This window comes from Danio rerio, chromosome 16, assembly GCF_052040795.2.
Source record: "Danio rerio strain M-AB ecotype USA chromosome 16, GRCz13ab, whole genome shotgun sequence".
NCBI lineage: Eukaryota > Metazoa > Chordata > Actinopteri > Cypriniformes > Danionidae > Danio > Danio rerio.
The window spans coordinates 44,317,186-44,461,364 of record NC_141036.1 but is presented as its reverse complement, the minus strand read 5'-3'; the positions used below and the strand labels follow the sequence as shown (position 1 = coordinate 44,461,364).

Sequence of the window (144,179 nt, the reverse complement as noted above, 5' to 3'; positions counted from 1 at the left end):
AAATAAGAGGACACAACTGAACCTCATGCCTGCTCTTTAAAAAAATCTGACAAGTCACTTTCAAATATATTTGGAATAAGCATGTGTAAGTAATATGAAACGTTCACATATATTTTGCGAATTCATTATTTGATATGTAGAATGCAGGGAAATTGGCCGCATAAAGAGACATTGCAGTGCAGGTATAAATTGTGGGTGTTTACAGCAGTCTGGCGAATAAACATGAATTTGTAGCTATTTTATTAAGCAACTTTAACAAATAAAAATACAGGTTGTGGCTCACAATCCACAGCTTCTGCTATTATGGTTGGAGCTGCTGCTGCTTCTTTGAGGAGTTTTAGCCGAATGCAGCACTGAACTGAGAAATTCTGGAAGCTGTCCTCTGTCAATGCTAGCTATATATTTTTTACAATTATCTGAAACATAATAAAATTAAACTGTAAGCACATCTCTCTTTGTGTCGTGTCCTTTGGAAACCCAAGCTCTGTGGAAATAGCAGCATTTGGATGGCATTTTAGCTTTCTCTGCTACATTACAGCACCTCTGCCATGCCCCTTCACTGCATGAGATGTGTGCACGTGGTGAATGTAACCTGAAGCCATCCATTAGCCTGGATGCATTTTTTTGTAGTCCCCAAGCTTTGTTCGCCGTAGGCTTTGCTAAGCTAACTCTGTAAAAGCCAATGTGTCCCTTTGCAATAAACTTTAAGCGTCTTAGATGCAGAGATGTTATTTATGTTCACACAGCTACATTACACATCAAGTAAAGTTTAAAATATGATATTGAAGTGGACCACCCCTTCAAGAAAAATTCAACAGAGTTACACACATTAAAAGCTTAGTAACAGTCCTAAAATTACACTACAAATCTTAATGTCTTAAGACACTTGAATACTTTTAATCATATTTTTGCAAATATTAATCAAGCAATTCTACCCCATCACTTTGTTAATTTTGGATTTAACTAACACATCTAAAAAAAAAGATTGATGACAAAATAATTAACCATTGGCAGATGAAAATATAAACCGCTGCCATCTATAACCTTTGCCTTTTAGCAAAGCGCTGAGAAAATGTATTCCCTGAACATTTTTCCATGTCGTTCACCAAAGGTTTTACCTTTTCATTTTATTCAGGCTGACTTTGGCCTCACAATGGTCGAATATATGCATTCCACAGTTGACTCGGGGCTGTGAGAAAACATCTCAAGACTGACATTTTGATGCTGCTTCTCACAGCAGGCATTTGATCAGGCATCCTGAGCAGGAGGAAAAAAGAAACCAAGAGGAGTTCTCTGGAAGAATCAGTGTGCTCTTTTCTAGCTGCAGCCAAGTCTGTTTGGTTTGAGCGGCTCTTTTAGAAATCTTTGTGAGGAGGCCATCAGGAATGACTTAAATTCAGGTCAACATGGCCTTTCACTGCCATCACTGACTAGTCTGTGGCCTGACCATTTGGAAAGCTGTGTAAAAGAACATTTTACTGAGTTCATAAACCTCTCGTGCATGTAAGAATCGCTCTCCTCCATAAATCTGAAGGTGTTTAAGGCATGGCTGTAAAGTTGATGCAGTGGGAAAGAAAAACGTATGGAGGGGCAAAACTCCAATGAGGCGCACGTGGCCAGATGGATCCTGCCTGGAATAATACACTCATTCTTGATATTAATCAAAAGCGAACAAGTAAAAGTAATGACTTTTGCACATAATATATAATAGGAGCTTAATGAATTGGATCTAGCCACTGAAAAAACATTTTGCAGGTATTTACTTTAGCATTTACAGGTGTGAGAAAGGCATTACAGGAAAACGTTTAATTTCTCTGGCAGCATGGAAGTCTTTAATATCACTGTCCCATGATTAAAAAGCACCGACTTGGGTCATAAAGTCAGCCAACCCTATGAGGATATTGGCTTTGACTCCATAATAGGATAGTAATAGTCCCTCAAAGAATTTTTCCTGACTCTTTCTTAAGCAATTACATGAATGACGTCAAAACATCCTTTTCCCCCTCTCTTTCTTATTGCTTTCAGTCATCCGAAAGCCTCATGTGGTTTTTAACTTGTTCGTGTACAATGTGTCATGCAGATACAATACAGATTCTCATCGCACTTCCTCTCATCATTTGCCCATGTAACACATAACACCTGTTTCCTCTAGAAAGACTATACTGCCCTGTAGCCGGTTAGATTTTATTTACAATTTGGGGGCACCAAAGCTCATCCCTTATATCCCAAAGTTTGAGACCCCTTTGAGAGTCATTTGTTTCCCGGATGAGTTATCCACCCTGCCGGATGCACCCTCCCGATACTGAAGTCCATGGCAAGACACATATATACGCGCATCTGATCATCCACAGATGTTCTGATCACAAAGGAATGAGAATGAATCATGGGTAAGAGTTTGGAATGAAACGCAAGACAGAGAGTTCCAACTATTTCTGTTGCTCAGGCAGTAGAGCATGGACTTGCAATTGATTTTCAGGGAATGGATTAAGGATAGAGGTGCAATGTAAGGTAGGGCTGTGCAATTAATCGAAAATCCGATTTCGATTTTGGCTTTTAACGGTTATGAAAAACCATTAATCGAGTTAAACGATTATTCCATCACGTACCGCCCCCTTTCCAGTTGTACACGTGTGAAAACTCTGCCTCTGCAAAGCTCAGTTCCACGTGAAAATGACTAAAAGCATGTGCTGTAATGTAACTTTTGTAGCACGGGATGCTCATCATTCATATTTTTAAAAGCGCAAAAGAGCACGTGCTGTTGTGTGTGCGCGCGCGCCGTGCTTAGCCTCTGACAGGTAGCGTGTGTGTGTTTGTTGCGCCGCGCTTAGCCTCGGACAGCAGAGCACACACACATCTAACGCGATCTTAATCTTAACGTGATCGCGCTTTAATGGTTAAATACATGCACATTTGTGTCAGAGCGCGATGTTTAGTGATTATTCATATTAACCCTCATTTGTGTAATATACTAACAAGTTAAGAATCAAAAGACACGAGAAAGAGAAACATCATATGTATATCATAGCCGCACTATTCTTAAAGTGACAGCATGCGGTATTCCTGCTGCTGCCGACTGTTTTTATTATTAATCAATAATAAAATCAAAAATACAGTGAAGATGCTTAAAGCACACTTTAAACATAACAGATTTAATAACTCATTTCTAATAACTGATTTCTTTTATCTTTGCTATGATGACAGTACATTATATTTTACTAGAGGTTTTTTTAATATACTAGTATTCAGCTTAAAATGACATTCAAAGGCTTAACTAGGTTAAATAGACAGGTCATTGTATAACAGTAGTTTCTTCTGCAGACAATCAAACATATATATTGCATAAAGGGGCTAATAATATCGAGTTATTAAAATAGGTTTCAAAATATTCACACCTGCTTTTATTCTAACTGAAATAAAACAAATAAGCCTTTCTCCAGAAGAAAAAAATATTATAGGAAATACTGTAAAAAAAAAACCTCTGTTAAGGCTGATTTATACTTCTGCGTCAAACGCCGGCGTATGCAACGGCACTAACGCATAGCCCTTCGCCGTGGCCGTCGCCGACGTGCACCTTTCAAAAATTGTAACTACACGTCGCAACGACGCATAGCGTAAGCTCTGTGATTGGTCGGCTTGGTAGCGCTGACGAGTCTGGGCGGGACCAAGAGCCGCGCGAATGGCGCGAGCGATTGTTTACAAGTGTGGAGTCCCATGAAGGAGCTCCGGATGAAAAGTTTTGTTTTGTGTTTACCTCATAGTTAAAGTTGTTGCACGTCCGCCGGTTCCTGCCTCAAAATGAGCGAGTTTGAGCCACTTGTACATCCAGGAAGTGTTCAGGAAAAGCGAAACAACAGCGAAGAAACTCGACACATAGGAACATTAACACCTCACTGCCCACTAGCGTTTCGGAAGTGTTAATGCAGACCAACAGAGACAGCGCGCAGAAGTATAAATGCACAGCTACGCGCGTTGCATGCGCCGTGGGTTACGCCGGTCACCTGATGCAGAAGTATAAATCAGGCTTTAAACATCATTTGGGAAATATTTATAAATAAAAATAAATTCACAGAAGGGCGAATAATTTTGACTTTAACTGATAATCGTTTTGAATAATCGTGATTATAATTATGACCAAAATAATCGTGATTATGATTTTTCCCATAATCGAGCAGCCCTAATGTAAGGGGATGTTTTAACAACACCAGTTTCAACTAAAATGCATTAATGCTAGTTAATTTAAATGACAAAAAAATTTTGAGGGCCTGTTTTTAAAACGCATGCTTTGGAAAATAATATTATGAACCTATCAATGTTAACAAAATTGTCATATAGTGCAAATAGTGTCATCTCATGGATCTCATACTGTATGTGTAAAAAAGTATCTGAAAATGTCAATGGCAAAATCTTTTGTTTTTAGTACACTGTTGTTGTCATGATAATATACCCCAAGGCACTTTGGACAAAAGTATCTGCCAAATGTATAAATGTAAAACATGTACATGTACAGTTAACGCAGGGTCCAAATATTTTTTAAACTATAATCGCAGGTGAATTTCGTAATTTCCACTTTTTTTTGTATTTTGAATTATTATTTTCAGAAACATACTTTGGTTCTGTGACAATAGAATTATTTTCTGATATTATATCATTTTTAAGTTTAATTTACATCATAAAGACGTTTTAGACTTATACAGTCCATTTTCTCTTATTTTGTTTGATCTATTTCTAAATTCAGATGTACTATTCACCTTACTCTTTACCGACGAGCGGGCGCAGCCATTTGAATCTTTTTGACTCAAGACTTCCGGTCTCATTCACTTACATTCATTTTTAGACATTAAAAACTGCTTGTTTCGCTGTTTGATGTTGCAAACTGATATTTCCTTATTATATTATTCTACTTGGTCTATATAGTCATGCAAACATTTGTTTGTAGAGCAAGTAGTTAGACTGTTTTCTGCCGTTTATTATTCCTAGTTATTTCTCCCATAGGTGACTGAATCGGAAGTTCTTAGACAATCGCGAAAACAGACGCACTTACGCATTCTAGAATAAGGTCAATACCAGGGACATTTTACCAGAAATAGAGCTGGGTGATAAAATCTCTGTATTGACCAAACACCATTGTCAATAACGAAAAAAAAATTGTTTTCAATGATATGGTATGAAATTTCAGAATGATAGCTATAGTTTTATATAGGCTATAGCACGTGCCTTGGAAGGAATGCAATAAGCTTGACATTTCCAATGGAGGCATGCAACTTGCACGACGCGCACATGGTGTGCAAGTGGCGCACACGCGACGGATTTTCCAGAAACACTTCACTGCAACGCGATTCATGGAAGTAGAACTAATCAATCTGCTTCACACTTTGTATGGAATATACACATTTCAGTAATAGCAATAGATTTATTACATCAGACAAACACAGTGCATTCAAACACAACAGCGCTTTTTACTTGTCTCCATAAACCTGCAGCAATGGTTTCATCCTCTAAAAAAACAGTTGATGGTCGCCTAGTTACAAAAGACGCCATGGAAAATGGTGAAACCATGTGCTCACGCTTATTACTTGAGGTCAGAATAACATGCAAAAATGATATATAAATGATCGTAAAAAGAATTATATAAAAATGATCGTATAGCAGCGAGGAGATTGCAAATAAAAAGGTATGTTTTTTTTTTTGTGTGTGTGCATTCCAGCCACTAGAACCCCATCTAAAAAAAATTAGCATAGCATAGCATAATATTATTCATTCAACTTGTGATGTGGCAATATGTATTTGAATAATGATGGTTAGTTCTTTTACTTGAAAGGTCAGATTTGATTATAGTAATTTGTTTTGTTTACATAATTTAAGGTTTACTGTATCATTATTATTAACACCTTACAGATGTTGATCTACCTTTAACATTTAGCTTTTATAAATTTTATCTTTAACACTTCTGATTATTTTATTATAAACAGATGAGATATTTTGTTTAAATATTTTAGTTTTTGACTATTTAATCTACTTGCCTTAGTAATGTTGGCAAATTAAAATAAAGTAGTTAAATAAAAAATCCTAATATTCCTAAATATATTGTTAAAAATATATCATAATTATCTATATCGATTAATATGAAACATTTTTGTTTTGTAATATCACCCAACCCTAACCAAAAAAGTACATTTTCATTTATAAAAATTGTGACAGGGCAGGGCCTGACCGTTAAGCTTGCCTTCAAAAAAATTGAAAATAAAAATCTTACAAAAACAAGCATAAAATCCCACAATTCAATGATAGAACGCAGTCACTTTCTTCTCCATCAAATCATCTCACTTACTCACTTAGTCATAGCCTATGTATTGCACGCATTTTATGTTAAATTCAATGCAAATGTGAGAGGACTGACAGAAACATGAAGACAATTGCAAAATAGTATTTATTTGTGGAATTTATTATATTATGTTTTTAAATCAATTGCTGTGAATGATAACAACTTAAATCTGCTATTTCTGTTTTTTTTTTTTTCTAAATAACTGTAAGAGCCATTATGTTTTTTGTAATGCTGTTTTTGACCACTGGGTGGAGTGGGGGTTTGGAGGAGTATATAGGTAGACAAAGACTTAGAACAACAGGTGTGTAATTAGAGGGAAGCACAACATTTTTTGACCGTGTTTGAAAGAGCTTTATGGAGGCATTCAATGTGATTTTATGAGCATTTATATACCAGACTGTAAGTGGAAATTGAGCCATAAGAACTGTCTGTGCAAAAAATAAATCTGATAAGCAGTATTTGGAGGATGATTCGTTTGTTGAGCTCTCACGCGTCAGAAACAACCCTACAACACCTCAAGTGACAAAATGGTCATTTGTGTCACTACATTTGTCAAAAAATGTCTTCTTTGTGGATCATCATGCATCATTTTTGGACTTTCTTGAGGAGCAGCCGTGATGAACTGAATGAATGAAACAAAGGTATGTGTAGCGCTACTTAATGAATGACTTTGTGTGCACACAATAGCGTAAATCCAATGCATTGGTTGCTTAAGTTTTAAAGTTGCTTAGGAGGCAAACGATTTCAGCTGTGAATATGAGTTTAATGAATTGTGATGATGATGGTGCGGCTACCTGTGAACAGACAGAGAATATTGTGCCATTTGAGAAGTTTGAAACAGAGCATGTGAGGGAAAAGCGGCTCATTAAGCTTACTCCTAAGGCTTTATTGGAAAAATTGGAAACTCTGCAAAAGACACGAAAGTGTAAACTAAGCAAGGCAAAGAACTTAATGGCTATTATAAAGGATTTTATGTCCAACCGAGAATATGAAAAGGAGGTGCAGTGTTCCTTTGAGAAATTCATCAAATTGAGAGACGAAACAAAGGAAATGCACAATTCGGTGATGGTTCTTTTGCCCAGTGAAGAAAAGGAAAAACAACAAACATGGTTCAATGGAAAGATGTTGATTTGCGATGAGTTTGTAGATGATGTTGAGAAATGGTTGAGCGCTGAAAGTCAAGTTTCATGTTCTGGTGTTGATGCAAGGGTATGTCAAGAGGATGTTAATCCAGATGATAGCATTTCCAACATATCCTCATGTAAATCCAGTAAATCGTCCAGTAAGAAAAGTTCAAGCAGTGTACGTAGTGGGAGATCTTCTGCTGCTTCAGCACGAATCATGGCAGAGGCAGAGAAAGCTGCATTAATGGCGCGTGCAGCTGCTTTAAAGGAAAAGCATACTTTGGAGGTACAACAAGAAAAGCTGAGACATAGACAAGAACAGCTGGATATTGATGCAGAGATTGCAGCCGCTACTGCAAAAATTGCTGTTTTAAATAATCAGTCTCTCAAACCCTGCACTGATGATATGAATGCATATTGTGATAAAGGAACTGTTACTCTCAACCCTCATGCAGAGGCATATGTGCCAATAGAAGTCTCCCTGCAAGAAAGCTCAAGGAACGTGATTCAGCAAATTCACAGTGTGCCACAAATTGATCCTCATTTCACGTCACAAATGCAATCCTCAAGTGTAATGCAGAACAGTGATGGAATAATAACTTCGAACCTTTGTAATATCTTGCAAAAACAAAATGAGATTACCACCCTGCTTGTACAACAACAACAATCCAGCACACTGCCTCAAAGAGATATTCCTGTGTTTGATGGCAATCCTCTGCAATATAAAACTTTTATGAGAGCATTTGAGCATGGAATAGAAGACAAAACCAAAAATAGTAGAGATTGTTTATACTTTCTGGAACAATATACACAAGGTCAGCCAAGGGAGATTGTGCGCAGTTGTCAGCATATGGATGCACAAAGAGGGTATGTGCAAGCTAAAGCATTGTTAAAGGAACATTACGGCAATGAATTCAAAATAGCTTCTGCATATGTAGAAAAGGTTTTGGCATGGCCTTCAATAAAATCTGAGGATGTAAATTCATTGCAGAGTTATGCTCTCTTTTTGCGTGGATGCTGTAATGTAATGGAAGAAATTGACTATATGGAGGAGCTAGAGATGCCAAGCAATTTGAAAACCATCATCATGAAGTTGCCTTACAAATTAAGGGAAAATTGGAGAACTGTTGCATGTGAGTTAATGGAAAGACGCAAGCAGAGAGCACGGTTTAAAGATATTGTGATATTTGTTGAACGTCAAGTCAAAATGTCATCAGATCCCTTGTTTGGTGATATCCAGAATACCCAGCCTGTGCAACAGAAATTCCAACCTAAGACTAAAGTTAGAAACAGCTTTGCAACAACGGTTGTCACCAACAATAAATCAATTCAATGCTGTGAGACTGATATAAGATCAAAGGCCCCAGTTGTATGTTTGTGCTGCAAACGTGATCACTTATTGGAGCAGTGTACACAAATGCAAAACAAGCTGCATAAAGACAAATTGAACTTTCTAAAGGAAAAAGGTGTTTGTTTTGGCTGTCTTTCTTTTGGACACCTAAGCAAAAGATGTGATAAGCGCTTGACTTGTGCAGTGTGTGGTCAAAAGCATCCCAGCATTTTGCATATCCAACAAAAGGAAAGAGTGTGCACTCAAGAACAAAGTCATTCATCTTTAAGTAGTGCACATGTTGCCCTTACAACATGTGGTCAAACAGGGGCCGGTGACGATGGAGACTGTGCATTATCAATTGTACCAGTTCAAGTCAAATCCAGCAAAGGACAAACGGTAATTCAAACCTATGCATTTTTGGATCCTGGCAGTTCTGCCACATTTTGTTCAGAACGCTTAATGCATAGTTTGAAATTAAAGGGAAAGGAAACTAATATTGTTTTGAAAACAATGGGCAATCAAAGGGCTGTTAATAGCACTGTTTTGACTGGATTGGAAGTGTCTAACCTTCTTGATGACACCTTTTATAGTCTTCCAGAAGTCTTCACTCAAGAAAGAATGCCTGTATCCAGAGACAACATTGTCACTCAAAAGGATTTGGAAAATTGGCCATATCTGAAAGGTGTTGAGATTCCTCAAATTCCTGCTGATGTGGATTTGCTGATTGGAGCAAATGCTTCCAGGGTAATGGAGCCCTGGGAGGTTATAAACAGCAATGGAGATGGACCTTATGCAGTTAGAACCCTATTGGGATGGGTTGTAAATGGACCACTCCAAGGAAGCAGGAATAAGGTCAAATGTTCAGGTGTGACTGTTAACAGGATTTCTGTAAGAAAATTGGAGGATATGCTTGGTAAACAATACAATCATGACTTTAATGAGAATTCTGTTGAAAAGAAGGAAATGTCAAGAGAAGAGCATGCCTTTATGGAAAAGGTAAGCAAGTCAATTGAGTTTCAAGATGGACATTATAAATTGAATCTTCCTTTTAGGATGGAAATTCCCATGTTGCCAAACAACCTTTGTGTGGCTAAACAGCGCTTAATTGGATTGAAAAGGAAATTTGAAAGAAACAAGATTTTCCATCAAGAATATAAAGATTTCATGGATGAGGTAATTAAACACGGTTATGCCGAAATAGTACCGTTACATCAATTAAAACAGGATGAAGGGAAAGTTTGGTATATCCCTCACCATGGGGTTTATCACCCCAAGAAGCAAACATTAAGAGTGGTGTTTGATTGTGGAGCTGCCTTTAAAGGTACATCATTGAATGATCAGCTTCTGCAGGGTCCTAATCTGACAAATTCACTGTTGGGAGTTCTTGTGAGGTTTCGACAAGAGCCTATTGCATTTATGGCTGATGTAAAAGCAATGTTTCACCAGGTTAAAGTTGCAGAAGAAGATACTGACTTTCTTCGTTTCCTATGGTGGCCAGATGGTGATATCAATCAGGACTCTGTGGAATACAGGATGAAAGTGCATTTGTTTGGTGCTGTGTCGTCCCCAAGTTGTGCTTGCTATGCTTTACGTAGAACTGCTGAGGACAACAAAGATGACTTTCCTGAAAAGGTAATTGACACAATTTACACAAACTTCTACATGGATGATTGTTTGAAAAGTGTACCTTCTGAGGAAGAGGCCGTCTTGATGATCAAGGATCTCACAGATGTCTGCTTAGCAGGAGGTTTCCAGTTAATAAAATGGATCAGCAATAGCCGCATTGTGCTACAAAGTGTACCTGAAGAACACCGAGCACAGGGCATAAAAATGATGGATCTGGACAAGGACCAGTTGCCAATGGAAAGAGCTCTTGGTTTGTGGTGGTGTGTTGAATCTGACACTTTCAATTTTAAAATAACTAGCAAAGATCATCCTTGCACCAGGCGTGGTGTCCTGTCAAAGGTATGCTCTGTCTATGATCCTTTAGGATTTTTGGCTCCATTCACTCTTACAGCAAAAATTCTCCTGCAAGAGTTATGTAGGATAAGATGTGGATGGGATGATCTGCTACCCTCATATCTCCAAAGGCAGTGGTCTTTATGGTTAAAAGAGCTTGAGAAGATGGCAGATTTCAAGATGGACAGATGTCTAAAACCAGCAGGAATGGATGAACTTACCAACGTTCAGTTGCATCATTTTGCTGACGCAAGTACACTTGGATATGGCACTGTGACGTACCTTAGGATGGAGACAAAACATGATGTTCATGTAACATTCCTACTCAGTAAAGCTAGAGTAGCACCTTTGAAATCAGTAACTATTCCACGTCTTGAATTGACAGCTGCTGTGCTTGCTGCTCGAGTGGACAAAATGTTAAGGGCAGAGATGCAGTTTCCATTGGTTGATTCAGTATTCTGGACAGATAGTACGTCCGTGTTGAAATACATAAAAAATGAGGACAAACGTTTTCTTACCTTTGTCGCCAACAGGATCTCTGCAATAAGAGAAATTACAACACCATTACAGTGGCGATACATACCTACGACTCAAAATCCAGCAGACTGTTGCTCCAGAGGTCTGAAAGCAGATCAGCTATTAACAAACAGAGAATGGATCAATGGACCAAGTTATCTGTGGAAACCAGTGGAAGAATGGCCAGCACAAATATTTGATTCTGCTCTTAAAGCAGATGATCCTGAAGTCAAGAGGAACATATGTGTAAATAGCACTCTTGTAAGTGAACAGTCAAATGCTACTCATAGGCTGATTACTCATTTCTCAGACTGGACAAAGTTGAAGGTTGCTGTTGCTTGGCTCTTGAAATTAAAGACAGTTCTGAAACAACGAAGTCAAAAGAGAAAGGAAATTCAAGCCTCTTTAGACTCTTCTGGAGTAACTTCTAAAAAGACGGAGAAAGAACTTCGAAAACTAACTGGTTCTGTGGTTACACCAAATTTAAGTTTGCAGGATGTGAATGAAGCTGAAGTAGCTATTGTTGCATTCAGTCAAAGGCAACAGTTTAAAAAGGAAATCGATGCTCTGTCAGTTTCACCTGTTTCAAAAATAAGCCGAGACAGCAAGCTGTATAAATTGGATCCCGTCTATCAAGACGGTATTTTGAGAGTAGGAGGACGATTGAGAAATTCTGCTATGCCGGAAGAAAGAAAGCATCCGATCATTCTGGCTAAGGATCAGCATATTGCCACGCTCATCTTGCGTCATATACACCAACAGTTAGGTCACAGTGGAAGAAATTATATGCTTTCAGAGCTGAGGAAAAGATATTGGATCATTAAGGGTAATGCAGCTGCCAGAAGGATTATATCGAGTTGTGGCCATTGTAGACGTTTTGGAGTTAAGGTGGGTGAGCAGAAGATGGCAGACTTGCCAAAGGAACGACTCCTTCCCGATTTGCCTCCATTTTCGAATGTTGGGGTGGATTATTTTGGTCCTGTGGAAGTTAAAAGAGGACGCTCCATTGTAAAACGTTACGGAGTCATCTTTACTTGCATGGCAAGTCGAGCAGTTCATCTGGAAGTCGCCTACTCATTGGACACTGATTCATGTATTAACACTCTTCGAAGATTTATCTGCAGACGAGGGCAAGTAACTCAAATAAGATCAGATAATGGTACCAACTTTGTTGCCGCAGAAAAGGAATTAAAGGAATCACTGAGATCATGGAATCAAAACAAGATTCAAAGGGCAATGCTCCAGAAAGGTGTCCAGTGGAGTTTCAATCCTCCAGGAGGTTCGCATTATGGTGGAATCTGGGAACGTGTAATCAGAATGGTCAAAAGAATTTTGAATTCCATCCTACATCAGCAGATTTTGGATGATGAAGGATTCCATACTGTACTATGTGAAATTGAGGCCATTCTAAATGATCGCCCAATAACTAAGTTGTCAGATGACCCCAATGATTTGGAGCCACTTACTCCAAACCATCTTCTTCAGATGAAAGGTAAACCAGTATTACCACCTGGATTATTTGAAAAATCTGAATTATACAGCAAGAGGAGATGGAAACAGGTCCAGTATATGTGTGACTTATTCTGGAAAAGATGGACAAATGAATATTTGCCTTTGCTTCAAGATCGGCAGAAATGGAATAAGGAAAGGAGAAACTTTGTTCCTGGTGACATTGTTGTCATTGTGGACTCGTCTGCCCCTCGAGGGTCTTGGTTAATGGGGCGAATTCTGGAGGTTTTTCCAGATAAAAATGGACTTGTTCGTTCTGTGCGAGTACAAACTAAAACCAGTGTACTTGAGAGACCCGTGACAAAACTTTGTCTGTTGTATGACAACATGGAAATATAATGGACTGATGGTAAAGACTGTTAAATTTGACACCTACACAGAATTGATTAATGCAATGTTTATAGTGTTGCTTTAATGGCTCTTTGTATGTACATTGTTGAATTGTTATGTCTACCTGCCATGTACAATTAGGGGCCGGGGTGTAAGAGCCATTATGTTTTTTGTAATGCTGTTTTTGACCACTGGGTGGAGTGGGGGTTTGGAGGAGTATATAGGTAGACAAAGACTTAGAACAACAGGTGTGTAATTAGAGGGAAGCACAACATTTTTTGACCGTGTTTGAAAGAGCTTTATGGAGGCATTCAATGTGATTTTATGAGCATTTATATACCAGACTGTAAGTGGAAATTGAGCCATAAGAACTGTCTGTGCAAAAAATAAATCTGATAAGCAGTATTTGGAGGATGATTCGTTTGTTGAGCTCTCACGCGTCAGAAACAACCCTACAACACCTCAAGTGACAAAATGGTCATTTGTGTCACTACAATAACTGTTTTTAGCATAACAAAACGCTGTAGGTTCAATTGTAGGACAAAATAGGGTTTTTAAATTTGTAAAGTGTTTTTAATAACGAAAAAAATCTGTGAAACAATGAATGACATATTCCTTTACAGAACAACTCACAGAAATCAACTGTTCTTCCATTAATAGATTTTGGGGGGATAAAATACTTTTTATTCACAATATTTATGATTTATTTCAAGGGCAGATAATGTACGTTTCTGATAGAATATGTCCACCACTAAAATAAAAATAAAAAAAAATAAAACTGTTGCTACATGCTACACAACAAAAGCCTAATAATGAAGCAAATTAATTGTATGCTTCTGTAAGAAGAATTGCTAATAATATAATTATTAGCACTGACATAAGGGCCATGCTGCAAGCGACTCAATTAGCCTACATGACTGAGCATTAGGCTACGTAAACATTAAAGTTTCTGAATATTTATATATCATACAGTGAATTATACAAACTTAAACACAAGACATTTTTCATAACAGGTAGGCTACAGTATTTAACAACGTTGAACCTTTCTGCGACCAACCACAATGAAAAGTTTGGCTATTAGCATTTCTGTAAGAAAGTTGTATGTTTATGCTAACGTTAGCTAACTTAGTGTTTTGATACTCACTTGAGTCGAGAAATGTTCTGCTAAGTCTCTTCTTTGTGCGGTACGCTGCTTCGTTCAGTTTATTCTACACCCCTTTTTTTTCTTGGCTGTGGATTGAATGTATTTGTTTTTTTACGACTCGTTATGTTCAAGTTAATAAACCGCGTTGTCTGCGTTCAGTGAATGAACGAGCTGTTCCCAATTCAAATGAGCGAATCACGAACCGATTCATTGATGAAGTATGATTCGCAAACTTGATTCTCAACAAATTAATTGTGTTAACACATAGAATATTATTTTGTTGAATTATTTTAAAGTCAAAATATGCTTTCAAAGTGACTTCAGCAAAAAAATTCCAGTCATAGCCTACATCATAATTAAATTTTAAAGTCGATGAAAACAACAGACAGGTTCTGAGAGAAGGCCAAGCAGCATCAGCTTCAGCGTGAAAACCAGCACCATTTTTAGTGGGAAAGAGGATTGAGGCCCTGCTAGCATGATGTTTTGGAATTTTTAAGTATGAGGTATGTGTTTGAAGTGATATTCTTTGGATTAAAAATGCTTTTCAGTTAAATAACGAAAAGAAGATGAAAACTACAGGTCCAAAACCTCACTTGGAAAAGATATATGGTTGAACAACCTCAAGAATCCTCTGCTGTATTAAAAGTGAGGAGCAGATATGTGCTGCCTCGGCATGAATGTCCATAAATAGTAAAATACAAGCCAGTTCAGATGGTAACAGGGAACAGGTGTGTATTTGACAATATATCAACCTTTCCCCCTTATGCGTATATTGTTGAACATTTGAAACATTTTCATCACCAATCCTATTTTACTATCAAATTCTGAACATATTCTGAATTCTGAATATGTAAGACTATATAAGGGATCTCAAAAATTAAGAAAAAATGTAGTACATAGGGATAAATGTTTGTCACTGGTTTGATAATGTTTTAAGTTACACTACCTGACAAAAGTTTTGTTGTCGATCTCAGTTGTAAGAGCAACAAATAATAACTTGACGTCTAGTTGATCATTTAGAAAAGTGGCAGAAGGTAGATTTTACTAGTGATTCATTTGCTGACCTGCATCCCAATCATCACAAATACTGCAGAAGACCTCTTGGAACCCGCATGGACCCTAAATTCTCACAGAAATCAGTCAAGTTTGGTGAAGGAAAAATCATGGTTTGGGGTAACATTCAGTATGGGGGTGTGCGAGAGATCTGCAAAGTGGATGGCAACATCAACGGCCTGAGGTATCAAGACATTTGTGCTGCTCATTACATTACAAACCACAGAAGAGGGCAAATTCGTTAGCAGGATAGCGCTCCTCATACTACAGCCTCCAAAGTTCCTGAAAGCAAAGAAGGTCAAGGTGCTCCAGGACTGGCCAGCCCAGTCACCAGACATAAGTGCTATTGAGCATGTCTGGGGTAAAATTAAGGAATCTTGATAATCTCTGGGAGTCCTGCGAGAACGCTTTCTTTGCCATTCCAGATGACTTTATTAATAAGTGATTTGAGCCATTGCAGAGATGTATAGATGCATTCGTCCAAGCTCATGGGAGTCAAACACAATATTTATTATTTTCCAATGCACCATGACTTTCTTCTATACTGTACATTATTTATATTAAATGACAAGACTTTTGTCTAAGTAAAGTCAGACCTTACTGTCCTAATTAAATAATTAAAAATCAAGACATGATCATACTTTATTTTGGTAAAATAAGCGTAATAGAGGCATTTGCCTTTCATATAAGCCAGTGGTTCTCAAACTGTGGTACCTGTACCACTAGTGGTATGTGAGCTTCCTTCTACTGGTACGCGGAGCGATCAAATATGTCATATGAACATGCTACATATAGTTCAAAAATTATTTATATATTAATGTGATGACATATAGCCTATATTTATGAGGTCCAAGCAACATCTCCAGGTTTTGATAAACAGGCTACTATATGTTAATACTTTACATTTAAGTACAGGAGTTTTTTTTTACTTGTTAAGAACAGTAGCCTAACATTTTAGATTAACTTTTAAAAGCACATTTCTATTAAATGTCAACAATTTTTTTTTTTTTTTTTTACATAAACGCACTGTACAGTGTTAATGTTAAAACTATTTATAGTGTTTAAAGTGGCTGATAATAACAAATATTCTTAATAATAGGAATTATGGTGGTACTTGGAGAGACAATTTTTTTCTGAGGTGGTACTTGGTGAAAAAAGTTTGAGATCCGCTGATATAATCCATTTCTGATACCAAGTGATCAACTACAAGTCAAGTTATTATTTGTTGCTCCTAAAACTTGGATAGGCAACAAGACTTGTCAGGTAGTGTACTTTTTTTTTTTTTTTGGAAGTCTAGTTGGTTGAGTAAATGATGACAGATGTATTTTTATAATTTTTTGATGAACTTTCCCTTCAGGGTCATTTGAGAAATAAGATCAGACTCTCATGTTATTGTTTGGCATCATTGCACAGTAATGAACTCCAACTCTGGACATTGGCGACAAAGCAATAGTGTTAACTTTAATTTAACCTTAACGGGAATTGCATCTGTAATTGATTATTAATGAAAAGCTCAACCACACTGACAGCATGAAAAGAGCAGAAGAACAACATGTCAGAAGTAAGTGATGTGAATAACATTCCAGGATGGCCTTAGGTTTCCCACAACCCAGAAAAGCTGTTCCCATCTCTTTATTAAGCTGAAAACTTAGGAGAGCTTTTTAAGTGGACACAGAGAGCTGGCATTTCACCGCATTACTTCAAGAACATTGTATTATTGTTTAGGAAGTACTCTCTGCACTATTCAGCTTCCAAACTATAAGAGACGCTGTATTGCTTTTTTTGTTATCACTGTGCCAAAATAATATTTGATTGTATTTTTTCTGTTGTTCATATACTTGTCTGTGATCCTTTGAGAAAAAGATATATATTCATATTTATGTGAATTTAGACATTTTTAAGAGTTTCTTCTTTCTTTATTAAAGTTGGACAGAATAACAAATCAACATTATTCCATCAAATATTGACATCATATATATATATATATATATATATATATATATATATATATATATATATATATATATATATATATATATATATATATATATATATATGTATTTATTTATTTATTTATTTATTTATATATACACACACACACATTTGTAAAAAAAAATTAACTAATCAGTCATTTTCAGAATTAAAAAAAAATATATATATATTTTACCAAAACTCACATAACTAAATCTTCAAGTGGTCTCTTAAATTTTTATTTACTTGTGTATATATATATATATATATATATATATATATATATATATATATACAGTTGAAGTCAGATTTATTAGTCCCCCTGAATTATTAGCCCGCCTGTTTTCAATTTCTGTTTATTGGGGAGAAGATTTTTTCAACACATTTATAAGCATAATAGTTTTAATAACTATTATCTTTAACCATAATTTCTCTATTAAATTATTAATTTTATCTTTGCCATGATGACAGTAAATAATGTTTGACTAGATTTTTTAAGACACTTCTATACAGCTTAAAGTAAAATTAAAAATTAAAAAGCTAAACTAGGTTAATTAGGTTAACTAGGCAGATTAGGGTAATTAGGCAAGTTTTTGTATAACTATGGTTTGTTGTTGGTTAAAAAAATATAAAGGGTTAATAGCTTAAAGGGGCTAATAATTTTGACCTTAAAATGGTTTTTAAAAAATTACTTTTATTCTAGCCGAAATAAAACAAATAAGACTTTCCCTAGAAAAAAAAAATATTGTAGGAAATACTGTGAAAATTTCCTTGCTTTGTTAAACATCGTTTGGGAAATATTTAAAAAAGAAAATAAAAATCAAAAGTGGGCAAATAATTCTGACTTCAACTGTACATATTTATACACACACACATACACACACACACACACACACACACACACACACATACATACTCCCCAGCCACTTTATTAGGTACACCTAACTAGTACCGTGTTGGACTCAGACCGTTTTGCCTTCAGAACTGCCTTTCATTGAACTGTTTCATGGCATAGATTCAACAAGGTACTGGAAATATTCCTCAAAGATTTCGGTCCATATTGACATGATAGCATCTCGCAGTTGCTGCAAATTTGTCGGCTGCACATCCATGATTCGAATCTCCCGTTCCAACAACATCTCAAAGGTGCTCTATTGAATTGAGTTCTGGTGACTGTGGAGGCCATTTGAGTACAGTGAACTCATTGTCATGTTAAAGAAACCAGTCTGAGATGAGTCACGCTTTATGACATGGAGCGTTGTCCTGCTGGAAGTAGCCATCAGAAGATGGGTAAACTTTGGTCATTAAGAGATGAATGTGGTCAGCAACAATATTCAGGTAGACTGTGGCATTAACAAAATGCTAATGGGTCCAAAGTGTGGGTCCAAGAAAATATTCCCCAAACCATTACACTAACACCACCAGCCTGAACTGTTGATACAAGGCAGGATGGATCCATGCTTTCACGTTGTTGACACAAAATTCTGACCCTACCATCCGAATGTTGCAGCATAAATCGAGACTCATTAGACCAGGCAACATTTGTTTAATCTTTTATTGTCCAATTTTGGTGAGCCTGTGCCAATTAGCCTCAGTTTCCTGTTCTTAGCGGACAGGAGTGGCACCAGTATGGTCTTCTGCTGCTGTAGCCAATCCGCTTCAAGGTTGGACATGTTCAGAGATGCTCTTGTGCATACCTCAGTTGTAACGAGTGGTTATTTGAGTTACTGTTGCCTTTCTATCAGCTGAAATCAGACATTTGCACTAACAGAACTGCCGCTCACTGGATTTTTTTTTTTTTCGGGCCATTCTCTTTAACCCAAGAGATGGTTGTGTATAAAACTCCCAGTAGATCAGCATTTTCTGAAATACTCAGACCAGCCCGTCTGGCACCAACAACCATGCCACATTCAAAGTCACTTAAATCACCTTTCTTCCCCCATTCTGATGCTCGGTTTGAACTGCAGCAGATCGTCTTGATCGTTACTGCCAGGTGATCAGCTGATTAGAAAAATGCGTAAATGAGCAGTTGAACAGGTGTACCTAACAAAGTGGCCAGTGAGTGTGTATGTTAAAATGCCTACTGAAAATTACAGTACAGTATATTAACAAAGTACACCGGGTCATTGTTTTTTTTCCTTTACAATGGTTTCAATAAAACAAATAACCTTCGGTCTGCTTTGTGTTCCAACCTAGTCCAATAAGAGCAGCACTGCTCAAAGGCATTAACGTTTTTAAATGACATAATAACTTTGGTTTTTAATCCGTTCCTCTTGAAAAATGAGTCCAATTTGGGTTTTGAGGAGGCAGCCTCATCCTACCACTGGCTGTGGTTTTGTCCCCGAAAGTTTGTGTGTGTGTGTGTGTGTGTGTGTGTGTGTGTGTGTGTGTGTGTGTGTGTGTGTGTGTGTGTGTGTGTGTGTGTGTGTGTGTGTGTGTGTGTGTGTGTGTGTGTGTGTGTTTTCCGTCTGTGGATGAAGGTTCACTTTCGTATAAAATCACTAGATTTAGTATTGGCATTCGGTTAGGGGTCAGATACAGTGAAACTGCTCCATTGTTGTTGTTTTTCTGTCTGAAATGTGACTAATACCTCAAGAATATCCATGCATGCTTAATATTTAGAAACAATTTCTCGATAACGAACACAAATTGGCCCCCCTTTTATTTAACATCGCACCAATTAAATGTGCTTTAATGAATGTGGAAGCTTAAGATACATTAAAAGCAGTCGTTATATTTAAACATAGTCTGGAGCCGTCTTTAATTTGCAAAATAAAATGGAATGTGTACCTTAATTTACTCATTACTCAGCAATTCTTTTTCTGTTATGTTCATTGTGGTTTTCATTTTATCCTGCCCCATACTTGCGTTCCAGTCATTTCCCCATCATGTCACGGCTTGAAATTCATATTACAAAATTTGTATTCCATAATGGCATAAGCTGGCATGAGCAAACACACTGTAGTAGGTGGGCTATTTAGACAGAGTCATCTTCCAGCAGCCTTTCATTACCATTGTTTTCATTCAACCATCATTTATGTAACCAGCCAACCACTTAAACGCTTTGGTTTGTTGTCCAACTACTGAACAGCTCTTTATTCTTTTCAGTTTTCCTTCCAAATGCGGTAAATGTCATTGGATGTCTTCAGCCACGCAGAACTTTAGTATCTCTAATTAAGTTGTGCGTGATCCTTCCATCAAAAGCAATCACTTGTTAGTCACGGTCGATAAAATATGTCTAAAATATGAAGATGAAGAGTACAGAAACCTAAAAATATTTGATAAATTTGCACTTCCAAAATAATAATATAAATCATTTACAATTAACTCTCAATATAAAACTACATTAAACTTTCCCTCTTTCTTCCATGTATCTCCGATAACAACAGCAGTAAGCGGTTGGATTTTATTATGTTTGGCACTTCTCAAGTTGTTTATTCTGGTTTCCCAACATAAAAATTATCGAACTGGGACTTTTTTGGCTGGCAGACGCTTGCAAAAACAATTATTGCTTTGTAAAATATACAACAAAGAGCACAGTGTATCAATTATGCAGGAAAAGAGGGAGAGAGATGGAGCGTTTGGAAGCAGTGGAAGGAGTATTTAGGCCTGATAATTGTGTGGGGTAATTGTGACAGTGAATCCTGCATTTGGCCACGTGCTGCTGATGACTGCGGAGAAACACAGAGACTCAGTGGAACCCTTCACTATTACCTTGGCTGTTTGCGGTGGTCGATTTGGCATCTCGCTTTCCCACAAACAGATGGTAATCTCTCCTGCCTGCCAACTATTTAGACTGAGGAGGAGCCACACTATATTCCAGCACCAATATTTTACCATCAATCTCTTACACAGACACTACGGCATAGTCTCCTTATCCATCCATCTAATCCTTCTGTTCATTCAACCAACTATGTACATATCAATCACTCCTGTTCGTCCATCCGTCTGTCCATCCATCTATCTAGTGCTTGTCTACCTATCAATCAATCAGTTCATCCATCTGTCCGTCCGTCCATGCATCTATCTATCTATCTATTTATCTGTCTGTCTGTCTGTCTGTCTGTCTGTCTGTCTGTCTGTCTGTCTGTCCGTCCGTCCGTCCGTCCGTCCGTCGATCTATCTATCTATCTGTCTATCTATCTATCTATCTATCTATCTATCTATCTATCTATCTATCTATCTATCTATCTATCTATCTATCTGTCGATCTATCTATCTGTCCATCTATCTGTCTATCCATCTGTCCATCTATCCTTTCATCCATCCATCCATCCATCCATCCATCCATCCATCCATCCATCTATCTATCTATCTATCTATCTATCTATCTATCTATCTATCTATCTATCTATCTATCTATCTATCTATCTATCTATCTATCTATCTATCTATCTATCTATCTATCTGTCTGTCTGTCTGTCTGTCTGTCGATCTATCTATCTGTCCATCTATCTGTCTGTCCATCTATCTGTCTATCCATCCGTCCATCCATCTGTCCATCTATCCGTTCATCCATCTGTCCATCTATCCTTTCATCCATCCATCCATCCATCCATCCATCCATCCATCCATCATCTATCTATCTATCTATCTATCTATCTATCTATCTATCTATCTATCTATCTATCTATCTATCTATCTATCTATCTATCTATCTATCTATCTATCTATCTATCTATCTATTTGTCTGTCCATCTAACTGTCTATCCATCCGTCCATCCATCTGTCCATCCATCCGTTCATCCATCCATCCATCCGTTCATCCATCCATCCATCCATCCATCCATCCATCCATCCATCCATCCATCCATCCATCTATTATTATTATTATTATTATACATTAGTTGACATAATGCTTTTTTAAACAAGCAAATTTATTTCTTTCTCTACATGCGTGTAAGAGAAAATAAACAGAGAAAATAAACTGACAATAAATAATATGCGGCTCACTTTGCGTGCGGATATGCCCATTTATTTAATTAATTTATTCAAACATGAGAGTGTTTTACATTAGGTGTCAGTTGGTCAAATATTTGTAAAATAGCCTGTAATAAATAATAAATAGCCTACTGATAAAGTAAGTTCAGGTGATCACAAATTCACAATCAGGTGATGTGCTCCACTGGCACAATATTCTTAATATTATTTTGCTGTTTTTCATATGCGCACGTTTAAGATTTTAGGTAATAACATCGCCATGATGGTCAAAGAAATCAAAACATTATTTTCTCCCCAACACAATTTAATAGGGCACTAAAGGGCACTTTTTTTTCTTTACTTCCCTATCGGTGAATTTTTTTTCCCTCTCCGCTGGCGTCACTGGCTTGCATAGTTCAGGATCTGTAGAGCTACGCATCGATGAATTTGCTCTTCAGTGTTTGGACTCTCAGTAATGATTTAAACCACACGGAATTGAGCTAAACTGAACTGAACTTTTATGTGAAGCTGCTTTGACACAATCTACATTGTAAAAGCGCTATACAAATAAAGCTGAATTGAATTGAATAAAGGCTAAAGAACTTAATTCTTATATTTGCTTTTTGCAGCCGTCGCCGCGGTATGAATGGCGGCAAAAGGAAAATTTTGAAGTAGTAACATCTATCTATCTATCTATCTATCTATCTATCTATCTATCTATCTATCTATCTATCTATCTATCTGTCTATCTGTCTATCTGTCTATGTGTCTGTCTGTCTGTCTGTCTGTCTGTCTAGCTAGCTAGCTAGCTAGCTAGCTATCAATGAGTTCATTCATCAATCCATCCATGAACAAAAAAATATTTTATCTTTAATTATTAAATCAACTGTTATTAAAAAAAACTGTATCCATAGAGATGTATGTTTTCTCAGCTTTTTTTGTTATCATTGGGGTGGGAGATTTCCTACAAGAATAGCACTTTCCACACATGTGCTTTGAAAACTAGAAAAATGCACTGGGATCTATTTCAAACATAAACCTAATAGCTGGCAGAGAAGCAGTTGTTTAGATGGGATTACATGACAGGGACGAGACTCTGTGACCTGAGATATCCACAATATTCCAAAAGGCCACATTAAACAGTTCAATCTCATATCTGGCTCACGCTGAAAGAGCATGTTTGTCAACATGAGCCGACCATGAACTGTTTATGTGAAAGTCATCACGGTTCAACTGTCACCCAGATCTCTGGATGCCTTACAGATGTGCACGAGAATCCGTCTAGCTGAGCCGAATCAAACAAAACGGTGCGGAGGCCTTTCAGATTTTTGAAGCCTTCCATGTTCCCCAATTTTTTTTTCAATTAGCAGTGGCCAATTACCTCCAGTTGTGTGTAGAACGTCTTTCATGAGGAAAACTAAACAGCCTACTGGTAAATCAAACCATGCGTGTCCACAAATCATTTCGGCACATGTGGATGTCATAAATACTGCTGTTGTTGGGTTGAGTGCAGAGAAGACACTCAAAAAAAAAGAAAGGGAAAAATTTTGAAGCGTAATAAAATTATACCAGCGGCCTCATCGTTTTCTGAGAGAGGTTACCACCACTTTGAGAAAGTGTATGAGGTTACGTTGAAAACAGGATGTTACAATCCTCCAAACCTCCGTCCAGACAACATGTTCTCTTCACCACAATGGGCAAGAGAATTTGTTCCAAATAATTTAGTTTTATGATGATTGCTTTTTTTATTAACTGACTCATTCATCATATGACTAAAAGAATGTGTGGCAGGGCAAATTCTGAGAACACAGTCCAAGCATGAAGCAAAAATTGTTGATGATCTACTAAAAGAACATGTTTGTTAACACGAGATGTTAAAGGAAAACTACACTTTTTTTTTGAAAACAGGAATTTTTTACAACTCACCTAGAGTTAAAAAGTAAAGTGTAACCATTTTTAAATTCATTCAGCTGATCTCTTGGTCTGGCAGGAGCACTTTTAGCTTATCTTACCTTAGCTTAGCATAAATAATTGAGTCCAATTAGACCATTAGTACTCAATGAGAGGGTCATTAGCATCATCAAAATGACTAAAGAGTTTCATTAATTTTTCGAATTAAAGCTTGCTATTTTCTAGGCCAATATGGCTAAGAATGGAATGCAATGTGTGTATTTTATATAGCGCAATTATTGTATATGGCAATACACCCAAAGTGCTTCACAATCACGAGAAGGTCTCTCCACACCACCGCCAGTGTACAGCATTCACTTGGGTGATTGGGCGGCAGTCTGCTGAACACACACCAGCTATTGGTGGAGGGAAGAGACAGTGATAGAGCCAGTTTGGTGGATGGAGATGATGGAAAGACCATGATGGGTAAGAGCCAATAGAGGAAATTTGGCCAGGACAACAGGGTTAAACCACCTTTACAAGAAGTGCTATGGGATTTTAAATGACCACAGAGAGTCAGGACCTTAGTTTAACGTCTTTTCTGAAAGACAGCGCCCACTGACAGTATGGTGTCACCCTCACTTTTACTGGGGCATTACGACTCACACAAACCCCAGGTTTAGCACCCAGTCTACCATCCAGGTACTGACCAGGCTCAGCCCTGAGCCCAGTGAGTAACCAGTCATGGAACTATAGGAACTATATTTTCATTCCAGTCCCAGGTAGCAAAGAATTCTGGCCCAGATTTGACATAAATCTGGCACTGGGCATACAGTACAGCATGTGGGACAAACATGGCTCTGGTTTGGTAGAGGTGGCACTGTCTTTAAGGCAGCACACAATACTTGGGCCAGATGTAAAATGTAAAATTTGACGCAGATGTTGACGCAGATGCAGATGTTGTTGGTAATTGATATGTGAGCCATGTAAGTTTGGCCATCTTGACCCACATTTAAATACATTTTCATTATTTTTAAATAGAGAAAAAAAATCTACCAATTAGGTCGTTTTGAGAAAAAGCACGCTCATAGCACGCCTAAAATGATCAATGGGTTTATCAATTTCATTGCAGTCGTGACACACCAACATATAGTATCTGGCCCAGTTCGGCATCAGGCTCAGTTGTAGGTTAATAACTTGGCTGAGACTTGGCTCAAATATGGTCTATGTTTAGCCCTTGTCTGGAAGCCAGACTTGGTCCAGTCATGAATCGTAATTCACTGCAGCATGTGGGCCAAGCAAAAGCTGATTGTGTGGGCCAGAGCTGGGCCAGAGATATGTTGCTACAGAATGCGAGGTGTATCAATCAAAAAATAAATAAAAATTGCTGCTGTACCAAGGCTTTAATTTACATCAATATAATGAACGTGACAGGGAGCATGTGCCCATTAGACCCGGAGATCAGCTGAATGATTCAAAAAAATGGTAACACTCAATTGTTTAAATCTAGTGGTATTAATATATTAAATAAATTGAAGTAAAAGTATATAAAATAAGCCTATTTTCAAAAAGGTTTTCATACCGGTATTGGATGCAGGAGAAATGTGTAGGAATAAAGAAATGACTTTAACAAGGGACATATTGTTATGGGAGGATTACTGTGTATCTCTGAAATGGCAGGGCTTGTAGCTCATGGTTAGCAGTGCTAAAAATTTACCAACAGTGGTCTGACGAGGGCAAACCACAAACTGGGAAAAGGAATTGGGTCCCCAAGGATTACTGATGCATGAGGGCAATGGTTTATCTGAGGTTATATGGTTAGTCTGAGCCAACAGAAAGTCTACTGTGGCACAAGTCACAAAAATATATATTTATAATCATTTTGGGTGAAATATGTTAAAACAGATTAATACTACGTATGCTCCACGCTCCACACAGCACACATTCAGGAATGGTTTGAAGAACTTGAACAGTTCAAGAAGGTCATCCAAATTCCTCTATACAACTATCCAGGCCAAGAAAAGATAGTTAAATGCAGCTAACATTATCTTTCCATGTTATATTTAACACTTTAAAATACTGAGCCAGTGTTTTGCACGCTATTATTATGAAATTCCCTTAAAATGAACTACTTATGCTGGGTAAACAATAAAATATTTTTTACATCTCTTACGATTCTCAAAATGTTCAACATGTTTAATATTTATGATTCGTAGTCTAAGGGCCGCCGACATTACTCCAAGCAGAATATGTCATTCTTAACACACCTCACACCACAAAACAATCTGATCAATCTTTAGAACCACCAAGATAATCGGGATATACCTGGGATTGTTGTAAGGGAAGAAATTGGATTAAAATCAACCCCATTATCTCGTGGTGTGTAGCCAGCAAAAGAAATGTCCTCTATTTATTCTTACACTGATGGTACTTCTGCTTCTTCTTATTTATCACTTTCACACTCAATACTGAACTGAATATCAGAATATTGGCACTTAAAAAAAAGTAATGTCTTCTCATAAATTGTAATCCAAGTACATTAAATCAATGCACTTAGCAAATAATAGCAACTCCTGATGGACAAGCTGCCGCGCAGGCTCATTGAAAACACACGTTTCAACCTACATTTCGTGTGAACACACAAAAACATACTTCGACATATGTTTGACTGCAGTTTCTAGGTAAAATGAATGCTACAGGGTTGCATAAAGGCAACAACCTTTGTTCCTTTTCACACTAAAGATATTTACAGAAAAATATTATAAACGAAAAAATATATATTTTCATGCAGTTTTGCATAACAACCAATTGATACAAAAACAACTTAACGGTTTCTATGATTTGTAATCAAATATGAATTTGTAAGCCTCAACTTTCCTAGTGTGCTCGGTTTGCTTTGTAGATCACTTTGTACAGTGTTTCTAGGGCTCTTAGCTTTGAGCCCAGTGAAGCACAGTTCCACAAAAAAATAAAAAATGAAAGTGATGTAAAATCAAGGTAAAACATTGTGGTCCCAGTCCACATTTTTTTTTTAATGTTTGCTTTTGCTAACACTCTTGGTTAGGTTTAGAGAAGGGTTTAGGTCAGTGGTTCACTATGATTTGTAATCAAATACGAATTTGTAAGCCTCAACTTTTCTGGAGTGATCAGTTTGCTCTGTAGATCACTTTGTACAGTGTTTGTAGGGCACTTGGGTTTGAGGCCAGTAAGGCACAGTTACACAAAAAAAATAAAATAAAAGTAATATAAAATTATGGTAAAATGTTGTGGTCGCAGTGCACATTTCTCTCACGTTTGCTTTTGTAAACACTCTTGGTTAGGTTTAAAGAAAGGTCTAGGTCAGTGTTTCACTATGATTTGTAATCGAATACGAATTTGTAAGCCTCAACTTTTCTGGTGTGATCAGTTTGTTTGTAGATCACTTTGTACAAAGTTTGTAGAGCGCTTAGGTTTGAGCCTTGTGAAGCACAGTTCCACACAAAAAAACAAACAATAAAAATAATGTAAAATTAAGGTAAAATGTTGTGGTCGCAGTGCACTTTTCTCTTACGTTTGCTTTTGTAAACACTCTTGGTTAGGTTTAGCTCAGTGGTTCACTATAATTCATAATAGAAAACGAATTTGTAACCCTCAACTTTTCTAGTGTGATTAGCTTGTTTATAGATCACTTTGTACAGTGTTTGTAGAGCGCTTGTGTTTGAGCGCGGGGAAGCACAGTTCCACAAAAAAATGATAAAAGTAACGTAAAATCAAGGTACAATGTTGTGGTCGCAGTGCATTTTTCTCTTACGTTTACTTTGTAAATACTAATGGTTAGGTTCAGAGAAGGACTTAGGTCAGTGGTTCACTAGGTGATCTGTACGACAAGCTCCAGCGTCTTGTGGACGTGTATCTGAAAGGTACAACAAAATGTACCCAACAGATTGACAAAAACGTTGACAGCGCCATCTAGTGTATCTGTCATCTGAAACATGCAACAAAAGGCACCAGGACCAAAGTATTTTACATTTAGCTAAAACTGAAGTCAAGGCTTCATAAAAAAAAAAAAAATCAATCTGAGATTTTTTCTTATTTGCAAGGTACTAGGCTAGTTCCTGTTCAGAAGTGCTCAAGCCCAGTACCTTGTAAAGAATTTTGTTTTCCAAGACACCTGGAAACTGACATCAGATTATGTCAGATTTTTTGGTAACTTTTGCAGCAACTATTGCAGCACCTTGCACACATTAAACTGTACATGCAAAAATGTCTTTAAGCAAGTTGTAGCTTCAAAGTGGCTGAAAACCAGTAAAGCCATACTGCTAAGTCATAGTTAAATGTGTGGGGCCTTGAGTGTGTGAACATGTGCCGTACAAAGAGACAGATAGATGTAGAGTTGTGTTGTTCACAAGATATCCAAACCAAGAAGAGGAAGTGTCAGCATCAAAGGAGGGAAATGTAGTGAAATTCCTTTCACCTTCAATAGCTGCCATTATGAATTCTACCTGGCACACGTCTAAGAATCCTTTGTCCTTGAGCTGAAAGGCATCATTGTTTTGAAAGACGAAATTTGGAGCAGAGTGAAATGCTTGTGAAGAAGTTAGTGCGAGAAAAGAGCTGGTGTTTTCTGAAACTCAACACGAACATCTTCTCATATCATCTCAACCTGTCTCAACCTGAATGCTATTTGCAAAAGTAAGAGGGTCTCTGTGAAATATGGAGTTTTTCCCTTGTAAATGAGGGTATCTAGTTCCTGTTTGTCTGTTAAAAAGTAATTTGTCTACTAATCTTCAATGTGCTTAGGTTCATCTTCTAAAGTTGAAAGTTCTTAACAAAACATTAAAGAGGTCTTGATTGACCTTTAGACATGCTTTATTTGTCTAATGAAGCTGTAAAAATGGTTAGTTTAAAAAATGAAAATTCTGTCATCATTTGTTTATACTCCACTTAAACCAGTTTGAGATTTTTCTTCCACAAAAGACAAACTGAAAAAAGCCCTTGACATCCATAGCATTTTTTGTTACTATGGCTGTCAATGGCTGCTTTTTCCCATCATACTTCAAAATATCTTGTTTTGCGGTCAACAGAAACAATAAATGTATAAAAGTTTAGAACCCCTTGCATGGTACAGCTGATGGCATTATTTCTCCCAAAAAAATACCTGAAATATTGATTCCTCTGACCATAGTACACATTTTCACTGTGTGATGATCCATCCCAAATGCCTCTGAGGCCAAAGAAGTCAATGGTGCTTCTGGACACTGTTAACATAGAGCTTTCTTTTGGCACAGTACAGTTTTAACTGGCATTTGTGGACGCACGCACGCACGCACGCACGCACGCACGCACGCACGCACGCACGCACGCACGCACGCACGCACACACACACACACACACACACACACACACACACACACACACACACACTATAATGCTTATTTCAAAATATTTCTCTTTACTATTAATCACTATAGTATTTTAAATGTATAACACCTGGTTTTATTGGATTTTTTGTTTATATACTATATATACTTGTCTCTGTTTAGTACAGCATTTTATTTACAGTAAATAACTGAACTAAACTATTATGCCTCATATGTTTCATTGGCAGTTTTATTGATCACTAAGAAATGATTGTCTTGGATTTAAGTTGCTTCGATTTAAAAATTGTAAAAATAGCTTTGATGTAGCTAAGCTACTTTTGCCATATAGCTTTTAGCTTATTCATTCATTCATTCATTTTTTTGTCGGCTTAGTCCCTTTATTAATCCGTGGTCGCCACAGCGGAATGAACCGCCAACTTATCCAGCAAGTTTTTACGCAGCGGATGCCCTTCCAGCCGCAACCCATCTCTGGGAAACATCCACACACACATTCACACACACACTCATACACTATGAACAATTTAGCCTACCTAAGTCACCTGTACCACATGTCTTTGGACTGTGGGGGAAACCGGAGCACCCGGAGGAACCCGGAGGGAGAACATGCAAACTCCACACAGAAACGCCAACAGAGCCGAGGTTTAAACCAGCGACCCAGCGACCTTCTTGCTGTGAGGCGACAGCACTACCTACTGCGCCACTGCCTCGCCGCTTTTAGCTTACCTTGCTACATTTCCCAGAGGGTAGCTTTTAACTTAGTTAAGCTACATTTTAAGTAGAGTGGCTTATAGCTTAGCTAACTATATTTTTCAAGTAGCTTGCCCAACACTGTTTAAACATTTAAATAACCTTCTTATGTATTTGTTGGCAAACTGGCGATCCTCTGCACATTTTTGCTCCTAAAGGACTTGGCCTTTCTTGCATGTTACCAAATTATAATTACAATCACCAGTTGTTATCACCTGTTTAAAAATCACATCATTATTTAATGAATTTGCCTGATTACCAGTCTTAAACTGTTCCTGTGTCAACTTTTTGGAAATGTGTCACAAGAACCAAAATTATTAAAGCGAACATAGTAAAATACATATCACTTTTAAGAACAAACAAAATGACAAACTGATTCTCACAAACCTGGCTATGTAAACAATGCATAGAATATGTCAATGCATTTTTGGTGTGGCCTATAATGACTAATTGGCCTTTACCTTGGCAATGGAATTTCCAAACCCCCAGAATCTAGATACATATGAACAACAACAGTCCAAAACAATCATATGTTTTTTTTTTAAAGCTCAAGGGGATGTCATTCATCAACACATTAACAGAGACTGATAGAACCATATCTACGATCTGATCTGGCAAAACAGTACTATCGACAACATGATCACTGGTTGAATACATTTTTACAGCAAAAAATAATAGAAAGCCAAATTGCCATTGACAACATTAGTTCTATGAAATAAAAGCCATGTGATAAGTAGAAATAATACTTGAATAAGCATCCAACTTTTAAGACTCTCCAGATCCCTTAATTAGAGGCATCAGACACCCCAAATCCCCTATTAATTTGCACTCTGCAGTAGTTCTTCAGAAGCTCTTTGTATTAGCTGCAAGGCCTCGCATGGGATGAGAGAGAGAGAGACACACTTGCATCTGAGCCCAGAAGATAATTTACAGTGAGTGGTGATGTCTCAAAGGACCAGGCCTGACGGAAAAAAAAAAAAAAACTGTCCAAAAATTGGGATTCAAAATATGGAACCTTTCTGTTCCCCTCCCATAATCTGACATATGCCATGTGATGTGACATACTGCAGGACTTGTTATGACAGCACAGATAGAAAAAGAAAATGCAGGCAAACCGCTTGATGAGCTGAAAAAAGGGAAAAAAAGGAGAAACGTAATTTACAATGTCTGAAGAAAAACCGTGTTGTAAAACTGACAGAATATATAAAACGGACTCTGTACACAAGGTCAGAAGTGTAAAAGGCTCTCAAAAATTATGCTTGAGTCAAAGTACAGACAGTAAGAGAAAATTATACTTAATTAAAAGAACAAGTATGAGGCCAAAAATATTCTTGGGTAAAAAAAGAATGTTTATTTGAGGAGAATTATTAAAAAGGTCAACTTAAATAATAAAAATAAGAGGAGTTTTATCAAACTTAAATATATTCTAATGTGATTTGAAATAAATTCCATAAAATATGTAGTCAGGAGAACAAAATGTAATGGAAAAAGCATTTAAAAAGTGCATACTCAAGCAATTAATTTGCAAAAAAAAGTTAAATTATTTTCTCTGCAGCAAATACTGATATTGACAGCTCTAAATGGTTATTTACAACTAAATTAAAATATAACACTCATTTAATCTATTTTGGGGAAATTTCTACTTATACCTCCACATGCTCTCTTTGATCTTATGAATTTTTGAAGCCAGAAGTTTCTGATGAAAGCAGAAACATGTCTTATGCAGAAAAAACAATAATCATTGGTTCCTGCATGTCAAGCATGCATGTTTGTGTTTGTAATGTAAATTACATGCTAACATCTAACAAGTACAGTTTCAGTTTAAATAAAATTGGTATGGGTAAAAGCTGTCTTTTCTATATATATATATATATATATATATATATATATATATATATAAAAACGAAAGATCGCCGGAAGTTGCTTATTCTCCATTGAAATGAAGGGTTGCAAGTCACTTATTCTCCATTGAATGGTTGCTTGTTGCTTTGCTGCTGCGAGTCGATCGTTGTGTGAGTGACACTTAAAGTTGAAGGATTCTTAACTTTGTAACCCCATTACAAGGTAAACAATTAACCCTCGTTCCACATCAAAATAAGGTGACCATATGTTGTTTTTCTAGGAGCAGTCCTGCATTTATCTGTATTAATATTGTCCTGAACAACAAATCTTGTTTCTTCAAGTATTTTCCTTTTCCTAAAAAATCCCAAAACAACTAAATAATAGCCAATATTATGGAAGTTTTTTGTCAAGAACAAAATGACCATCCGATCACATTTCTATATTAATCAAGTTCCAGTTGGTGAAGACGGTATCTGTGCCAACTGACATCGGCTAGTTCCAGGTTTGCCCAGCAAAATCTCAAGGCAATTTGTAACTTTTTGATTTAGTGGCCAATTTGCATGAATTCGTATGATCTAATTCGTACAATTTAGTACGACTTGCTCTTCCCCAATGACGGTTAGGTTTAGGGGTGGGGTTAGGTGCCACGCCTCCTTAAAATCGTACAATTTCGTATGACTGAACTTGTACGAATTCATACGAATTAGCCACTAAACTGGCAAAACGTAAAATACTTACGTTTTCTCGTGAGATCAGGCTGGTTTGCCAGTTATAAGAAGGCAAACACGTGAATGAACAATAGAAGGTTTATTGAAAAGAAATCTCAAAACTTATGGTCTTCATAGCTTCAAATAATAGCTGAATCACTGTATTACAATCTCGATAACGATGTCAATCAAACACATGTAAACTCACATTAAACAATACAATTACCTCAGGAAAAGCTGTTTAATAGCCAAAACATCTCTACACTACCTGACAAAAGTCATGTCACCTATCCAAGTTTTAGGAACAACGAGTAATAACTTGACGTCTAGTTGATCATTTACTATCAGAAGTGGCTTATATGGAAGGCCTGTAGATTATACTTATGTTACCATAATAAAGTATGATCATGTCTTGATTTTTTATTATTTAATTAGGACAGTAAGGTCTGACTTTGCTTAGACAAACGACTTGTCACTTAACAGAAATAATGTACAGTATAGAATATGGTGCAGTGGAAAAAGAATTAATATTGTGTATGACTCCCATCCCCACATCTCTGCAATGACTCAAATAACTTATTAATAAAGTCATCTGGAATGGCAAAAAAAGCGTTCTTGCAGGACTCCCAGAGTTCATCAAGATTCTTTGGATTCATCTTCAATGGCTTTTCCTCCATCTTAACCCGACATGCTCAATAATGTTTATGTCTGGTCACTGGGCTGGCCAATCCGGAGGGATTTTGACTTTCTTCATTTTCAGGAACTTTGATGCGGAGGCTGAATGAGGAGCGCTATTCTGCTGAAGAATTTGCCCTCTCCTGTGGTTTGTAATGTAATGGGCAGCACAAATATCTTGATACCTCAGGCTGTTGATGTTGCCATCCACTCTGCAGTTCTTGCACGTCCCCATACAGAATGTAACTTCCAAACCATGATTTTTCCCTCACCAAACTGGACTGATTTCAGTGAGACTCTTGGGTCATGCAGGTTCCAATAGATCTTCTGCAGTATTGGTGATGATTGGGATGCAGTTTAACAGATGATTCATCAGAAAAATCTACCTTCAGCCACTTTTCCAAATGATTTACTAGAAGTCAAGTTATTATTTGTTGCTCTCACAAGTGGGATCAACGACAAGATATTTGTCAGTTAGCGCAACTAGCAGGACAGTATTTTAACCCATCCAGCTCATCCTGTATTCCACTCTGAGAAATCCGGTCACCCTGTATCAAACATGAAAACTGGAAATAGTCTGGCTTGTAGAACACATCACAGAATTATTATTTCCATCACATTATAACTGTATTACTGCTTCCCGAGGCAAAAACCGCTGTGTATAACCTGCCAGTTGTCTGGGAGAGCATTCCACTTTGGTCTAATACATGTTTCATGAACATAAACAATAAGATTAGCATTGGCTCTGCTAAATAGCACATTTTTTATCGAAATGCCATTTCCCGCTCCAAATGGGTCTGAAATACTACAGCCTCGCTTCAGCGGTACCAGCTGAAAAACTGTACCATTGAAAGTTGATTTAGCAATGCATCATATCCTGCAGATAGACTAAAACGACAAATAACCTTTGACGAAAACGGCTTCCAAAGTCTTAAGTAGATGGTATATTTATGTAACGTTGGCATTCGTAAAAGCAACATGTGCCCGTTTTTCACCCAAGGGGAAAATTGCCTCTTGCTAAAGCCATTCTAAATCAATAACGGCTGAAAATAGCTATTTTGCCCAGTAGTCAATATGCTCTGGTGTTGCATAAACGCTTGGACAGTTCAGTAAATGAAGGGTAAACTCAACCTTCTGCTCAAAACAATAAAAAATAAAAAAATTCTGGGGCCTGTTTTTCATGGCTAGCCCTGCATTTGAAGGATCATTAAATACAAAAACACATTGTTCCTGGAAATTGCGCATTTCACTTTAAACAACACAAACGTCCAAGACACAGATATCAGAGACGTTGAGTGAGTCTGCATACTGTAGGTTCCTTTGCATTGAGAAATTGGCCAGATAGCAAAGCAAACTGTTTTATAAGCATATATGGAACATTAAGCCAAGAGGTGCAATAATATTGGCCTGTATGCAATCAAAATGTATAGACCTTATTGGCACCGATTTTTGTCATCAATACATTTTCGCATGGAAACTGGTTTTTGATCTGCAGCTTTATAAAGCTCATGAAAGTCTTTTGATGGATGCTGACGTCTTGCTGTCTATGTGGAGAGTTTCCATGTCGGATATCAAAGAACTTAAGTGGACTCCCTCCAGCCAGAGTAAAAGAAAGAAAGAAAGAAAGAAAGAAAGAAAGAAAGAAGACAGCGGCCCACAGGAACTGCTGTGGTCGGAGAATATTATCTTGTCTGTATTTATTTACTTGTTTACTTATTTTTTTTTACTAAAAATGCACTCCCATCTACAAGAGGGAAAATTTTAAAATGAATAAATAACTGCTGATTAAGTATAAGAGGCAAAAACCACACCGACATCATTTCTGCAAACTATTCATAATCATTTACTCTTGTATATCAAACAGAACACTTCATAAAGTTAAGCGTCCTCCCAAACTGATGCGGTCCACCCTGTTGATATAGTGGATACATATCTGGCAAACTGTTTATAAAACCAACATTTAATTATGGCTTTGGTGTTGAAAAATATCTTTCTTCATTTTGAGATTTAGAGCATTTGCTTCCTCTCCTAATTCACAATAAATGTTATTTTTATAAAGTGAGCATGACCCCAGTACCTCTTGTATTTACAATATTTAATTACAAATATATCTGTGTGAGCATTTGCTAATGAAAATGCAACCATTATGAAATTGTGTACAACCCCAAATAAGAAATAGTAAGACAGTATGGACAACACAAAGAAAAAAGATAACAGTGATTTCCAAATGTACTTGTATTTCAAATAGATGAGAAAGTTAGTGAGATGTTTAAAGACAATGTTCCTCAAAGAAAGTTAGGAAGACATAACAGTCAACGTGCAACCTTCAACAGTGCACAACATCATTAAAAGATTCAAGGAATCTGGGGGAATTTCAGTGTGTAAATGACAAGAGTGCAAGCCTAAGATGAAGAACCATGATCTCCAATTACTCAGGCGGCACTGCATCAAGAATCGTCATTTATGTATAAGCAATATCGCCACATGGGCTGAGGACTAACTTGGAAAACCTTTGTCAAGTACCACAATATGTAGTTACATCCACAAATGCCGGTTAAAACTGTATGGGGAAAAGGAAGCCCTATGTTAACAGTGTCCAGAAGCAGCATCTGGGATGGACCATCACACATTGGAAACGTGTACTGTTGGTCATATGAATCAGTATTTCAGGTTTTTTCTGGGAAAATGAGCGCCGTGTGCTCTGGACCAAAATAAAGAATCATCCAGATTGTTACCAACAACGTCCAAAAGCCAGGGTCTGTAATGTTATGGGGCTGTGTCAGTGCCCTTGGCAAAGATAGCTTGCACTTCTGTGACAGCACCATTAATGCTGAAAAGTACAAGAAAGAAATTACAAGAAAAAAGTACAAGAAAAAAAGGAGCACAAGATGCTGCCTTCTTTTCCAGGTAAGCCCATGCTTATTTTAACATGAAAATGCAAAACCACATTCAGAGGACACAGGTACTTGACTGGCCTGTCCGCAGTCCTGACCTGTATTATATTGTCTGCAATGAAACACAAGTCAAAGAAATATAAATATTATAGATATAGATATATAGAAATCACTATTGTTTTTTTTTTTTATTTGCGTTTTCCATACATTCCTAAATGGTTTTCTGATTTGGGGTTTTGGTTAAACCATGTTAACCATAAACCAATCATAAAGTAATGATAATACAGTGCAAAGTAACTGCAATTTTTTTTATATTGACATCTATTAGCAGTAGCTTATGTAATGTAAAAAGTAAAGGACTAAGACCGGTGCCTTGTGGTTCCCCACAGTGTACTTTTGATCAATATGACACCTTCATTAACTGACACAAACTGATAACATTCAGATGGGTAAGACCTGAGCCTATCAAGCAGAATGTGATGATCAACAGTATAAAATGCAGCACTGAGGTCCAACAAATTTTACAGAAAAAAGTAGGATGCTGCCTTCTTTTCCAGGGAAGCCCATGCATATTTCAACAAGACATTGCAAAGCCACATTCATAGGACACAGGTACTTGATTGGCCTGTCCGCAGTCCTGACCTGTCTCCAATAGAGAATATGTGGTGACACCATACTGACACCATACTGTTTACACCTTAAGACTTGTTTGCTTCATCACTTGGTGTTTTCAGTCTCTAAAAGTATTTTATGTGTTGTGAAAAAAGAATGGCAACATTACAAAGTGGTAAATGCTTTACTGTTCTACTCTATCGCTTAGTGGTAGCATACAGTACAATATATAATGTAAAAAGTAAGGTGCCAAGACCTGTGATTTGTACCTGGCACCTCTTCATTAAGGGCCTACTCACACTATGCCATCCGTACCGTGCCCAGGCCCGTTTCCCGGATCGTTTGAGAAGTGTGAGTGCGTTGAATCTGGCTCAAGCACGGTTCACTTGGCCGGTGTTACGGTTTAACTGGTGACCGTGTTAACTGGTGTCCCTTTCCAGATGTAAGCTATTCACGTTTGCAGATTGGCAGATTCGTCACTTTTTCACAGCAACAAAACATGTCCATACCAAATAAAGATTCTTATTACTTGGTGTCAGTGTCATTGTGTGCATTATTGATTTTAATATCTGTGTAGCAGAACAGTATATAACCAAAATAAATAAATAAATAAAAATGACAATTTACATGTCTTTAACAGGATTCGAACCCGTGTAGTAAAAAGGTTTAGCACACGTATCAATCAACTTATCTAACTGAGCTACTCAGAACTTCAAACGAAGCGGTCTGTTTTAATACCTTTGTCAGTTAACATGCCTTGCTGTGGTTGTGGACCCGTGTTAACATGTTTCCATCGATGTTAACATGTTTACATGCTGTTTAGTTACATGTACTCGCGTTAACGTGTTTCTACAAACTCTCCCGCTGATAGAATAGCTCTCTGTGACTTAACGATGCTTCATCAGTTGCTCAAACCATGTTTTTTCTTAGTTCTAGACTCATGTCTACCTGTGCCTTTGGAGTCGTGTTAACTCGTGACCCATGCTCATACATGGAACGTAAATAAAGATTTTATCCAAAAAATGAATACAATGACGATATTATTATGCAACATATTAGGTCTAATATATATAATATATATTTCATATATAATATTATGCAACAGAATATTAGAATATTATGCAATCAGAATATAATAGTCCCATTGACTCGTGTTAGTCTGTGTCTACAAAGTTAAACGAGCTGATATTTTCTCAGAATAGCTCTAAATGACTACGATGTTCCGCTAAATACGCATACGTTATACATCGCAGTCCCCCCCATTTTATTTTAAAGAGAATTTAAAAAATCAGGCTACATAAACAAAACTCGTATGTGGATTCGAACCTACTAACAAAAGAGACGCAAGAAAGGAACATACGTGCTAACTAATTGAGCTATCAAGCACTGATGCAGGCTTAGCAGCTTTTAATAATTTTATCGTATGTAGCCAAATCATGTTCATAGTAAGTTACCTTGATACAGATGTGACCAAGATCATACATTGAAATGTTGCGATTTTCAATTAATATTCTGTTGCATAATATTATATATGAAATATATATTATATATATTAGACCTAATATGTTGCATAATAATATCGTCATTGTATTCATTTTTTGGATAAAATCTTTATTTACGTTCCATGTATGAGCATGGGTCACGAGTTAACACGACTCCAAAGGCACAGGTAGACATGAGTCTAGAACTAAGAAAAAACATGGTTTGAGCAACTGATGAAGCATCGTTAAGTCACAGAGAGCTATTCTATCAGCGGGAGAGTTTGTAGAAACACGTTAACGCGAGTACATGTAACTAAACAGCATGTAAACATGTTAACATCGATGGAAACATGTTAACACGGGTCCACAACCACAGCAATGCATGTTAACTGACAAAGGTATTAAAACAGACCGCTTCGTTTGAAGTTCTGAGTAGCTCAGTTAGATAAATTGATTGATACGTGTGCTAAACCTTTTCACTACACGGGTTCGAATCCTGTTAAAGACATGTAAATTGTCATTTTTATTTATTTATTTATTTTGGTTATATACTGTTCTGCTACACAGATATTAAAATCAATAATGCACACAATGACACTGACACCAAGTAATAAGAATCTTTATTTGGTATGGACATGTTTTGTTGCTGTGAAAAAGTGACGAATCTGCCAATCTGCAAACGTGAATAGCTTACATCTGGAAAGGACACCAGTTAACACGGTCACCAGTTAAACCGTAACACCGGCCCTGGCCCGGTTGGAAGAGGTGTGCCTGAGCGCGGTACACTTGGGCTTTGGCGCGGTACGCTTGTGTGTGAGCGCGAAACGCGCCAAAGCCCGAAACCGAAAGCGAGACGTGACTTTTAAGGGACTTTTTGATATGGATTTATTAATCATTCTTACTGTTCAGTGATCGCAAACTGCCGTAGTTTATTAAAGACGAGAACTCCTCACAGCACGCCAGCTGCGCGCCTTCAGCAGATCTCCTCATTCCTGCAGCACGAGAGCTTAATGATTGTTTATGAGCGCCAAAAGTGGCGGATCTGTTCGGTAAAATATCTGACTGTGTGTCCCCGCATCCCTAAGGACTGTTTGGCGAAATATTTGACAGCATGTCACTGCATAACAAACGACTGAAAGGATATAACTAGAGAAATCTTCACTGTGCTGCTAAATGAGAGCGTATGGCAAGCCGTTTTAACATTTAAACCTTGTTCTGACTATCCATAAATATATTTAGAGATATAATTATATATTTTGACAAGTCATTATTATAATTCGACTTGTCAGAATGACAATTAGAGATATCTGCAATTACAATTGTACTAGTACGAAATCAGATTGGAGATATCTGCAAATATATTATGACTAGTCATATTCCTCCATTGACTTCCATTGAAAAATATTTGCAGATATCTCTAACTGAGTTTTGACTCGTCAAAAATCCAATTCAAGATATCTACAACTGTAATTCGACTATTAGTAAATTAATTAGAGATATCTTCAAATATATTTGTAAATATCTCTAAATATTACGAATTAAAGACATCTCCAAATGTATGACTAGTAAAAACTCAGTTAGAGATATCTCTAATTACAATTGTGCCGAGTCAAAACTCATTTAGATATCTGCAAATATTTTTCAATGGAAGTCAATGGAGGAATATGACTAGTCATAATATATTTGCAGATATCTCCAATCTGATTTCGTACTAGTACATTTGCAATTGTAGATATCTCTAATTGTTATTCTGACTAGTCGAATTATAATTATGACTAGTCAAAATATAATTAGAGATATCTCTAAATATATTTATGGAGTCAGAACAAAGATTTAAATGCTAAAAAGGCTTGCCATAGAGAGCGCTTCTGAACAGCGCAGCAGCGATGACGTAAGCGTGCCGTGGCCCGGTATGGTGTGAGCGCGGGCCGTCGGGGGAGACGGGAGGGGGGACAAGCGTGCTTTGGCCCGGTTCGAGGCAACTGTACCTAGTGTGAGTACGGCCTAACTGACACAAACTGAAAACGTCCACATGGGTAAGACCTAAACCAAGTCAATGCAGATCCAACAATAATTTGCAAGCCCATAAAGGAGAATGTTATGATCAACAGTATCAAATGCAGCACTGAGGTCCAGCAACACTAACAGAAAACACACCCACAATTTAATGATAAGAGCAGGTCATTCGTAACTCTTAAGAGTGTTGCCACACTTTATTTTAATGGTCCAGTTGAGTATTAGTAGACTGTCTGCTTAATATGTGTTGATACTGATGCTAAACAAACATTTAATTGACTATAAAAAACTTTGCAAGTACGTCAACTTACATTAACTCTAACTCCAACCTAACAGTCTACTTTTAGTCTAATGAGAATTAGTTGGCATGTAGATGCAAAGTTAAATTTAACAAATGGACCATCACAATAAAGTGTGACCCAAGATATCTATTTTTTTCTCTGTAGGAAGGAACATAATTAAGAAAATGCAACTTTTTCTAGTGTCTTTGATAGAATATGCAGCTTTGAAATAGGTCTATAATTGTTATAATATATAAATTGGTGACCCAGTTTCTCTATTATTATGTATATGGCCAAAATGAAACTAAAGAAGACACACCTCACTCTGAAGCAAAACCTTGCTCCCTCTCTGCATGCTACACACTGTGATGTAACCAGGCAAGGCCGCAGGGTTAACAATCAGTCTCATTCATCTTCAGTCCTCGCAGCCTCTTCAATAAACCAGACGTGGCGAAGGGAAATACCCTGTTTCAATGCAACTCCATGCACCCAGAGAATTCAACGGGGAACCATGGGGAGACTCCCTCTGTCCTCACCTTCTTAGGCTCCCTCTGATCATTGCGTTGCTCTTTGAAAAATAGTAGAGAGAGAAGTCACTTTCTGCATGTGTAGATTTATCTCCATTCGTCGTCTGCGCTGCTGACTGTATGGATTACAGATGATTAATACCTTCACTGACTCATCACCTGGGGAGGATCCGCAGAGGCTTAAGTGTGTAATGCACAGCAGACGTCCAAGTGCCTCCTAGTCACCTCTGTCTGCCATTTCCCATGCATTATTATAGACTCCTGTTTCCACATTGGAGGAAAATACATATTAGCTTTATAGCAAATTTAGGTCACACTTTAAAAAAAAAATAGCTTTGTTTTTTACAATGTTACAACTGCTAAAATTAAAGTCACAAAAATATATATTTTTTTCTAAAACAATTTTGTCAGGATATTATGTTAGGCTTTGGAAAAGCAAAGTGAAGATATTAAGTCAAGTTGTAACATTCTAAAAAGTTTAGAAAAAGTTACTATTGCAAAATATGAGATCAGAGCAATATGCAATGTATGAAATGTAATATGTCAATTAAGTAAAAATACATTTTAAAATGAGAATTGCATTATTTATGAAAGTTATACTGTTAGATATCAAGTCATAATGTTACATTTGAGTATTATGGAAAAGTTTAATTTCAAAATAATTACATTTATCGATTATACGGCTTGTAATTAAGTCATACTGTAAAATAGTAATTAAAGTTTATTAGATTAATAAGTCATAATGCAAGATATAAAAATATATTGCAAAACTGTCACATCTGATAACGGCCACTTTATTAGGTACACTAAACTAGTACTGGGTTGGACTGCCTTTTGCCTTCAATCCTTCTTGGCATAGATTCAACAAGGTACTGGGAATATTCCTCTGAGATTTTGGTCCATATTGACATGATAGCATCACATAGTAGCTGCAGATTTGTCGGCTGCACATCCATGATGCAAATCCCCAGTTCCATGACATCCTAAAGGTGATCTATTGGATTGAGTTATGGTGACTGTGGAGGCCATTTAAGTACAGTGAACTCATTGTCATGTTTAAAAAAAACTGAGATGATTCACGCTTTATGACATGGTGAATAATCTTGCTGTAAGTAGACATCAGAAGGTGGGTACACTGGTTATAAAGTAATGGACATGGTCAGCAACGATACTGAGGTAGGCTGTGATATTGACACAATGCTCAATTGGGCCCAAAGTGTGCCAAGAAAATATCGCCCACACCCTTAAACCACGACCACATGCCTGAACCATTGATAAAAGCCAGAATGGAGCCATGCTTTCATGCTGTTGACACCAAATTATAACCTTTGAATTTTGCAGCAGAAATCGAGACTTATCAAATCAGGCAACGTTTTTCCAATCTTCTATTGTCCAATTTTGGTGAGCATGTGCGAACTGTAGCCTCAGTTTCCTGTTCTTAGCTGACAGGAGTGGCACCCAATGTGATTCTTCTGCTGCTGTAGCCAATCTGCCTCAAGGTTTGACGTGTTGTGTGTTCAGAGATGCTCTTCTGCATACCTCGGTTTTGACGAGTGGTTATTTGAATTGCTGTTGTCTTTCTATCAGTTCAAGGCAGTCTGGCCATTCTCCTCTGACATCAACAAGGCAATTGCTCCCACAGAACTGCCGCTGAAGTTGCTGCCATGTTATTGGCTGATTAGAAATTTGTTAACAAGCAGTTGGACGGGTGGACCTAATGAAGTGGCCGGTGAGTGTAAAGTCAAAATAGAAGGATTCTAAGTAAAGATTAAAATCATATTTGAGATTACAAGTCACAATTCAAAGCATGGTCATTATTACAAAATAGCGAACATTTAAGAATTGAGGTTTATAAAAAGTCTATGTAAAACAACGTTCCACTTGAGAATTACAAGATTTATGATGATTTATGAAGTTAATGTAAAATAAAGTAATATTTAAATTGTTCACATTTGGGTTTTTGAGGTTTATGAGATATTTAACCAGAAGTTTACATACACTGTATAAAAAGACACATGACCATTATCAAAGTCAGATGTTAAAGACTAAACTTTTTCTCTTTTAGGTTAGTTAGGATTATCAAATGTGTTTCTGTTGTGCTTAATAGCAGTATAAACAGAGATATTTATTGAGAAATTGTTAAACTTTTCTTGAAAGTCAAGTTTACATACAATAAGATTATTAAGGCTCTGAAAAAGCTCAGATGATGGTGTCAAGGTTTTGGAAGTTTCTGATTGGCTAATTGACAACATTTGAGTTAATTGCAGACACAACAATAAAATAGTATTTAAGGAAAACCTCAAACACACTCCTTGTGTGACAACATGGGAAAAATCAACAAGCCAGAATAAAAAAAAAAAGCCAGATTACAATTTGCTAAATTGCACTGAGAAAAAGACACATTTTTGGAAAAAATGTCCTGTGGTCTGATGAAACTAAGATTAAACTGTTTGGTCATAATGACCAGTGTTAGATTTGGAGAGCAAAGGGGAAAGCCTAGGAACACCATCCCAACCGTGAGGTATGGGGGCGGCAGCATCATGTTGTGGGTCTGTTTTGCTGCAGGAGGAACTGGTCCACTTCACAGCATAGATGGCATCATGAAGAAAGAACATTATGTAGAAATACTGAAGCAACATCTCAAGACATCATCCAGGAAATTAAAACTTGGCCACAAATGAGTCTTCCGAACAGACCATGACCCTAAGCATACTGCCAAATTAGTTCAAATGTGCTTGAAGGACAACAGAGTTTTGGAGTGGCCATCACAAAGCCCTAAATTCAATCCTATAGAAAATTTGTGGGCATAGTCGATAAAGATAAATCTAGCAAGACAAATCTAACACAGTTACACCAATTCTGTCAGGAGGAATGGGCCAAAATTTCTTCAAACTATTGTGAGAAGCTTGTAGAACGATACCCAAAACATCTGACCAAAGTTATACAGTTTAAAAGCAAAGCTAAAAAAAAAGCAAGGAAAAGTATGTAAACTTTTGACTGTCTAGAAATTAATAAAAATTTCTCCAAAAAAACAAATTCTTTCATTATTCTGGCATTTAGCAAATGTAAATGATTATGGTAATCCTAACGAACCTAAAAGAGTAAATGTTTATTACGATTTACCATCAGACTTTTTTTAAATGGTTATGTTCCTTTTTTTACAGTGTATGTAAACTTCTGGTTTCAACTGTATATAGTTGCAAAGACAAAATAATTGCATTGTTAAAAAGTTCTATGATGATGAAAAGTTGCAACTGACTGCGAGATCATAGATATAAAACGGTCAAAACTGTGATTTATATTTTATATTAACCAACAGGGTAAAAATATAAACTCACGGTTATGAAAATAGTTCAATTATGCAATTACCTTTTTGTTTCAAACTTGAGGTCAAAAGCATTAACTGATCAATGGACCAATTCACAAGCTTGGCATCCAGGTGCACGCCTGAGGTTGAGCTGCAAAACAACCTAAAGGAGTTAGAAATAACACCGACAACTAATCCACAGCACTTTGTCTTTGACCTCAACGGCACAGCATTTAAACGCGCCAGCTGTTGGACCTTTCTGGCATGAATGGGAGAGTCTGGTTCAGCTGATTTTCCATCTTCCTAAGAGGCACCACAGAAATTAGAGCTGTGATTACTGGAACACTAAATCAGATGCAGCCGTTTTTCACTGCGTTTCCATGTTGATGATGAACGACACTGTGTACACAATTCCCATAAATTGCATTAGTTGTTACCTGTACAAGCGTTGCATGTTAAATCAGCACATCTCATGTTGCACCAAAGCAAATTCTTTCCAAATCTGAACGTTTCTGAAAGCTCTTCTCACATTTCATCAAAAGAAGACTGAAAAGAAAAGCAACCTCCTGACTACAGATGGCACTATTGCGTCAATTTGAAGGCCGGTTTTTGGGGTCTTGCACATCACTCACACATCAAAGTGATTGACGTGCTCTTTTACAGACCACTTACAAGCCTTTAATGACCTTTACAAGAGAGGCCATTGACTTCTTCCATTCCGTGTTGCCTGGGAGACAAGGATCCACATGTAAATGATATTCTCCCTCAAATGAACCATCCTTGATGGTTCCTCAAAAAGCTACACTTCAATGCAGCGGTTCCTGTAAAAATAACCGCTCTGTCAGTCTCCCTCCGCGGTCCCCAGGCTTTCGTCGGTTCTGCAAGCTTGGAATGCTAAATCAAACGCAGACACGTCCACTGACCAAAGTATTAAAACTGATGAGTAAATGACTTTCACCGCTCCCACTTCAGGCTTTCAAGCCCCTTAACAAGTCAGTCGGTCCATGAGGGGAAAAAAAAGGGAGGCAATAAAGTCAACGCTCAACTTTTCCACCGGACTGCATGTGAAATTATGAGACAATTGCCACGACTTAATAAACAAAAGAGATGGAAGTAGCAGCTGACCCGGCACGGGTGAGTGAGAAAATAACGCTCATTTAGTCCCGAAAGCGATCTGACCGTTGCAAACGAGCGCAGTAGGAAACCAGACCTCCTTTTCACAACATCTCTCAATCTTTCCCTCTTCAGGAAAACCCAGATTTATGCATTGAAAGTGCTTTTGTTTTAATTACCGGCGGAGCTTTCCTGACGGTCTTGCTGTAATTGAGGGGCACGGGTCCCAGTCCGACCGTCAGAAGTGAGGGACTGCCTGCTGCTCGGCCTACTTTTAATGGGATTTTCTGTTGCTCTTAAGTGTTTCAGCAGATCCCCACTGTGGCCCGTGGAGTAGCATGAAGCTGGGGATCTGTCAGTTCTTGGAGTCTTCTGAGGGCACATTATATGACCATAGTAATGGCGATTATTATCGTCTTTATTGCTATTATCATTAAGTGATCCTAGGGTGGTCCAAATATGGGCGTAGAGATGAGCTTATCTTCCAAACAAAAACCACCAACCAAAACTTTCCTAGAAAACTCAGAGAGAGAAGGAATTGTGCTTGGATATCAATGCATGAATCAGATAATTGATCATTAAAGGCCCACAAAAACATTGGTATGGTTAGCCAAAAGGTTTTTTTTTTTTTGCTGAGAAGGGACCAGATTCTTAGCTGATCTTATAACTGGGCGGTTAAAATGACAAGCCAAAACATTTCCAGAACATGGGAAGAGAACATGAAATGATTGTTGGACATCAATGCTTGACATGTACAGATGATCAATTAAGACCCACCAAACATAAGCATTTTTTTCCCCGAGAGAAAGATTTTCCAGCTGAATGACCGTAAACAATTAGCCAAAACATTCCCAGAAAGCTGGGCGTGAATAAAGAAATACAGTGCATTCTGAAAGTATTGATAGCTCTTCACTTTTTCCACATTTTTATGTTACAGCCTTATTCCAAAATGTATTATATTAATATATTTCCTACTGTTTTTATTTTTACTTTTTCTTACATTTTACGGGTGATAACAGACAAACAGACGTTTCGGCACAAAGCCTTCCTCAGTGTACACTGGGGAACACTGAGACACTGAGGAACACTGAGACACTGAGGAACACTGTGACACTGAGGAAGGCTTTGTGCCGAAACGTCTGTTTGTCTGTTATCACCCGAAAATGTAAGAAAAAGTAAAAATAAAAACAGTATGAAGCAATTGAGCGCGAATCATTACCTTCTTTTGAATAATAGTAACGATCAGATTAACGCACCAAACCAAAGAAGTAACTAAAAAAAACCGCAAGCGCGCAGGACAAACTTCAGTAATTCTGCACACGTGATTAATATATTTCCTCAAAAATTCTACACACAATACCCCATAATGACAACGTGAAAAAGAGTTTTTGAAATTGTTGCAGCCTTTGCTGTGAAGCTTTAAATAGCGCTCAGGTACATTCTGTTTCAGTAGCTTAATTGGAGTTTACCTGTGGTAAATTCAGTTGATTAGACATGATTTGAAAAGGCATACACCTATCTATATAAGGTCCCAGGGTTGACAGTGCATGTTAAAGCACAAACCAAGTATGAAGACAAAGGAATTGTCTGTAGACCTCCGAGACAGGATTGTCTCGAGGCACAAGGCTGGGGAAGGTTACAGAAATTTTTTGCTGCTCTGGAAGTTCCAATGAGCTTAGTGGCCTCCATCATCCGTAATTCGAAGATGTTTGGAACCACCAGGACTCTTCCTAGAGCTGGCCGGCCATCTAAGCTAAGTGATCATGGAGAAGGGCCTTAGTCAGGGAGGTGATCAATAACCTGATGGTCACTCTGTCTGAGCTCCAGCATTCTTCTGTTGAGAGAAGAGAACCTTACAGAAGGACAACCAACTGTGCAGCAATCCATCAATCAGGCCTGTATGGTAGATTGGCCAGACGGAAGCCACTCCTCGCCTGGAATTTGCCAATCTGAAGGACTCTCAGACCAAATTCTAAATTCTCTGCTCTGATGAGACTAAAATTTAACTCTGTGGAGTGAATGCCAGGCTTTACAATTGGAGAAAACCAGGCACAGCTCATCACCAGGCTAATACCATCCCAACAGTGAAGCATGGCGGTGGCAGCATCATGCTGTGGGGATGTTTTTCAGCAGCAGGAACTGGTGACTAGTCAGGATACAGGGAAAGATGAATGTAGCAATATATAGAGACACCGCTGTACACCGTCACTTCCCATCCCACCTGATAGAGCTTGAGAGGTACTGCAAAGAAAAATGGGCAAAAATTCCCAAAGACAGGTGTGCCAAGCTTGTGGCATCATATTCAAAAAGACATGAGGCTGTATTTTGCTGCCAAAGGTGCATCTACAAAGTATTGAGCAAAGGCTGTAAATACTTCTGTACATGTGATTTTTCAGTTTTTAAATTTTTAATAAATTTGCAACAATTTCAAAAAAACTTTTTTTGTTTTACATTGTCATTATGGGGTATTGTGTGTAGAAGTTTAAGGAAATAAATTAATTCATTTTGAAATAAGGCTGTAACATAAAAAATGTGGAAAAAGTGAAGATCTATCAATACTTTTCGGATGCACTGTAGTCCTTGGATCTACAAAAGAGAAAACTGATTAAGACATTTATAGAGTTAGTAAAAAAAATCCAGAATCTATTTTGCTAAGAAGGAACCAGATTCTTAGCTCATCTTCCAGATGCTTGATTAAAAAGAACAAGCCCAAGCATTCCCAGAAAACAGGACAAGAAAAAGAAACGACTCTTGGATATAAATGCACTAAAGAGATAATTGATCGACCCACCAAAAACATTGATATGGTTAGACAAACTGCAATTTTTCCCCAAGAGAAGAAACAAGATCCTTATTTGATCCTCAAGTTGGGCAATTAAAAAAGACAAGCCAAAACCTTCCCAGCAAACAGAATGAGAAAAATAAATGATCGTTGTACGCCAATCCATGAGATGATCAATGAAAACCTACCAAAACATTGGTACGGTTAGTCAAAAAAGGCAGTCCCTTATTTTGCTAACATACTGCTGATTCTCCAGCAGGAGGATCGACAAGACAAGCCAAATAATCACTAGAAAACACTGAGGAAAAAGAAAATTCAATGCTCAAGGCTTATTTTGCTAAAGCAGAAACCAATTTGTTGTTGCTTTTCTAGCTGAATGATCAATTTGTAGTGAATGCTGTATTACTTCACGGGGTCAATACTCATATTGCTGTAGATCAACTGCTGTAGATCCCTGATATCGATAAAAATTTCCCATTTTCCACATGGGAGACAGAAAAACGCTTTGAAACTAATGTGTGCAGGTTTACAATAAACAGACTAGCCCATATATTCTAAGAAAACAAGACAAGAAGATCAAGGAAAACCCACCAAACCATTAATATTGTTAGTCAAAAAATGCAGTCCTTTATTTTGCTAAGAAAAAACAGATACGCCATGACATCAGATTTTTTGTTGCATGTACAGTTAGCACATTTCCATCATCTCATTTCCATTTACTCTCTAACCAAACCCTTTTAAACTACAAAAACTCCATCTAGAACTCGATCTAGAAACATTAGCTGGATTATCCTTTTTACGCTCACTTTTCCATCGCAGACCAATCTGATTCCACCAAGTGACCCACTGATAAGCTCTAAATAATAATAATAAATATAGAAGTGCTTGTGGCTGACTCAAGAACTCAAGTGTGGAATGGTTTGGGTGTCTGAAGCCTACCAGAAGAACTCGAAACAATATAAAGGAGGATGAACTGATACTGAAATGTTGGGTTGGGTGGTCTGGTCTGTGGGTGGTGGTAGTGGTGGACTCTAGTGAGCAGGGAGAGCTGCCATGGTGTTGTGGTGACAGAGGTTGGAGGAAGGAGGGAGGCAGAGCTGAGGTTTAAGACATGGTGATCTGCAGGGACTCCAACATTTCCTCCACCGCCTTCACCGAGCATTTGTTCTCCTTCTTCCCACGGCCGGCCATCTAGGAGAAACAGAATGAGAGAGAGAGAGGGGTTGATGAAAGGACACCGTTCCGTTTACAATGTTTTTGGATGTATTATGTTTTAACACAAACATTGTGGTGCGTCAGACTCCATAAAATGCTTACGCTAAAAGACAAGTATTTGTGACTGATTCCCATATCTTCTTTGCACGAGCTGCATTCATAAAACTAATCGGACTGTTTCTAAGAGAGTGAGGAGTACGTAACGACCACAACTACAAATCCTTGAACCTTAAAGGGTCATGAAACACCAAAACACATTTTTTGAGATGTTGACAGTCATATGTGTGTCCCACGCTTCTAAAAACACTATTAAGACACTTATATTTCATAAAAAAAAGTGAAAATTGGTTGTTTTTGTGTATTTTTGAGCAAATTTGTTCTTCTGGTTTGAAAAGAAATTTTGAAGCAATGGCACGGAGATTAGATCCTTGTGTAGATTCCTGCTTGGAGACTGAATGTCTTCACTAGCGAGTACAACATGACATCTTTGAGCTTTTAGCATTTAGAATCAATCAGCGCACTCTATTGTGTATGAGGTGCAATTTCATTAATATGCATGACAGCTTCGAAGTTTTACCTGTTACAGTGTTTAGACGGCAATGAGACGCCACATTGTGAGAGCGCAGCTGGATCCACGTGTGCATTACAGTGGTCTGCTAACACGTTACAAACATTTGTAAGGGACATCTTTTACCCGAGAGCTTTTCGCATCTGGTAATGGTGAAATCTGGATTTCCCAGTCCTCACCTTTTAAAAAAGACACGGTTCCAGTTTGTGTTTATTGTCCTGTTTCTGCAGATTTTCTCAAGTGTGTGATCAATATTCTTTGTTTATGTTTCTTCAGCGGAAAAGTTAGATAGTATCATCAGCAGTACTCTTTCAGTTTTTAAAGACATACCTTTGTCAAAAATATTAAGTTACAAAGTTTACTGTACGTTTATGTCACTACAGTATTATCTACTAAAAGATTCGCTGTAAATGCTGCTCTCCGAATATAAACAGGTAAACACCTAAAACTATTTCCGTCGTGTAGGATTTGCCACATTTTGTGATAGGATAGACAACACAGACATGGCTTTCTGATATTATATTCTGCACCTACTATTCAGGCCCTTAAAAAGGACCCCAATTTGCTCACAGTACAGTTCTCCAACATTCTTTACAAGCAAAGAAATTATGTTTGAAATATCTGATCATCCTGTAAACATTGATTTTATAAATTTCTACAGATGGGAAGTTGACTTATAGGCAGTTTTCTTGTAAAACAATTTTTGAAGTACAAAAAAAAGTTGTAAATGTTATTTGAAGTGTGATGTTTAGGAAAATATAAGGTTCAGTAACTTGATCAATTCTTTCACTGTTTTTTCTCACTTTTTTAACTGTATCATAAAAATGTCCTATGTTGTTACATAGCAAAAATTAAGAAAACAACTATTAATATTATACAAATAGCATGAGACTAATTATTTTTCCTAACATGCTATTTATTTTATATGAAATTACGAATCTCTTTTTTCACAATGACTTGTTGGACATTTTAAAGGGCACCTATTTTACCCCTTTTTCAAGATTTAAGATATGGGTTTTGTGTCTCCAGAGTGTGTCTGAAAAGTTTCAGCTCAAAACACACCTTCCACATTATACCTTTTAGAATATTAAAATCTTCTACTTTGAACAAAATGTAGCTGTTTTTGTTGCCTGTGACTTTAATGCTAGTTCTCCTCGCCCACCGTTCCCATGTGCCTGTCAGAGTGTGTCTTAATCTCCGCCTCGGCTGCGTCAGATAAACAGCACAGTGACAGGCATAAAAGAAGCAGATCTCATGTAACGTTTGTGAGAAATACTATAGTAAGAACTTTCCCTATGATTATTTGATGTATTTGTTGTGGAGTTAATTCAAGCTTTTCTGCAATGCTGAGTCACACACAATGTCGTTACAAAATTCATGCACACACACGTGTTTAACTGTTTCACGGTTGTATGGATATTTGTTATGTTAATGTTGAAAATATACCTAACTTTATGTCCACAAACCGGGTTTGAAGCGTCTTCTTTTAAAATTGTACTGATATGCAGCTGTGGTGATGAATTACAGCAAATTAACCATCTTTAACTTACTTTATTACAAACATGCACTGTTTTAAAAACGTTTTAAAATTGTAAAACTCATTCTTGACCACATTTGATGATTGATCACACCGAGCCAAACAAATCTTTTAATATCAGTTGCTTTGCGCACTTCCTGTCTTATTGATATGATTATTCGCATTACTTCGGACACATGTTATTACACGGCTGTCAAACAATTCTGTGGGAGGGTAAACTGCACTTTTACATCACGTTGTGGTGGGCCTCAAAATGGGAGGGATTTGGATCCTATTTTAACATCAGGAAATTGAAAAATAGACACTTATTGTGTTTATATCACCCCAATTATGACTGTGAACAGACTATATATACACACAGTTCTGTCCAAACAGCTTCAAAAATATGATTTTCATCATAGGTCCCTATAAGTAAACAGGCGTGTCACACTAAAGGACAATAATATATAAAAAGGTTAAGGTGTTTCTAAAACAAAAATCTGACACAAAAAATTGAACAGGCACACATGATGGGTTTGGGTCTTGGGTCAGATGATCTTGATTGGGCTCCTTTAACAAATTAAAGGTGTCCATGCCATTTTAAAATGAGCATATAGTGTCACACCAGAGGACATGGATTTTTAGTGAGTAAATGTATCAAGTTCCTATGTTTTTAGAAATAGTCCTATGATTTTAGAGGTATTTATTAATGATTTAATAATTTTCTATTGAATTTTTAAGAACTGTCATTTATTGAACTATGCTTGAGACAGTCACATTTCGCTCAAATTTTGCTCAAAAATGTAAAGAAATTTAATAATATATCAGTTTTTATGACAAGAGGTCTATGAAAGACAAATAAATTATTAACCATTTACAGCATTTTAAATGATGACAATGCTAATTACATAGATTTTTTTTTATCATGTGACTTAAAATGCATCATCAAGTCAACAACCCATATACTGTCTGTCTCTTCTGAAAAAACCATACTAATATTGATGGCTTTTATTGTAATCCACAAGTCTTTGCCTACAAACTTGCTCTCCAGAATTAGAATGTCCCTCAAAAATAATTTGAATGGCGATGACGCCATTGCCCGTACGAGTACGAGTAATTGAGATGCCGCCGCAGGTTTCTTTGCCTCTCTCCTTGTTTGCCCTATGGGAGTAAAAGGATTGGAGGAATACTACAGTCTAATGAGTCACCAACTTACACGCTCACTCACAAAGACCCATTAGCCGACAGCCCCCATGGCCAAGCATACTTACTCACACGCTCTTGCCGCATCCGCGGTGACTCATCTGCTAAGCGTCCCTCTGCCTCGCTCAAACTGGACAAATTGAGCATATCGGCCAAAGCTCACTTCTCTATCCTCCCCTCCAGCAATTGACATAATAAACCAATCCACTATCCATTAAAGCCTGGGCTCTACGCTTCTCCTCATTAGTCACGTCTGACGTCTGCAACATATCCTGATCACCACAGCATCCTGATAACCACAGCATCTCTCTACCAGAAGCTGCAGATACGCAAGGTGTTTTGGAGGAAATTAAGAGGTCAGTGTTTGGCTGGTTATCATAAGTGGCCATAGCTGGTATATCCTGTAAATGTGCTAAAATAAAACTATTTATATGATGAGATAGATATATAGACACACATACAATAGTCCTGAACACTATACCTACCTGCTTTGTTGGACTAAGACTTTTGCACAACATATAATCAATCAGTCTTTTTATTAAAACAAACACAGAAAATATAGGAAACATGTACAAAAATATAACAACAGCAAAACATTTGTTGAACTCTTTTGTTCTAATTGTCCTGAAATTTTCTGAAATAATGTGCTGTGTAATATTAGAGTTGTCCTTTAGGTTTAGACTGTCGTGTCTGATCTTTTCTGTCCAGGTGATCTTATGCGGCCTCTATAATGTTCAGGTCTGGACTCTGTGGAGGCCATTTCATGACTGTCTAGGATTCATCAGCAGTTTTCTTACTCCAAATAGGATTTCACTACAATTAGCGGATCATTATCATGCTTAAAATGTAAACTCTTACCACTGAAGTCCTTTCCAGAAGGAATAACATATTGGATTAAAACCTATCTGTACTTTTCAACATTCACAATTCCATCAATTCAGACAATATTGCTATAAACGCTGGTAGAAATGCAGCTCAAACCAGGACAAACAAACTCCCTACAACATTGTCTTTCACGTCTTAACAAATTAACCAAAATAATTCAAGCTCTAACCTAACCTAACTCATATACTAACAAACCATACACCAACTGAAAGACCATGTATTCACTCCTGAATAAATCTCAATTAAAAAAAAATGGACAAATTGACAATCATGCCTGGTTTTGTGGTAAAGGATCACATATATCCATTATACTATCAGTAAAACAACAGATTCAATGTTGGCCTAAAGCTTTTGCAAAGTACTGTACATAGACATACAGTATAACTGTCTAGCACATTGAAATTGATGCTGATGATACATTTGAGCACTGTTGCCAGGCAACTTTGGAAAATTATGGGAAAATCAGACGAGACACAGGATAATCTTTTAGGGCTAGTAGTAGATAAGTAACACCACTCTGCAAAATTTCCAGGCAACATTAACAGTAATAAATATTAAGATTGATGAGATCGTTCTCGCGCCTCTGTATTTGAAGTGTTAAAAATTACTTGTGTTTTTATTACACAACATTGACTACAATACACTACAAGCACTGTTATTTTCAATTACACCAGCTATAAATCACTGTTTAGAACATCTACTGGTTACAACCATGTAAATGCAATAGCAGAAACTGAAATCTGATGCCAATTATAAACAAAAAGTGACAAAACCCACCAACTCCAGTCATCGTTGAAGGATCAAATCTAGCCTTTCACTTGGCGACCTTTTTAAACACAAACAAGCAGCAGATCCTATACACATCTATTTTCCTTACTCTGAAACTGCTGCGCACATGCTTACAATAAACAGATGTTGATCAATCTTGAGTGTGAAAGCAAATACAGTTATAGTTAGAAGTGTGAATGAGCCTTAACAACTGTCACTGAGATAAATGGAAATGCTAAAAGACAGCTTTGTCCTGGTATTCCAGACCTCCTCAGAGGAAACATCTGTACTGTAATGGACTCTAGCAGAAAAAAATGAACCAGCCATCCTGGTGAACTCATTGGGTAAACAGGCAAATAATAAAAAAACGAGAAAATAGCTCACAAAGCATGTTTGAGAGAGCATGGCAGTGCCGTTTCTGGGCTTGGCAGTGCTTATCCCTGCTATAATTCACGAGTCCCGTTGGACATGTACATATACAGAGAGACAAATGTTATTTTCTTACTGGGAAACATCGCTAGATTAATAGAGCTGATATGTGGTCCAAGTGCCAGGCTGCCGTTCCCAGCATTCTCACAAAATCCCCACATTATTGTGCAAGTGTGCTGTGTGGTTTCTCCTGAACGATGGATTCCATCACATTTTGGACAAAAGTCAAGGGCATCTACAAAAGGACGAGTCAAAGTCCACAAATATCATGCATTTCAATCAGACATGAGGCTGGGCGATATGACAAATCTCACAAGTAATCTTACAGTTTATCTAGATAACAATATATATTACTATATAATGCCATTTCTGCACATTCAATAAAAAGTTATTCATTCGTGATCATTTTTCTCACTTTATTTAGATCCTCAGGGCAAATGTTTGATCAAAAAAATGTAAAAATATAAAATAAATATTAATAAAATCTAAAACAAAATTGTTTGATTAGAGGTCCAACATAAAAATACAACATATAAATATCACTAAACAAAATGCAAAATGGAAACATACTTTCAAGACTGCAACTTCCTAATGTCACAATGACTTCATTCATATTTCTGCCTGTATTACCATAACACGTAATATTGCACTCATATAAATTATTAGGGGTGTCAAAATGTATTGTTTGATGCGGACAAAGACGATTTAGCACCGTTTTAATGTTTCCTGACATACTTAGGTGAGGGAGATGCTCTTTGAGCAGGTAAAATTAAAGGTTTTGTTGAATCGAATCAATGACATGATAATCGTAATCAGACCAACAGTGAGACCAACAAGATTCACACCCCTATAAATTATGAAAAATATTTTTTGACCTCAAAAAATCAATGATAGACCATAATGAACTTTTTATTTTGTCCATATGATATACAAGACAAAAGTCTTATTGTCAATTCCAGTTGTAAGAGTAACAAATAATAACATGACTTCTAGTTGATCATTTAGAAAAGTGGCAGAAGGTAGAATTTTCTGATAAATCATTTGTTGAACTGCATCCCAATCATCACAAATCCTGCAGAAGACCTGATGGAACCCGCATGGACCCAAGATTCTCACAGAAATCAGTCAAGTTTGGTGAAAAAAAAATCATGGTTTGGTGGTCACGTTCTGTATGACCACCAATGGCAACTGGATGCCAACATCAACAGATGAGGTAAAGACATTTGTGCTGCTCATTGCCTTAAAAATCAGAGGAGAGGGCGAATTCTTCATCAGAATAGCGCTCCTTCTCATACTTCAGCCTCCACATCAAAGTTCCTATAAGCAAAGGTCAAGGTGCTTCAGGATTGGCCAGCCCAGTCACCATTTATGAACATTATTGAGCATGTCTGGGGTAGGATAGAGAATGAATCTTAAGAATCCTGCAAGAACTCTTTCTTTGCCGTTCCAGATGATTTTAAAATAAGTTGTTTGAGTCATTGCAGAGATCATGGGAGTCATACACAATATGTATGACTCCCATTATTAATTCTTTTTCCACTACACTATGACTTTAAATTCTATACTGTACATTATTTCTGTTAAGTGACAAGATTAAAGCATAATCATATTTTATTTTGGTAAAATAAGCGTAATCTAGAGGCCTTTGCCGTTCATATAAGCCATTTCTGATACCCAATGATCAACCAGAAGTCAAGCTATTATTTGTTATTCTAAAACTTGTATAGGCGTCAAAACTTTTGTCAGGTAGTGTATATCGTCATATTGCACAGCCCTAATCAGACATAAACATGCTGAATCAATGCCAATGTTTGCACTGATCTTGATCAACACACGACTGAGTAATTGTGATTACTCACTCAAGAAATTAAACAGCATGAGTGTGCATTATTATGATTGTAAGTGTTAGATGATCACTCTCATGTCTCTCAGTCAGCTGTGAGTGAAAGCTATGGCATTACACATCAAAATCTCAGTGCTTCACTCTAATCACTCAGTGCGGTGAGTCATACGTCTGTATGACTATTATGAAACGTGGACTGACTCAGGCCTGACAGCCACTGTGAATTATTAGCTCTATATTGAGAGAGAAGGATGAAGTTAATGCATTTATGCTCAAAGTCAAAGACAGAAAGCACTAAGAAGAAACAAAGTAAGTGGAGTTAGAGAATGTGCCATCAAATTCAATTCAAACTGTCGTCTGAAAACATCAACCGCAGCTAGAAAGTAGGGCCGGAAATTAATTTTTTTTAATTCAGATTAAAATTTTAAAATGATTTATGTTTTTTTTTAATGTGGAATCATGATTTTTAATAAAAAAATATTAAATACACCAATGACAGAATGAGAAGCTAATGTCCGACTATATTATACCACATTAACCTCTCACGTGCAAGTGAAGGAAAGTAACTGGTAAATATTGCCTTACATCATGATGAGACATCATGTGACGTCAGGATGACCTTGTGTCAAAGAAAGAAAGGAAGTAACATTTCCTCTGTGGAAATCGTTCGGATTTAAGAGGTCAGACATCGAACAAAGTTCATCATATACAAAACATGACAAAAATCCATTATAAAAGAACAATCACATGTGACTTATTAACATGCTTTAAATTTGCATGAGGTTACTACAGTTAAAAATTTTGCTGGTGGTGAATTTGCTTGACCTTTTGATTGAATGGCAGAATATTCACTTCATTTAATTAAAAAAAAAAAAGAGTTTTTTTCACATTTATTGACACCTTGTTGTCCAATTATTTGGCATGCCCACCAAGCATACAACAGATGGGTTTTCAAGTCAGCTATAGAGTATTTTACTTCGATCATGTTGTTGTAATTTGTTTTTAATTGACTAGTTAGGATGCTTTCACACCTGCCTTATTTAGTTCAGTTGAATCGCACTAGAGTTTGTTTTCCCTCTTGGTTAGTTTGGGCAGGTGTGAACATAGCAATCATACTCGAGTGCCCACCAAAAGGGAACCAAAAAAGCAGACTTTCAAACGAACCCTGGAGCGGTTCGATTGTGGTGAGAACATGATCCGAACTAAAAAAGACCCAACCACAAAAAATTTACAACGCCTTTTTGAACTAATCCAGCTGTTCGATGCGCTGTGCTTTATGGAATGTGGAGGAAAAATATTTGTCGACAACGCTTTACCAACAATTTTAAACAGAAAGAGAGAGAGAGGGAAAAACATTACTTGATGGATCGTTGGTAATATTTCCGGAAGATGACCATGTCGCAGTTTAGCAAAATTAATTTACGCCTCCTCCTAAAGTGACTTAAGATGTGCCTTTGCTGTTTGCAGCCACGCTTCACTCTTGAAATGTATAGTTTGTCTAAAGTGATGTATACAAACTATATAGTATACCAAGGATACAATCAGCCAGCGCAGTCGTCCCTCCATAGTAAAAAGCGGACATATTGCCGGATGCTTTATTTCTGTTACTTTTATTTCCATTGGCATTTTCCCGCACGTTAATTCTGACCAATCGAAAAGCAGTTTAGGAAATACATTTATTAACATGTGGCCAATGAATGATGTGGATTTTGTCACATGACTGCATTTTGGTTCTTTTCAACTGGTTCGGACCAAAGCAATCAGTGTGGTGTGAAAAGGACCCAAAGACAACAGAAAATGCTACAATTTATCATGTTGCCCTTGGTCCAGACCAAATGGACTGAACCACAGATGTGAAAGCACCCTACCACATAAAAATCTAAATCAAAATAGTAAATCGGTCAAAAACACAGGCGAAATATAATTTTTTTCCATATTGCCCAGCCCTACTAGAAAATACCTGTTTCAAACCACCAATTTGTATGCACAATTTGGATATGCACATAAAAAATGGTTGATGGAAGTGCCAAGATGCGCATAAAATCTTGAAAATGTGCATAAAACCATATGCGCATAACTGAGTAGGATATACTTTTCATTTTAAGACAAAATGAGCACAAACTACAATGAAAACGGTTTCACCAAACAAATTCCAGAAAGCGAGTAAAAAAAAAAAAAGTAATGTGATTTTGTTATAAGAGATCACGTGATGATAAAAATGCATGTGAATGGACAAACCAGCAGGCTGAGCACATTGTAAAACAGCTGAAATTTAGTCTTGGTCATTCTAAATTGCCCAACTAATTCAGTAATAGTGTTAATGTATTACTAATTGCCTCCAGAATAGTCACGAGGGTCTGTGCTCCACGTCTCATGCCTTCAAACACCACCATGCATGCACTGCATGTCGACATATGTCTTTTGAGGCACAAATAATTTCTTAAAAAAAGAAAAGATTCACACAGCTTCTTCTATTTCAGCACATTCCATTTTTATTTTTGATATTTGGTGCCAGTTAATCAGAAGTGACGATTTTGTTCTCTTTGACTCATTGGATGGAAACATTTCTTTATTCACACGTCTTTTATGTGATATTTCAGTTTTTTGCTAAAATTTAGTTCACATTTTTGGATGGATACATAGCCAGTGGCTTGCCTCGACTAGTTAATGAGGGTATGCTAACCACCAGAGGTTAGAGGCACCGTTAACCTCCAAAGGACCTCATCAATCAAAGCTACTCTGCTAAAGGGTGACTCGAATACTCTTTGAAAGACCTCAGAAGTTCTTCAAAGCAACGAGTACAACAGGTGATGTTGACCTCTCAGTACAACTAAAGTACTTTCAGGTACAGTGAATAAGGTTAAGGATAAATGACTTATTCTAAACAGCCTTAGGTTAATTCTTACGTGCATATTCACCATATCTATGTCGTTGGAGGACACACCATGGTTTTCACATGGTATTTCAAGCACTGAGACACTTTCTGAAACCAACTTCAAAGTCTCTTACTCATCTTGTCACTAGACATCTGCAACTCATATTAGCACTGCACAATACTGGGGAAATAAACTAGACATTGCGATATTTCGATTTTCTGTGATATTGCAATATGAATATATTTTCACAAGAAGATTTGAATAACTATTTCAAAATAATTTATAGTTATTTATTAATTAAAATGATTTTTTAAAGTGAGCAGATCTCATTTAATAACAATATAATAAGCAAATCACAAGCATAGATGATTACAACAGAATAAAGATCCTATTTGAATATTGATATTGATTTATGGTTTTGAGGTACAGAAACTCATAACCAGTGTTAAGGAAAGTTACTTTTGAAAGTAATGCATTACAATATTGAGTTAATTCCCAAAAAAGTAACTAGTTGCATTACAATGCGTTACCCCCAACGCTGCTTATAACACTAGTCTTCATTGTATAAGTAATTAAATGCAATAAATCTTTGTTACACTTTGCTACAAATGATACAATTTCTTGCGCTCAAATCGTTTAATTTGCTTGAAGTTGTACACAGTGACAGTCATTAAAACCACAACCAAATGAAAATCTTTAACTCCATTAGTATTAAACTTTGCAATGACTCCACAAATCACACGTGTTCTGAACTGCAGTTCTTGGTTAATAGTAAACTCAACTTGACATTGCAGATTTACAAAATGCGATATCAACAACACTGGCTCATTCTAAAAACGTACCTCTATATACATTTCTGGAGAGCGCCAAATATGTCCCAGAAGCTTTTTTTTTTTTTTGCAGTTTTTGTTTTCTCGAACCCACCAGGGGCCGCTGTGTATGCTTTTTGAGATCTCAAATTTCTCTCTTACCATTTGCGTGTCCTGTTCTCATGTAAATCCACCAGAGGCCGCTGTCAACTGACTGATCGATCAACTGACCCACCCTTCTCTAAAACCAACCGATAGTGTTACCAAAAGCACCAACTGTCCAGCGTCCAGCCACTTACCTGAACCCAACCGATATTTTTAAAAAGCAATAAGAAAAGCCCTTGCCTGATTTTACTCTTAATCTCACCCTGTTATTAACTTATTTTATTTTTAGGCTTCTGTTTTTGTCTTACCTGCTTTCTGGAACTGTTCTTAGTCGAACTCGAACCCCGTCGTCAAGGTCAACTGTGTCTAAAGTCCGCCAACATACATGGCAAGCTAACTGGACAAACTGATAACAGCGGGAAAGCCGTTCATATGGAGATAAGCAGTCGGCTGGTAGGCGCGAAAAAGAACGGTGTCATACCACCCCATAGCATTCGGTTTAAAGTCAAAATGCAGCCATGCATACTTCTGGCTACATAATTCGCAATTTTAAGAAATGTATATAGGGGTACATTTTCAGAATGAACAGACTGTTGGGTAATGTTGAAACAATGTTACAGGCCAAACTTATATCTTTATCTTTGACATTAAAGTTTTCAATAATAAATAAAAATACTGTCATCCTTTTACCCTCATGTTGTTCCCAACCGTTGTGTAACGTTGTGTAAGTCAAGATATTCTGAAAAAAGATTTTGTCCACACAATGAGAGTGTGTACATGCATGTTCTTACCCCAATTATGCCTAATAAGACAACCAATGCACGTGGTCATGTAAATGCATTAACCTTTATCAGAGTAAGGTCACAGAAATGGCTTAAGAACAAACCAATCACAGGTCAATTTCAGCCCCTTACTTCAATTTCACCCAGCATGTAAATGCATAAACCTACCTTCTGTCGATTTACTGACGTGCGCAAGTGTGATATGTGAAAAGAATGTGTCTTTAATGCTGATTTAAATGCATCTATTATATAAACATTATACGGAACTCTATATAGAATCGTATTGTAAATTTAGATGATCAGATTGAACGATTTTTTTTCTTTTCAGATGTAGAAGTGGTACAATCAAATTATTGCATCTTAAATGGATGATAATTGAGCTATAAGTTTGCCATAACTTTGAATTTGTATACTCAAATTATTGTTTTGAATAATAGTTATTAAGCGTTACTACCAGGAAAAAAAAATTATACATTTATTTGCATTACTAGATTATTGGTTTGCATGCAAACCGAGTGATTTTGTAACTGAGTGTATTGGTATGCATGTAACCTTTCCTGAAATCTATGAGGCTGAGAAAAATAATGACAGAAATGTAAAATATGACTGAATTATTCCTTTTACTACTCAACATGCGTCAAGTTTTGTGCTTCAAAGGATTTTTCCATTCCAGCAGCACAAAGTGACTATCAATCAGCCGAATCAATCAAAAAGTTTTATGTTTAAAATAAAACTATATGGGGCATGATTTCACCGTAGGAGGGACTACTAGCCATTATAATGCAGCAAAAAATAGGAACCAAGCAGCGTCACAAAGTCTTGACGCATGATGCTGCTGATGCTCTGATTAGGACAGCGTGTCAGTATGACTGCCATCCATTAGCAATGACATTCTCATGAGTAAAGTGTCTCCTGAGGCATATGGATCAGTCAATGGAGAAATCTAGCAAGATACTGAAGATGATTGCATAAAGCAAGACAGAAGGAATGAAAGGAACATTAATATCTGGTATTGGGTGGTCTGGAAATTCCAACAGAAATCTGGCCAAGTTTTATAACACCCTAAGGGTTACAGACCACAAGGTCAATAAGTTACTTTTAAAAAGAGTGGAAAACTGTTAATTCTAATATATTTCTATAAAGCATATTTAAAAAATATGGATGTATTAACATAAACTGGCCTAAAAAAACTTGCATTCATTTCAGCCTTGTGAAGATAAAAAAATATATATATTTTTCTTAAGTTAAATCTTAAGTTCAGGGCCACAATAGACTTAACGTTTGTTATATTCTGTGATAAAACAAAAATATGTATAATTATTGAAAAAATGAAATAATCACTATAAATATTAATAATCATAATAATACAAAAACAGTATGGTCAATATAATATTATATAAAATTATATAATTAATAAGTACAGTAAAAGAGTTTAATTTTTAACATGCATGGATGTGCTGTAGAATGCTGTTGGAACATTATTATAACCCTTTTAATCTTATAATTAAAGGTGCTGTATGTAAGTTTTTGACTCTTCTAAAGCATAAAAATAACATAATATGTTTGCAGATATTTATATTTTGAACCAGGCATGCAATACCAGGGCTCGAAATTGCGACCATTTTGGTTGCATATGCACCTAAAATTCTATCTCTGAGACCACAAAATATATTTGGGAGCATTTGTGTGAGTGCATAGAACTGTTGTGTGCAACCAGTTTTCACAGCATAATGTTCACCACAAGCACGGATTCGGGAGGCATTCACGCAAAATGCATCTTTGCACTTAAAACGTGAAACGCAGTGCTCAGGAATGGTTTAAAACAGTTTTTGTCAAATTGCTGCAGTAAACAAAGCCTGCAATGCTTGCCCCACATTCGCGCACTTCTTATTAGCCCACTGCTCTAGAACTGAACACAAATAGATTGGTTAATATCAGCTGTCAATCACTCAGTCAATGCCTTTTGGCTTGGGATGACAGGGAGAGCTACAACCGCGAAAATGTAAAGCGCTAAAGATGAGAATGAAAATAACACTGACAGATTTAGTTTTAGAAACCATCTAAAGTTACAAATAATGACACATCTTAGTAGTGATCGTGTGGTGAATGCTAATCCACCATCTACACTTTTCGAAAAGTGGATAAAAGACTTCCATTGGCTTCAAGTCCGCTATCAAAAGTCTGTGGGATAGAATTTTTAGGTAACTGTTTGCCACATCTAGCATGAAAGCTTCTATTTAATCCTTCATTTAATCACTAGATGCTTTCCGCCGTGCAAGTAGCAACTATATGCAAAATTTAACACCACGTACAACATCGCAAACGTGCTTGAGTAAACTAACATCGCTACTCATTAAAAGACATTACCATCAGTAATGCATAGTATTGCAAAAAAGCATAAGTGCAATATCAGACACCACCTGTGAGAACAGCATAGTTATATTGTTAACAGATTAATTCATGTCAAGTAGTGTGTGCAGGGCCGGTGAGCGGTCCGTGTATTTTTTGGTCACTCAGTTATGTTAAAAAAATATATTTTCTTGTGACAACGGGATTTCGTTGAGAAATTTTGTCGTGATAATTTCCTCATGGATGCGTAAATATATATATATATATATATATATATATATATATATATATATATATATATATATATTTTTTTTTTTTTTTTTTTTTTTGCTTGTTAGTTTGATTAGTGTTGATTTCAAATGCAATAAATATGTTTGTATAAAACTTGAAGTAACGGTGCTTATAATTGCTGTTTGCGACTAAATTTTTAAAGTTAGGAACACTGTGCTACCAAGCAAAAAGGTTAATTTCGAGCCCTGAATACCTAATTCAAAAACTGGGTGTCAAACTCACATACTGCATCTTTGAAGAAGCAATCTGCATTGAATATGATTTCGATGTAAATAGTATCACTTTTGTAAATTGAATTTGAGGTGAACAAAAAAACCTTTAAAAAGTGTTTTTTTAGAGCTCTAAGGAAAAACGAATGGGATTGGAAAGACATAAAGACAACTTTCAGCACAAACTAAACCATTTATTCTGTTCAGACTCTAGTCTTGCACCATACAGTACATTTGGAATGTATCTCTAAAAACTCTTCTTGCCCAACAACACATTAAAGCAGAAGGGGGCTCCAACTAAAAAGTGTGACAAGAGTCCTCCAACCACACAGGAAACATTCCAAATGTACACTTTTATGTGTGCATGGCCCCTGACGGCACTTTTTGCTGACTAAGGACCCGTTTATTACACTTTAAACCATCAATCCTTAAATAAGCAACATATATATTACCCTGACTGGAGTTGAGATTTCTAATAAATCTATAATATTTACATTGTGTAACATGGCAACAACATAAACTCTTTTAGTGATACCAAGCACATTGCACTTCAGTTTTTCCTCTCTTCTGCTATCATTACAGCCTCCGTTTGCAGTGGTGGTGTGCATGCTGCATATTTTCCCCTTGCTAACTCCTGAGGCCCATGTTTGGCACCGGCATGTATGCTTCATAGGGATAGTGGCGCTTTAACATGCAGACATAGAAAACAGCTGCGTAACACAATGCCAGGGCCTGTGGGCTTAAGTCAACACATTAGCTGAGCTTTGCCCAGGCACGCGTGTTCAGCAGACCCAGCGTGAAGGCATGGCATACGCTCACTGTCTGGGGATGTGCTCCACTGTCTGTTTATCAGATCGGGACAGAGGGACAGAGGAAAACAGAGCAAAAGGCAGAGTCCAGACAGATAAACTGTACTGCCAGCCGCACAGAATGAGTGGTACGTCTGGATAGAAATTATGCTTAACCACACTAAAAGAAAAGATACAGCACAACGCAGAATATAAAAATAAGTGTGACATGCATGTTTTTAATACAATGGCTTCAAGTGTTGCAATAAAGTGTGTTAAATGAAGGATTTATGCATTTATTTAATCAAAAACAGTAATACTGTTATAAATACTGTTTTCTATGTTAAATGTTTAATGTACTCTAGTCATAGCAAAGAAGCTACAACTCTGTCACAGAAATATGCGGTAATATATCTAATGAAATATTGAATATACTCATTTCTCATAATAAATGCTGAAAAACAGGACTGCTTACAATTTTGTGGATCTAAGGAGGAGAGAATAGCATTTGTTTGAAACCAAAACCTTCTGTAACATTATAAATGTATTTACTGTCACTACTGATCATTTTACTATGACCTTGCTGAAAAAAAAATATATGAAAGTATTAATTTCTTCCAGTCAAGTAAACATTTATTCAGTTAATCCACCAAATATTGGTTTGTTAACTCTTCTCAGTGACAATGTTTTATTTTAGAATAGGTAGAAATTGCTCCAGCATTTTACAGAATAAAATCAATAATGTATTTCGCTTAAACACATACTAATAAATTGTAAAGCCAGATTGTTGATCAAAGCCAGTTCATTTTAAATGAGATCAGGACTCTGTGCGGGCCAGTTAAATTCCTCTGCACCAAACCTGCTCATCCATGTTTTTTATAGACCTTGCTTTTTGCATTGCAGTCAAACTGTCCAAAATTCCTTGGTATGCTGAAGCATTAAGAGTACCATTCACTAGAACTAAGGAGCAAAGCCATATGCCTGAAGAACAACCCCACACCATAATGCAGTCAAGAAGTGCGATTTGTGCGCTGCGTTGAGCAGTGGTCCCCAACTGTTTTATCAATGCTTAACAATTTTATCATAGCCCCATAGATTGCTAAGCAACCATCAACCATTTACTCAGAGGATGAGAAGTTGACAAAACATTGCAGCAACTCTGATACTAGTTTTATTTATTAAATTAAAAAGCACTTCTGTGTTTGGCTGTTCTGTGTTTGCCTGATATAGTCTACTGAAATCTACATATTCCATACAAAGTATGAAGCTGATCGCTCAGTTCTTGTCACGTGACTTGCGGTGCGCCCGCAACATTCAAAGGTTGAAATGTTTAACTTGGTGCGCCTGAAAGTGTAAGCATGTCCTCCCAGGTCGTTTCTCATAAGTCTAGCCTCCACAGGAAATAATGAATTTGCACACGGAATAGACTCGATATGTGAACGGCCGCCGTCATTTGCAATCTACAGCTGTTGATCTTCTTGCACAAACATGCTGAATTCACCTGATTTGTTGACAAACGGGTTGCGGATAAATTAATTGGCAGTTCATGGGTCCTTCACTTTCCAAAGATGATTGTTTCTTACTTATTTTGGTAGCTTGTGGGTTAAATTTTGGCACTTGATTGATTGAGATGTAACTGAGAAATAAATAAAAAAATTTCTAAATAAAAGATCGTTCAGACTCAGATAATAAATAAAAATTAAAAACATTATGAATTCTTGTGAGGCCCGGTACCAATTGATCCCCAAACCGGTACGTGGAGTGGGAAGCACTGCTCTAGAGTACAGTGGAATTTTGCTTGACACCACTGCATACAACACTTTGTATTGCCCTTGGTGATGGAAGGTTTGCATGAAGCTGCTCGGCAATGAAAACCCATTCTATGGTTTCTTAAGCCAATTAAGATTGTCTGTAGTTACTGACTGGCAACATCTGTGCACTGTGTGTCTCAGAATACACAATGATTTTACATGGCCTACCAACTCATGGATGAGTTGTTGTTGTTCCCACTTGCTTCCATTTTGATATAATACCAATAACGATTGACGATTGACATTATTTTGCTCTTTTTTTTTGGCGATTGTATTCGAATTTCCAATTCAGTTTCCTATGGGAGAAATGACTAGGAATAATAAACCGCAGAAAATGGTCAAACTATTTGCTTTACGAACAATTGTGTTCATGACTATAGATAAAAAGTATAATAATTTAATTAGAAATTATCAGTCAGAAACATTAAAAATAAAAAATAAATGGAAGTGAATGAAACCGAAAGGCTTCAACCAAAAAGATTCCGATGGCATCGTTATACAATGGTTTGCCTATTTACCCTAACTTGCCTAATTAACCTAGTTAAGCACTTAAATTGCACTGAATACTAGTATCTCAAAAACAAATCTAGCAAAAATGTATTACTGTCAGCATGACAAAGATAAAAGAAATCAGTTATTAGAAATGAGTAATTAAAAAGTTTCTGTTTAGAAATGTGTTGAAAAATCTCTGTGTTAAACAGAAATTGTGGATTAAAATGTACAGGGGGCTAATGATTCTGACTTCAACTGTATGTGCATTAGATTTGGGGTATAATGTCCAGCTGTAATGTCCATCCTCTCACCTGATAGGCTCGGCTGATCTGAGCGGCGGCCCATGCTGCGTACTTCACATTGTCCTTCTTCACCTTTGCGCTGACTTTAGGGCTGGCAGCGATGTGACTTGCCGACTGCAGGAGAAGAGACAACAAACAAGGGTGAGATGCACCAGAGTGTTGGGGAAAGCATAAAGATTAGGGTATCACTGTTCCTGGGAAGCGTCAATAGAGAGTCATAAGATAAATACCCATCGGCTCCCACTTAAAGCCCATATAATGGAAGGGTGGCTAAACCCTGCTGGTGATGAAGGGTCTTTTTTAAAGGGTGGAAAATGTGAGAGTTTTGAGAGGTTGAGTAGTGAAGAAAAAAAAAGCCTGGGCACTGTGTTAACGCATCAGAGATAGGATAGACATTGCTGACAGGTCTGCGAGTGTCAGAAAGGCGGTGTGTGAACTGCATAGCGCAACGTGAATCATGCTCTCCAGCCGCTACAAGATCTCATTCCACAACCACAAATCCTCCATCTTTCCCTCGTTATTGCTATTAGACCCGCTTTAGCAGAGCTCGCAGAACTCCGGTCGGCTAGCATGAAAGCTCTTCCCCATGGATGTGCTGAAACTTTAACTGCACACCAATCAACCTCATCTCTGCTTCTGGCAGCAAATCCCTCAGCTTCTGGATTTTTGGGGTGTGTAAGGTTGGTGAGATGTGGCAAATGTTAGCCCATGAGGGAAAAAGTTTGGTTTTGCTTGAGTCACAGACTGTGTACATTTTTCCTTTTTTTTTTTTTTTTAGATTTTGTCATACTTTTTGTTTTTGGATTAAAATATCCATTAATTTTATAAATATTTAATAATTTATTGTTTAAATTTAGATCCACTTGTAGGTGTCAAAGCCACTTTAGCTATAATTAATATTAACTACTAATACAACTATTTTATATAAAACATATATGAAAAAATCTGTTTGAATTCAAGTTAGTATTTCCTAATTAATTTCTTTAACTTTTTCCTGATATTGTTTTAGCTCATAAAAACAAAATTCTAACAGAGAAATTTTAAATATAAAAAAAAAATGTATAGCTTACACAGCTTATGTATCAATCAGTGTTGATTTAGTATCTTTCATACATACAAAAATAGCCATTAATATCATAACATCTATAAGCGGGTGTTATTATGTACACTCAATGGCCACTTTATTAGGCATGCTCTACTAGTACTGGGTTGGACTCCCTTTTGCCTACAGAACTGCCTTAATCCTTGTGACATAGATTCAACAAGGTATTGGAAATATTACTCAGAGATTTTGGTCCATATTGACATGATACCATCATGCAGTTACGGTGCTCTATTGGATTCAGTCTGGTGACTGTCGAGGCCATTTGAGTATAGTGAACTAATTTCCTGTTAAAGAATCCAGTCTGAGATGATTCGCGCATTATGACATGGCACATTATCCTGCTGGAAGTAGCCACCAGACAAAGCAACAATACTCAGATAGGCTGTGGAGTTGTGGAGTATGATGCTCAATTGGTACTAATACCACCACCAGCCTGAAATATTGATACAAGGCAGGATGGATTCAAGCTTTCGTGCTGTTGACACCAATTTCTGACCCTACCATCCTAATGTCACAGCAGAAATCATGACTTATCAGCCCAGGAAACTTTTTCCAATCTTCTATTAACCAATTTGGGTGAGGCTCTGCAAATTGTAGCCTAAATTAAGCTGAGAGGAGAGGCACCCGGTGTGGTCTTCTACTGCTGTAGCCCATTTGCCTCAAAGTTGGACGTGTTGTGCATTCAAAGATGCTCTTCTGCATACCCCGTTTTAAACAAGTGGTTATTTGAGTTACTGTTGCCTTTCTATCAGCTGGAACCAGTCTGGCCATTCTCCTCTGACCTCTGGAATAAACAATGCATTTGCGCCCACAGAACTGCCGCTCACTGGATATTTTCTCTGATTCTGACCATTATCTCTAAACCCAAGAGATTGTTGTGCGTGGAAATCCCAGTAGATCAGCAGTTTCTGAAATACTCAGACCAGCCCATCTGGCACCAACAACCATGCCACGTTCAAAATCACCTTTATTCTCCATTCTGATGCTCGGTTTGAACTGCAGCAGATCGTCTTGACCATGTCTACATGCAGAAATGCATCGATTTGCTACCATGTAATAGGCTGATTAGAAAATTTACATTAACCAGCAGTTGGACAGGTGTACCTAATAAAGTGGTCATCAAGTGTTTAAACTATTACAGTATTTTTTAAATATTTTAAAGTAGTTTTAATATGTTTTCTGTTTTCTATTTGAATTTTATTTTAGACGTTTTGTTGTGATTTTTATTTTTTTAGTAGTTTTAAAGACCTCTTTATGTATTATTTATTTCAGTTTTAGTATTTCCTACTTCATTTAGTACTTCACTACTAGTGTTATATACTTTAATATTAATTACACAATAATTTAATTCAACAATTAACAATAAATGTAACAATAACTTTTTTTTAAATATGAAAAGTTATTTTTTTATAAATAAATACATGTAGAAAAATGTTTGAAACAGTAGTTATAAAAAGACCCTTTTCAGGTCACCATCAATATCACCAAGATTGCTCAATTTTTGCCAGATGGTGCACTTTACACATATAACAGTGTAACAGGTTCTTGGTTTTGTTGTACTGACCGACATCCTGCAATTGCCAGCTTTGTCTCACAAGCAAATCTCACATCAAAGTGCGCTGATGACTGTCATGGTTGTGTGTTTGAACTACTGAAGCGTGTGTGTGTGTGTGTTTGAACAGAGGGCCTGTGTGTGGCTCTCTGCGCACCCTCTGTCGGCCTTCTGCCCCTGGCTGGCTGTTTGTGTTCATATGTCAGGAGTCACTTACAAATGATGCATTGGTGTTAATGGACAACTTCCTGTTTAAATAAATACAGATGAAAGGCTTATTCAGTGCACATATTGCCTGAACCTCTCCAGCACAGCCACGTGTGACGGAGTGCTTGCCATTGCTCTACCGTTCTTTTATTGTCAACGGTTTGTTTATCTCTGGCATAAACAGAGAAATGCCCTTCAAAGGGCCGCCGGGTTGCATTACAGCAAAAAATGATGTTTTTCCAACACAGAGACTGGAAACGCCAACTGCCCCTGTGTGAACCAATTAAAACTCTGCATTCATTCACATGCATGAACAAAAAAAACAATGGAGAAGGTGTCTGTTTTCAGCGCCGCTCACCATGTAAAGGCCGAACAAGGCCCTCATGTTTCTGTTGTTAAGCTTCAGTGCCTGTGCGAAATACTTCCTGGCCAGCTCGAGGTTTTCCAGACCTCCCTGCGTGTATTTCACCTGCGGGAGACGGCGGAGGAAACAGAAAGGTGATGTTGTGTTTTAGGCACCCTTGAAGCTGACATGAGCTCTAAATAAACAGAACATGATCTAAATAAACAGGAAATGTCCAACACAAGCATGTAACATGATGGATGCAGCAAGTCCGAGAGTGCAGACTTGAAGGGAGTTTAGGTTTTCTGGACGCAAAAACCCAAAAATTGACCACATTAAAAGCAGAGATACGTCTAGATATGGATTAAATAAATTATCAGTTATATTATTATTATTATTATCTTCACAGAGTAAGGCCATGATGAAATTTATATCATAATTTCTACTCCCTTATCCACCACACCACATGAAAACATTATGCAATTCTGAGTGTGCCTAACACAGGTGAGTGGGCTTGACAAACCACCTGTAGACAACTTACTCTTTCATCTCTCTGACACTTTAACCGACATTTGCACTAGTTTGCACAAAACACTTTCTTACAATCACTCCAAGTTTTCTTCACACAAGTGAGTGGGCTTGTCAAACCACCTGTAGGTGGCTTACAAAGTCTCAATAAGGAAACATTGTTTACCTGTAAATGCAACGCAAATCTTGTTGCATTACTTGCTTTCTTCAACCTTAAAATACCTCTTTTGCACAATATCTTGCTCAATGTTGTTTTGCCTTATTTAAAAGTACTTGTATAGTCTTACGTTGTCTGTATAGTATAAATATCTCTCTATGTAGTTTATCTGTAAGTATTTATAATATGTGCATAGTTTTTAGTTAGTTTGACTAGATTACCGCTCCAAAATGTTAGTTATTAACAGGTCTAAAATGCCTACGAGACACAACATTTTGTTTCACTGTATGTCAACACAGAGAAATAACACAGAGTAGGGCTGGGCGATTTGGTGTAAATTAAAATCACGATTAATTGAACTTTTTAACTTGATTGTGATTAGTAAATGATTATTTTATTTACTTATTTTAGTTTTTTTGCCCTCATAGTTCACTGACAGGTTTTGTACAGTAAATATGTTCACATATTACAAGTGAGAGATTTCTGAATAAAGGGTGCTTTACTTGATTATAAAATACATGAAGGAAACACACACTAGCTACTATCTATGATTATTTATTGAACATTAACGTTGAACAACTGAAACTAAAACACAAATTGCCTGAAACAAACCTTTCTTATAGAACAGTGAAAAAAAAAACTTGCACTTTTGGAAACAAAATGAATTATTTTCAATGTCAGATCAATTGCAACTACATGCTGTGGACTACAAACCTCCAGCTGTTGCCAAGATTTGTAAATGCAGATATGGTGTAAACATCACTTTAATATCATTCAGTTCAGTTTAATTTAAACAATTAAAAGCATATTAGGCATTAAACAAAATCACAATCTCTTTAACAGTGCCCTCCTAGGCTTCATGGCACCAGGTAATTACCGCAGGGGACTTCCCTGCTTCAGCCTATGAAATGCGGTGAGTGATAAAACAATGCATTCATCTGTAGCACACCCTCATGTTGTCTGTTAATAGTGTTGTCCCGGTACTGAAGTTTTAAAAACATTCACTTCCCGCTAACATTTATGCACTGCTAGGCGCTTTCTTAAACACTACTGATTTGCCATAGTATTCACCAGTCCTCAACAGAAATGACTGTGATTGGCCGTGAAGGTCATCAGTTCACTGCTCTTCACAGAGTACAAACACAGATATACGGACACTGGAGCATTTAGAGCTGCAAAGATGCATCGTTTGCTCGTCTGTGTTTGCACTCGGTAAACATCAGTGAAGTGTGGTGAACTGATGACCTTCACAGCCAATCACAGTCATTTCTGTTGAGCACTGGTGAATACCATGGCAAATCAGCGGTGTCGATTTTTTTAAATTTCAGTACCGAAATTCAGAATCATGACAAGTCTAATTTAGTGAAAAAAATCAGTTCAATAACTTGAGATTGATAAATGGCATCCAAAACGTTTGTGTAGGAAAGAAAACGAAAGCTAACTAGTACCATTTCCCTTAACTTAGCTAAACATGAGGTCTAAAATCCTTTTTATTTCACTTTCCATTCAGAACAGATCTTCGGGTTACTCGGAAGGAGGTGAAATTATACATTTGTGTCGCTTTCTCTTCGCTGATAAGATATACAGCCAGTACTGAACATTCCTGTGTGACTCAGGTGATATTTCCAGGTTTCTTCCCACCGCAGCCTCGATTCCGCTTTTTAAATGGTGACCGTGTGAAATCAGTATATTTGGAGTTTGAATTTCCTCATTTTTAATTGTCATTTTATCACAATTAAATTAAAGAGAACATGGTTTCAAGATGAACAAAAAAAATGTACTGTACCTCTGCGTACTGTTCGCAATACAGGTGATTGTGTGGGTTTGTCATCATCAGCTCTTCAAGACAAAAAGCTGCTTTTGCATAACTGTGAGAATCAAACAAGAAAAGAGAGAGAGAGAAAAAAACTTTAATGGATATCACACATATACAAGAATACTTCTCCTGGTAGCTTTGTGGCTGATTATGCATAGCGCGGCTCAATCTCATTGACAGTTGGGAGATGGGACAGTCTGAGGTTTCTCGTTTATCAGCTTTTATAAGGGTTAATGGAAATCAGTGTATAAATGCCCATTTGGTCAAGGGATGAACAAATCATTGCAACAGAGGTGGCAATCCTGCCTTAGATTCAAAGATGAATGACAGTCTGCTCTGCCAATCTGTCCCTGGGTTCTTCATTGACATCTCAGTCTGTCCTGAGGTCATTTTAGAGAGCCGTTCCCAAATGAGATCACTGCTAAGCCACTGACCTCACACTAAATTGACAGTTTCAGACACTCTCTTCCTTATACAGCGGGGAAAATAAGTATTAAACACGTCATGTTTTTTTCCCTGGGAATAATATTTCTAAAGGAGCTGTTGACATGGAATTGAAGCAGATTTTGGTAAAAACCCAAACAATACAAACATACAAATAAAACAAAACAAATAATCTAAAAAATACTTGATATAAAAGTAACTTCATGAAATCTAAAACTCATTCATATCAGTGCCAAAAATTGGCAATTGCAGTTAAGATCCCAGTGCCAAATACAAAATTTCTACGCTATATAGCAAATTCTTTAATGCTTCCAAAGAATCTACAAATCTAAAAGACTGGCTAGAATTGATGACTTTCAGATGAATGTAACAGAAAATGGATGGAAAAAAGTTCAAGTGCAAACATTATCAATCAATACCTGTTTTAAACGAATCCAACACCTATTGGATTCGTTTATATATGTTATACATATATAACATCGGAATTTTAAATAAATTTAATAGAAATATTTTGGATATTTGTGAAAAATGTTTGACTTACAAGGGAACACTATTACATTGTGTTTGGCAATGTGAGCGCTTGCAGTCTTTTTGGAAAGAATTAATAGGTGTAATCTTTAAAACTAGTTTGTTTTCTTGGTCTTTCTCCACCTGCCTAATATCTGAAGACAAGAACAGAAGTTTATAAACCTGTGTCTATTATTGTATGCGAAGCAGCTGATTGCCATTTACTGGAAAAGTATTCATTATCACTCTGGATTAAGAAAATGTCTTCTTGTATAGCAATGGAAAGACGGGCTAAAAAGATGCACATAATTTACAGGATTTGGGACTTCTTTTCTAATTTTTTTTTTTTTTATAAGAATGGACTGACCGTTTAGTAATTTCAAACAATGTGACTGTGTTAATATGTGCACTGTGCTTGTTATGACTAACTTTAATATATTTTTTACTTTCATTGAAATGTATGTGTTGAACTGTCATTGTCTTAATGTTTTTTTTTTGCAAAATTGAATTATTATTATTTTATTTTTTATGACTGTGTTGGGATGGGTTGGGAAGTGTTCTTTAAGTGGTATTTGATTACTAATACAGTATGTATGTATCACATTTTTCTGAAATAATAAAAGTATTAAAAATAAAATAATAAAATAAATTAAAGGGCTTTTTTGGTGATGGTAGCTTAAAGACACCTCTTTTTTCATAGACTTCAACAGAGTGCAAAAATCTTGATGGGTCTCGTCAATCAAATCAAGTCAGGTGATTGGCTGGGCCATTCTACAGCTTGATTTTCTTTCTCTGAAAGCATTTGAGAGTTTTCTTGGCTGTGTTTTGGATCATTGGCTTGCTGAAATGTCTACCCTGGTTTCATCTTCATCATGCTGACTATGTAGATGTTGGACTGAAGCAGTTAATATTCATTTACAATAACAAAGGGCGGAGGATTGCTGAAGAACTACTGCAAGATTTCAGCTGCTGTCTGGGCTTTCACTGCCTTTCTACGCCTGCCTTTCTTCATGTGTTTAATATTTTTTCAATTTATTATGCATAACTTAATTTTGTAAACTAAATATATTTGTTTTCTTTGCATATATGGATTTCTTTGGTTGTTACCAACATCTGGGGACAATTTCAAGTCAACTGTACCTTTAGAAATGTTTTCTGACAAAAAGGGTGACGTGTTCACTATTTTTTAACCGCGCTGTTAGTATTCAACCGTCACCTAGACATTTCCTTATCGAAAAAACTAAACAATTTCAAAAAGAACTGCAGGTCTATTATGACAAAGCCACAAGACACACAAATTAGTGTCCGAATGGGTCCAAAATCTGTGGACTGGGTTGAAAAGCTCATTACCGCCTCGATACTCAAAACCGCACAGCTTTTTAGGCTACTGTTAGCAAGCTTTCCCTGCGAGGTCCACACAGAGGCCCGCATTGTACGTGCTCGTGCACACATAACAGTTTATCACAACACATCAAATTGTGAAACAGAACTGGAACTCTTCCAAATCGAGTTGAGGATGTTAATCTTACTGCTAGCGCCTGGCAGGAAAAAAAAACCTCATTGACGCAAACAAGGTAGAAAAACAGCATTGCTGACTGCATCAGATGATGAGCCTATCGAGCTGTTTAGGAAATGTTGGATCGGCTTTGAATACAAAGCAAGGAGAATGAGAGCAAGAGAACAACACAGACTGTCAAAGAGGTTGCAGGAGTGAGCCAGTGAGATCAGGCCACTCAGAAGGTTGAAGGCTGCTTGCAATTACCATTTCCTCACTGTAAAGACTTTCAGATGTGTTTCAGCCATGGCGTAAACTGCAGCAGAGCAATGCAACGAGTGAGAGAGAGAGAGAGAGCGATAGACAGATGGAGACACATAGGGAAAGAAAGGCAGGCATCAACCCACATTACTGCTGATCTCAACACCCAATACCTGAGCGTTCAGCATACATGGCCAACTCAATCAGTCCTCCACTTATAAAGCATGTAAGACATTAAATGGTAATTGTGCAAAAAGTTATATTCCCAATTAGGGTTAATTGTGAAGTAAAAGTTCAAAAAAGGGAATTACTGAGTAGATAAAGTCAAACTGTAACGTTTGAGTAGAGAAAGTTGATTCAGTTATATAAATTCCAATTTTGAGGTTAAGTCAAATTGAGAGAGAGATATCTTTTGAGATATTAAGGCAAATTGTGAAATATATATTCAAATTATGAGACAAAGTGAGACAGTGACATTTTCAGACAGAAAAAACATTAAATATAAAGTCAGATTGTGTCTTGTCACATTTTGAGAATGTCAGTTGAATGTAAGTTTAAGGCACAATGTGAAATACGGTCACTTTTTTATTAATTTTTTTTTGAAAATTTACAATTCTGACAAATAGTTTATTCTCAAATAAATATTTCACATTCATCCCCTGATGAACTTATAAACCTAAAACTAGGGATAAGTTTGAATGACCATCTAGTCATCCAACGACTATCTAGTCAACTAATGATGTTGTTTGATACCTCTTTCTTCTATCGAGCTTCAACCAGCTGGTTTTGAATGAATCGCCTCTGAATATTGGTATGAAATTACTAATTATGTCCAATAATTATGCATATAACTGACCACACCTAATAAACAATTAATTATTTCTTAGTCACAAATTTTAAATGTGTCAAAAAAAGCTAAATATAGCTGTATATACTTTTTATTTAACAAAACATATGCACAGTGATCTGTCCTAGCTAAAGGTCCCAGATCACCAGTTAACTGCACATAAATGGGAAGCTAATCAGTTAATCTCCCATTAAAGCAATGTTATTGTAAAAAAAAAAAAAAAGATAATTAAACCATATTAACCCAAAAGAAAGCAGGTAAAAAAAAACATACCGTGTGATATAGGGGTGTCACGATTTAGATTTTTAATCGAAATCGATCGAAATTTATGCTCAATTTCGATTATCGAATCAAAAAATAGAATCGTCGATGCTGCCACGCCCCCATGTCACGTCAGCTTGGCTTGCCAAGCGGGAAAAAAACAGGCTTGTTGAAGTGTTTGTTTAACTGCAGAAGCAGGAGACCCGTCGACAGAAATTAAACACTCTCCTCTTTCAATGAAGTCGCCGGTGTGTAAGCGTTTTGGATTTCCAGTGAGTTATGTTGACAACGTTCGTGTTGTCGACAAAAAAAACACAGTTTTGCAAGCTCTGCTATGTACGTATTACGTTCGGTTCGTCCAATAGACAACACCGGCATCGCGATCCTCCGCCCGCCCCCGTTGCAAATACGCTCGCGAAAAGTACACACTCAGGCCCTGTTTACACTGTCTTTGTTTTTAAATGGCATTTTAGAACGACAACGATTTGACATACACAGTGGCGTGTAGCATTTCTGAGCAGCCCTCCTTCCTCTCTACCTCTGAAAATGCACATCACGTGACCACACAGACGCACACACAGCCATGGGCTCGAGACAGCAGGTCCAGGCAGTCAGAGGATCAGTAGACTGCTTCAATCTTTCACTCACTTGTACTTAGTCATTTTAGCGAACACCTCAGATACTGTTGGCTGGTTCCTGTTGGTTGTGCCTCTTTTTTACCGACGCCATTATAACGACACAGATCACTGCCTATTCACGAGTCCCGCAGAAAAAGTGATTGACAGGTGGTAATTATGTGTGTATCTTGCCTTTATTCATTTACTGTATGATTTGTTTATGGGTAAAACAAAGACCACGCAGGTCAGGTAGTTTAAACGATAGGCTACAAATAATGAATTGGTCATTAATTAATTAATTATTCATAATCAAAAATCGAATCGTGCCTTTAGAATCGAAAATGTAATCGAATCGAGAATTTGGAGAATTGTGACACCCTTAGTGTCTGGAAATCATGAAAGACTGTGGGTGCATGTTCATCTTTTTGTCTAGTCTATTTGAAAGTGAACCAATCACATCAATTGTGTTTCTAGACACAGTTGCATCACGCAAGGAAATGGGAGCGCGCGTGCATTTTAAACAGTCGCGCGAGTGATCATCCTCTCATTCTGTATTTATCTGCTTTCCATTGCTCCCGCAAACAATTATTTTTGTCAGTCATGCTTCTCAATTCTAAGATCGACTTTGCATGCATATTGGACCATCCTTATTGTCGAACCTTGCTTTTAAGAATTATTGTCCAGAAAAATTATTTTCAACCAGCCAAAGTGGCTAGTGGAAGTGTCTGTCTTACCTGCCACCGCTAAAAGCTACCTGCATTTGGCAGGTTGGCGGGTGTTAATGTCAAGCCCTGATCATAAGTAATAAGTAAAATTTTGTGTCGACCAAATCAACAAGTGGACCAGTTACTTTTCAAGTGTGTGTGTGTGTGTGTGTGTGTGTGTGTGTGTGTGTGTGTGTGTGTGTGTGTGCGTGTGTGTGTCATGAACAAACACCAAAATTAATTCTGATTGGATATTTTACAAAAAACACCCCTCAATCACATTCTTGTCTTGTTATTATTAGTTGAAAAATTTTAGTCTATTTTTATTATATTTGTCATCATCATCACTTAATTTTTATATAGTTTTTTCTCATTTTTCAGCAGTAGAAACTTGTTCCTCATGAAAATTTATCAACAAAATTAACACTTCAAGAGATTGCTGTAGATATAACATTACATTTAGCATACTACCTAATTTGAGCTGGTTTAAGCTTTGTGTCGTCATTGGGAAAACAATCTGCTCTCTCTGAGTTCTTTCATTTGAGCAGTTGATCACTCACAGAACTTTTCACTCTCTTTAATGGGATTGCACTTTCGCACTAATTTGCCCCTTTTTGTCAATCTGGTCCTTAAAGAGGTAGTTCAGTCAGAAATTAAAATGTACTCACTATTTACTCACCCTCAAGTGGTTCCAAACCCTTATGACTTTCTTTTTTCTGTTGAACACAAATGAGATATCGTGAAGATAACAAATACTATGGAAGTTTTCAAAATATTTCACATTGTGTTCAACAGAACGAAGAAACTCAAAGCGGTGGGTAAAGTATGACAGAATATTCATTTTTAGGCAAACTCTCCATTTAAATGTAGATAGTCACTCGTCATGGCTGTGCAATCATCTGTTTGGGTGGTGTTTGTTTCTCTTCATCTTATTTTGGCTGGTTGGGAGCATGGGTGCCACCTCATTCTCTTGGGAATTTTCTTTTTCCCCCATTTCTCTCGTTGTTTCACAGTGTGGAAGAAAAATGTGATAATGCAGGCTTTGCCGGAAGAGGAGGGGAAGGAAAAAGCAAGTCTGTGACCAGAAATAAAGAAGAGAAAGAAAAAGGGGAAGAAAGAAATAGAGAGACACTGACACGCCTATAGATAGGAGGTTGTCAGAGAATGGCGTGATATTAGAAAAGTTGGGCTAAGCGGACAGATAATCCTCTCACCCCTGGATTTCCTCTGTCTGCTACAGCAATAAAGCCCTTTACACAAAAACCGTGAGGTATCTAATAAGTGGTGCTCTTACCGAGCGCCTGCATTCCTCCGACCGGGACAACCATCTTCTTTCTCTCTCACACACACAAACAGACGCACACTAACACCCCGTCGCGAACAATAAGACCAAAAACAATTAAAGGAGGATGGAGGAGAAGAGACATAAAGTAAGTTTCCTACAATCCTGATGCCTGGCAGAAAGTAACCCCTGGCAAAAGAGATATCAGCAGGGGAGCGCAGTCTTATCCCACGAGTTGGAGAAGGGGGTTTAAGGAACAAATCCTATTATGGCCCTACTCCATGGGACAAACAGACACTGAGCTTTAAGCAGGGCCCCTGGCTGAGACTGGCATTTCACTGTCTTTTACTCCAGAGGGTCTCACAGCTCTGCAGTGATCGCCGCACATCCCACCGAAGGTCCTGAGAATGACCTGTGAGACGGTGGCAAATGTGACCTCATAACCCTCGTAAACATCGCATTCTGCGCAGACAACTTCTGGAAATTTCACTGACACCCTGGTGACTGATAAATCGATTTAAGAGGGCTTTTTTTCCTGATGAGAAAAAATAATAGCTTAAAGGATGAGCTGCACTATAGACAGCTTTTCCTATTTGTCCTATGTGAAAGATGCATGATTTTTGCATCTGATGATTTTTTTACATTAAAGATGAATGAACTGACCTCCTAACTCTTCTGAAGTTGAAACAGGGATACTTTAATGTCTAAAAAATATAAATGATGAAAACATGGCACCTTTTACAAGGTATATGCATGAATCCTAAGGATAATTTTAATACCCTTTTAAGACTTTTTAAAGATCTTCTCAGAATATTTTAAGACCTCGTCGCCACTTCAAGTTCTAATCAGTATCAAACCTTTAGCTTAATACACAGTTATAACTTAACTTATTTAACTTAATAAACAGTTGTAGTTAAACAGATCAATGGAGCACAACTATCCAACTCAGATAAGCTCAGAAAAAAGAAAGCTTGAAAGAATAAATTACGTGGTTATTTTCAGCGCCAGGCTTTAGCAACTTTTAGACTCGTATTCCTCCAACCAGGAGTACGCAAACTTACAATTTCGCTCTATGGTTTTGCTACATGTGGAGAGCACCACATCTCTTTCCCGAGTTTTTCGAAAATTTTGTGACATCACCTGGATGGAGGAGCTTGGCCAGATGCACCCCGGCCCAAACTAATTTAATGGATCGAGCATGTCGTTGTTAATATTAGAAGGAAAAAATATATATTCATGCTTTTTTGGAGTCAAACACTTTCACAATGCTTGAACTAAATTTAAGACCTTGTAAAAACATGATTAAGACTATTTAATATATTTTAGGGCATTAATTATCTCATAATTAATTTATAGACTTTTAATACTTTAAGACCCCGTGGACACCCTGTTTTTGACATTTTATGCCTAAATATTTTTACTGAACAATACCATTATAAATCATTAATACAGAGACATAGATATTCAAGTGTTTTCTTCAGCGAGATTACTATTTTATAACTGATCATGACAAATATAAAAATGTTTCTGTTACACTTAACAACAAGGTTTAATTAATTAACTTTTAATTAACTAAATGAGTTAACATACAATTAAAATATCTTAATGTTAATCCAAATATTGATTCCTTTTTAAGACCAAAAGCTGCATTTGACAACATTAAAACTATCAACAGTTTCTATAAACTGTTACTATAAATTGTTCATTGTAGTTATATGCTTTAGTTTGCGTTAGTTAAAGGTGCTGTATATAAGTTTCTGACTCTTCTAAAGCATAAAAATACCATCATATGTTTGCAGGTATTTAAGAAACATGTCAAGTGAACATTCTTGTTTATCTGAAAAACATTCAGGTTATTAAGTAGCAAGTAATATAAATATTATGACTGTAAACATTAGGTGAGCAGGTTACATTGTAAACCCATGTCCTAACAACACGCTACTTGACGAAATTTGCAATTATAAGCAATTTGGCTGACCAGATGAAACACCGCGGAACTTTAAAAACAGGCATTCAGAATAGTACATGTGCTGCTGATGATGTGACAATAAAAGTGATTTGATTTGATATATCAATTCGAGGCGTTGGTTGGAACAGAAATTCCTTTTAATGTGGAAAACATTCCTTCTATCGCATGCAGTTGCTTTTATATACAACACGTCGTAAATCATCCTTTAGACTCGATCGTCAAACTTGATCCTGTTGGTCCTCAATCTGACAACCTACACTTGCATTTGTTTTGATCCAGAAGTGCATTACCTAGTTCAATCACTGGCTGTCAAAGAATATAGCCTCTTCATACTAATTCTTTAAATAAATCCTTCGGAGCTCACTAAAAGCCACCACACTGGATTTTACAGAAATCTGTTCCTATTTCTGCCATAAAAAAGTTTTTAAAAAATTCAAAAAGTGACTGGTTTATGATCTGTGGCTTTTGTATTGGGTCAGACTGACCCCAGACAGTTTTATTAACCCCCGTTCTATCAAATTGCATGTTTAGAAAGAAAGAAAAAGAAAAAGGGTAAGAATTACTCATGCTCATTGATGTAGAGTTCGGACAGCTCATGCCAGGCTTCCTGGTCTCCCACAAACCTGCAACACACAGCAGTGGTAGTTAGTTCATCAGAAAGGCCACTGTGGACAAAAGGGGGGTTAGGGAAAGGCTTGGGGGCCAATGCAATCAAATGCAAAACCCCTTTTAATTAAAAAGTGGAGAGGAAGGGAACAGTAAGGGGGGTCTAAATCCTCTAGTAAAACACTCACTGCTCCAGATATTCGTTGAGTTCGCGGATGGCCTCGCTGCTTTTGCCCTGCGCTCGGAGGATGCAGATCTTGCGCTTCCTCGCTGCCTGTTGGGACATCAACAGAGGATTAGGGCTTTAGTGTTTCAAGTGTTTGTTAGCAACAGAAAAGAGCAAAGAGTGAAAGAAAGAGGGATGTGTAAATGATCGCAGTATTGTAAGAGCTGAAGGAATCTCCACAATCCCCTGGGACTTTGGAGACTACGGGATGGAAGAAGAACTACAGCCAAAGCTAAAGAGACCCGAGTCTACAGTTTTTATTTTACAGTACTGCAACTGTAATTTAAGTCACACTTTATTTTAAAGGTGCAATTATTGCTATTTACACTTCATTAACTAAAACGTTTAGCTCAACCAACTAACTTGCTTATTAATAGTTAATAAGGCAGTAGTTGGGTGGGCAGAACTAGGGATGTAGAATAAGTACTAAGTAGGTACTAAGTACTAGTGAACAGCCATCTTTTTAAAAGGGAGGTACTAAACCAGCAGTTAATAGTGGGAATTGGTTCTTAAACTAAAGCGTTACCATAATTTAATTGAACTGTTAAATGTTTCAACCCAATATCTTTTAAATTCCCCTGAGACTTTAGCTGCTAATAATTGACACAGATCACAGAAGTGGCAAAAAGTGTTTTGCTGTTTTGCTGTATTTACAATGACAAAGATAAGAAAAAAAAGAATGTTTAATCACCCAAAGTATATTTAAAAATGCGTAAAATAAATGCAAAAGAAACAAATAAGCAAATAGAAACAAGTCTTAGGAAAGGAAATTAAGCGGTGCCAAATCAAAGAAAATAACAGATTAAACAACTAAACCCTCCCCATCTCTAAATAACTGAAGAGAAAGCTGAAAATAGAAGAAAAAACATCTTTGGCATCACACACCCCTCACTAAAACTAAGCTCGCTAGAGAAAACATACAGAGGGTAGCACCCGCATCTAACCTAATGGTTTAACAGAGAATCATCTATGTGAATGAAATACATACAGTGGTCAGCATACGAGTACACCCCATTTTTAAAACGAATATTTGTGTCCATTTCTCAGAGAATATGAGTAATATTTATTGGTGCATTTGAAAAAAACTGATTTATTAAACAGATATATTTATTCAAATAATATTTTAGGAACAGAACATAACTGGAAATGGAAAGATAATACATTTAAATTCATGCAAAATATTGCAAAAAACAAAAAAAAAAAAAACAAAAGAAAAAAAAACAAAAGAAAAAAATCTACCACATTTCAACAAAATTGTACATATTTTTTGTTTCTACTGATTTTTGTTATTTTTCAAAACTTTATTCAATATATTTCCCTAACATATAAATTTTGGCTACTAATTTTGGAACCATCATCTCCAGTTATTTTGTTAGATAAGCTCCAGATTTGGCTTCAGTACCGACTAAACTAATGTATATGCACAAATATAATATTGTAAAGCATCCTATAGAAAATATTAATTTGAATGAGACATTTGTGGTGGGTGTACTCATATATGCTGGGCAACAATTTGTAGTGCAAGCTCTGTGATTGGTCGGTAGTTAGCGCTGCCGTGCGAAACTGTTGAAGCGAGTGTTTACAAGTGTCGAGTCCTGTGAATGAGCTCCAGATGAAAAGTTTTGTTTAGTGTTTACCATATTATTAAAGTTGTTGCATGTCCGCCGATTCCTGGCTCAACATGAGCGAGTTTGAGCCACTTGTACATTACGAGAGTATTCAGAAAAAAAAGAAAAAAAACACCAGCAAAGAAACTTGACACGGAGGAACATAAAAATCTATTGCCAGCTGGAGTTTCAGAAGTGTTATTGCAGAGCAACACAAACAGCATGCAGAAGTATAATTGCACAGCTACATGCAAGGTATGTGTAGTGGTCATGCCAATCACTCGACACAGAAGTATAAACCAGGCTTTACTTTCACTTTCCTTTTAGTAGAATTAAGCAGTTTTAATTTAGACGTTTAGAATAGACGGACAACTCAAAAAATTAAGCCAACCAGAAAACAGGTTAAACACACAAGTGTCTACATACTAAGGAACATTTTTATATGGATGCTTCCTTTTTTTAAACGGATGTCTTTTTTTTAAAACAGATCCACAATGCCACACTTAAAACAATTATCCACATTTATTACAGTATTTATGTTAGTTAGTGAAAATATAGTTGTTCATTAAAAACTTACTCAACTTTCAGTGCAATTACTAATGTTGGCGAGCATGAATTTGAATGTTAAAAATGTATTAGTAAATGTTGAACTTTGATTAATAAATGCTCTACAAGTATTGTTCATAATTTGTTCATGTTAGTAAATACATTGGAATATTCCGAAATACATCATCATAGAGGTGAATCAAATACTGTTAGTTACTGGGCAGAAGTGGCAGCTGATTCTTTCTTTCCTCCCCTGAGGCAGTGTAATAATAAACAGTTTTGCACCAGATTGTCCAATGCGACGTTTCCTTGAAAGCATATTATTACTGCGTACAAGTCGTAAGTAAAATAGCAGCAGATAGCAAAAAGTAATGTCTTTATCAGATTATAAGGCTTGTGGATTCTGGCAGACGAGCTTCAGCGAGGATGCCGCTCGCATAAGGAAGAGCAAGCAAAGAGCCATTCCAAGTGGTGAAAATAACACACTGCCAAAGAGCCGTGGGCCATAAGCATTCGTAGAAACTTACGGAGCCTGACTTGCATCAGCCACAAATAACGTCCGCCTTGTTCCGATGTAAAAGTGACCTTCAGGCGGATTAGAATCCCATCAATCTGAATCAGAAAGTATTACGCCAGGTTCGACGACTTTTCCAGGAGCGGCTCTTTTTTTCCAATTTGCTGGTGAAAGGAGAGCAAAGAGCAGCAGCTTTGCCGTTCGAAGTGCCCCAGATATTATTTATGAACTGGCACTTGACAGAGTGGGTCTTCCCTATTACCACAGCATGGACCAAACTCCATCAAGCCGGGCATGAGTCACGTCTGAAAGGCCATAAATCTGGAACGGCTATGATACCACCGCCACTCCAAATCCACTTATCCATCAAGCAGGCGGCCAGACGAACCTGCTTCACTGGCTGCTCGAGCGGAGGAGTTGATGAACTGCCAAACCCCTACTGTACGCAAGTCTGATAGTACTTACTGGATCAGCGGAAGACATGGTTTCACATTACCGGGCTGCAGATGACAGGTGAAATAAGGCTATAGCTACAACCTCAAGCTGTTTGGATTACTACGCCAGTTCCGTATCGCTATATAACTTCATCAACCAAAAGTATTTAAAGAAATGATGAAATGGAATCAGACAGCAATTCCAAATAGTTTGGGCTATCAAATTTTATTGTTAATGTTCGCTTTCTGCCAACCAGCCAATTTCTTTGTACTCCATACTGAACGAGACGGAAGACTGTATGTAACCGCAGGTTATTTACTCGGCCCCCATATCTGTCTTTTGTTTCCTCTTTGCGCACTTGGCAAAGATTCTAACATACAGAGGCTGGTAGACCAGAGAGTCTTATGAAACTTTATTAAACAATGAGCTATTCCAAACCATTTCAGATGCTTTATTTCTTTCCCTCCCTCTGCCGTCTCTCTTTCGACGAGATCCAGGAAAGGCCAGCATCTCATTTTCATTCTCTTCGTGATTCTTTCTTCTTGAGCATTTCTGAGTGGCTCTCACCGTGAAGGACCTGGCTGCCTCCATCAACCCCTGGCTCCGCTTTCAGACTGCCGTTGAGAGCCCACCCCCAGGGATTTCAAAGGCAACCGTCGTTCCCACAGGGTGAAGAGGGGTTGACTCAGTGCTGCGGTGTACTGACACGTCCTGGCTTCAAATTTATCCTTAAATAAGTATAACCAGCTATTGCTTTCAACATACGCAGACCCAATCTGCAGTTTCAGGAATAGCACGAGACAAAAATATCAATAGTTCATCAATCAGTTCTAACATCCGTTAAAATGCTAAGAATAACAGCTATTTCAGGGCTCGACAATAAGGACTGCCTGATGGCCGAGGTCAGCATGTGAGATGCTTGGGACAGTAGACAGGATCGTTACTGCCCCATCTTGTCACTAAATTTTAATTTGGCTGTGACTGCTTGTCAATTACAAAGTCTTAGGGTGCTTTCTCCCGTCTCGTTTGCCCAGTTAGCGCGGTTTGTTTGGCATATGTGAATCCCACAATCGTGCTTGGATCCGCGCCAAATCAACCGGTCCGAGATCGCCTGAATCAGGTGGTCTCGGCTCAGTTGAAACAAACTTTAGAGGGGTTTGATTGTAGTGAAAAAGCAAAATGATTCAATGAACCAGGCTATATCACAGCGTATTATGGTTAAGTATTAGCCATATATATATGAGAGATTATAATAGGGCGGGATGTCATACCTACCAGTAAATGTGCATTTCATGTTCAATTCAAAAGTAAATGCATGCTGAAATATTACAGTGCTGTCCGTTAAAAAAATTGACAGAAATTATCATCTGATATTTATTCTACATTTTAATCTTATATCATTTTGTATTAGGCCTACTGTTTTGTGCATATCTGCACTGACGCTGTTTGTATACATTTACATTAGGCTTTTAAAAAAAAATTTCAAAATATGTAGCTAAGAAATAGCTATTAAATTCTTTTTTTGGTGGGGTGAGTGAAAATTTCAGCAGGGCAAGTAAAAATCAGGTCAGTAGAAAACATCCTTAGCATTGAACCCTGCATTTGCAAAAAAAAAAAAAACTTTTTCTAAAAAGTTTGTTGAAATATGTTAAATCATCCAAATTTTCCAAATGACACAGTATAAAAAGGAAGTTCAGATAAAAATAATCATGCAATCATTATTTACTTATCGTTGTGTCATTATTTCAAGGAAGGTTTTAACTGTGTTTGTTTGTGCAATTAAAAAAAAAAAAAAAACGCGAAAACCAAAAAAAAAAAAAAAAAAAAAACGAAATATATAATATCTTTGTTTTATATTCCATAAAAAAAAGAAACATCCTTCATCCAAATCTGTTTGACCTTTGAAAACTCCATCTTGTTCTGCACTGTAATTGCGTGTAATTCTAGGGGTCAACCTCAGGAGGATTCTCATTGACCTCAATTGCTTTCACAAGCACAACCATGTTTATCCTGCTGAATTACAGGCTGGGTGAAAGTGCTGAAAGTCAGTGAATTGTGTAAGCCTGCTGTGTCAATCTGTGTTAAAATAAACAGCTTGTTAGCATTACCTTTAAGTGTTCAAAAAATAGGCAGTGTGTTAGCAAAGGAAGACCACTTCAAAGATGAATAAACTGATGATAGATAGAGGCACAGACAGATAGATAAAACAAACTACAGAAAGAAAAAAAATAGAACAGAGAGACTGAACGAACGAATGAAAGAATGAACAAACACACGAAATGATAGAATGACAGAAGCAGTAGACAAAGACACACAAAAATAATAACAAGTAGATCGACACAGGTACAACAGTTAGACATAAATCTAATCAATATAATTATAAAAAGACTAAATGAATAATAAATAGAACATAGAACAATACATAGAACGACAGACAGACAGACAGACAGACAGACAAATAGAACGACAGAACAACAGTAGATAGACAGATAAAACGAAAAAAAAAAACGAGATAGAATGACAGAACGACAAAACAAGATAGAATGACAGAACTACAGATAGAACGACAAAACAAGATGGAACAACAGATAGAATGACAAAACGGGATAGAACGACAGAACGACAAAACGAGATAGAACGGCAAAATGACAAAATCGAGATTGAACGCCAGAATGACAAAACGAGATGGAACAACAGAACAAGATGAAACGACAGAACAAGATGAAACGACAGATGAATGACAGACAGAATGACAGAACGGCAGACAGAACAACAGATAGAACGACAGATCGACAGAAAAAATGACAGATAGAATGACAGAACGACAAAACGAAATAGAACTACAGACAGAACGAGATAGAATGACAGATGGAATGACAAATACAATGACAGAACAACAGAGACAGACAGATAGAACAGCAGAAGAAAATGGACAGAACCATATAACAAAACAATGATATTAGATCTAAAAAAAAAAAAAAAAAAACAGAATGATAGAATAAACAGAACAAAACACAGACCAAACAACCGAACAAACAAACAAACAAATTAATAAACACAATTGATAGAATGACAGATACTAAGTAGATAGACAGAATGACAAACACAAAAGAATTACAGGTAAAATGTACGACAACTGGTAGATACCATTATATTGATATGATATAAATAAACATAGAACAACAAAATACTAGATAGAACAACTAACAAAACAATAATATCAGAAGAAACAATGATAAGGAGAGAATAATAGAATGATAGAATGACAGAATGATACATACAAAGAATGATGAACAAATTGGCATTCAGCCAGACACAAAAACAGAGAACAGCAGAACTATAGATAGAACAGTAGAAAAATAAAACAATACAACGATAGATAAAAAAGACAGATAGACTGAGCTTGGGATGGAGCTGTATTTGACCTACCATTGAATGTACTGAAGATCGATTGAAAGAAAGACAGATGTAGAGACAGACTGATAAAGCACACAGATTGATAAGAGCCAAGAAGAATTTCTCCAAATCATTGCTGTAGGTATTGGACCATAATGAGCAATGGAAGGGCTAGGAGTTCGAGCATTTTTTGGACACCACCATGGCAGAGAAACCTTGAGCAATTTTTGTTGATTCAACAATTTTGGTTAATGGGTACCACATCTATTCCACAGCCTATAATTACAACAGTTCAGTTTCCAATCTCAGCTCCGCATGCTGGGATGCCTCACAAGTCTCACAGTAGTCTCACAGTAGTCGCCAATTTTCCGCCATTTTCTTGGATCATGCCCTCATCCCATTCCACTGAACATGTTAAAAAGCACAGCGTTTAGATAAGCCTCGCGTTTATAGACAGGTGACCTAAATGATGTCATCCCTCCCATACCACAACCTCTCGTTCCCCCCGCCTTGCTGCACCCAGCCAAAAGGGATTGAATTGTGGGAAAATGCAAGTCTGGTTGCCACTGCACAACAGCTCCATTTTCTTCCCAGATTTGACAGGAGGCGACTTGCGTTTGTAGATCAAGAAGCGGGTAAATCCCCTTCTAGGCCATCAGAAAAATCTGGGCTGAACCTACTTGTGTTAGGGTGGTTCAACATTTCCACAAGTGGGTGCTTCCTACCCAGCCTACCACGTCCTGTCAGTATCCATTCAGAATAAAGATAAGACATGGGAAGTCTTTTGTACATCAAAAACATGCCCTTGATGGCTACACCGATGGCCTGTTTTAACATCTAGAGCCACCTAATCAAGCTGATAAGTCCTGAGAGCGCAAAATCCCACAGCATGACATTTCACAAAGCTATCAAGCAGAGCTTTTAGAGTCTGTCAGCCCATTTCACTTCATTTCCCAGACTTCCTGGTGCACACACACACAAAAATGACGGCTGTCTGAGTGATCATTCGCAAATGCACATTTCCTTTTAGGAGATGATGGTTGCAGACGGTTTCTACGAGAGACTGATGAGGTAATGAGACGTGGTTGGACAGTATTTTCCAGTGATTTTTCTGCTGAACTGTGAGTGAATAGGCCATTTAATATTGGGTTAAACAACAGTTCATAAATACAATGCACATTTCTACTATTATGGGATTAAAAACAAAAGGTATGTGCATTAGACTGTAGATACTATATTTCTCAAATGATGTCTACCCTTTTTAATAATACGCTATCATATTTCTAGATAAAGTAATATGTATTAGTTTGATGGAACATTCGCAAAAGTCACGCTAATGCCCCATTCCTTCAGACGGATGGACAGACTGACAGATGGATGGATGGACAGTTAGATATTACTGTAGATTAAATGAAAGGTTGGTGGAACAATGCTTAGACAACAATGAATCGATAGAGCAAAGTATGGATGGACGGATGGATGAATGGAAATAAGAATGATGTACAACTTGGATGGATGTATGGATAGATGGATGGATGGATGGACTGATGGATGGATAAAAATAAGAATGGTGTATAACCTGAATGGATGGATGGAAATTAGAATGATGTCCAACTTAAATGGATGGATGGAAATTAGAATGATGTACAACTTGGATGGATGGACGGATGGAATAAGAATGATCTACAACTTGGATGGATGGATGGATGGATGGATGGATGGATGGATGGAATAAGAATGATGTACAACTTGGATGGATAGAAATAATGATGTACAACATGGATGGGTGGATGGATGGATGATGTACAACTTGGATGGATGGAAGGATAGAGGAAAATAAGAATGATGTACAATTTAGATGGATGGATGGATGAATGAATAAATGGAAAAAAGAATGATGCACAACTTGGATGAATGGACGGATGAAAATAAGAATGATGTATAATTTGGATGAATGAATAGAAATAAGAATGATGTACAACTTGGAAGGATGGACAATTAGATACTACAGTAGATGATTGGTGAAAAAATGCTTAGACACTGTAGATACAACAATGAATCAATAGAACAAAGGATGGATGGATAAATAAATAGATGGACGAACAGATAGAATGGATGGATGGGCGGACAAATGGATAGAACGGATGGATGAATGGATAGAACGGATGGATGGACGGATGGATGGACAGATGGGTGGACAGTTAGATACTATTAGAGATGAAATTGAGGATTGGTAGAACAATGCATAAACACTGCAGATACAACAATGAATCGATAGAACAAAGGATGGATAAATGAGCAGAAAAATAGACAGAACCATAAAACAAAACAATGACATTAGTATTAAAAACAGAATGATAGAAATAATAAATAGAACAAAAGACAAACCAAATGAACGAACATATAAACAAACAAATAAATAAACACAATTGATAGAATGACAGATACGAAGTAGACTTATGAAAAAGACACAAAAAGAATAACATGTAACTTACAATAGGTAGATAGATATCACATTGTTGTGACAGATAAATAGATAAATAGATATACAGACATAGAACAACAGAATACTAGATAGAACCATCTAACAAAATAATAATATTGGAACAAATAATGATCAAATAAAGAGAGAATAATAGAATGACAAATACACAGAATGATGGACAACTTGACTTACAGATTTTTCTGCTGAACTGTGCGTAAAAAGGGCATTTAAAATTGGGTTAAATAACAGTTCATAAATAAAATGAACATTTCTACTATCATGAGATTTAAAAAAAAAAAAAGGTATGTGCATTAGACTCCATGTAGATACTATATTTCTCAAATGATGTCTACCCTGTTTAATAACATGCTATCATATATCTAGATAAAGTAAAATGTACTAGTTTGATGGGGACATTCGCAAAAGTCACGCTAATGCCACATTCCTTCACAAAGTGTGTTTGGCTTGGATAACAGTAGGACACTGGAAAACAAATTTCCCCAAGGGGAAATTTGTTTCATATCTTTTGGATGTTAACAGAGGGGCAAAGCGATATGATTACTAGATTGCGAAGAATAATGTAACCGCACCAGTTTGAAGATATCCATTTTATGCCGATCTTCTCAACTTCCCATTTACACGCCGTTAAATGTGCTTGCAATTTAACCTTGATCATGGGAATAGGAAAGAGTGCCTCGGTTGAAATGCACAAAAAAACAAACAGAACAGCCCTCTCGCTTTCAGAGGGAGAAAGACGAATGGGAGCAGTTCGGTCCAACAGTAACAGATAGTTAAATAAATATCAAATGGTAATGATATAACAAATGCAGGGACGAGAGGACAGAGGACAGGGTGTTTTTGGCCACAAGATGAAGATGGTGATAGCTTAAAGCAATAGTTTAAAAATGAAAAACCAAAAAATGAAAATTCTGTCATTAATTATGCACTCGCTCCAAAACCGCTTGTCTGTTCGGTGGAACATAAAAAGTGCATTTTTGAAGAATATCCTGGCCTCCTTTTTTTTTTTTTAAAGTTACAAAACAGAACTGGAGCTGTCAAGCTCCAAGATGATAAAGAGCCCAATAAAGTGGCCCTATAGTCATAAAAGTGGCCCACAGGTCTTGCTCTCCATGGAAGGTTTACACCATGTTTCAAATTATGATGGAAGTGACATATCAGTAAGATTTCAGTAAAGCAAAATCAGAACTTTTGTTTATTTGTTTTTTTTCTATCATTTTATAAAAGGAGTGACCATATCAATATTAAAATGTAACCCCGCAAAAATGTAAGGCTAAAGTCATACAAAACAGATTTTTGCTTTGCCCAGGAGAACGGCACAAACCCCTTGCAATCAGGTTCTTTTTGATTCTGATTTAGGCCACTTGCATATACTTCTAAATCCACTACAGGCCAAGTGCCAAAAACTCATCATAAGAAACAAGCTAAGACAAGATAAATCCCAGGAACTCTGCAAGACTTTTCTTACGTGCAATTCTTAAAATCTATGCTTCAAAACATATTTTTCTTAAATCAAAAATGACAGTCTGCGGAGTTGTGTGATTGAATAAATGGCAATTCTTGCTAAGGACTTGTCATGAATTCAATGAAAAACCCTACAATAGTCATATTTTTCTGATGCCTGCAGATTATTGTAGTCAGCATAACAAGTATGCAAACTTTTTTTTTTAATTGTGGGGTTCACTGCTCAGCTTCACATTAATGCAATACTGTAAAAATGTTTAAAGCGCCTGTTTCAAGACTTCTCAACAATGAAAATGCTTATGAATGCTTAACACAGAAAAAGATTGTCATATTGGTTAGCTTATAATAAAACAATAAGCTCACTATCTGGCTCCTTTCCACATAGTTTCAAAACACAGATGTAAATAAAAGGGGGATTTTACTAAATTTTCTATGTAATAGGATGGATGGATGGATGGATGGATGGATGGATGGATGGATGGATGGATGGATGGATGGATGGATGGATGGATGGATGGATGGATGGATGGATGGATGGATGGAACGATCGATCGAACGACAGACAGACAGACAGACAGACAGACAGACAGATGGATAGATGGATAGATGGATAGATGGATAGATGGATAGATGGATAGATAGATAGATAGATAGATAGATAGATAGATAGATAGATAGATAGATAGATAGATAGATAGATAGATAGATAGATAGATGGATAGATGGATGGATGGATAGATAGATAGATGGATAGATGGATACATAGATAGATGATAGATTGATGGATAGAACGATAGATGGATAGAACGATCAAACGACAGACAGACAGACAGACAGACAGACAGACAGACAGACAGACAGACAGACAGACAGACAGACAGACAGACAGACAGACAGACAGACAGACAGATAGACAGATAGATAGATAGATAGATAGATAGATAGATAGATAGATAGATAGATAGATAGATAGATAAGATTTTCTGTAGTTTCTGAACGGTGAATTTAGTAAAGTCTCCTTTTTATTCATGTCTGTATGACAGTGCACTGCATGCAGTACTTCAGTGCAACCAGTTCACAGTTGGCCACATTTTTTAAATAATGTAAACAGCCCCCAAAATTTGATCTGATCAACTAATTAAATTGAGTATTAAAGCAATTAGCTGTAAATCCATTTATGTGGGAAAACAAGTAGTGAGAGAGAGAGAGAGGAAGAGATAGAGAGAGGAAGAGAGAGAGAGAGAGAGAGAGAGAGAGATATCAACAGGGGAGAGGGGGTCCACATGAGACGAGAGTTTATTGACTTTGCCAGGAAAGCCTCCATGTGTTCAAAACAGACAGACGGTGAGGTGTGGAATATGCGCACCAAGTCCAAGGAACAAGAGTATCCGCTTTATCGCACACACATTGCCAGTCCAGAGAGAATGTTTAAAACATCTGATCAAGACCATGTGCAAAGAAAGACAGTGCAAAAAAATAGTTTTTGCGTCTACCAGGAAGGGCCAAAACAAATAAGGTTGTAAAAACACTGTAAAACATTTATTTTTGTGTATGGCCATACAGTCCTTACGTAAGAATGAAGTGCAGGTACAATATATTTAAAGTAATAGTGGAAAAATATTGAAAAACATGGAGATGGATACTATTTAGACACTCCAAACAACTCCACTGAAACTCAATTAATATTCAGTGAATGGAAAACAGGCTTCATGCGTTATGTCAGGACAATACAAATCAATAGCAAACTGTACATTTCAGCTTTTAATACCAACGAGATTCTTAAATGATAAACTAAAGTCTGATCCACTTTAAACTTTAAAGGGATGTTTATTATAAAGATTTTAATAATAAATTAAGAATGTTTATTATAAAGTTTTTAATAATAAATTAAGAATGTTTATTAATATTTTAACAATAAATTAAGAATGCTTATTATAAAGTTTTTAATAATAAATTAAGAATGGTTATTATAAATTTTTTTATAATAAATTAGGAATGTTTATTTTTTATAATAAAATAAGAATGTTTATTATAAAGCTTTTAATAATAAATTAAGAATGTTTATTATAAAATTTTTATAATAAATTAAGAATGTTTATAAATTTTTTAACAATAAATTAAGAATGTTTATTATAAAGTATTTAATTATAAATTAAGAATGTTTATTAATATTTTTAATAATACATTTAAAATGTTTATTATAAAGTTTAATACTAAATTAAGAATGTTTATTAATATTTTAATAATAAATTAAAAATGTTCATTATAAAGTTAATAATAATTAAGAATGTTTATTAATATTTTAACAATAAATTAAGAATGTTTATTATACAGTCTTTAATTATAAATGAATGTTTATTAATATTTTAATAATAAATTAAAAATGTTCATTATAAAGTTTTTAATGCTAAATTAAGAATGTTTATTAATATTTTAATAATAAATTTAAAACGTTCATTATAAAGTTTTTAATACTAAATCAAAAATGTTTATTGAGCAACAAAGCAATAGGTTAAAAAGTTAGGGAAAGTACTAACATTTACTGTTGCAAAAGTTACTGTTTACTGCGAAAAGTTACTATTTACTGCAAAAGTTGCAGTTTTCTTACAATTGTTTTTCACAGAAATACTTTAAATATATAAACACTGGTATGAAATGCTTCTTAAGCAACAAATTCAGCACATCTATTACTTTTTCATTTTTTTAATTACTGAAAATGAGCAATTTAAATAATGAGCCAAATTATACTCATTTAAACCTTTTGTTATTTAAAAATCCTAATAAAAATGTTTTTCATAGAAATATTAAGCACTGCTAGGGCATCTTTCTTAAGCAATAAATTCAGCACATCTGAAAGATTTCTTATAGGTGATGTGACACTTAATACTGGAGAATCATGCTGAAATTTAAACTCCAGAAATGACTCAGTCTATAAGTGGATGAATCATTACAAAAACAAGACCAAGCAAAAAAATAAAAAAATTATAAAAAAAATATTTCTCCAACACTTAAGAAATTGACATGAGAGTGATTAAATAAAGATTGAATTTTCATTTCCAGATGACCTATTGCTTTAGGTTATCTAAAGGTTAGGGCTAAAAAAACAAAGCCAAATAGAAAATAAATAATTTTTTGCACCCCTGGAATTTCTCTACGGTCTCAGGAAAAGCGATAAATCCCCATCCTCAGAAGACAAGGCATTTATTTCTGCTGAGGTTGCCCCGGCCATGTTTAATGCAACCGAAGTCCATAAATCAATGGTCTTTGTTAGCTCACACACTTGTGCGTGCTGCATATGCCTGTATGTGATTTTAGTAGCTGAGGTCAGCGAGGACAGAAAGAGTTTCACATATACGGCTAACATCTAGACACCAACAACAAGTTCCAACCACATTTTTCCTTACCGTATTAGTTGGGTCGTCCTGTAGTATTGAGTCGTACAGCTTATTGGCATCGTCATACCTTTAAACAGAGAGATCATGTTTTAGGATAATCAACAGGAACACTGGTCATGTGAAATGAGCCGGTAAGAGCTATCAAATGAAGTTCACAGTGACCAACTTTTTGTATACAAAGTGGCTTGTTTCTATAGTGACAGAGGCTTCGTATCCAAGTGGCAGAAATAAACAGTCATTACTGTAGCTGCTCAAATAGCCGGTGCTGTGTCGAGGTTTACTAGCTCCACAAAGAGCGCAATCCGCAAACATGATTGCCTGCACTTTGATTTACCTCTAAACAAATCAGCCTGCACTTCCACCACAAATCAGGCATTGTTTCGAAACACATTTTGCTTTAAAGGCATTCTTCCGAGGCAAGACTTATAGGAGTTACAGATGCAAAATAAAATAAATAAATAGACAGGCCCTTTAACCTGAACCAACACCGTTACAAATCCTGGGTTCCACATAATTCCTTCATGTTGTACCGACTCAAATTGATTAAGTTAACTTAATTGTTATCACAAATTTAAGTAGATTGAACCCAAAACAATTAGATTGTCCACAAAAAAAACAAAACAAGAATTGTGTGGATCAGCTTATTGAAAAAAAGTAGTTTGAACAAGCAGCAAAAATAAAAAATTTTAAGGTGTCACAAATTACGACGTGGACTTAATAAAATGTTTTCTAAAGAAAGGGAGGACACAAGCACTTTACTTTTCATGTCGAATGAAAAATGAATGCTGAGCAATTCCTTTCAAATTTCAACCCTGCCATCAAAAAGTTCTCACCAAAAAAGCGAAACCATTTCCAAAAGTGCTTTCACACTTAGTTCAATTGTCTGGACCGTACCCGAGTTTGATTGAATGTGTACAGAAGCTTTTTTTTGGAGGAGACAAGCAGACATTATCACTGTGATTACCCTGGCTCAGCCCCGCTTGTTACCAAGGTACAGTATGTGATGCACAGACACATGAACACACACGAATGAACGTTATGAAAATGGTAGTTTGCTAGTCGGAGATTCACATCCGTTATTTGGTATGACTGCATTTATACCAGAAGTGAAGCAGACCAGAGTTTACGTGAACCGTACTCCAAACCACCACAAGTGTGCACTCGAGTTCAGAAGCAGGGTATATGCAGGAATCCTAAAGGTAATTTTAATATCTTTTTAAGACTTTTTAAAACCTTCTCATAATATTTTAACTTCAATTTCTAATCAGCATTAAACCTTTAACTTAATAAACAGTTGTTGATAAACAGTTGTAGTTAAATAAATCAATGAAGCACAACCATGCAAGAGAACTCAGATAAAGATGGAAGAAAGCTTGAAAGAATAAATTACAGGGCTGTTTTCAGCCACTGTTTAAACTCATCTTTCTACAACCAAGAGTATGCAAACTTACATTTTCCCATTTTGCCGTCTGTTTTGCTCTATGATTTCGCTATATGTGGACAGCGTCACATCACCTTCCTGCGTTTGTTGCAAATTACGTGACATTACCCGGACGGAGAAGCTTGGCCGAACCAATCGCGTAGATTAAGCACGCGGTTGTTAATATTAGGAGGAAAATAAAAATATTTATGCTTTTTTGGAGTCAAACACTTTTGACAGCGCTTTAACAAAAATTGAGACCTCGTAAAAACGTGATTAAGACTTTTAAATACCTTTTTAAGTGCCTTAATTTTCTCATAATTGATTGATCAACTTTTAATACTTTTTAAGACCCCGTGGACACCCTAATAAGACACATTGACACTAGATAAACGTACCAAACTCTGATGCCAAACGAACCTGGGAGCGGACCAAAATGGCTAGTGTGAAAGCACCCTAAGTTTTTGTGTAGGTTTGTTTTTTTAAGTACAGTAAAATACTCAAAAATGTCTCTGTCAATGTTTTCAAACAATTATATTTGATTTATCAAAGTCACACGTGGCAATTTCACAACTGTCACATCCATAACAGAAAGGTGTCACATCCATAACAAAACCTTTTCCTCAAATAAAAGAACATCAATCATTTTTTATTCTATAGTGAGCCAACTCTTATCCTTTTGATAAGCATCTTTTCTTTTGGGTTGTAAGGAATTAATTCACACAATTTCTACACAGTATGTTGTATATTGTAAACTCGCCTTTTTTTTTTTGTCACATCCATAACGCATGTTTATTTCCCTCCTTTATAATATAAAATTGTTTACAGATTGATATTTTTATGATCCCACAATTCTGTGGTTAGTTGTTGTGGAAAATACAAACAGATGTTTCAATATAATGTTAACATATATGCTAGGTCCTAATTCGCATACTATCCGCCCTAAATAGTATTTGAAAAAAGAATTAGCATGTCCCAAATCATAGTATGTTGAAATGAGTATGCCAAAGGTTCCCGGATGGTTTACTATTTCCGATAAAAATTATTGCACATAATACATTGCGCATTGTACATGAATCTGATTAGAACTACAATCGCAGGTAAAAAATGTAAATAAACTACAAACAAGGTAAACGAGTAACACCAACCATCAACCACCAACCATAGAGGCTTCTGTAAAAATGTTTGTATGACTATTAATTAATATCTAGCCCGCTGGAATTTTTTTTTAAATCGCATTTTCCGTCTTCTTCTGAATGAAAAACTATCCAAACACCTGAGGAGATTTCTCTGCATGAAAGACCCGTGGATGACAGATTATCCTGCTGCTGCTTCTCCAATAAGGTAGGTAATTAAATATGAAAGAAATATGGATGATTGACTAAGCAACCAACATAACAATCTGTTAACGAGGAAGTAGCGTGTCCCAAAGCTTGCATACTCTTCTGTAACACGCTCAAAAAGTATATACTTCTCCTTCACAAAAAAAGTACATACTTTTAGGGCGTACTACAAGTATGAGAATTGACACGAAGCAATACTTTCTATGTGAATTTATGTTTTGAGATTTTTCCTAAAATGTCACATCGGTAATGCTGGAATTTCTCTGCTTGCGTTTTGTTTTTAATGAGAGACAACCTGCACAGCTAACGCAAACACAGCCTGTTTTATGATCCAAACCTGTTACAAACAACAGAAGCAGCTCTGGTTCTTATTATCACAGAACTCCAATGCCACTCCTCTTCTCACATCCACATTATAGCTCAATCACTCTCTGGCACATCTCACATGGCACCAGACGCGTTGACTTACTCTATTTATGTAGGATTGAACCATGTGGCAGAGTAGGGGAGAGTTTTATTTAAGTTGAGCGTCTGATGGCAATTAGACGCAAATTTGCAGTTTATTTAATCTGACCGTGCTGGCGCAATCACTCACAATTACCGAGCAACTCCTGGCATAACTGATAAACACAACAAAGATATGGTGGCCAGACCAGAGCTGAAATCCTGCTGAAATTCTATACATTCACTTAATTTTACGACCTTCTTAATTATTTGCTCACCTGCTATTAACATACATTCAGATCTTTTATGGCTGTTTTAATGCATGAGCATTTATAGTACGAAACTAATCTGACCACATGCATTTTTGAAAACCTCTAGAATTGGGTGGAGTACAGAAATCCTATATGACCTGTATGTAATAAACCAAATCAGGCCACTAAGGGTTCTGTAGACTACAGGATTCAAATGAAATCTAGAGGCTACAATTCAAAACAGAATCCTACACTGTTAGACTTACTGGCTGTACTGTAACCACCAGTGTTGAGGGTAAGGCATTACAAGTAAGACGAGTTAGGTGATAATATTATTTTTCTAAGTAACGAGTAAAGTTACGCATCACTTTTCAAAATTAAGTAATAATAATTGAGTCACTTTTTACAAAGATTTAACGCGAGTTACTTTTTAGTTTAGTTAATTCCCTTTTAAAAAATAAATTGCTGTATTAAATTGATCTTAGTCACGTTGAAACCTGCAAGCAATGAGAAAATGCAGGAACAGGCAGAAAGAAAGATGACAGAGCCTTACGTTTCTGCAACAGAAACATTCTCTTCATTTTGAACACATGGAAGAAAAAGAAAAGAGGATTATCTGAATGGACAGTGACTTTAATTTTTAATATGATAAAAAGTAAAAAAAGTATCAAACGCATTGCTTTAAACTTTCATTAATCTGTACATATGGCATGTATAGCTTTGGGATCGGAAGTTTTGCAAAGATAACATTATCCTACATTAATTATGAAGGTAGTGTGTTGTTAATTGCAGAGCTTGTCTATTAAAAGAAAAAGATGAAAAAAAAAACCTGCAAGTTCTCAAAGAGCTCAAGCCTCGGCCAGGTCAAAAAAAGTAACGCAAAAGTAACGCAACACACTACTTTCCATTACCAGTAATGCAACTAGTTACTTTTTTGGCGAGTAACTCAATATTTAAATGCAAAACCTTTTGCAATTTAATTTTACAGTAAAACTTTATTACTTATTACTTAGCACAACTTTTTTTTAATGGTAAAATGCCACATATATTTTTTTACAGTATGAAAATTTTTACAGTACTTTTACTGTAATGTAGTTACACTAGCAGCACAAAATCTTTATTTTTAGTATTTACTATTGAATCGAATAAATTCCAAACAAGTGCCAATTTTTTTTCCATTAAACGTCTTTGACTACAGTAGCAATACTTGATTACTTTGATTACAGTAGAACACTGTAAATTCTTAATAGGCAGTAAGTTACTGTAAAAATCTTAAAATGAAATGCAGTGCATAATACAGTAGTGAACTGTAAAAAATGTATTTGGTATTTTACTGGGCATTTGTGCAGTAAATATCTGTAAAATTGCGACAAAGTCTAACAGGGAGTAATATAAGTGTTAGGAATAATATTATTTTTAAACCTGCTAACTGTACGTGCATAGCCTGATTTTTTTCCGATGTATGAGCAGCTCACAATCATTTCTAATCCCACTAATTAGGCTCAACCCCCTTGTGTTCCAAATCTCTTTAGCTTGGAGATGAAGGGGTAAATCCATATAGCCCTTCAGACTAAGATTTTATAACTAATATACTATAACGAAACACTACTATACTATACTATATATATATATATATATATATATATATATATATATATATATATATATATATATATATAAACTATATATATAAACTATGAATAAAAATAAAAACAAGGGCAAGGCAGTGGCGCAGTAGGTAGTGCTATCGCCTCACAGCAAGAAGGTCGCTGGTTTGAACTCCAGCTCAGTTGGCGCTTCTGTGTGGAGTTTGCATGTTCTCCCTGCCTTCGCGTGGGTTTCCTCCGGGTGCTTCGGTTTCCCCCACAGTCCAAAGACATGCGGTACAGGTGAATTGGGTAGGCTAAATTGTCTGTAGTGTATGAGTGTGTGTGAATGTGTGTATGGATGTTTCCCAGAGATGGGTTGCGGCTGGAAGGGAATCTGTTGCATAAAAACTTGCTGGATGAGTTGGCGGTTGATTCCGCTGTGGCGACCCTGGATTAATAAAGGGACTATGCCGACAAGAAAATGAATGAATGAAAAAATAAAAAAATAAAAACATTCTTTAACGTCATCCAAGATCAATTTGTAGTTCTATTATAATATGTATTGGCTCCAATACCATATAATAAATCGTTATTGTAGAAAATTGAATTGATACACAACCCAACTTTGGAGGTGGTCAAGCTCAAAAAATTTGTACACCAAATTTACACACACTTTAAGACCAACCATAAAAAGATTGAGATAGGACAAAATCCTTTGAAAGAGGAAACGCTGACCATAGGTACTATGTTTGCTGGTATGGCTGGCCTTGTTTTCCACACCAGAGAGACAAATAAAAAGACAGAGGTGAAAAAAGCTCAGAGGGACCCCCAGAATAATAGCGGGAGAGACCACTTCCGCCTTCCAAATTCCTCGCTCAGGCAAAAGAGCCACAGGACTACCGAGGGTTGAGTCGTTCTCTCTTGCTTTTCCACTTAGCAGAAGGAACGGTGGCTTGCAAAATAAACAGCCTCCCTTCCCACGTATCCTGCCACTTCCATCCCAGAACAGCCCTCCTCCTCCTCCTCCACCCAATCCAAGGACGTGGTGTTAAGACGGTGCTGCGGTGTGTGTCTTACCTCTCCAGAGCCTCCAGCCGCATCCCTGCTAATCGCTTCACTCTGTGACTGTCTGGAAACTGCCTCTTCAGCTCCTGTAGGCAACTCTACGCAAACAAAAACAACAACAACAGTGGGGTTAACCATGCGAACATGCAAGTTTTCCGAACGCTCTCCGCAAACTGGTTTTCCAAACGTTTCCCGTGTCTGCTGTTGGTTTGTCATAAAGAAAGTGCTGTTTCAAGCTCAAGCTGCTGGTGTGAATAAAATAAGAAGAAAAAGTTTTTTTTCTCTGCATATTTAGATATAATATCAAAGATAATGTACTTTCAACACTACTGTTCAAAATCATTTTTCTAAATCATTTTTAAATCTCTTTGACAGGGGTCTCATGCTCAACCCAGCTGAATGTATTTGATCAAAAATACAATAACAGCTATAATATAGTAAAATTATTGCAATTAAAAACCAGTGCAAATCAATAACCAGTTTTATTTTAATAGGGCCCCTATTTTACCCGTTTTTCAAGATATAAGATAAGTCTTTTGTGTCTCCAGATTGTGTCTGGAAGGTTTCAGCTCAAACGCCCATCAGATTATTTATTATACGTTTCAGAATATTGGAATTTTTAGCTCTGAACACAATGTAGCTGTTTTTGCTGCCCGTGCTTTAATGCAAATGAGCTGGTTCTCCCGCCCACCATTACACGTCCCTGTCAGAGTGTGCCTCAATCTCCGGTTGCATCAGATAAACAGCACAGTGACAGACATGAAGGAAGCAGATCTCATGTAACGTTTGTAAAAAATACTACAGTAAGAACTTTACTAATGATTATTTGATGTATTTGTTGTGGAGTTAATAGGGTATATGCAGAAGTATCCTAAAGGACATTTAATTGGCCGGTAGCCTGGGTTAATTGCTTCCGGTAAACTGTATGGCATTGCAAAATTAGCATGTTTAAGGTCTGTTTTCTTTTAAAAAAAATCAGCGATCACCACTGAATGGGTGATATAAAGAGGGTCTCAGATTGTACAAGAAGCACTGCATTCATTTACATTTTTCTCCGCCATGTCTTCACAATTGGAGCATTTATTTTACCCCAGTATATTCAATGGAGCTTCTGCGCTAGCCTGCAAATCCTTATGGGAGAGTGTGAGTAAACGGCTTTTTGTCTCGTTTTACGCTTGACAAACTAATTGAACGCCAAAGTCTATTTAACTGATTGTATTTTAATTACTTTACAACATCGATGCTGTAAAAAGAACCATACAAAATGGTAAAAAAGTCACAATAACCGATCACCGGAAGTTTATCAGTATGGGAAGAAACACTAGCTCACCATATACCCTATTCAAGCCTTTCTGCAATGATGAGTCAAACTATGTCATTATAAAGTTCTCACACACGCAAGCATGCACGCACACGCACACACACACACACACACACACACACACACACACACACACACACACACACACACACACACACACACACACTTAAGTTTACACTGTTTTTGCTTGCTCTGTAAAACATTATTTTGGAAATATTTAAAAAAAATAATAATAATAATAATTCTAATAATTCTGACTCCAACTGTATGTCTTATTTAAAAGCATCAACATAAACAAATCCAGACATTATCTTAAAAATCAGCACTCCAAAAATATTTTGCTGCTCATTCAAACTAACTAAAAATGAGTTTAAAAAAAAAAAAAAAAAAAAAACATAATTCTTTTTATTTTGTGGGGAACAACTTAATTGTTTTATATTCAATCCACTTAAATAGTTAGCTTAATCGATTTGTGTCGGGACAACACGAAGGAATTGTGTGGAACCCAGCCTTTTTTTTTTTTACAGCGAGTTATTTGCACATAAAACAAATTCATTTATTTTCTGCCCCATTTTAGTGACTATGCAAAGCCAACTGGATTACGGAGTACTTGAAAACTATTCTACAACTCTCAAGGGTGATGAAATGTGGGCTTTCAATTTTTTTTCCTCCACAGCATTTAAAAACTTTATAGATCTACTCTAAAAAGTGTGATGTGACTAGTTTGACAAGACAATATCCCAGCGAAGGTTTCTGCCGACCATAAAATGAAACAGTAACTTTCCTGTCCATGGGTGCCATAATAAACAGGTCGGCCATACAGCTGTGAGGGAAGACGTGAAAAATTGCAAGTGACGTGGGTGAGAATTCAGAACACTGCACAGCGGAATCCCACAATTCCACACTGGCTACTATAAAAAGCAGAAGCAGGATGCTACTTTTACCAGTTCTTTCCCACTGAAATGAACAGGCCTGTGTTGTTGTTTTTCACACAGTGACTTGGTATGGAATGGTTAGTGTCAAATTCAATGTTTTCCTGGTTAGAATGGAAAGTTTGCTCTGTGGCTTAGCCTGGGTGACCCATCATGCTCACAGACGGTTTGTCCCGCTGTTTTCCTAGCTGCTGCTACTACTGTAGGTGTCTCAAGTCAACAAGGAAAATCCTAACTGATGAAACTATGCTTTATTTCAATCTCAAGTCAATTATTTCCCCAAAAGTAAATTGCTAAATAATAGTTTATCTTTTATTTAAAATAATTTTTTACTTCTCAATTAGTGTTCATCAGATACATGTCAGAGATCACAGAGCTTAATACAAACGTATAAGCACTAGTGTTGTTTAAGTTCCTTTAAAAGAGTAATTAGTTACTAGTTACTTCTCACAAATATTAACTGAGTTAGTAACTGAGTTACAGTGCCCACCCAGCATATACAAGTACAACCCTCATGAATCTATCCTTTAAATTCATATTTTAATAGGACACTATAATATTATATATGTGATTATACATTAGTCAGTACTAAAGCCAAATCTGGAGCTTATTTAACAAAATAGCTTATGATAACGGTCCAAAAACTGGTACATCCAAATGCATATGTTAAAGAAAAATATTACATTTTGTAAATTTTTTAGCAATATTTTGCTTGAATTTAAATGTATTGTCAATTTCAAAAAAAATTTTAGTGTAAATATGAATATAAATATTATCATTACTACAATTGCAAAATAAAACACAACAGATGGTTTAGATATTTAGGGGAAAGTAGTGCTTACATTTAGCAAACGCTTTGAACTTGTTGAATTTGCCATCTTTTGACTTCTGGTTGTTGGTGTGTGCCACTGACCCCGTGTGTGCTTGAGTGAACACCCGTACAACACTTCCTCTGATTGTCAAACGATACGTCTACGCCAAGCATCACGTTCACAGTTACATAGAGCAGAAATGTTTAACAGACCCTATTATATTGTTTTCTTCTCAGGAAAGTTTTATTTGTTTTATATATGCTAGAATAAAAGCAGTTTTTATTATTTTTTAAAACCATTTTAAGGTTAATATTATTACCCCTTTTAAGCTATATATTTTTTCAATTGTCAACAGAACAAATCGTTTTTATATGATTTGCCTAATTACCCTAACTAGCCTGGTTAACCTAATTAACCTATAAATATCTTAATAAACCTATAAATTGCACTTTAAGCTAGGGTTGTTGCAATACTGGATTCCAGTACCAATCGATACAGATATTTTTAAAACGTTCAAAAATTTTAAAAACGTTCCCACATCTTTTGAGCGCTTAACAGAAATGACTGTGATTGGCCATGAAGGTCATCAGTTCACCAAACTCACCGCTGTTTACGGAGTCCAACTACAGATACAGGGACACAGGAGCATTTTAAAGCCGCAATTCATCAGCATATGGTTTGTATGTCCTCTTAAAGACAAATCAGCTGATCAATGTCATTTCTGTTGAGCATGTGAACACAATGGCAAATCAGCGCTGTTTAACAATATGCTTAACAGCACACAAATGTTTGCAGGAAATGGACGTTTAAAAAATTTGAGTACCAATTATTACGGAATTCCAGTATCGTGACAACCCTGCTTTAAGCTGAATACCTGTATCTTATAAAATATTTTGTAAAATATTGTGTACTGTCATCATGGCAAAGATGGCAAAAGAAATCAGTTATTGTTTATGTATAAAAATGTGTTGAAAAATCTTTTTTCTATTGAATAGAAATTATAATAATTATTAATAATTCAGATTACAACTGTATATGTGCATGCAGACATATGTTGTATAAATAAGAAAGAAAAATAAATCAATAATGACAAACGGAGAGAATGAATATCAGCTACAAAACAAATTAGATTGAGTGAAAAACTATGTAGATATAGGAAGTGCCCTATTACATCAAAATCAGATGTCTAAAGATGTCTATCAGAAGTCTAAATTGGTTCATTGTGAAATAAAATGTTATGTAAAATGTTAAATGTAAAATGTGAAATAAAATAAAATGTTCCATTTTCTGAATCACAAATGCTGTAATTTGCTCCACTTTATAAAATGATGATTTTTCAATGGTCAAAACTGATTTTTGGGAGTGTTACTTAAAGTGAACTCACCCAGGCCAGATCATCACGACTGCAGTCCAGCGCGGCGATCATCACCTGCTCGTAAATTATCCAAACTGAGCACAGGAGACAAACATAACATGACACCATATTAATAAGTCCATTTTATCAACATAGCAGCAAATAAAATGATAAATGAACATCCGGCCCATGTGAACTCCGTTCGAGCAAATGGAGACGTTTTTTTTTTTTCTGTGTCATTAGAAAAGACCATCTTTAGCATCTGTCAGCGACGCAGTTTGTCTACGGGTGTGGGCGAGCTGGCAGGTCTCATGGAAATGCTCAGGAAATCACGCCGCACCGCCAAAAAAAACTAAGACGCTGAATTTTGACAAGAAAACCTTGGCGAATTCATCAGTTTTATGTATCAGTTGAGTCAAAGACCGCAAAGGGTGAGCGAATTTCACCCTCTATTCGTCATGACATGCGTTACGTGCTGAAATCGTGCAGCAATTGGCGTCTTGTCCCGAATAAGTGCGTCGTTACCTTGACAAATTGCTGGAATTTGAAATTCCAACAATTAAATGCTTAAGTCGTTCTCAAGATGGCCACATTTAACGTTCAACTGGCAACCATAACAAAGCGGGGGCTTTACTCTACTTACAATAAAGGAAACTGATTAGTGGACTTGGCTAATGGATCCAATTAATGAAAGTAATGCTCCATGACAGACAAACATGCCCTAGTCTGCCGGTTGAATGATTTCAAATGTGCTAATTGAGAAAGAACTGTTAAATCCCACTGAACAAGAAAAAAAACTGATATGCCAAAACAAACAAAGTTTTTTTTAAGCTGTTTTTATGATTCCAAGTCTTGCTTTGATAATTACCATCTTGTTTCACAGCCAATTTAAGAGCTGGTTTCAATAAAAACAAGCTGTGTGAAGTATTTACCCCACTCTTTAAAGACTATGAATGAATTATAAATCACAATAACAAAAATGTTTACACTGTACATTAATAAATTGCAGCTTATCGCACAGCAAGTACTATTTATTTGTGTCTTTGCTTCATTTTTCCATAATTAGATGTAAAACGTTCTAAAGCCATGACATTTTTTTTTGCTTGTATCGCAGAAAATGTGTTTTTGAGGGCTGTTTGGCGACTTAATCCTTGGCTGTGTCGTTGTTGTTTGCTAAGATTCCTAAAACAGTGGTGTTGTTCTCTGACGAACAGCCAAAAGGCTTTTAATAATAGTTATTTGAGATTACATGTGGTTTTAAAATAACAATATGGATGAAGAGAAATAAAGGTTTAAATTCAATTTGAGTAGAAAAGAGCCCAATTTGGCCAATCGGTAAACCAAAATTGTCAACTATAGCAGTGAGTTTTAGAGCGAGTATGAAGGATTGGATCACCTCTGAGATAATGATTTTAGCTGAAGAGAGTCTTGGCTTTAGCGGGCTCTTGTTTGACAACACGATTGCAGGACTTCATCTGCTTGTCTGGCTTAAAAACCCAGAACTGACCAAAGCAAATAAATATCAAGCCATCTGAAATGTTTCTGCTGTTTCCGCTATAACCTCATTTTGATGTGGAGAGAATGTTGCTATCAGACACTTGAGGGAAAATCAAGCAACAGGGAAAGAAAAAAGAAACTTCTGCTATAGTCATATTCAAGAGGTCAGACTCGACATGCAATATTTTTATGAGAAAAAAAACAATACAGTGTTCATTCAAATTCATACTATACAAGTGGAGATATTTTGCAATTCAAAAATTTTAGGAAATAAACTGTTTACTCACTAGCAGAAATTATTTTCATTATCTTATTGAAAACATGCTTTAAAAAAAATAATAAACTTTTAATGAAAAGATTATATATTTCCTTGTAGTATTTGTCAACTGCGACATTATACTATGTTATCACATTCAATCAATAGTTCTCTACCTTGTTAATAGAGTTGCGGCAATTTAACATTTTAAATTGCACCACGTTACTAATAAAATCAAGATAACAAAAAACTTTTAAACAACCCGCTGTGCGATCAGTCATAATTTTCATGTTTCTTATGATAACAGCTTTAGAAGTTTATTTGTTTAAAATAAGTCTTGGTTTAAGAACTTTTTAGATCTAAATCTTTTCTTCAAAGAATGCACACATATACTCACCAGCCACTTTATTAGGTACACCATATATGTGCTGGTTTAGACCCCCTTTTGCTTTCAGAACTGCCTTAATTCTTCGTGGCAAAGATTCAACAAGTTACTGGAAATATTCCTCAGAGATTTTGGTCCATATTTACATGCTAGCATCACGCAGTTGCTGCAGATTTGTCAGCTGCATATCCATGATGCGAATCTCCCATTCCACCAGATCCCATAGGTGCTCTATTAGATTGAGATCTGGTGACTGTGAGGCCATTGGAGTACAGTGAACTCATAGTCTTGTTCAAGAAACCAGTCTGAGATGATTTGTGCTTTATGACATGGTGCGTTGTCCTGCTGGAAGTAGCCATCAGAAGATGAGTACACTGTGGTCATAAAGGGATGAACATGGTCAACAAGAATATTCGGTTAGGCTGTGGCATTGACACGATGCTAATGGGCCCAAAGTGTGTCTGACTCATGAGACCAGGCAACGTTTTTTTCTGATCTTCTATTCCCCAATTTTGGTGAGCCTGTGCGAACTGCAGCCTCAGTTTCCTGTTCTTACCTGATAGGAGTGGCATCCGGTGTGGTCTTCTGCTGTTGTAGCCCATCTGCCTTAAGGTTTAATGTTTTGTGCATTCAGAGATGCCCTTCTGTATCCCTCAGTTGTGATGAGTGGTTATTTGAGTTACTGTTGCCTTTCTGTCAGCTCAAACCAGTCTGGCCATTCTCTTCTGGCATCAACAAGGCATTTGCGCCCACAGATCTGCCACTCACTGCATATTTTCTCTTTTTCTGACCATTCTCTGTAAACACTAGAAAGGTTGTGCATGAAAATCCCAGTAAATCAGCAGTTTCTGAAATACTTAAACCAGCCCGGCTGGCACCAACAACCATGCCACATTCAAAATCACTTAAATCACCTTTTTTCCCCATTCTGACACTCAGTTTGAACTGCAGCAGATTGTCTTGACCATGTCTACATGCCTAAATGCATTGAGTTGCTGCCACGTGATAAGCTGATTAGAAATTTGTGTTAACGAGCAGTTGGACAGGTGTAGCAAATAAAGTGGCTGGTGAGTGTATCGCTTCAGACATGCTTCAGATATTATCAGTGAGTGTAAGTGACGTCATTTCCTTTATTTTACATTAACAGAACAGCAACAGAAGTAAATAATAAAGTAATAAGTTGAACTGAATTTAAGTAATGCAAATTTTGTGGTCTGATACACATTTTTAGAAGTTAAAAGTTATATTCAAACTATTTAATGTGATAAAATAAATGACGAAGAGCTTTTATAAATAATATAAATAAAATAAAATCAAATGAAAGTAAAAATATAAACATTTTGATTTCACAATGATGAATAAATACACTCATTTTGATTTCAGTCAAAACGAAATCCTGATTTCCAGCTAAGGCACTTTTTGCAGAAAATATTACAATGTTTTGGCCTGTATGGCTGTGAATGTAAAACAGAACCATCTGAGAAAAGAAAAGCACAAAAAAATAATGACTGGGCACAAAAAGTAAAAGCAATTACAGATTTACCCATTTGCTTTTACAGGCGAAACTTTATAGGTCTAATTTGTTAAATATAGATGAATTAACTAACATGAACAATTTCACTGCATACTTTGACAACATTAAAAAGGATTCATGTAACGAACTGAATGTTAATGAACTGAATAAGCATTGGACATTACGTTTAAAGACCTAAACCAAGAAAATCTCATAAAGGTTTTTTCATTGCAAGTTCACAGTTAAATAAACAATGAAAGCCTATTTTAATATGTAAATTACAGTAATTCTATTTGCATACATACACACTTTCTTTTGAAACAATTGAATATGCACTTATCGGCGACTTTATAAGGTACACCCTACTATTAATGGGTTGGACCCCCTTTTGCCTTCAGAACTGCCTTAATCCTTCATGGCATAGATTCAAGAAGGTACTGGAAATATTCCTCAGAGATTTTGGTCCATACATTGACATGATAGCATCACGCAGTTGGTATTAACAAGTGGTTATTTGAGTTACTGTTACCTTTTTTTTAGCTCAAACCAGTCTGGCCATTCTTCTCTGACCTCTGGAATCAACAAGGCATTTGCACCCACAGAACTGCCACTCACTGGATATTTTCTGTTTTTCCCTAGAGACCATTTTCTGTAAACCCTAGAGATGTTGTGTATGAAAATCCCAGTAGATCAGCAGTTTCTGAAATGCTCAGACCAGTCCGTCTGGCACCAACAACCATGCCACGTTCAAAGTCACTTAAAACTACCTTTCTTCCCCATTCTGATGCTTGGTTTAAACTGCAACAGATCATCTTGACCATGTCTACATGCCGCAATGCATTGAGTTGGTGACATGTGATTGGCTGATTAGAGATTTGTGTTAATGAGCAGTTGGACAGGTGTACCTAATGAAGTGGCCAGTGAGTGTAAATTCATCTACAAATTATTGGAACACAGTAAATCCAAAAAATTAATCTGGCAATTAAATGTTGAAATTCGCCATAAAATGTTTTAAAAGCAATGTCTAAAGGAAAATCGAGGTTAATGGCGTCCACCACTGAACTTTTATTGCTCAGCCTGTTTAAAGACCACAAAACCCAAACTAGTCACTCGGAGAAGCTTATCGATATATATTTTTACTTAAAAAATAATAATAATAAAGTTTTTAATGGCACACAGCTTCGCAGCATGTTTTATCTCTCATTTTCAAAGCAAACCCTTTCCAAGAAGCAGCACTCTAAATTCATCCTCTTTAAATCACTAGTGCTGCTGCCATCAAAACATGGCTTTCATAACAAAATAACCACCTTTAATAAATTTCAGGACAATTACTGTCAAGCTTCAGTTGGACTGCTGTGGGAAATGTTCCTATTATTTGTGTAATGGGAATATGGGCTCGCTGTTTTGCGAGCACTATGATGGTTCCATGCAATAAAAAGTTATAGCCATACAGCCATTTATATATTAAATATCTGTCAGTTATCCTACTACTTAGTGTCCATGTGTGCATAAAAACACATCCGATAATTGTCAGGTGGGCATCATCTTGAACTGCTTCAATTACGAAATGCATTAATATAAAGCACTCTAGTGTTACAGAGGCAGAATGTTCTTTGTTTTGATATAACGCTTTTGTTTACTGTAATTGTACTTACTGTCATCTCCCAGTTTAGACGCATGCTCATTAATCAGCTCTTCACCGACATCCACAATCTGCTCACTGTTCCTGTAATTCTCTTCCCTCCACTTACGGAGTTTGTCACGCATCTCTGAAATGCAATAAAGAAATGCATTAGCACTTGGCGGAAATTTATTAGCAGCAATTTATTTTCTTTATCAATAATAACTTGTTATTTTAACTGGTGCTTTATTCACTTTCCTGCTTTATTTTAAACATATATATATATATATATATATATATATATATATATATATATATATATATATATATATATATATATATATATATATATAATGCTGTATTAGATTGACATGCTTAATCAATAAAACAACATAAAAAAACTTGTGATATATGATCTATAAAGCACCTTGATGATGAGAGTAATTCTGATAATGGTGTCAAAAAATATGAAAGCATAAATATTGACGTTAAGTTGGTGTTATAGTCACACATTCAGACTTTCTCCTCAATAACATACAGAGTTCAACGCTAAGGATTTTTTCTACTGGCCTGATTGGACCAGTGGTTTCCGATTTTTACGCGCCCTGCCAAAATTTTCACTGGCCCCACCAAAAAAAAAAAGCAATAATAATAGCTATTTCTTTGCCATATATTTTAGACAATGAGTCAAAAATAGTGTCTGTGAATCTAGAATTTAAATATTTAAAAAATGTAAAAAATATTTAGCAGTAAAAAATGACAGTATAGAAAATGTACAGGTATTTGATTGCAAAACAAAAGGTGGTTGACTTCCCAAACTTACGGCAAGCTGTGCAAAACATCACTTCATTTGTTTTTTTTGTTTTTTGTCGTGCTTTACCCACTAAAATGTCTGTTTTCAAGACGTTAGGAACAAACTTTTTCTTTTAGCCTGATAATTTGATGTTGGCATCTCTTCACTGTAGTGTTTTATTTTATTTATTTTTTTGTACAATATATTTATTATTTTTTTCAATTTGCATATCACAACAGATTATACAATTACAGAATAACAATCATGAAGATACAACAAACTTGTTACCCCCTATTCTCCCTCCCATTGACCCATTCCCCTTTAAAAAAATAAATAAATAAATAAACAAGAGCAAAAAAAAAAGGGATAGGTTTAAATGAGGTAAAGATTGTTTCCTGTGTCTATGTTTAGACCGTGTTACTCCCTATATTCCTAAGCTTGTTCTTGTTGTAGCAGACTGTCAAGCGCCAACATTTAAATTGTACTTCAGGAGGTTATTAAAAGGTCTCCAGATATCTACAAACACATTTTCTTTCTTTTTGACAATGTATGTGATCTTTTCCATTGACATATGCAATGCTATTTCTTTAATCCACTTTCCTATTCAAGGTTCATTTATATTTTTCCAATTAAGAGCAATAATAAGTTTAGCTTGTAAAATACACGTCTATGTCTTTAGTGGTTTTTACCAGGTTATGGAAAAATAAACATGCTCAAAATATCCTATCAGATAAAAGAAACCGAAAAGCAATATGGTGTTTATGACTTCACAGTGAAGGTAGAATTCAAAGGCTTAAAAGCACAACCAGTTTCTTGATTGACATAGTCACAGGCAAGTTAAAATTTTGTGACAACGCAGCACTGGCCTAATCAGGCCAGTAACAACAATTCTGTCTACTGAAAAACAGCCATGAAAATCATAGGAATAAAACAATACGAGCCCATACAGACTCTATGGGAAAAGGCGGCCATGAGAAGAGCAATACATATAAGTGCACTGAAAAAAGTGTTGCATGTAGAACTGTTGCAATTTATTTGTGTTGAATTTAATCAAACAAATTAAGTTCAATAATGTTAAACTTAATTTGTTTTTTTAAATTCAGCTCAAGTAAATTGTTTACAACCACTTAACGTAAAAAAAAAATCGAGTAAATCCAAGGAATCATCTTTGAATATTTTTTTTCAGTGTGCTGATTCCAAACATCCTTCTTTCAGTGAATATCCGCTGTTACCATCAGCACAAAACTAAGAATGCAAATGCAATTGTTCCCAAATGTGGAAGACCAAGAGATTGAAGCTTTCATTTGTTCCAACCTCAATAAAACTGTTGAACTCTTTCAATAACAATGCACCTGTAGTACATTAGCACCTGACTGTGTTCTGTGATTTATATATTTCATACGTAAATACGGTCTTATTTTGTAAACAATGTACAGTATGTTCTTAATTGTTTTGTTTATTTTATTGTCTGCTTAGAGCAATATTGTAGCACCTTTTTGCCCAAGACAAATTTCCTCTCTGGGAAAAATAAAGTTTATCCTATCCTATTCTACTGTCCTGAGCGTCTCTCACACTGGCCCTGGGCCATCGGGCAGTCTTTATTGTTGAGCCCGGATATAACTTTAGGAATTATTATTAGTGCTAGTGTTGTTTTCAAGTCATACTTACATGCAATTTTGAATAGAAACAAGACAACAATGATTTTTTTTAGCTTTTTTGCATAAATCTTAAAATTAAATACAGTATTTTTTTGTTATACCTCCAAACATTATACATTTCTGGTGCCCACATGTTTTAAACTCTCCTCAAACACATGCAAATGATAAACTTTCACTCTATTATGGTTAAACTTTGCAGTCATTCTACAAATTGCATGTGTTCTTTGGCTGCTGGTCAACAACAATTCTGATTCAATTATATAATAATTTCAGAAAAGTTTTCTTTGCAAGTTTGAAAAAGTTAAATCATATTAGCAGCCAATGACTATCAAAGCACAACATTGTTCAGAGGCAGATAAATAGTGCTAATGTTGTTTTCAAGTCATACTTGCATGCAATTTCAGACCGGATATACAAAGTACAACAGTAAACACTAGGCATGGGCCAATGTAAGTTTCTGACCGTATGATAACCTTGGATAAAAATATCACACGGTATTGGGGTATTGTGTTTACTGCTCTAAAATAATTTCTTTTTAAATGTCTTGGTAAAAAATAAAAATTCCCCATTTAACACAATACATTACATTTTAGGAAACATTTATATTTTGGAACAGTGAACATGTCAGGCTACAAAATTCAAATGAACCATTCATTTCTACTATCTTCATAAGCAAAAACACAGATTTCCTTACAACAGATTAAAAAACACTTAAAACCCCTCTTTGTATACATTAGAAATAGTATTTCAAATCATTTTTGCGGTTTAAATACCTTGACTTTTCCAAACTGCTGTAAACTTTGAAATCGGTTATCATCCCATGCCTAGTAAACACTATAGGGAGCGTGTCAGAAGTCACTGAACGAATGTGCGAACATAAAACCAACTTTACCTCAATAGCATAAATTATAATCAATGTAAATACGCATGTAAATAAAAAAACAACAAGCAAACAAAGTGTGGCATAAAAATCTTGTGTACTTACTGATTATTAATAATTGTAATGTATACTTCTACTTGTTAAAGTTTTCCATGACCAGAAAATGTATGAATGAAAAGCTAATATCTGATTTTTAATAATATTTAATTTCACGACAATCAACCTATATATGCCTTATTGTCAAAAGTTTTATCTCACATATAGAGGTTCATGTTTTATAGATAATATATCAGTATAATAAGATAATGTGTAATAAGATAAATTATCTAAATCTGAAGATTATTGAACTGAATTGAAATATTAGATTTTGTCAGGTTAATCACAAAAACAACGGGAGATGATGATGCTGATGGGGATCTTATCAAGTAAACTGACTCATTCTTATTGATTGTACATACAAATATTACATGGGATACATTAGTATTGCATATCTGGTCTTTGCAAATCCTCATTTTCCCGAAAACAGACCAGACATCAATAGATTAATCATTTTTAGCATTATACATGTACAACATGACATTCAAATACAAAACACATTGTAATATTTGTAAACGACAGTCGTAAAAACACAGGTTCTGTTACTAAGCTCTGCCTACATATGCTAACTGGCTAGCATTTTGTCTTTAATGAAAAGCACAACAAATAAGAAACTTTAGGCGATAACCTTTACAAAATCTAGAACTCTGGTGACTATTGAATCACTACATATTGTAAGTAAATCACGTAATAAGCGCTGTTAACGAAAATAAAGTCATTTACCTTCCCAAGTGACATCGTACAGCTCCGATATGGACGACATGTTTTTTGAGCTCCGCCCCTTGTGAACGGATTGGTGGAGGGCAGTGACGTTGACAGTCAACGCTGTGAGAAGGGTCATTGAAGGGCAAAAGCCAAACCCAATGAGGTTTTTATTTATTCATGCAGGTTTTTTTTATTGAGAAAGAAAGAAAGAAAGAAAGAAAGAAAGAAAGAAAGAAAGAAAGAAAGAAAGAAAGAAAGAAAGAAAGAAAGAAAGAAAGAAAGAAAGAAAGAAAGAAAGAAAGAAAGAAAGAAAGAAGAGCTTTAATATGGACATTATTATTAAAAGAAAGCTAATGTAAAACATAGCCATTTATAATGTGTATTAGTATGTGTATACTAGAGCCTATGAAGGACGAAAACTGCAAAAACAATAAATAAATACATAAACACACAGATAAATATTTAAATTTTTGCATAAATAAAACAATAAGTAAATTAATATGCAAATAAATAAATATGACATAACTAAATTTGTGAATTTATATATATTTTTATTATTTATTTATTTGTTGTTTTGCAGGTTTCATCAATAAATGTTGCTTTAGGAAATTGTGAGTAAATATAATATTCCTGCAAAACATTTCTTTAAATATTTACAAATAGATAGAGAGATTTTATCTTTAAATTACAAAATAATTCTCTAGATATGCCATCATTCTTTATTTTGGAAAACGTAATAACAAAAGACTGTTTTAGTGAAGGTTTAATTTCTGCATTATACAAGATGCTGGTGTCAGCATCAAAGGAATCTTCAAATTGTAAATTGGAAGCTTGGAGATTAGATCTTGAGGAGGATATTTCTACAGAGGTCTGGATGAAGATGTGCGAGGAAGCTCAATCACTAACAATGAACACTCGTCTAAAACTGTTACAATATAAATGGTTGATGAGGATTTATATAACTCCAGTTTTATTGCATAAATATAATGAAAATATTCCAGATAATTGCTTGAGATGTAGGGACCAAAAATGAACGTTGTATCACTGTATATGGGAATGTAAAGGAATACAGAACTTTTGGAAATGTATGAAAGAAATTATAGAAAATATTCTTGAGGTTTCTATACCAATGTCTCCTTTAATTTTTTTATTTCATTTATATCCCAAGGAGATCAAGTTAAAAAAGATGGAGCAAATGTTTTTGAATATATGCATTCTACAAGCGAAACGGCTTATTTCTTTATATTGGAAAAGTATATGTGCACCAACTATAGGTTGTTGGCTGAAAGAGATGGTGACAAACATGAAAATGGAAAAAAATAACTTATATGATAAGAAATAGATATATAATTTTTGATAGAGTTTGGGGACCTTTTACTCTGTTTTTAAAAGGTGGTGGATTTGTAAATGTTTTACTAGAAGATTAGTAATAGAGGTGATATTGTATTTTGATGTAAAATACTGAGAAGCCTTTTGTTTTGTTTTTGGTTTGTTGTTCATTTGTTTGTTTGTTGGTTTGTGTTGGAATTGACACATGGAAATGTGTATGTACATGTTACTTAAAATATAATAAAAAGGAATTGGGAAAAAAAATGTTGCTTTATTAAATATATTTCACCAGATGGATGAAATAACTTTATTTGAGAAGAATAAAAATGTATGCAGATTCAGTAATTTAGTGCATCTGCATAAATTACTATAAACTAGTTTAAATGAAATTTAAATGAGATTTTTAAGGGGAAAACAATTGTTGCACATTTATTACAAATAAAAAACTGAAGCATCACATGTACATAAGTATTCACAGCCTTTGCTCAATACTTTGTTGATGCACCTTTGGCAGCAATTACAGCCTCAAGTTTTTTTGAATTTGATGCCACAAGCTTGGCACACCTGTCTTTGGGAATTTTTGCCCATTCCTCTTTGCAGTACCTCTCAAACTCTATCAGGTTGGATGAGAACCGACGGTGTACGGCCATTTTCAGATCTCTTCAGAGATGGTCATATGGATTTAGGTCTGGGATCTGGCTGAGCCACTCAAGGACATTCACAGAGTTATTGTAAAACCCATCCATTGATATTGTTCAAGAGCACTCTGAAGCAGGTTTTCTTTCAGAATGTCTCTCTACATTGCTGCATTCATCTTTCCCTCTATCCTGACTAGTCTTCCAGTTCCTGCTGCTGAAAAACATCCCCCCCACCATGATGCTGCCACCACCATGCTTCACTGTAAGGATGGTATTAGCCTGGTGATGAGCTGTCCCTGGTTTTCTCCAAACGTAACACCTGGCATTAACTCCAAAGAGTTAAATTTTTGTCTCATCAGACCAGAGAATTTAAAAATTCCAGGCGAGGAGTGGCTTTCGTCTGGCCACTCTACCATACAGGCCTGATTAATGGATTGCTGCACAGTTGGTTGTCCTTCTATAGGATTTTCCTCTCTCCACAGGTGAGTGCTGGAGCTCAGACAGAGTGACCATTAGGTTATTCATCACCTTCCTGGCTTAGACCGTTCTCCCCCGATCACTCAGCTTAGATGGCCGGCCAGCTCTAGGAAGAGTCCTGGTGTTTCCAAACTTCTTCCACTTACGGATGATGGAGGCCACTGTGCTCATTGGAACTTTCAGAGCAGAAACAATGTTCTGTAACCTTCCCTAGCCTTGTGCCTCGATAAAATCTTGTCTGGGAGGTCTACAAACAATTCTCTTGTCTTCATGCTTGGTTTGTGATTTGACATGCACTGTCAACCCTGGGACCTCATATGGACAGGTGTATGCCTTTTCAAATCATGTCTAATCAACTGAATTTACCACAGGTGAACTCCAATTAAGCTGCTGAAACATCTCAAGAATGATCAGTGGAAACAGAATGTACCTGACCTCAATTTAGAGCTTCACGGCAAAGGCTGTGAATATTTATGTACATGGGATTTTTCAGGTTTTTTATTTTTAATAAATTTGCAACAAATTTCTAAAAAGTCTTTTTTCACATTGTCATTATGGGGTATTGTGTGTAGAATTGTGAGGAAATAAATTAATTTAATCCATTTTGCAATATGGCTGTAACATAAAAAAATGTGGAAAAAGTGAAGCTGTATGAATACTTTCCAGATGCACTGTATAAGAACACGTGGAAAACATGCAAACTCCATAAACAAATCCCAAGTGACCCACTCGGAACTCGAACCAGCAACCTTCTAGCTGTGAGGCGACAGTGTTAACCACTGAGCCACCGTGCCACCCTGTTTAAACATAGATACAGGTTAATTAATTTGTATTTTTGTTCTCCTTAATTATTGAAATATATTATATCAGTCAATTATACTATAATAATACATTAATCATACAGTATATGCTACAACAATGCTGTGTGCGTCTCTCTGTGTGTGTGTGTGTGTGTGTGTGTGTGTGTGTGTGTGGGTGGGTGGGTGGGTGGGTGAATTTCACTTTTATTAACAATAATATTCAGCATTTCATTTTTAAAACTAAAATCTGTCAGTCAAATAAAAATTGAATACTTCAAATTAAATGTTTAATGAAGTGAATTTGAAAATAAAGATACGGTTTTTCTATCTTTGGATTAAATTCATGAGCTTAAGTTGGTTGTATGACCACAGAGAGTGTTTGTAGCATTTCTAAAGGTTACTGTGGTTTTATATGCTGTGTCTATTTTCTCTCTCTATGTGCTCAATTGGTCTCGGAGGAGCTGTGGATCTGGCTCAGCGTGTGCATTTACTCTGCTGTTTCTACCACACAGTGCATTCACCAACTGGACTCAGCACATGCTTGTTTATAGCAGCGCAACCTAAACTTGATGTCATCCCCTCTGTGGCTCTTGTGCATTGTTGAAGCTTTACCGAGAGTTTTGTTTCTTAAAGGACACTGCTGGCGTAATGGTGTATAAGGGGAACCCAGAAAATGTTGTACTTTCTTGTGCGGTTCCTTGAGCCTTGTGGATTTGGGTGGATTTTGCCTTTGTTATTTCCAGGTCCTCCTGAATGGCAGTCACTTGATACTGTAAGTTGATATCAAAGGCTCTTTGCTGGAAAACTTTAACAACATACATTATTATAAATATTTTTTAAACAAGAGATGCTGTTTGGTGGAGTTGGGAGGTTACCAAAACACTAATTTCAAAAGTTTAGGCAATAAGGTAATGTAATGTAATGTAATGTAATGTAATGCAAATAAATTAATAAATAAATTAATTAATTAATTAATTAAAAATTAATAAATTAATTAATTAAAAATAAATAAATTGATTAATTAATTGATACAGAAATACGTAAATAAAAATTAAATACATACATAACTAAATAAACACATAAATGCATAAATAAACACATTAATCACCTAATACATTAACAAATGCATAAATATTCAAATACATAAATAAATAAACAAATAAATACATACATATATACGTAAATGCACAAATAAATGAACTAATTAATGAACTAATAAACAAACGCATACATACATACATACATACATACATACATACATACATACATACATACATATATACATACATACATACATATATACATACATACATACATAAACAATTTAATTAATTAATAAATACATAAATAAATGCATATATAAATATATAAATAAACAAACAAATAAATATAATAAATGCATACATAGATGCATAAATAAATAAACAATTCATTCTAAAATGAGCAATAAATAAATGCTTACATTTGTAAATAAATAAATAAACTAATACATAAATACAAAAATACATACACACATAAATGCATAAATAAACAAACAGTTCATTATAAAATAAACAATTTCTCATAAAATAAGCAATAAATAAATGCCTACATTTGTAAAAAAAAAAAAAAACAAATACAAAAATACAAAAATAAATGCATGCACAAATACATACATAAATGCATAAATAAATCAATCAATTAATTAATGAATTACTTATATTTTAATACATAAATAAACAAATAAATAAATAAATGAACAAATTAATTAATTTTTAAAAATGCATAAACAAACAAACAAACAATAAAACAAACAAATAAATCGTTTTCATTCAGCCAGTATGTATTACATTGATTAAACGGGTCCTCTATTTTCTTTTTAACATTCTATTTATCGTATAATCCAGAAGAATATTAAGCAGAACAGTTGTTTTCAACATTAATAATTAAGATTTCTTGAGTACCAAACCACCATATAACATTTTTTTTTTAAATCGCGTGATACTAAAAACTGGAATAATATTAGTAATGCAAATTCAGCTTTGACACCACAGGAATAAAATATAATTTAAAGCATTCAACATACAAAACAAATTATTTTAAACAGTTTTAAATATTAATATAATATTACTGCCATAGCAGTTAATATAGAAGACACTTCATGTTCACTGTTCCTACAAATGTGTTTAAAATAAAAGTGAGAAAAAAGGTAGCATATGTTTTGTGTTGATTTAGCAGCTCCGCTTCTTGCCAGAAGTGTCACCATAAGGAGAGATCAATAGCAGCCATTTGAAAAACGAAATTGTGCTGCTTAACTACTGTGTGCGTATGTTTTCCGTGCCTTTGGAGCACCGCATGTGACATGAGGTAGACCTGTGTTTCCCCTCATATCCCTGCTTCCACAGAAAGACGGCATTCACTGAAATACTCCGTTCAGACATTTTATTTTGATTTCTGACAAAAGTAGTCAAGGCTACTGATCTCTGACACAAGCAGTTACGAAGACGCAATTTGGTGCAATGGCTGAGGTGTTCTGCGGCTTTAAACAACCGCCGTGCTTTTCCAGGCGTTTCTTTTTTTCGACCAATATCTTCCAATTACAGAAAATGAAGGCAGATGCAATTTGCAACAGTATTTGCTTTGAAAGCAAATCTGGACCCTAGGCTGACAGGATCGCTTTCAGTTATATACATGACTTCAGCTGTGCGCCTGGTTGACTGTAATAAAGCTTCTTCCGTGGCACCTTTAACCTTTAGACCTGGACGTTGTGGCAAATCAAAGTATTTCCCCACAGGGCTTCAGCATGTGCATTTACATAGACACTAACAATCGTGTTTCACACCTCCTGCTCCAGCGCCAAGAATAATATTCAACTATCCATTGATCCTGTGACATAAAACCAGGTCTAAAAGTGTAATTGCTTGTGGTGGAAGGTCTGTCAACACTTGCACGGCATAGCATGGTGCTGGATTGGGTTTATGCATGTCATTTTTTCCATTAAAGTCAATTTAAACTGGGTCTCAAATGACACAACGTTGTGAAAATGTTACCTTGAGGAGTTATTTCTTCCTGGTGTGACTCAGTCATGAAACTTGGTGTTCAGTGTAATTTACTTGTGAAGTTATTTGAATGTTTTTCCTTTATGCAGTTTAATTCTTCATCTCATGTTTTTAATGGAGGAGGAATGAGAAATTTACAGAAAGTGGTACAAATATAAGAGATGACAAGGTGGCCCAGTGGATGCCTCACAGCAAGAAGGTCGCTGGTTCGAGTCCCAGCAGGGTCAGTTGGCATTTCTGTGTGGGGTTTGTATGTTCTCCCCATGTGTAGGGTTCCTCCTGGTGCTCCAGTTTCCCTCACAGTCCAAAGACATGGATAAAACTAAATTGGCCGTAGAGTATGAGTGCATGTGAATGTGAAAGTGTATGGGAGTTTCCCAGTACTGAGTTGTGGCTGGAGGAGCATATGCCAGAATAGTTGCTGGTTCATTTTGCTGTGGCGACCTCTGATAAATAAGGGACTAAGCCGAAGGAAAATGAATAAATGAATGGATACAAGTATAAAAATGCTAACCAAATTTACAGAAATGACACTAAATTAACAACATTGTAAATAAAACTGTTGAACATACAAAAGCATGTGACTAAAGCACAAACACTTTTACATTGATCAAAGTGACTGATTTTGGAATAATAACTTTAAAAAACTTTTAAAATGTTGTAGTTCGTTAGACTATAGTTCGATAGAACCTGTGAACAATTAAAAAGAAAAGCAAAACAAATAAAATAAAGTAAAATGTTCACGAAATTTAAATAAATGTTACATCATTATTTACAAATATTTATGCCAAAATTAAACACACAGTACTTACTATACTAAAAATGTACAACAATAAACGATTAGACAAAATTTAAGCAAGCGGAGTATTGTCAAAATTGTTCTTGTTATCAATATAATAAGAATTTTGTCCAGAATAATCATAGATTTAAAAATAACTGATCATCAGTAATGAGCGGCACGGTTGCTCAGTGGTTAGCACTGTCGCCTCATGGCAAGAAGGTTGCTGGCTCAAGTCCTGACTGGATCAGTTGGCATTTTTTATGCGGAGTTTGCAGGTTCTCCCCGTGTTAGCGTGGGTTTCCTGCGGGTGCTCCTGTTTCTCCCACAGTCCAAAGCACTATAGGTGAATTAGGTAAACAAAATTGGCCGTAGTGTATGGGTGTGTGTGAGAATGAGTGTTTACGAGTGTTTCTCAGTACCGGGTTGGGGCTGGAAGGGCATCCGCTGCTAAAAACATATGCTGGAACAGTTGACGGTAATTTCCGCTGTGGTGACACCTGAAATAGAAACTAAGCTAAAGGAAAATTAATGAATTAAATTTTACAAGGCGACATATTGCAGTAGGTAGTACTGTCGCCTCACAGCAAGAAGGTCGCTGATTCGAGCCTCGCCTGGTCAGTTGGTATTTATGTGTGGAGTTTGCATGTTGTCCCTGCGTTCACGTGGGTTTCCTCCTGGTGCTCCGGTTTTCCCTCACAGTCCAAAGACATGCGGTACAAGTGAATTGGGTAAGCTAAAATGTCCGTAGTGTATGAGTTTATGAATGAGTGTGTGTGGATCTCCCCCAGAGATGGGTTGCGACTGGAAGGGCATCCGCTGCGTAAAAACGTGCTTAACAGTTTACAATTTTTTATGAAATGATTATATATGCACAGAAAGCATTATAAATGCAAGTATCAATCAGGACAGTGTAAAGATCTCAATTTGTGATTTTTTCAGATTTCAGATATTTATTTGTATTCACCAAACGTTCTACTGGTCCTGTCGTATTGTATTACTTGCAGCACAATGCTCTATGGCTATTGCCATATGTATATTCCTGTGTGTGCATTTTTGTTATGTGTCAGGCAATTTCATGTTGTGTTTGTAGTTTTTATATTGTATTTGTCAAAAAAACAAATAAAAATAAAAAATCAATCAAAATAAAACCGAGTATCTCCATTTGGCAATACGGTGGCACAGTGGGTATCGCTGCCGCCTCACAGCAAGAAGATCACTGGTTCGAGACCCGGCTAGGTCAGCTGGCATTTCTGTGTGGAGTTTGCATGTTCTCCCCGTGTTTGTGTTGGTTTCTTCCAGGTGCTCTGGTTTCCCAGACAGATTAAAAACATGTGCTTTAGGTGAATTGGGTAAGCTAAATTGTCCATAGTGTATTTGTGTATGTCCTGTTCCTCCAGATTGGGGGTTGAGCATTGGACTAACAACTCATCTCATAAAAACTAGATGTCACAAAACACCAATATGCTGCAGCTAAACAACAACTTCGATATAAATGGCAATGGGAGTAAGCATCTCCATTTAATGTTTCAAATAACTTGTACCAAAATATGGGTGAAATAACGCTTCATCATTCATTCATTTTCTTTTTGGCTTAGTCCCTTTATTAATCAGGGATCGCCACAGAGGAATGAACTGCCAACTTATCCAGGATATGTTTTATGCAGTGGATGCCCTTCCAGCTGCAACCCATCACTAGGAAACACCCATATACACTCATGCAAACTCCACACAGAAATGCCAACTCACCCAGGCGGGGCCCGAACAAGCGACCTTCTTGCTGTGAGGCGATTGTGCTACCCACTGCGCCACTGTGACACCCCTCACTCCATCATGACTCAAAAATATTTAAGCCAATTTTAAACATACATACTATACAAAATATGTAAAAGAATAAGTGATCAGATAAAATTTGAGCAAATGGTATTGTCAAAAAAAATTCTTGTTATATATAAATAAGAATTGTATCCAGTATAAACACAGACTTAAAAATGAGTCATTCAATATATTTAATTAATTGATTAATTAAAATTATATGTGCACTTTCACACACATACACAACGGCAAATTTAGTTTATTAATTTCCCCTGTACTGCATGTCTTTGGACTGGCGGAAATCTGAGCAGCCAGGAAACTCATGCAAACACAGGGAGAACACACAAACTCCACACAATAATGCCAAATGACCCAGCTGGGACTCGAACAAGTGCTAACCACTGAGCCACCGTGACACATTTTTAGGGCTTACTCAAACTAGGCTATCCGAACTGTGCCTAGGCCTGTTTCCTGTTTCGTTTGACAAGTGTGAGTGCTCACAATCGGGCCCAGTCATGGTTCAATTGGTGGGCACTGGCCCAGTTGGAAAAGTGTCCAGTTGAACCCGAAACTAAAGACGTGACATTATTTTTGAGGGACTAGTTTATATGGATTTATTAATCATTCTTTTCAATGAACACGTACTGTCATGGTTTATTAAAGATGTAAACCCCTCGCTGCACGTCAGCTGCACCTTCAGCAATCCTCCTGATATGTGCAGCATGAGAACTTTATGATAATTTATGAGCATCAAAAATTGTGGATCTGTTCAGCAAGATATTTGCTGTGACACCCCTCACTCCATCATGAATCAAAAATATGTATGCCAATTTTAAACATACATACTATACAAAATATGTAAAAGAATAAGTGATCAGATAAAATTTGAGCAAATGGTGTTGTCAAAAAAAATTCTTGTTATATATATATAAGAATTGTATCCAGTATAAACACAGACTTAAAAATGAGTCATTCAATATATTTAATTAATTGATTAATTAAAATTATATGTGCACTTTATTAGTGAGTAAGATGAACTCTTAAAACACATTTAAAGTAATTACTGTGACTATGAAATCTGACAACATGTTTCTGTAGTCCTGCTTCATATGACATCCCCCTAAAACTTACTGAGACATATACTGGAGATGTGATTTCGGAAAACAAAACCCTTACTGAAAAGCCCTTGCATTGTCTCTCTACACTCCCAACATGTGCTCTAAAGCTGTAAAACCACAACCAAAGAGCACCTCATTTAAGCTGACAGCCTGGAAACCTTTTTCCTGTTGTGAAATACTTTTTAAGCTCACGACACTGCACATTATTCCATTCCCTGTCCTCAATTGGAACTCATTTCATTCGACAAAAACACTTCCTGAAGCCGAATGGGTCACGCCTCGGTTGCCCCAAATATGTGAGGGCAATAGAGCATGACCCACAGCTCACCCTTGCCCACTGTCACTCCATAGATTTGATCCCTAACATCTATAAAGATGTTTTAGAGTCTTTCCATGCCTCATCTGAGGCTTACAAATCACAACCACATCAGAAACGATACAGGACACCTACTGTAGCGACGCCAATACAAAGGAATGACTGTTGTCACCAGTTCTGTAAACAGTAAGCACCATTACGAGAAACCGCTGGAAATACAGCTTGTTTTTATAGCACGTCTGTAATTTCCTCAACTTTACTCTGGCGGTGAGGAGCAGCTGAAGCACAATGATTTCACAAGACCGTAGCTCGATTCTCCACCGAAATAGGCTCTTCCCGAAGTTGCACTATCCAAAGTGGTCTGGCCCTTCGGTGCTATTGTTGCAATTGAAGACGTCTACATCCTCAGGGGGTCGGCAATCATTTGAGGTTTGGGTGCATTAAAAAATGCAAAGCGAGCGCCATTTCATTTTCATTTTTAGCTACTTCAATTTTGCCTCATCTTTGATATTTACACAGGCAGGGACATATGAGTTTATAATCAAATTCATCTTGTCTTCTTCTCTGTATTAGGATTGCTCTGTAGGCAATGATATTCCTAACAGTTTTTTTTCACACAATGTACAACTAAAGTAAAAAAAATAAATAAAACAAGTAAACAGCATTTTGGTGGATAATTTTAGATAACAATCATGTTTTGGGGCAATTTTTAAAAAATAATTTTCAAGCTTTTTGAAGATGATAGTAATAAAATAAAAATAAATAAATAAATAAATAAATAAATAAATAAATAAATAAATAAATAAAGTAATAATAATAATAATAATAATAATAATAATAATAATAATAATAATAACTTGTATTTGTAATGCGCCTTACACAAGGTGCTACAGTGGTTGAAACATAATAAAACTTTGCTATTCCATAATTGCAATCACCACTACTCTTCTGTTACACACTCAAAAGAAGGCTATTTATTTTCCTTTAAAAAAAAGTATACTTTTGGGGTGCAGTATAAGTAGGCTATGTGAATTGGGTCACAGCATAATATTATAACTTAAATGCTTCACTAATAATAATTGAGAGATTTCTTAAAATGTTCAAAAGACCGAGCATTCCTAATAGTACAAGGCAAAGAATTCCACAACCTCGGGGAATAAAAAATGATTTCATAAAATAGCTGCATAAAAAGTCACATCATACTGGTCGGGCATGCATAATGCAACCAGTTTTAGTCATGTCATCCTTCATTCATTTTCCTTTTGCTTGGTCCCTTTATTCATCAGGGGTCGCCACCGCGGAATGTACCGCCAACTTATCCAGCATTTTTTTACACAGCAGATGCTCTTCCAGCTGCAACCCAGTACTGGGAAACACCCATACACTCTCACATTCACACACATACACTACGGCCAATTTAGTTTATTCATTTCCCCTGTACTGCATGTCTTTGGACTGGGGGAAATCTGAGCAGCCAGGAAACTCACGCAAACACAGGGAGAACATACAAACTCCACACAGAAATGGCAAATGACCCAGCTGGGACTCGAACAAGTGACCTTCTTGCTGTGAGGCGACAGTGCTAACCACGCATTTTTAGAGCTTACTCACACTAGGCTATACGAACTGTGCCTAGGCACGTTTCCTGTTTCGTTTGACAAGTGTGAGTGCTCAGAATCGGGCCCCGTCATGGTTCAATTGGTGGGCACTGGCCCAGTTGGAAGAGTGTCCTGTTGAACTCGAAACTGAAGATGTGATATTATTTTTGAGGGACTATTTTATATGGATTTATTAATCATTCTTTTCAATGAACACGTACTGTCATGGTTTCTGTTAGCTGTAAGTCAGCTGCACCTTCAGCAATCCTCTTATTATGTTCAGCATGAGAACTTTATGATAATTTATGAGCATCAAAAATTGTGGATCTGTTCAGCAAGATATTTGACTGCGTGTCAGTGCATCTCAAAGACTAAAAATAATACAAAACAGAATAACTAAAGCAATCTCCATTGTATGAAGCGAGAGCGCTTCTCTTCTGCTAAACTGAATAGTCGCATCATCTGACGGAAGTGTGCTCGGGCTCGAAAGGTAAAGATGCAGTGTGAGTGCAGGCTGTCGGGGGATGGGGGGGGGGGGGTGACAACCGCATTTGGGCATGGTTCAAGACAATTGTACCAAGTGAGAGATCATGTCATGAAAGTTTTTCAAAATGCAATTTTTTCACTGTGTACCGCCTTGATATATCAGTTCTTACTCATTAAACATTTAATAAAAGTTAGAAAAAGATTTTTTTTATCCTTTGTAAAACAATTTTTGTGCTCTTTTGCTCAACCAATATTGCATTTATTTAATCAAATGTAAAGTAAACTGTGAAATTGTGAAAATTTATTGCAATTTTAAATTCATGTTTTACATTTCGATATATATTTAAAACCTAATATAATCAAGTTTTAAATATACAAGTGTTGTGAAAAAGGAATTAATGTTTATTATTTTTGTCTCTTTTTCTTTTCATTAAACAGTTGTATTTGTATTGCTTAAGGTGAAATATTAAACAAATATTACAATGCCTTGTAATAAATGCCTTGCATACTAATGAAGCATTTTTGCAGAAGTAGATGAAGCTAAATAATTTGAGCTTTGCAGCTAAACTTCCTGTGAGCAGAAATGTGTTTAAACTGAACACAGAAAGTGTGCTCCTGAGAACTTTTATGCTTTTAATGTTGTGCAGAGAATTCGTAGAAAAAGAGGACGTATGTGGGTGCGGCCAATGGAGGACTGGAGAATGATTGACAAGTGATAAATTCCATTAAACTCCACCCGTTAATATCAGCTGCATATAAAAGCTCGAATCTGGGAATGAAAATTATTAAGCACTTCCTGGATGTAACTCCTGCATTGCATTGAGGATAACAAAATTCTGTGAATCAAGTTATTAATTTGTATACAATAAATTACTAAGATTTTTGACATTAAAGAAAACCCTCTCCTGACCCTTTTTATTGAACATGCATGGAACTGATGATATATTCTAACGCAAGCATTATTACTCCTGTCCTCAGTGTCATATCAGTGCCTTCTGGAATTCTAATTATAATAATTATAATATGCTGATTTGGTGCTCAACAAACATTTCTTATTATTATATTGTTTGCAGCTTCATACATTTTTGTGGAAATAATACATTTAGGATTAATAAATGCCCAGAAAAACTGTTTTTATTTAAAATATTTTGTTACATTTGAGGACGGCATGGTGGCTCAGTGGTTAGCACTGTCACCTCACAGCAAGAAGGTCACTGGTTTGAGTCCAGCAGAAGTGTATGACTGTTTTCCAGTACTGGGTTGTGGCTGGAAGGGCATCCACTCTATAAAACATATCCCGGAATAGTTGCCGCCTTGGCGGTTCATTCCGCTGTGGCGAGCCCTGATGAATAAGGGATTAAGCCGAAGGAAAATGAATGAATGTAACATTTGAATGGTTTACTGTCAATTTTGATCAATATGATGCATCATTGCTTCTTTTATATATAGAGAGTATCTTAAAAATCCTTCTAACTCAATATTTTTGACCGGCATGAAATCTAAATTGACACTTTTTGCAAACATCGTTTTATAACTGATATTCATTGTTTCAGCAAACACACTCAGGCTGGCTTTATTCTGGTATGTAACACTCAATTTTCCTCACTGAATCAGTCAACAATACTTTCTATAAAAATTCCTCCCTCCATTATTTGTTGACTAATTTCAGGCTCAAATATTGTTTGGAAGATCATTTGATTATCAAGATAATGTTCAGGCCAAACAAAACCAAACTATACGAACAACCCCCATTAATGGACGTCTTTGTGAACAGAGGAAAATAACCATGGTAGACCGTCAGCAAAGGTAGAACTGCAAATTTTCTTTTTAAATTAATTAACAACAACAAAAAATAGGCTTTATTTTTAGATTAGCACATTATTTTGTAAACTATTTATTGGTGGAGGTTTATTTCAGTCACGTTTTTACAACTACTCGCAATCACTCAAATGCATTCACACGTCCAGAAAAACATTATTGGACATTCAGCATTTCCATTAAACCATTAAAAACATTTAAAACGTAGTCTTGCCTTGAATTCCCAGAGCGAGCAGTTCTGGCTAACATGTGCGCTGCAGATGTTGTCTCACTGCGCTCAATGCATTGGGAGGTTTTGTGTGAGTTTGCAACGTTTGCTCACAGCCTTGGCTCCAGAGATAACCCAAGTCCAATGGCATCAAATCCAACAGCTCTGAGATCAGCGTCGGGCACGGGAAAAGGAGTCTGGGATGGTCATTTATCAAGAGACATGTCCAAAAACCGAGGTGATGCATATCTAAAAAGTAGGGGGAGAATAATAATTTGAATTCATATCACTGGCACTGAGGCCTAAAGCAAAGTTTTGACTTTGTGATATCACGCATGGAGGCATTTATCTTCAGAAGCAATTGATTTGGATACATTTGATATTGCAATGAAAAGCAGCTGGATGACTTGTCTGGCAGTGTCTTCCACTTAAAGACATCTATCTTTTTTTTTTTTTTTTTGATGGAATGTTTGGCTGTGTGTTACTGTCATCTTATTTTGTTAGATAGTTCATACATTGCACATCATGAACTTTATTGAGATGTTGCCTTCTTGATAGGAGTTTATTTAGACTTATTCATTCATTCATTTTCCTTCGGCTTAGTCTCTATTCATGCAGGGTTGCCACGGCGGAATGAACCGAAAAGTTATCCAGCATATGATTTACACAGTGGATGCCCTTCCAGCTGCAACCCAGTACTGGGAAACACACACTCATTCACACTCATACACTACGACTAACTTTATTAATTTTCTTTTTGGCTTAGCCCCTTTATTAATCAGGGTTCGCCACAGTGGAATGAACAGCCAACTTATTCAGCACGTTTTACGCAGTATGCCCTTCCAGCTGCAACCCAACACTGGGAAACACTGACACACTCTTGCACACACTCACTATGGCCAATTTAGTTTATTCAATTCACCTGTACCGCATGTCTTTGGACTGTGGGGGAAACCAGAGCACTCGGAGGAAATCCACGCAAACACGGGGAGAACATGCAAACTCTACATGGAAATGCCAACTGGCACAGTGCTAACCACAAAACCATCGTGTTTGCAAACACTTACGATGATCATCTATAACTTGCACCTTATAAAAAGACCTGATGTAGGTGAATGCGGTAAACCATTTTAAATAAACATTTTCTTTCTTTCTCATATAAGCGCATAAGCGGTCCGATTCGTAGTTCGCGGCCAAACGACTCTTATGAACACGTCCTTCTAAAAGTCCGCAAATAAGATTCAAACTCACATAGTTCCGGTTGTGTGCGATTGAAAACAAACTGGGAAGCAGTTTGTGTTGAGTTGCTACTTCAGGTATTTTGTGGATCTTTATTTAATCACTTGCTACTATTTTATGCTATAATAGCCTACTTAAAGAAACATTATGATATTTTTACAAGTATACAAATACTATAGTGAGGGCGTCAATGAACAGTGATTGCTGACACTTCCGGTGCTGTTTAATGTTGGAATTTTTGGGAGAATTGAAAGGAAGTTAAAGTAATTTGTTGATAAATTATGCAGAATTGTCATGTGCTTAAGTAACAGCAATTTTTCGTTGTTATGAGCACAATTCCTTAAAGCATGAAAATAAATCTTGAAGATGTGTTTCATGGGAAAAGACTGATTGCAGACTTATTGCACTAAACCATCGTGAAATTAATGTACTACATATTATAATATAATATAATATATTACAATATATTACTTATGTAATATATTAATATCATGATATCATATAATATATTATTAATATCCAAAGTTATTAATATATTACATTATAATATACTAAATAGTTTTATATATATATATATATATATATATATATATATATATATATATATATATATATATATATATAATGTGAGATATGTGTATACTATCAAATTATTTTATTTACATTTCTTTAAAATAGGCCTTAGAGGGACCCCAAAATAGTTAATTTGCTCACCCTCTAGTTGTTTCAAATCTGTACAGGCTTTTTTTTTCTGTTGAACATTGAAAAATACCAGAAATCGGTAACTGTTGACTTCTATAGTATTCATCCATTCATTTTTCTTCGGCTTAGTCCCTTTGTTCATTATGGGTTGCCACAGCAGAATGAACCACCAACTTATTCAGCAGATCAGATCAGTATCAATCTACCCATCAGATTTTGCTACCAGTGTAAAATTTTAACATGGAGTAGTGTGATATGAAGCTCCCTAACCTACCTAATTCCTAACCCCAACTTCAGAACCATTCAAATACAGTGTTGGTAGCATAATCTGATGGGTAGGATAAATTGTCAGGGCATTGGAGCAAACCAACATGAACATGGGGAGAACAAGCAAACTCCACACAGAAATGTCAACTTGCCCATCCGGGACTCAAACCAGCGACCTTCTTGCTGTGAGGCGACAGTTCTAACCACTGAGCCACCATGTCGCCCAACTTCCATGTTATTTTGCTATTCTGAAAGTCTACCAACATTCCAACATTCTTCAAAATGTCTTCATTTTTGTACAACAAAAGAAAGAGGCTCTTCAAAGTTTGAAACCACATTAGGGTGAGTAAATGGTAAGGAAATTCCTTTTTTAGGGGTAAACTATCCCTTTTAGTAAGAGTACTGCTTAATAAAAGCCTCTAATTAAAATATTTTAATGGTTTACTGATAACATTTGATGAGGTTAATGCATCCTTGCTTGCAAGAAAAGGAGAATAATGTTTCTTGGCAGAAATACATATGCGGATAGAATCAATTTGCATTTATATACAGACATATAGAATGTAGTGCAATGAGGGTCTAATTAACCATCATCTAACTATTTACAGAATCAAAAATGGCATGTTTACAGTCGATTTTTATGCAGGCATCCAGTCAAGCTATGTCCTGGCAGTCTTCATTCTTATTCGCAGTGTGAGCCAATGCTCCTCATTAACATTGCTTTGGTCTCTTTCAGGTTGGGTAGACTGGAGAGCTCCTGGCAGCTGCAGCCCACACAAAGGTGCAGAGAAACTGGCCTGACGAGGCTGCCCTCGGGACCACCTTCAATCCTCCACCCCCTGATGGAGTCAGATAAGTAACAACAGGGGGTCACCTCAACACTGCCTTTAACAAAAGCTCCCCGTGGTTAATGAGGTTCCTACGGGGCCTTGTGATCCATGTGAAGGGGATATGATATATTGTTTGTGGGATATTTATATCACTTCCTTTATGCAATTATCCCCTCTTTTTCTCATAAAAGATTTTAGTTCATTTATTTCGTTTCTATATTTATTTATTGTAAAGTGGTAAAACACAGTGATTGATTGAAGGAATTTATTAATGCTTTTACATTTTTAAAAATTTAATTATTGATAGGCGGCACAGTGGGTACTAGCGCTGTCGCCTTATACCAAGAAGGTCACTGGTTCAAGCCTCAGCCTGGTCAGTTGGCATTTCTGTGTGGAGTTTGCTTGTTCTCCCCGTGTTTGCGTGGGTTTCCTCTGGTTGCTCTGGTTTCCCCCTGCAGTCCAAAGACAAGCAATATAGGTGAATTGGGTAAGCTAAATTGTCAGTGTATGTGTGAGAATAAGAGTGTATGGGTGTTTCCCAGTGATGGGTTGCAGCTGGAAGAGCATCCGCTGCTTAAAACATGCTGGATAAGTTGGCAGTTCATTCTGCTGTGGCGACCTCTGATTAATACATGGACCTAGCCGAAAAGAAAATAAATAAATTAATACATTTATTGATTAATTGTCTGACTGACTGATTCACTCACTCACTCACTCATTCACTCACTCAATAATTATTCTTTCAGTCATTCACTTTGAACACGTTTGAAATTGTATTCATTTATGTATTCATTCACTTTCAAGGGGCACAACAATGATAGATTAAATTAATTTATTAATGCTTCACTGATTGCTTAATTGATTCACTCACTCACCCAATAAATATTCATTCATTTGTTTCATTTGTACACAAGTTTTACCTTTTATTAATCAATTAGTTTGTTTATTCATCTATTTATTGTGAAGTGGTATAGCAATGATTAATTTAATTAATTTATTAATGCTTGATTGCTTGATTTATTGACTTCACTCACTTGCTCATTCACTCACTGGTTCACTAACTCACTCACTCACTCACTTACTCACTCACTCACTCACTCACTCACTCACTCACTCACTCACTCAGTAGTTCATTCATTGTGAACACAATATTCTATTTTATTCATTCATGCAGTACTTCATTGTAAAGTGGTATAACATGATAAATGAATGGCTGATTGATTGATTGATTTGTTCATTCATTCATTGTGAACACAAGGTTTTACTTTATTTATTTATTCATTAATTCATTGATTATGAAGTGGTACAACACAGTGATTGATTTAATTTATGCTTGATTGATTGTTTGATTCTGTTCATTTATTCACTCACTCACTCACTCACTCACTCACTCACTCACTCACTCGCTCACTCAATCACTCACTCAATAATTCATTTCATTCATTCATTCATTCATTCATTCATTCATTCATTCATTCATTCACTTACTCAGTTGTTGCTTATACATTAATTAATTCATTGTAAAAACAATATTTTACTTTATTTATGCATGCATTAATTTAGTGTGAAGTGGTATGACATGATTAATTGATTGGTTGGTTGATTGATTTTGTATATTTATTTCTAAATTAATTTATTTTATTTTTCATTCATTCATTCATTCATTCATTCACTCAGTTGTTGCTTATACACTTATTCATTAATTGTGAAAACAATATTTTACTTTATTTATTCATGCATTAGTTTATTGTGAATTGGCATATCACAATGATTAGTTAAATAAATAAATAAATAAATAAATAAATAAATAATTAAATTATTGAATTAATGATTGAATTAATTAATTAATTAATGGTTGATGGATGGATGGATGGATCGATTGATTGATTAATTGATTGATGCTGTTAATTTATTCACTCAGTCAGTCACTCACTCAAGTCAAATCAATCTCACTCACTTATTCAATACTTGTCAAATTGAATGATTAATAAATGAATGAATGAATGAATGAATGAATGAATGAATGAATGAATGAATGAATGAATGAATGAATGAATGATGCATATTATATATTGCATTTATTACGTTTATTTGTAATCCAGTATGTAACGCAGCACTCAAGGTTCACAGGGTTGAACACAGCACCAGAGGTTTTATACATGACCATACAAGGTCAGCTATGAGCCTCTGTGAGTAACAGTAAAAGTGTGATAGATTTAAAACAAAATGCAGGCGTGGTATTTACTTGGGAGTCTTATGTAAAGTGCTGTTTTTTTATTTTGAGGCTTGAGGTTTGTGATAGTGAAAGGAAGAAAGATGTACATTTATGCGTGTGCACTCAGACTGGAATACTTAATTGTACAAGTTATTATTTTTGTGGTCATACCAACCACTTTTCTCAGTTGGGATGGGTGGAGATGGAGCGTGGGCGTCCAGTATTCACTCCGACGTGTTGTGGAGCATCTGCATAGTGTACTTTCCAGACAGAAGAGCTGTAAAAAAAAAAAAAAAAAAAACAGCAACAACATCTGGGGCAATCTGAACTTTTCCTGCAAACATTTTACTGTCTACCACAGACATCTAAACCATGCATTTCCATCTACATAAACAGTTGATGTCCAAATACTACTGCAAACATGTTAACCCAGTCTGTTTTTACAACAAATTTATTTGCAGCATTTTGCAGGGAAATTCTTTCAACTATGAGCTCATTCAACACTTCGTCAGTCAAATGAGGTTATAAAAATTTAGGTTAGAAACTGACTTTAAAGATCCGCAGGGATTTGGGTTTGCTAACTTGGTCCAATTGCAAAAGCAGAAAGGTCTGTGTTTTTTCCGGAGCACTGGGTACGTTTCCCTCAAAGGAACATCAGTGGTTTAATCACCTTAGCGCTCACAGTTTCCCGTGCATTAACAAAGCCACAATTTGGTATGATTCACTGTAAAACACAGTTCCTCTTTATAAATGGCTCTGTTTGTGTTGAAATGACCTGTTAAGGAGGTACCAAAGCCAAGACTAGCTTTTTTTGTGCATGTGCCATTGCGTTAGCACTGCCTAAATTATCGCCATCAGCGTCACAAATCTGTAGCCTGCTGTTTAAAGGTGTTTTGGTGACTGCTGTAAAAGCAAATATTAATAAGCAATGGATTTACATGTTCAGGAGTGTTAGTTAATGTGTCAATCTTCTGGAATTATTACGCCAACTTTGACTTATAGGTCATATAATATGTCATTTGAAAGGATAATGCACTCGCATTTATATAAAGGCAATTGCAGGGCTGTCGGTTATAAGGGGTGAGTTGACATTTGACATGTTTTTTCAGCAATGCAATATGCTGTAAATGCAATAACAGACAGATTTAACTCATTTAAAAGACAGTAAATAAAAAAGACAGTAAATAAAGAAAATGGTTTAGTTTAGATCAGAGATGTCCAAACTAGGTGCCAAAGTTGGCCTATTGTAACCTTTGATTTGGAGTGCCATCCCATCTGAGAAGAAAGGAAGAAGGTTGATGTTTTTTATACACATTGTCATTTCTAATTTAATGTAATCTTTAATTTGTTAGTTTTATTTTAAGCTACAAAAAACTAACTTGATTTGAATGTTTCAAATAAATGTTGTAAATGAATCCATTGTTTTTTGTTTTTTTTTATGAACATGCTTTTGGTCAGGAGATAGAGCACAATTTAGAAGTCCTCAATGAACAAATCAAGGCAAAGGCAGGTGCAGCCTGACTAGTGTATTCGGCATTAAACTCCATAGTGTTCTAAATAGAATTCTTATGTTTTCATTATAATATGTTCATTATACAATGTAAAAAAATACATAATGGATTAATTAATCTGATAAAAGTAATGTTATCATTTATTTTTTAAATAAGCAAGAAAAACATTCATGGAAACTTTGTAATACAGTTACTTTGTAACGTTGTAATGCAGGTATATTTACCTTTGGCCCACGGCCCTCAATCAAGTTTGGTTTTTGGCCCTTCATAAGAAAAAGTTTGACTATTCCTGGTTTAGATGGATTAATAGAGACCTAAGATTTCTGTGATGGCAAAAATTCAAACAGAATTGCCAATTCAGTCATATTAAGGTTTCATGATTCATTATTAAAAATGAATCTGAAGAATTTGGAAAAACAATCAAACAGAAATCAGGTAAAAATTAACCTGGTCTTTGTATGAGAATGTAATCTACTTTTATTGGTCACTGGTTTAAAGTATTAAAAATAAAGCATTGTCTTCTTAAAAGCATAGTTCACCCAAAAGTAAAAATGTTTACTTCACGTTTCAGCTGGAGAACGATTGCCATTAACTTTCATAGTGTTTGTTTTAAAACTCATGAAGAGTTGGTATATAGTGAGTAAATCTTAAGTTTTGGGTGAAAACAGTCCCCTTTTATCCCCTTTTCACTAATGTAGTTAGATTTTTTGTGTGGAATGTAACTGAGATAACACTATTGGAAGCAAACACAGACAAATACAAACATTTGAGCAATTTGCAATACACAAATGCATGTATGTGGTTATAGAGAGAGTGCCTTTGATTTTTGGTTTTGTTTTGTCTGCTCACACCTGCAGCTTCTCCATGATGGATGTCCAGCGTTCTCCAGCCTCCGGTGCCTAGACTGCAGCTCTGCACAGGAAGTTTGGCCAGAAGAGAAATGGTCGTGCCCAACTGACCCTGGTTTCTCTCAAGGTTTTTTTTGTCCTTCCCTTTTGTCAATTGGTAAAAGCTTTGTTCCTCGCCAGTGTCGCCACAGGCTTGCATGGTTTGGGATTGTGGAGCTGCGCATCAATGGATTTGCTCTTCAGTGTTTCAACTTTCAGCAGTGAATATTAAACCACACTGAACTGGACCAAATTGAACTTCAACTCTGAAAACTACACTGAAGCAGTTTCGATTCACTATAATCTTCTATGTTAAGCTTCTTTGACACAATTTACACAGGAAAAGAAATAAACATGAATTGAATTGAATTGATTTATAACTAAAATGACTAAGATTATTTGACATAGTAATGTGGTTAAGACCTGCCTGGAACAAATTTAGCTGTGCATTTATCTGAAAATAATTGCAAACTTCATTCATCAGCTATAATCAGAATCAATGTTGGGTCAAGTATGAACAAATTAAGTGAGTTAAGTTTTTTAGTTTTATCTGAATGACAATTTTTTTACCAAACAGTTGGATTTGTTCATATTTGACCAACCATTGGGTTGTAGAATTGTAGATATGTTAAGTGAATTAGGTTTAAATGAATTTGTTTCCTCTCCTAAAGTTAGCTCAAATTAAACAAGAGCACTAAAAAGTACATTTTCACCGTGTTCACTCATCTCTGACTCTTCTAGCAGTCTTTTTTGGTAAAGAGGGTAAACGTGGATTTTCCAATGCTGTGCTCCAGGGCCTCCTTCATTAAAATGATTGGCTGGTTGAAATAGGAGAAACCAAAGCAATTTGGCCTCAGAATTAATTTTTCAAAAGCAGTCTTAATGTCAATTAGTATTCTGTTGCGGCGTTTAACCTATTGCTCCTTCCTTTTCCAACAACCTTTGCCAACATTGGACTCTTTCTGGAAGTCATTGCCTATCAAGTTTACAAGCAGAAAAAAACAAGATTATTCTGTTTGCTGATTTCAGTATATTGTATGCATTTGTTCTGAAATATGTAATAAACCACATTTCTGCATTTCTCATATTAATTAAAATAGGAATTTAAAGAGATGGAAATTTACATGAGAAAAAACTAGTCATAATGGTGCTCTCAATTTTTAAATAAATGCACCGATTCATGAAAGAGACAGTGGAACGTATACAGTATGTGCTTTATAAATAGGCACAGTGAGGAAAAAATAATTCTACCTTAAGTGCCGAAGCATTTACAGTCCCCGACATGGTGCCTATTTGCACAGTTAAACCAAACCACTTAGTAATAGTCGGTAATTTCCTTATGTTAAGCCATGGATAATAATTTCGCAAGAATTTTCATGGATGTCTTCCCGAGCCTGAGCGCCAGCGATAGGTTTGACGTGCCAAATTGCTGAAATGGGGAAAATAAATTTTCTCATTGAAAATTCTAAAACAAATAAGCCAAATAAGAGTATTAAGTAAATGAGCTCCTCACTTTACCTTTGTAACAAATCCAAGGCTGTCACAGAGCATATGCTTGCATGCAAGAAACGCATTATTGACGTTAAATTATTTGGACAAAAGGAGTTTCACATGAACTCTTGGAATGTATGCTGGGTGAGACTGCAAAAAAAATAAAAAATGCCAAAAAAACACGATTGGTTTGCAAAGAAAACCTCATACACATAAAGACTGTGAAAACTGGCTCGTAGCTAAAGCAAGTGTGACATTTTGATGTGATTTTCCATGTTTCAAAGGGAGAAGTCGAAAATCATGTTAACCAGGGTTTCTGTGGGTCTTAAAACGTCTTAAAAATCCATCATTTAATGTATTAAAAAGGTACCAGAAAGTCCTAAATTCAAAAAGACATATTAAATGTGGCATGTACTTAAAAAGATGGTCATGATTTTATTTTATTTGGGGTTTTCAGTGCAGATGTCTATAGATATTCATTCATTTTCTTTTCGGCTTAGTCCCTTCATTAATCTGGGGTCTCCACAGTGGAATGAACTACCAACTTATCCAGTACATGTTTTACGCAGCGGATGTCCTTCAAGATGCAACTCTTGATTGGGAAACATCCATACACACTCATTCACACACATACATTGCGGATAATTTACCTTACCCAGTTCGCCTATACCACAGGTCTTTCGACTTGTGAGGGAAACTGGAGCACCCGGAGGAAACCCACACGAACACAGGGAGAACATGCAAACTCCACACAGAAATGCCATCTGACCCAGGAGGGGCTTGAACCAGCGACCTTCTTGCTGTGAGGCGATTGTGCTGTCTATAGATATCTTCATATTAATTTACTTCATATACTTAATGAAGAACATTTATTTTGAGTTAAATGCCACCCAAAGGTACATGTAGGGTTATTTTTTATCAGTGAAATAAAGTATTTTTAGTTGTTTTGTGCCAAAACGGTGGTCCAAAATTATTCATATTCAAAGTAATTAGCTATTTAATTACTTTTAATACAATAATTTTAGTATAAACCATTTATTACATATGGCTCCTGATGATGCACTGATGACTTGTTTGTGAAATAAACAGAACTTATATATCTATATACAACATTCTTTTTTATTCATCAATAAAAATCATCATTGAATCATCAATGAGCACCGTTTCATTTAAAAATCTTCTTTAATTTTCTACTGAAGAAGAAGGTTGCCTAAACATTAGATAGGCAACCCAATGGGTATCCTCCTGACCCTTTTTTAGTAGAACATTAAGGTGAAGGTAAGCAAGTTAACATAAATGTTTATTTTGGGGTGTGCTATCACTTTGAGTTTTTTGAACTTACTGACAAATATGTGTCCCTGTTTTAGTAAACTTGATTCGTTTTGATGATTTCAAAGAGTTTTTAGACATTTGCAACTGGCAAACAACACATATTTAATGTTGTTGGCATTGTGAACAGAAGATTGTGAACAGAATTGGTTATTTTAACATTCAAGGGTTTAGGAGAGGAGTTAATCAAACCATAAGCTGTTTTGCTACATTCATTAAATGTAAAATCTGAGATCAGCATGAAGATGTATTTTCAAACTTTTAAGTATACTGTAATGCTAATACAACTCATTGTGTGTTTATATTAAAAGAACATATTGACATAGTGTGCTCCCTTAAAACTAATCATTACTCTGTCTTTACTTGGTTTTAAAATGTCATAAAAATCATTATTTACCCTTTATCCTCAAACTAACAAGATGTCATGCAACTGAATGCCATTCAAAATCTGCCAAAAAGCATACCAAAATAAAGTACCAAAATAAAAATACAATCAACTAAAATTACCTCTTTTCAAATGTACAAGACCAAAATACTGATAAAAAAATGTCAATTCTTCCTCAATTTTGAGCAGAGGATACAGTTAAATGTTATTTTCATGTTTTAGTATTTAGGAGTAGAGTTATTCACAACTGTGGTTAATTATTTAGCTAAATTAAGCAGAATGTGATTGAAATTGGTAGGAAGTATTGTAACGCTACTACAACTAATTCTGCTTACATTTAGAACATGAAATTTACAGAACATAGAAACATATTCCCTTTAAATTATTAATCAAATGTTTTTAAGAGCTTTAAAGTTTACTTTTATAAAACATGCAGAAATCTTGGTTAACCTTGTAAACTCAAAAAAAAAAAGAAAAAAAGAAGAAAATAACAAGAATGTCATGAAAAATTGAATTGGATTAGACCATTAGCATCTTGCTCAAACAATTAAAAAAAGTTTTGATTGGAAAACGGTTTAGAGCTTGAATCATCTTTAGGCATTGTAATGAAATTATGCAGCACCTTAAAATAATCACCAGCTAGGTTACTGGTTAACAGTAATGCGTAATGTCATTGCACCTGCTGCATCCATAGTACAACAGCAAAGTCTAGTGATTATTATGCCAGAATGAGCGTAGTTCTAGGTTATATATCAAGCTAGAAAATAGCAACTTTTCAATTTCCATATGTTTTAGCACAAGTTGTAATAAAATTCAAAATTGTTTTAATGAGATTATAATAACTAATTCAATGATCTCTGCTAAGCTAAGCTAAACTAAGCTAAAATAGCCCCTTTTAGACCCAGAGATTGGCTGAATTAATTTGAAAATGGTAAAACTCACCAGTTACCCTCTATCGGAGATGTAAAATTAGCCTTTTTTGCTTTATTTGTTCCCTTCAAATTATTATTATTGACTTGGTCTTAAAAACGATTTTAAAATTTTAAATGTACTTTGATAAACCTGCAGAAACCCCAGTTCACATTTCAAACGCAACATAACACTCATAGCACTGTAAAATCTGTAAAAAAAAATAAAATATAAAAAATCCTGAAAACATGAAATACTGCCAAACTATTAAGTTTCTTTTATTTCAGACAAACAAACCCCTCTTTTACATTTTGTTTACTTTCCAACTTTAAGAATATTCAGGAAATTCACTTGAAAGTTCACTTGGCAAAATATAATCCTTTTAAATAAAACGTTTGAGTTCTCTTTATCAATTCTGTAGTCAAATTAATGAGACTTGAAAGGTTTATAGTGTAACTGTGCTCCTTATTAACTTTGCAAATATCAGAGAGTGTAATAACAGTACAATAAACTAAGTACTTCATTCTAATGTAATATATTATTTAACTAAACACTTAAGTAATACAATTCTCTTTTATTCTCTGAATTTCTTCTGTTTAAATTAGTTTTGCAGTTTAACCATTATTTAACTTTATACTATTTAACCATTATTACTATTTATCTTTATTTTAATTTGCAATTTAAAAAGAACGAGCCTATTTCCGCCCTAAAATGTGGAGTGTTCCTTTAATTTGCAGTGTAGTATATTGAAATATTTTATTTCCTACATTTTTTTTTCACTTGGTCTTGACAAATTGTCCTAAATATTCTTAAATGTACATTCATAAAGCCTCCAGAGACCCTTTTTCATCTTTTAAACCCAAAACCAACACATATACCGCTAATCTGTAATGAGTAGAAAACAGCCCTGAACACTTGGAATATCGCCAAACTATGTTCCTTTTATACAGATATATAAATACTCAAACACAGCTCTCTTTAACTATACGCAGGTTGTTTTCCTTCCAGCTTTCAGAATATAAGAACTCCTGAGGTACCAGATTTGGCAAAAGTGACAACTTTACATTTGTGACTCATTTAGAAAAGACGAGTCTTCGACATTACAAGAGCGAGATTGTTTTGGGCTCCGGGACAGTGCCGTGTGGTTGTCAAGTAAACACAGTGCCGGTGGAACCCATTAGAGATGCACCATTTAGAAGCTGATATTGGCTCTTCTCTGCGGTGTATGGCCAACACATGGGCATCTTTATGAGGCAGCTGCTGAAGTGAGGAGTAAAAGCCGCTGGATGCTCTTCTGCTCCTGTCTTCAATTTCTCATATGAGGTAGGCCCATATTGCAGGATTATTTTGACAGTAATGTCGTTGAGTAAGCTTTTTTTCCCCCTGCTGGACCTCCCGTTTGTTTTGATCTTAAAGCGAAGGTAGTTGTGTGTTCCAGAAGGAGAGGTCACTTTCTCTGGGCCCGCTGAACTCGCGCTGATACTCGTCTGCTGGAGGAATGTCAGTGGGTTCTGGAAGAGTTCCACTATTTCGGCAGGATTTTCAGAATTCAGCAAGTTCTCTTGGCAGAATATAATCCTTATTAATAAAACGTTTGACTTTATCAACTCTGTAGTC

General features: G+C 36.2%; 1 protein-coding gene and 1 long non-coding RNA gene across 3 annotated transcripts; both read right to left on the bottom strand.

The window, feature by feature from the left end:
- Positions 1–49,019: 49,019 nt before the first annotated feature.
- Positions 49,020–116,462, bottom strand: emc2 (ER membrane protein complex subunit 2). 2 transcript variants are annotated; one of them, NM_213544.1, is given in 11 exon segments: positions 49,020–49,606; positions 67,666–67,770; positions 70,879–70,989; positions 73,335–73,416; positions 82,315–82,374; positions 82,546–82,631; positions 96,453–96,510; positions 102,568–102,653; positions 107,005–107,069; positions 112,281–112,394; positions 116,397–116,462. In NM_213544.1, coding segments are annotated over 11 exon segments (894 nt in total). In that variant the 5' UTR covers positions 116,437–116,462; the 3' UTR covers positions 49,020–49,519.
- On the bottom strand, positions 112,845–115,783 carry LOC147840368 (uncharacterized). The gene is made up of 3 exons (XR_015511995.1): positions 114,593–115,783; positions 114,450–114,531; positions 112,845–114,060 (listed from the first exon to the last, which is right to left on the bottom strand). It is a non-coding gene; the product is annotated as an uncharacterized LOC147840368 (long non-coding RNA).
- Positions 116,463–144,179: the final 27,717 nt, after the last annotated feature.